Source organism: Leopardus geoffroyi, chromosome E2 (genome assembly GCF_018350155.1).
Source record: "Leopardus geoffroyi isolate Oge1 chromosome E2, O.geoffroyi_Oge1_pat1.0, whole genome shotgun sequence".
NCBI classification, from domain to species: domain Eukaryota; kingdom Metazoa; phylum Chordata; class Mammalia; order Carnivora; family Felidae; genus Leopardus; species Leopardus geoffroyi.
The window spans coordinates 22,932,693-23,074,549 of record NC_059335.1 but is presented as its reverse complement, the minus strand read 5'-3'; the positions used below and the strand labels follow the sequence as shown (position 1 = coordinate 23,074,549).

Sequence of the window (141,857 nt, the reverse complement as noted above, 5' to 3'; positions counted from 1 at the left end):
ACTCTGCCAAGGTGTCCAACAAAGAGCTCTGTCTTCAGGGGACTTGCAGATAACTAGGGTAGGAAAGATTCACATGCAAAGATGAGCCACACTCACATCTGAATTTTCCCAGGATCCATTAGAGTGGCAATGACTGTAGATGGTCTTAGGAAACCAAGGAAGGGCTCTTCACTCTGGAAGAGCATGCCACACCCTATACTCTTTGTCAAGGAATTAATGGTCTGGCATGCAAAGCTTGCCAGGGTGGGCCTTCTAACTGAGCCTAGGGACAGTGCATTCATTCCTTAAAGGACGAACAAGAAGCATCTGGGGAGGAAGAAAGCATTGCAAACAAGCATCGCATGAGGCAAGGAGATAAGCGGTTTGTCATGACTGGACATGCAGTGTGAGGCAGGGGTGAGGACAGACATGGGTCATGGAGATGTTGGGGGACAGTTCCTCATGGATGTCTCACATTTCTGCATACCTTGTGAAGAGAGGCACCAGTGGCCTTTGTTCTGAACTACTTTTCAAGGATGTTTATATAGTGAATAGCCTTGAAAGACAGAGATGGATTTGCTCTCCCTCTGTAGTGAAGGGCAGGAATGCTGACTTCCCAATACAAAAATTCAGAGACCCTAAATATTCCCCTCCTGTAACACAACCCACTGAGTTGAACCAGCACAGGAAAATGCTGATTATGGGCTACCATGACTGCTTGTGAGAATGGAGCCCTTGGCATCTGACCCAGCATCTATGACACTGGCAGGCCAACTTGTGAACTGACAAATGGGGTACAGCTCCTGACAGGAGGCCCTTGAATTCCAGGTTTTGTCCTGCTTGTTTTTGCACAGTAAAATTACGTATGTCTTTAGACATAGAAGAATGTTCCTGGGAGCATAGGAGGGTGTTTTGATAAAGGGTCATTTATTGGGTTGTTTTGTGGGGGTTTTTTTCAAGTTACACAGAAATCTCTTAAGGAAAAAGTTAAACTCCTCTGATCTTTTTTTTTTCTTAGCAGGAGTTAAGTAAGAGTCTACAGAGTAGAAGGGGGAAGAAACTGGGAGCATCCCACCAAAATTAGAGAAGAGCCTATGACTGCCAGTCCACTGAAGTCTTCAGGACCACTGCCCAGAGGGGGCAGACAAACTTCCCACCACCTGTAACAAAGAGCCTATTAATGCATATCATCAGGCCGCTCTGCAGACACAGCAGTCTGAACCTCCTTGGGCAGTGTTTTAGTCTGCTCTAGCTGCCATAATAAATTACCACAGACTTGGCAGCTTATACAAACAAAATTCATCTTCTCACAGTCTGGAGGCTGGAAGTCCAAGATCAGGGGGCCAGAATTGTGAGTTCTGTTGAGGACCTTCTTCCTGACTTGACCATGTCTGCCTTTTCACTGCGTCATCACATGGTGAAAAGAAAGGGAGCAAGCTCTCTTGTGTCTCTTCTTATAAGGTGCTAATCCCATCATGAGAGCCTCACACTTATGATCTCACCCAAACCTGATGACTATAGTGCCATTTTTATATATTATTACATTGAGGATTATAGCTTCAACATATGAATTGGGGCAGGGGGAGGGCACATAATTTAGCCCATAGCAGGATCTCTGGGGCCCTGCCCCCCCCCCAAAGCTCCCAAGACATACATGCACCTACTAATTTATCATACAACACTCATGGACTCTTCAAGTCCTCAAGCCAAGAGAAGCTTGGGCACCAACTAGTTCATCCTCTTGACACTGGGTGAGGAATAGCAACATTATCTAGATAGAGTAGGTGGCTGGTTATTCCATTTTTAAAATCTTAAGGAAGCAGATACCCTCCTTACTCCTCTCAACAACCCAATGTACTCTGATGGTCAAATCAGTCAAATCATCTGACAATATTCTCTTTGTATTTCATTAAAGATTTTTAAAAATATTTATTTATTTTTGACAGAGAGAGAAGGGGAGAGGGGCAGAGAGAGATTTGGAAGACAGATTCCAAAGCAGGCTCCAGGCTCTGAGCTGTGAGCACAGAGCCCAATGCAGGGCTTGAACTCACGAACCGTGAGATCATGACCTGAGCTGAACTTGGATGCTTAACTCACTGAGCCACCCAGGCATCTCTCCTTGTATTTCATTTAAACCTAATTTCTTGACCTTTTGGTCCCACTAAAAATGGCACTTGGTTATTTTAACAATAATTTGTGCTGAAAACCACCAGAATTGTTTTAAAGTCAAATGGGCAGTTGGAAAAAGGAAACGTTCAGGTGCCCCATGCCCAGGAGTCATAAGACACTCTGCCATTACAATTCAACATCAGGCAAGTGCCGTAAAGAAGCCACAGGTAAGGAGATGTTGTAGGTAAGGAACCTCTCCTGCTTAGTGCATAAGAATCCAGACTAGACTAGAGTCTGTGACTCAACTGGGCCTTCCTCTGTGGCAGCTCCTCCTCTGCATTGCCTCCTCCATCACAGGCCAATGCAGGCATCTGCAGCAGGGGCTCTGACACTCCAGATTCCCAGAACCCTGGAGCCAATGCTTCTCTGATCCACTTCCTGGCCAGCTGTCCAAAACCTCTGCACCTTCTCTCACACCATCCACATTTCCAATGAAGGTGACAATTAATCAGGCCCACCTTCAGAAGACCAAAACACACACAAAAAAACATGTCATTTTAAAAAGGCAATTTACAAAAAGGCAATATGTTATACTCTGACCCTAGAAGCCTTTGTTGGTAGATGATTTCTGGCTTTCTATACATTTGACACAATTGTTAATTGTCATCTCTCAAAAGAAAGTTTTCCCACAAGGGTGGCAAGATATGGGCTTGGGGGGTGGGATGTATGCTGGAGGGGAAGGAGGAAGAGGCTCAGATCTGCAGTACAAGGAACAGGGGCTGCTACCAGATCTGTCATTTTTCCTTCTCAGAAAGGATGCCCAGGGAACATCAAATAGTATTCATGTTATAAGATTGGAACAGCTTGAAACCTCCATCTGCCAGGTGCAATTTCCCCATTTTATTATAGGTTGGTAAAATCAAATTTCCTGGACCCCCTTTGAGGGTGTGGCTGTCCTGGGTCACACCCAGTGACACGTCACACAGCTTTATCCCTTCCAATTAGTGCCTGGTGTGGAAATTGATGTACTGAAAATTAACTTCATTGATCTTTATCTGAGAATATGGTCAACAAGGCATAATTTTTTTCTGATCGATGCTAGTGATCAATTACCTAATGAAAGAAAAATAAAGGAAGGTCCACCTTGGCATCCGAATGAATTTATATGCCTCCAATGCAGCACGCATATACCTCAGGACTGGTTCTCTGTTTGGGATTCTGCATTAATAACAGATAACCTTTCAAGCACAATGAGAAATTTGTGCTCTGTGCTTTCAAGGAAAGCATGTGTATGTAGCTCCAGGAGGGAGGGGCAATTGCCTGGTAAAGCAATCAGCCTCGGGACAAGCAGAATTTACTGCCTGCCATAGCTGGGTGAAGCAAAGTGGCCCACTTTACACAAGAGGCAGACACAGGAGTGCTCCCCACACCTGCCCCTCTAGTGGTCTTTGCATACAGTTTTATCAACATCCTCAGTGGAAGGAAGGCTAGAAAATAATAAAGAAGGAAAACATTTCACTTCTCCCCAGTTACACCCAACCAAGATAAGTCAAGCTCTCAGGACTCTGTCCCTGTCAAATGAAATTCTACATCCTGGTTTTCATTGCGGAGGCAAAAGGGTTAAATGAGCCAAGTCGCTTTTTATCTCCTCCCCTTGTCCCCATCCCCCCACCCCTGTCTTGACTCAGTTGTGGCTCAGCGGGCCAGGTGAGGGGCTCACTTTTCACATGGCAGAGTTTATTTATCACCCTCAATTAGTATTTGTATTTCAAAATAAAACTCCGGAGACAGCAACACTCCCCATGAAAGAATGATTCTCCATTGGAATTGCAAGCACCGTGGTTCCCTGAGCAGGAGCATGCCTGTTACTATACCTTTGGGGGTGGAGGACAGGGTTATTTTATGGTGCCCCTGGACTCGCACTGTTCAGGAAGCCACCTCTTCTGCTGCTGAGGCAGCCCCTCTCTGTGCTTTTCAGTCAATTGCAGACACTCAGTCACTCGGGGGTCCCTTCACAGATGCTCTCTACACAAGTGCCCCCCGCGCAGTGGGTGCAAGCGATTCCCACATGCAGCCTGTAATAAGGAGTAGTGCCTGGTTCCACTGCCCTCTCCGCCTCCCTCCTCTCTCCACAAGCACTTGCTGTCCCTTGATAAGGAGGAGGGAAAACTACCATCAAGAGCTTCCTCACCCAGATGTCACAAATAAATGTCACCAGAGAGAGTCCAATGTCAAAAAATAAATAAAGCTTAATTGGTAGCAATTTTGCTAAGTAGCCTCAGCTCCCTTTGTCTTGATTTCTACCTCCATAAACACAGAAAAGGACACTTGTTACATGAAATTCATGAGCTCATGTCTATCCATCACTGCCCAATGTTGTATTATTTACTCTGTGGCTATGAGTGTCTCTCTCCCTGGTAATAACAAAGTCACTGGACAGAAAATCATTTCATAGCAAAAGGGAAAAAGGGCACCTCCAAAAACAAACCCCACCGCAGTGGAAATTCCCTCACCTTCCTCCAAGCAGCCCCATCCGGAACCGGCTGCAATCTAGCCACGATCCAGCCGGCAGCTCTGCTCCTCGCCTCCTCTCCCTCCACCTCATTGATGCGCCATCAATTTCTGAATGTCAGCCACGATCACGCCTCCTTCCCCAGGGTCTCATCATTTCTCTCTCCTTTTAACCTCTATCTTGTTGAAACCACTTAACTCGGTAACCATCCGTTCTGGCAGGGAAAGTGTTGATCAAGTTACATTGTTTAGAGAGAAATAACCCCATCTCCTGGATGGTCATGGTTTTTAGTACCCAGGGCTGCAATTCTTTGAAGTAGATGGTAAACCAGGTTTTTGACAGGCTGCGAGGAAAAATAACTCCAAGACGTGGGAGGAGGCTGCCAGCCATGGATTCAATCCTTGTGTTAGGCTGCCATCTTGTGACACCCTGGGATATCCACCTGAGGGCCGAAGACAGCTTTTATGTCTAACATCCTAAAACCTTCCCCCCCCACACCTCCAATGTAAACCAATAAATAATAAATGTCAATATAACCTGACATAGTCCAAATGGCTGAATTAATATTAAAGCCAGTTCATCTTCAGGCATCAAGGAACCTCATTATATAGGAAAACAGATTTCACAGCTGACTCAACCTTTGTCAAAAATCTGAAGTATGCCCTGTCATTGGCCCGTCAGACCACCTCCGCCTCCTGTCTCCCACCGCCCAACTCTGTGGCAGATGGGCTCCTCCCTCCTCTTGGCCTCTGAGCCAGATGTGGGGGCTTCCCTCACAGCCATCAGTGCTCCAAAAGCAAAGACAGATAGGCCTCCAGGACTGTGTTAGAGATGGATCTGCCATTGATACCCTCATAGCTCCTGGGTGTCCCCGTCGATTCCAGAGATCCGTGACACATAAGGGCCCCTCCAAGCTCACAAAGAAGGCTACTGTCCCCACCCAGGCCAGCGCTGGGGATAAGATGGAGCCCGTTCTCCCTGTTTCTTCACTGACAAGCAGGAATGGAGCCTCATTACTGAGGTCTGACTTTGGCTTCCAGGAAGATGGACAATGACTCAGAGTCCGGCCTCGACCTGGAGCCATTCTCCAGCTGGCAAACTCCACGTCCTAGCTCTCCAGATGTCTGAGGCTCTGGGATGTGGCCCTCAGAGCCCAGAGTACACAGAGAACCCTTCCCTAGACCTGGCTCCTCTCCAGCAGGGCAGCAGGGGCTTTTGGGGAGGGGAGGGGCGGGTAAGAGTCCCCATGGTAACTTTCATTTAAAAAGCAAAATGCAGGGGCCCAGAGAGCCCTCAGGAGATAAATATTTGTTTATAGATGATTAAAAAGGAAGTGTGGTCTGGGGATATATTCTCGGTAGTTATGAAAAGGTTAAGTTTGCACAGGCAGGCCATGCCAAAACAAGGAAGCACTGAAAGCAGTTTCAGCTATAGCATTTCTCTGCTGAAATTCCTCCTCTTTTCACCCATTTTGGCCCTTTTCTCCTGTACGTTATTCGATGTATTTATAATAGTATTTTATTGAAGTATAGTTGACATACAATATGATATTAATTTTGGGTGTACAACATGATGATTCAGCAATTCTATATGTTACAAAATATTCACCATAAGTGCAGTCACTATCTGTAACCATACAAAGTTATTACATTATTAGCTGTATTTCCTACTCTCTACTTTCCATCCTCGTGATTTATTTTATAACTGGAAGTTTGTACCTTTTAATTCCTTCACTATTTTGCCCATCCTCCCAACCTACCCTCTCTGGCAACTATCAGTTTGTTCTCTGTATTAATGAGTTTGTTTCTGTTTTTTTTTTTTTCTTTGTTTTCTTTGCTTTTTAGATTCCACATATAAGTGAAATCATATGGTATTTGCCTTTTTCTGTTTGACTATTTCACTTACCCTAATAACCTCTAGGTCCATCCATGTTGTTGAGGATGATAAGATTTAATTATTAGCTGATTACTATTCCATTGTATACATAGTTAACCTTGAATAATAAGATTTGAGCTGTGTGGGTTCCTTTATACATGGATTTTTTTCAATAAATACAATAGAGTACTGTAAATGTATTTTCTATTCCTTACACTTTTAAATGACATTTTCTTTTCTCTAGCTTAATTAATGATAAGAATACAGTTACAAACTGAGGGTTGATGGGGGGTGAGAGGGAGGGGAGGGTGGGTGAGGGGTATTGAGGAGGGCACCTGTTGGGATGAGCACTGGGTGTTTTATGGAAACCAATTTAACAATAAATTTCATGTTTAAAAAAAAAAGGAAAAAAAAAAAAAGACTGATTGGTCATTCTGAATTCTAAGTAGCCAGAAAAGGAGGCAGATGGACGAAGTTCCAGAAGGTGAGAGATATGTGACTGCTTAGTCAGTTTTTGTCAATTGGTTGATAAGTGACCCTCAGGACTAGGAAGTGAGATCCAGTCTCAGAGTCAGTTGAGAGGCTTAGAAAAAGGACAGTCTCCTTGTGAGCTCTTCAGTTTCTAGACCAGTGTTTTTCATCCTCTGGATTAAGATGTATTAGTGGGTTATGAGATCAATTTAGTGGTCTGCAACCAGCATTTTTAAAAATTGGAATAAAACAGACAATAAAATTTAAAAAAAAAGAATACAGTATATAATGCATGTAACATAAAATATGTGTTAATTGACAGTTTGTGTTATCAGTAAGGCTTGAGTATTCAGGTTTTGGGGTTGGGAAGAGTCATGTACAGATTTTTTATTTATTTTTTTTTTTTTTACTGTGGAGAGGGTCAGCATCTCTAACCCCTGCATTGTTCAAAGGTCAACTTGAACATCTTTATCCATTCATCTACTGATGGATACTTAGGTTGCTTCCATATCTTAGCTATTGTAAATAATGCTGCAATAAGCAGAGGGATGTGTATATCTTTTTTGGAATTAGTGTTTTTATTTTCTTTAGGTAAACACTCAGAAGTAGAATTACTGTGTCATATAGTGTCTCTATGTTTAATTTTTTGAGGAAACCCCATAGTGGTTTTCCATAATGGGTGCAAAAATTTTCATTCCCACCAGCGATGCATGAAGGTTCTGTTTTTTCCACTTGTCATTTCTTGTCCTTTTGATTCTAGCCATTCTGACTAGTGTGAGGTGACATTGCATTGTGGTTTTGATTTGCATTTGTCTGATGATTAATGATGTTGAGAATCTTCTCATCTTTTTGCTACCTTATGTATTCTTTGGAAAAATGCCTAGTAAGGTCCTCTTCCCATTTTTAATTGGATTATTTGTTTTTTGGATGTTGAGTTGTATGAGTTCTTTATATATTTTGGGTATCAATCCCTTATCAGATACGTCATTTGCAAACATCTTCTCCCATTCAGTAAGTTGTCTTTCCATTTTGTTAATGGTTTCCTTTGCTATACAAAAGCTTTTTAGTCTGATGTAGTCCCAATAGTTTATTTTTGTTTTTGTTTCCCTTGCCTGAAAGAGATAGATCCAGAAAAATATTGCAATGGCTGATATCCAAAAGATTACAGCCTATGTTTTCTTTCAGGACCTTTAAGGTTTCAGGTCTTACATTTAGATCTTGAATCCATTTGGAGTTTATTTTTGTTTATGGTATAAGAAAATGGTCTGGTTTCATTCTTTTGCATGTAGCTATCCACTTTTTCCAGCACTGTTTATTGAAAAGAACTATCTTTCCTCCATTGTATATTCTTGTTTCCTTTGTTGTACATTAATTGACTATATAACTGTGGATTTATTTCTGGGCTCTCTATTCTGTTCCATTGATTTGTAGGTCTATTTTTGTACCAGTATCATATTGTTTCCATTACTGTAGATTTGTACTATAGGTTGAAATCTGGGATTGTGACATCTTCAGCTCTGTTCTTCTTTCTCAAGATTACAGTCTCAAGACTGTATTTACAGTCTTTTGTGGTTCCATACAAACTTTAAGATTATTTGTTTTGGTTCTGTGAAAAATATTACTGGTACTTTCATAAGTATCACATCGAATTTCTAGGTTGCTTTGGGTAGTATGGACATTTGAACAATAGTAATTCTTCCAATGCATGAGTGTGGTATATCTTTCCATTTGTTTGTGTCATCTTCAATTTCTTTTTTCAAAGTCTTATAGTTTTCAGAGCAAAGGCCTTTCACCTCCTTAAATTTATTCCTAGGTATATTTTATTCTTTTTTATACAATTATAAATAGGCTTTTTTAATTTTCTCTTTTTGCTGGTTTATTGGTGTATAGAAATGCCACGGATTTCTTATATTAATTTTATATCCTGCAACTTTACTGAAATCATTTATTATATCTAATAGTTTTTTGGTGGAGTCTTTAGAGTTTCCTATATATAGTATCATGTCATCTGCAAATAGTGATAATTTTATTTCTTCCTTATCAAATTGGATTCCTTTTCTTTTTGTTGTCTGATTGTTATGGCTAAGTCTTCCAGTACTATATTGGATAAAAGTGGCAAGACTGGACATTCTTGTCTTGTTCCTGATCTTAGATGAAGATCTTTCAGCTTTTCACCATTGAGTATGTTAGCTGTTACTTTGTCATATGTGGCCTTTATTATGTTGAGGTATGTTCCCCCTAAATTCACTTTGTTGAAAGTTTTTATCACTAATAAGTGTTGAATTTTGTCAAATGCTTTCTCTGCATCTATTGAGATGTTCATATGATTTTTATCCTTCATTTTGTTAATGTGGTGTATCACACACAGTGATTGAGTTGTGGATGTTGAACCATTTTTGCATCCCTGGAATAAATCCCACTTATTTGTGATGGATGATCTTCTTAATGTATTGTTGAATTCAGTTTGCTAATATTTTGTTGAGGATTTTTGCATCTATGTTCATCAGGGATATTGACTTATAGTGTGTGTGTGTGTGTGTGTGTGTGTGTGTGTGTGTGTGTGTGTGGTGTCTTTATCTGGGTTTGATATCAGGGTAATTCTGGCCTCCTAGAATCAATTTGGTAGTTTTATTTCCTCTTCTACTTTTTGGAATAGTTTGAGAAAAATAGCTATTAACTCTTTAAATATTTGGTAGAATTCACCTATGAAGTCATCTGGTCCTGGACTTTTGTTTGCTGGAAGATTTTTTTTATTATCAATTCAGTCTTGGTACTGGTGATGGATCTGTTCAGAATTTCTATTTCTTCTTGATTCAGTCTTGAAAGAGTGCATGTTTTTAGTTACCCATTACTTCTAGGTTGTCCAATTTGTTGACATATAATTTTTCAAAGCAGTGTCATAAGTCTTTGTATTTCTGTGGTGTCAATTGTAACTTTTCCTCTTTCATTTATGATTTTATTTATTTGAGTCCTCTCTCTTTTTTCTTTCTTGAGTCTGGCTAAAGGTTTATCAATTTTGTTTATTTAGAGAATTAGCTCTTAGTTTTATTGATCTTGTCAGTTATTTTTTCATTTATTTCCATTCTGATCTTTATTCTTGCCTTCCTTCTACTGACTTTTGCCTTTATTTGTTCTTCTTTTTCTAGTTCCTTTAGGTGTAAGGTTAGATTGTTTGAGATTTTTCTTGTTTCTTGAGGTAGGCCTATATTGCTATAAACTTCCCTCTTAGAATTGCTTTTGCTGTATACCAAAGATTTTTGAACTATTGTGTTTCCATTTTCATTTGTCTCAGGTATTTTTTTTTTTTTTTATTTTCTCTTTGATTTCTTCACTGACCCATTGGTTGCTTAGTAGCATGCTGTTGAGCCTCCCATGATTGTGTTCTTCCGGGGTTTTTTTTTTTCCCCCTTATAATAGATCTCTAGTTTTATGCCATTGTGGTCAGAAAATATAGTTAATATGATTTTAATCTACTTAAATTTATTGAGACTTATTTTGTGGGCTAACATGTGATCTATCCTACAGAACATTCCATGTGCACTTGAAAAGAATGTGTATGCTGCTGCTTTGGGATGAAATATTCTATATGTATCTGTTAAGTTCATCTGACCTAATGTGTTGTCCAAAGCCACTGTCTCCTTCCTTATTGATTTTCAGTCTGGATAATCTATCCATTGATGTAAGTGGGGTGGTGTTGAAGTCCTTTACTAGTATTGTATAAGTGTCAATTTTTCTCTTTATTTCTATTAATATTTGCTTTATGTACTTAGGTATTTCCCTGTTGGGTGCATAGATATTTACAATTGTTATATCCTCTTGTTAGATTGGACCCTTTATCATTATGTAATGCCCTTTTGTCTTTTGTTGCAATGTTTTTATTAAAGTCTATTTAGTCTGATATAAGTATTGCTACCCCCATCTTTTTTTCATTTCCATTTTCATGGAATGTATTTTTCCATCCCTTCACTTTCAATCTGTGTCTTTAGTTCTGAAGTGAGTCTCTTGTAGGCAGCACACAGATAGATCTTGGTTTTTTCTTTCTTTTCTTTCTTTCTTTCTTTCTTTCTTTCTTTCTTTCTTTCTTTCTTTCTTTCTTTTTTTCTTTCTTTCTCTCTCCATTCAATCACCCTATGTCTTTTGATTGGAGCATCTAGTCCATTTAATTATTGATTGGCATGTACTTATTACCATTTTGCTAATTGTTTTGTAGTTGTCTTTATAGTTCTTCTTAGTTCCTTTCTTTTCTTGCTCTTTTCTCTTGTGGTTTGATGACTTTAGTGCTATGTTTGGATTTGTTTCCTCTTCCTTTTTTGCATATCTATTATAGGTTTTTAGTTTGTGGTTACCATGGGTTCATATATAACATCATAAGTATATAGCAGCCTGTAATAAGCTGACACTCACTTAAGTTAAAATGTATTCTAAAAGCACTACAGTTTTACTCCCCCCTCCACTATTTAGGTTATGATATCATACTTTACATCATTTTATTTTGTGAATTTCTTAGTTAATTTTTTAATATATAATTGATTTTACTACCTTTGTCTTTTAACCTTCATACTAGCTTTATAAGTGATTGATCTACTACCTTTACTATGTGTTTGCTTTTACCAGTGAAGTTTTTTCTTTCATAATTTTCTTATTTCTACATATGATCTTTTCTTTTTTTTTTTAATTTTTTAATGTTTCTTTATTCTTGAGAAGGAGGCAGAGAGGGGCAGAGAGAGGGAGACACAGAATCCAAACCAGGCTCCAGGCTCTGAGATGTCAGCACAGAGCCCAACATGGGGCTCGAACTCATGAATCATGAGATCATGATCTGAGCTGAAGTCAGACACTTAACCGACTGAACCACCCAGGCACTCCCAGGGCCTTTTCTTTTTTGCATAAAGAAGTCTCTTTAACATTTCTGCAAGACTAGTTTAGTGGTGATAAACTCTTTTAACTTCTGTTTGGGAAACTCTGTATCTCGCCTTTAATTCCAAATGATAACTTTACTGGGTAGAATATTCTTGGTTGCAGGGTTTTTTCCTATCAGCGCTTTGAATATATCATGCCACTCCCTTCTGGCCTGCAAGTTTCTGCTGAAAAGTCAGCTGATAGCCTTATGGGGCTTCTCTTGTACATAACTGTTTGCTTTCCTCTTGCTGCTTTTAAGATCCTCTCTTTATTGTTCCTTCTTGCCATTTTAATTATTATGTGTCATGGTGAAACCCTCCTTAGGTTCATTCTGTTTGAAGCTATGATTCCTGGACCTAGATATCTGTTTCATTCCCCAGGTTAGAGAAGTTTTCAACTATTAAATCTTCAAATAAGTATTCTGTCCCTTTCTCTCTCTCTCTTTTCTCCTTCTGGTACCCTTGTAATGTGAATGTTAGGATGCTTGATGTTGTCCCAGAAGTCCCTTAACCTATCTTCATTTTTAAAATTCTTTTTTCTTTCTGCTGTTTGGGTACTCTATCCTGTCTTCCAGATCACTGATCCATTCTTTATATCCCTTAATTTACTATTGATTTCCTCTAGTGTGTTTTTCATTTCAATTATTGTATTCTTCAACTCTGATTCTTTTTGATATTGTCTATCTCTTCGTTGAAGTCCTCACTAAATTCATGCACTCTTCTCCAGTCTGGTAAGCATCATTATGACCATCACTTTAAACTCTTTATCAGGTATATTGCTTATCTCCATGCCATTTAGTTCTTTTTCTAAAGTTTTGTCTTTTTCTTTCATTTGGAGCATATTCCTCTGTCTTCTCATTTTGTTTGATTTTTTGTGTTTGCTTCTGTGAATTAAGAAAAACAACTACCTCTCCTAGTTTTGAAGGAGTAACCTTGAGCAGGAATGTCCCCCGTATAGGTTGCATGTGCCTGGCAACTTTGACTGGCTGGCTGGCTGGCTGGCTGGGGCTGGAGCAGGCAGAGGCTAGGAGGTCCCACAGCACTTTGTGCCAGGGTCATCCTGGTGAGATGGCTGGAGCTGTGGTGGGCATGGGCCTAAAGATCCCAGAGTGCTCTGAACCAGAGTCCCCCTGGCAGGACAGCTGGAGATGGGAGTGGACACAGGTCCGGTAGTCCTGTGATGCTGCATGGGGCCATCCTGGCAGAAAATCTGGAGCTAGTATGTGGGCTGGGGAGTTTCAAGGTGGTCCATACTGGGACTACCTTGGCAGAACAACTGAAACTGAAACAAGCATGGCCCAGGTGGTCCTGGGGTGCTCCAGGTTGGGACCACCCTGGTGGCATGGCTGGAGCTGAGGTGGGCACAGGCTGAGGCCCTCCATGCAGAGGGTGCCCTGATGGGACAGCTGCAGCTGAAGCAGGCGTGGGTCAGCAAGCCTCAGGGTGCTTCAGGCCAGAGCCAGCCTGGTGTGATAGCTAGAGCTGGGGAGAGCACAGACAGGAGGCCTTTTGGGTGGAATGGCTGCAGCTAGTGTGGACTAGGGGTCAGGGTTCACTGAGGTGGCAGGCCAGTCAGAATGCCTGGGCTCTGCTCCCATTCATGCTATCAAGATGGAGAGGAAACATAAACAATGGTGCTAGCCTGTGCCTCCAACCCCAGAGACAGTTCCATTAGTTCTCCCCACCATTGGTGGCCCCTCTAGTGTTAGTAAATGGGTTTCCTTACTTACAATCTAGTTGCCCTTTAACTTTTTTTTTTTTTTTTTTTTTTTTTTTTTTGCTATGCCCCAGATCAGGCAAATCTGCACATGGGTCCCTCCATGCTATCTCTCACTATCATAGTTCATAGCCTCAGGGGTGGGTTTCCCATCATTACTGTGTCTCCATTTGCTGTGTCATCCTTTGTTGTGCAGCAGCTGTTCAATCAGCCCTCAGTACTTCTTCAGGAAGAACTCTTCTCTGTGTAGGTACAGATACAGTGTGCCCATGGAAAAGGTGAGTTCAGGGTCGTCCTATGCTACCACCTCAGACTCTTCCTCCTATAATAGCATTTAAAGGTTTTAAAGTATTATAAAAGTATTTTAAAGAGTTGTCTTCCAATTCAAACATCTGGGTCATCTATGGCTCTGTTCTGGTGACTGTTCTCTTGATTACGGGTGACAGTTCCTACTTCTTTGCATGGCAGATATATTGCTTTCCAAATTTTAAGCTGTACATTGCATATTAAAGAACAGAGGAGACTGAAGAAAACTAAGAGGTGTTTCCATCTCTCTCTGACCTTTTCCTGTCAGGCAGCTGTGCTGAGGGCCTGACCTCTTCACTAAGTCAGATTTTTAAACAGTTTCAGGTCCCCCTCTGGCTTCAAATATTTTGAAAGGGGAAGTCTGTCCCCTAAATCCAGCAGGACTTTGGGATTGAAATACCACAAAAACCAGGTCTCTTTGCTTTCTAACCCTACCCCAATTCCAGTTTGAGGTGATTTTGCATCAGCTCCTTTCTCCCATCCTTTCCCTTATTTTATACCAGAATGGACTCATACACATGTAAACACATAGCTCTTAGGCCTGGAGCTGCTTCCCCAACACCGAGCACAGGTGAGAACACGGGAGGGGAAGCGTGGGCTGCATGCACACATGCTCCATGCAGCTTGCAGTGACTTCCCCGCAAATCTTTCAAATGCCTCAGGAATTGCCCCTTAAATACAGTGAAGGAGATCTCTTAGGACCTCCAAAGACCCTCCTCTTCACTCAGACACTCCATCATGAGAACCCAAACCAAGCTTTCCTCAGTCGTTCAGCTGAGAATGCAACTTCTTCAGGGAACTGGGAGAATCTATAATGTTACATTTCAGAGATCTAGGATCAAGGTAGCCTTGAAGAATAACTTTCGGATTTTGAAAAAGTTGAGAAACCTGGATCAGAAACTGTTATTTGGCCACACATACTAAGTGTCATAGTCCCTGCTGCTCAGATTTCTAAATGGTTGGCCTTAAATTGACTGGGAGCACAGTGCTATCTCTTGACCAGAGGGACTGATATATCATCCTGACCAGAGGGACTGATATATCATCCTCCTGTAAGCATTAGCTCTTTGATTCTTGTAGCCAGAGCACCCAATTGCCAGCAAAAAAAGGCTTGCCTAGCAGGAATGTCCAGTGTTAGCAGTGGAACCTTACTGCCTAGTCTCCTGCAGCACTATTAAGCCTGAGGAATGATTGCTGGTGCCACTGTGTCCAGGTCCCCCACCACCAACACTCCCAGCTCCCCTTATCAATCAATATGCCACGTTTGGGCTAGCATACAGATCAAAGGCAAAGCAGGGTCAGAGAAGTTCTTAATCTTGAGCTTCAGGGACTGTGCCTACAGCTGATGCAGGTTTATGAGAATGCAGATCATGACGGCTGTCATCTCAAACTGTGTGGTCTGTGCCAGGAGCTGCTTTAACAGGCATCACCTCACTCTATGCCTTATTGGTGTTTGTTTATAAGGCAGGTCCTAATTTTCATAGATATGCACTTATTTAATGGTAGTTGAGGCTTAATCTTTTGAGTTTAAATATGAAACTTTTCTTGAATGCTCAGCCTAACAGTTTGAATGTCTTAAAGCAGCAATCAAAAGAAACCTGCATAAATAGAGCAAAATACTAACTGTAGAACTTAAAAGCACACGGATGTTCATTGTAGACTTCTTTCCATTTTTCTGCATATTTGAAGTCTTTCACAAGTTGTTTGGGGGGGGGTGGGGCACGGAAGATCACTTGCAATGATGCTCTCATTGACTTCCTATGGAACCTTCACAAAGGTTCCACAGGTGTAGCCATGCTTGAGAGTTTATCATTTATAGCTATAAAAAGAAAAATTTAAGTCTTATTTTCTTTGAATAAAATTTAGAAAATAGACAAGAATCTCTCATAAGCTCACTTTCACTTATACAGCCATGAAAAACTTCCTGTATAGGGGCACCTGGGTGGCTCAGTCGGTTAAGCGTCTGACTCTTCATTTCAGCTCAGGTCATGATCTCACAGTTCTTGGGTGCAAGCCCCGTGTCAGGGTCTGCACTAAAAGCAGGGAGCCTGCTTGGGATTCATTCTCTCTCTCTCTCTCTCTCTCTCTCTCTCTCTCTCTCTCTCTCTCTCCCTCTCTCTCTCTTTCCCTGACTCTTCCCCTGCTCACGCTCTCTCCTCTAAATAAATGTTTAAAAACAAACAAAAACCTTCCTGTATAGCAGTATGTCTTTCCAATCCTTTTTGTGTACACATTTAGTTTTGTGTTAATATTTTGTAACCTTTTTAAAATTGGAATCTGTTTAATGGCTGTGTGGTATTCTAATTATTAAGTTCTATAAACGTACCATACTGTAGTTCCCAAACCTAATTACTCAACAAAATCACCTGGGAATCTTTTTTTAATACAGATTCTTGGGACCCATCCACTAAATAAGAATCTCTAGAGGTACTAAGGAATCTGAATTTTTGAAGCTTACCCTGTGATTATAAAGCATTTAATTAACCTACTTAGTTAGCACATGCTTCATTTATTTAATCCACTACTGTTGAATATTGAGTTGTTTCTGAGGTTTTGCTATTATAAACAACAATCATAATAATATAAATATCTGTACAGACAGGTGTCACTCTACATACATAAACAATTATTTCCTGAGGATAATAAAGTGGGTTTAAAAAAAAAATGTTAACGTTTATTTATTTTTGAGAGACAGAGCACAAGCAGGGGAGGGGCAGAGAGAGAGAGGGAGACACAGAATCTGAAGCAGGCTCCAGGCTCTGAGCTGTTAGCACAGAGCCCGAAGTGGGGCTTGAACCCACAAACCGTCAGATCATGACCTGAGCCAAAGTCAGACGCTTAGCCGACTGAGCCACCCAGGCAACCCTGTTTGTTTTTGTTTGTTTGTTTGTTTGTTTGTTTGTTTTAAAAAAGATTTAGTGATCAGGAAATTATGAAGTAACTGCAGTTCTGAGAGTGCTCATCCCAACACAAGCACAGAATTCCATGGAAGACTGGCAGTCATCCAAGGATGACTGGACTACTTGAGAATGGGTCAACTGGGAGCTAAATAATCCTAACACCCCTAAAAAGAAGCTCTCAAAGACAGAAGTCTGCCTTCTCCCTTATCTCCATAATCACAAAAGTCCTGCTCAAAAGGGCCCCCTTGAGTCTACAGCACAGAAATTGGCTCTTACTATCTTCGAGTGTCTCATGATACTATTTTAAAATTCACATTTAGTAGTTCATATGGTATGGATCCCCAAGAATAGTTTCTTAAAGTTAGTCCCATAAACTCCTAACTATTCTCAGGCATCTTCAAGTGCAATACGTTTAAATGCTGTGTTTCCATTTTGATGGTAATATACATATATAAGGTTCAGGCTCACCAGGTCAAGCCACTGAATTTCAGGGCCTGCAGTTTTAGGTTTAAGATCAAAATGGCACAAGGTAACCATCCAAAAACAAATCAATGTTTCTCAAACTAGGATCTGTGTACATAAATTCTCCGGGTTCCCTGAGAATTTCTTTTCCTTTAAAAGGACTTTATACCTCACCCGAAGTTGAAATTCACGGACTTAAAGTACAGGGACCATATTGCTCAGGCCCAGCACTCAGCAGAAATTCAGCCTGCACACCAGGTCACTTCTGAGAGGTCTGCATCAGGCCTTCCAAGCCACAATTCTTGGACCCTTCTCCAGAGCAGTAAGAATCCTTCCTTGCCTTTTAACTTCCTGACAGACACTAGCGTCTCAAGAAAACGTTCAGACTATCAAGCCCAGCCCACTCACAAGTGTTGGGGAAAAGGAAGCCTGGAAATGGGAAGTGACTTAAAGCGAGATCACACAGCAGGACAAAACTATAACCTAAGCCTTCTATCCCAACTTCAGCGCCTCGGTTAATCTGTAGAGAACGCTGATTAAAGACGCCAACGGACCTCATTCCCACCATTGCCGTCCTCCCCTGGTCCCCAACGTCCCTGGGGTCCTCTTCAAGTTGGCTCGCCTCGCTCTACTCCAGCTCTTCACAAGCAGTCCACAAGTCCTAACCGCAACCCCACGGCTTCTGACCTTCCTCCGTCTATAGGATACGCAAGCTGAAAAACCTCCATACAGGAGATACACCCTTAGGACCAGCAGCACCTCTCGCCGCAGGGGGCCCGCTTCCAGGCGCATGCGCTAGTTTAGGTCGACGCGCGTCCGTGACGTCACGGGCGGCGCCATCTGACAGCAGCCCTGCGCGCCTGCGATCCCAGCAGAGTTGGAGCGTGTCCGTCTGGAGATTTAGCGTGCCTTGCGAGCTTGGGCACAAGAAGTCTCTCCACCACAAACTTTGGCGAGAGAAGTTCTGATGGCCGAGGGCTGCTGAAGAAAGTGAAGAAGAGTGAGCGACGCCCGCAGGAAACGTCATCAGAGCGCACCGGAAGCGGCCCGAGGATGAAGAGTAAGCGGGGTGCAGGGCCTCGAAACTGGGGTGGGGTGGGATGTAAGTGGTCGGGGAGTTGGTGCTAGTGGGTGAACAGGGTCACTGCGAAGTCCAAACGGAACTGGTGTGGGAATTGTCCTGCCTTACATAAGTGAAACTGAGGCCCAGAGTCCCAGTTGGCCTGGCTCGGTGTCTGAGCCAGGTATTGATGTCAGAGCTGCCGGCAGGTCCCCCACAGGGGCCTGCTCAATGGTGTGTGGTGTTAAAGGAGGGCCCAAGACCTTACCGCCGACTGGGCCACCGCCTCTCTGTCCACTGCCTCCCACTTGGTGACGGTGGTTAAGGCCCTGATACTCTTTACGACCTGGTTTCCCCTTCTGTAAGGTACTGGTAGTGGTATCTGCCCAGCCTTCCTGATGTTCTGTGAACGACCCTTGTCAGGTGGAAAGCGTTGGGAGCATGCTGGGGAATGGTACCGCTAACCCAGGACTCGGGAGTTGAGCAAAGGATAGCGATGCCAAGGAGGGGAGCAAGCACCCAGGGGAGTGTAGACACCGTTAAAGCTGGTCTTTGGCTCAGTATTTTCATTTCGATCTGTGCCACTCCCTATCTCTGTTACCAAGTTACGTGTCTCAGCTTATATGAGCTGCAATTTTCTCATGTGCATAATAGGAATAATAACCACTTTAAAGGATTGTTGGGAAAATATGTGTAAGTTTTAACCAGGTACATGGCAAGTAATGAATGCTGGATAGTCGTTATGTATATTGCTTCAGAAAAGACGTTCATGTCTAAATAACTGTGACAGTTGAAGCAAAGTTCCTGGGGTGCTCTTTAGAAATAAGTTTTACTCCCATTCTTCCATCTGAGGGAGAGCCAGACTCTGAATATAATATAATATAATATAATATAATATAATATAATATAATATAATATAATAATATAATATATAACACATTGGTTTGCTTTTTCATATGTACTCAAGGAAGCATAAGAGACCTGGAGTGAGATTGATAGAGCATTGTGTAAACCATATTTTCTAGTCTTTTGACCCTTAAACCAGGCCTTTGTCTTATATTCCATTCACACCCGTACTCTGTCCCTACAGCCATCTTTTTATTCTTCAGGCAAATTAGGAAATGTGGAAGTTTTTAGAGGTCAAAACCACATTGATCAATATCTATTTTGAGCTTGAATAAAGACCTACTGTATTTTATCAGTTTAGGACACCATCTATTGTATGATACATCCCAATTTCATAGATGTTAAAATGTGAAAAATCTTTTTTTTAACATCTTACAGTCAACAAAGTGTAATATTTCCTACCATCTGCATCCTGGGACTCTCTAGTGCATAACTTTTTTTTTTAAGTTTATTTATTTATTTTGAGAGAGAGAGCAGGGGAGGAGCAGAGGGAGAGAGAGAGAGAATCCCAAGCAGGCTCTGCGCTGCCATTACAGAACCCAACGTGGGGCTCAAATTCAAGAACCATGAGGCCATGAGCTGAGCTGAAACCAAGACCAAGAGTCAGATGCTTAACCAGTGAGCCACACAGACACCCCTCTATCATATAACTTTTAAATAAGTTGCTTCATTAGACTTCTAGAGCAACTGTTCAAGCTCCTAGTGTGGTCTGCTGAACTGCAGTAGCATCTGAAACTTGTTACAAATGCAGAATCTGGGATTGGGGCCCAAGTGTCTACATTTTAATGAGATCCTTATGTAATCCTTACGTAAATTAACAGTTGAGAAGCACTGTTCTAAAGCACACCTTCGGAACTTCTCAGATGGGTGGTCGGGGGTGGGGGGGAATAAGAGGCATCCAAGAAAGCTTTGAAGCTGTGCTCTTTATAGCACCCAATCTTCTTCTATCTCTAAGTAAGCATAGTTATTTTCATAGTTAGAAAAGTCTTTGCTTTATAGCCATACCCAATAGGAATTATCATTTCTTATTTGTTTGTTTGCTTTAATCCCCCAGGTGTGATCTACCACGCCTTTTCTCAGAAAGAGGCAAAAGAGTTCGATGTTCAGGTACTGTGCATGGCAGGAAGTCTGGGAACAACAGAGGTGATGACAGAATGGCTCAGTACTCCAGTCTTGCTTTAGATGTCCTTTCCCACATCTTACTCCTCGTCTTTCTAGTAGATGTGTTAGGCTCAGCCAAGATCTGTTGTTCTGATGGCCTGTTTCCATATGCTGGCCTCTTCTTATCTTGTTCGGTAAACGAAGACTTCTTAATCTTGTGTCATCTTTCACTGTGCCGAGGTCACTGGACTATGCCCACCTGAAACTTGGCGAAGTGAGCACTATCATTTGACTTTGTCACTGTGCCCCCTTTACTCTTTATTTTTTTTTTTAACGTTTATTTATTTTTGAGGCAGAGAGAGACAGAGCACGAACGGGGGAGGGTCAGAGAGAGGGAGACACAGAATCCGAAACAGGCTCCAGGCTCTGAGCTGGGGCTCGAACCCACGGACCGTGAGATCATGACCTGAGCCGAAGACGGCCGCCCAACTGACTGAGCCACCCAGGCGCCCCGATGTGCCCCCTTTACTCTTGAAGAGGGCAGGCAAATCACGTTTCATAAGTGGAATATATGGATTATATTTGGATGCTGCACACATGCTTTGTCAGTTTGGCAGAAGCTCCACTGGTGACTCCTCTTGAGGGAGTTAACATGAAACCAAGATTTTAAAAGATTGATATCCCTTTATCTGGCTTCTCCGTGAAGAGGGACTACTTAGCTATTTAAAAGAAGCAAATAATTGTCCTCTCACAGTAATAATGATGATGATCATGAGTCTTTAGTTAGTATCTAAAGGTGCAAAGCTGAAGCCAACTGCCATTTTTACTGTGAGCTACCTTGAGGACGAGGTGAATCACATCTTCATGCCCCCTCTTGCCCCCTCTTCTCCTCCATAAGAGAGAGCTTATTATTGACACATGAGCTTCAGGGTGTTCGCAGCCCGGTTAGTGCAACAGGGTTCAGGAGATGGCCCAGCGAAGAGGCAGGGCCTCAGTAGACAGTGCTCGCTGGGGCTGTGGCAGACCTAGGACAGAGGCACCTGAATGAGGAGTAGATTGGTGGAGCTCCCAGCTTAAGAGGCAGAGGTGTTTGGAGTTCTTTCAAGAATTACGCGTAGTTATGACAGTTATTTTGCCCAGAGGTCCTAAGAGCCTCTGCTAAGTACAGTGAATTGATGTTCTGCTCTGTATGGGAGAAGTTGAGCACAGGAGGCTGAGATGCATTGGCTCTTCCTTTCCCCAAGTGGTGCAGGAGCAGACTTAGTGAGTAGCCATGACGTGTCCACGGGGCCAAACCCTAGGAAAGAGGATTGCATCGTGGGTACAGTGTCAAAATTCCTACCCCCCGAGGCATGGCCCACCCTGGAGCAGCAGGTGGTGCCAGCTTCCCAAGCGTCAGATCACTTCCTTTGAGGCCATAGCTTGGTTCTCTGAACTCGCCTTCCTCTGGTCATGACTGATTAAGTGTTGTCATACGTTTCCCAAGCTTTCCTCCCTGCCAAGGGTCAGAGAAGTCTTTTCTTCCACATATAAAGGGGTTTTGGTTTTTTTATCCTCAAAATAACCTCTAAGAAGTAGGGCAGGAAGTCGAATTTTGACGTGGCTGTTTTGTGTGGCAGTCACAAATTGGCATTTGAGTGTGATTTTCGCATCTGAACAGCTGTGGGAGCTAACATCCAGCACATGGCTCAGTGGGCAGATAGATGGGTCCGCGATGGCGTCCCGTCTGCGGTGGCAGGGCTGTGTAAGAGGGCGTGGGTTCCAGGGCTGTCCCAACCAGAGCAGTGGGCACCGTGCCACCTTGTCCCTGTGCAGCTTCCGGGAGCCCAGCAGGCCGAGGCCTTCGTGAGGGCCTTCCTGAAGCGCAGCTTGCCCCACATGAGCCAGCAAGCCCGCGAGGACCACCTGCAACGCAAGGCTGTCGTTCTGGAGTACTCTGCTCGCCGGAAGCGAAAAGAGAAGAAAAAAAAATCCAAAGGCCTCTCTGCCAGGCAGAGGAGGGAGCTGAGGCTCTTTGACATTAAGCCAGAGCAGCAGAGGTATGCCAAGTCTTTCCTGCCTTTCTACCTAGGGCAGCTTAATCTTCCCTGTCTCAGCTGGACTTGGGAAGCCCAGTGCCATTGGCAGCCCCTTTCCTTTTAAGCTGTAGGAGCTTCTCCCACTTCTGCCACAAGGGGGCAGCGTTCCTTTACCAATTCAGACCGTGTTTGGGCTTGGCTTTTAAAGTGAGACGCGGTGAGGCTCTTGCTGTTTTAGTGTTTGGCTTCTGTCCTAGCCTTAACTAATGAGACTCGTGCCATAAGTGAGTCTGTTACCCATGGCAACAGGCTGTTTGTCTTTCAGCTTTCCTAGAAAAAGAGGAACTGATATTTCTTAATATATACTCTTTATAGCTTTTAATAGTACTAGACAGAATCATCCACTGGGGTTTTATTGCCAAAGAATGTGCTGCCCACATGTTGTAGAAGTTTCTGAAAGGGACGCATCACTCCGTGGGAGGATGTGTTCCTCCCTCCAGCCGACACTGCATCTCTCCTTGGCCACGATTCTGCATATGTGCGTCTTAGGACTGGTTTTAGACTCTCACGCCAAGACCGGTAGCCAGATAGTCTCCCACATCCCACAGAACAAAGTCATTCACTTTGTCCGTGGCCCCTGTTGCAAAAAGAGCTGGCCTTTGGGTGGAGGAAGGGGCCGCTGCCTGCCCAGTTTTCCTCGCTGGCTTCTGCACCCATAGAGCCCACTTCAAGTGTGAGCCTGAGGTTCTCACTTTTCTAACCAATAGTGTCATGTAAACAGACTCCCCATGAGGTAACAGGACCAGTACTGATGACCCCAGAGGACAGCCTTTGGGGTCTTCTTACTGTTCCCTCCCTTTGGTCCCACCACCTGCTTTGTCACCTTCCAGACACCTGTTACCTTCCATGGGGGTGTACATGACAGCCAGCAACTCCTGTTTACTCCTGGCTTACCGGGTTCAGCTCTTGTAACAGAAGACCTCAAGTAGCAGTGGCTTAAGCAAGATCGAAGTTTGTTTCTCTCATGAAAAGAAGTCTGCGTGAGCACCACCCTGGGCTGGTGTGGCAGAAACCCAGGCAGTGCCTCCCCGGGTGCATCGTGGCTGCTCTGTCATCTGTGGATGTTGCCTCATGGTCTAAGGTGTCTGAGCCCCAGCTGTCAAGGCTGTATCTAGCCAGCAAGAAGGGTGGAGGGGCAAAGGAAGGCAACACCTTCTTCTCACTTAGCCTCAAGAGGGTTCTAGCAGTGAGGAAACTGAGGTTCAAAAGGTGAAAGTACTTGATTTTAGTCAGGTTATCTGCTATAGAACTAGGATCTGCACCCAGCCCCCAGTGACCCAGGTCAGGATCCTTGGCATCAGGCCATGCTCTGTGTTCTCTCGATGTTATATTGCCCAGCTCATGTCACCTAACTTTTTACTTCTTTCTGACTTTGGTTCCACAGTTACAATCTTTTTCTCCCTCTACATGAACTCTGGAAACAGTACATCCGGGACCTGTGCGGTGGTCTCAAGCCAGACACGTGAGTTGCATTTCTGAAGCCTTGCCCTTTGGGGAAAAACCCAAGTCTTATGATCACTATAAATGCAACCTTAGGAGCCAGTTGGCCACAGATGTTTGTAGACCTGTTTGATCCTTTCAGAACTCTTGATCATGGTGTATGTTAAGGGCTTCTGTTTACCTCCTAGGCAGCCACAGATGATTCAGGCCAAGCTGTTAAAGGCAGATCTTCATGGGGCTCTTGTTTCAGGTAACTTACCTAAGATCATATGGTCACCCGAATGCCCAAGGCATCACTCAGTGGCACCATAACTCTGTGCTACAGGGTTAGACACACTCCTTGCCATGTGGATATTTCCAGACCACCAACACTGAGAGTGGGAGACAACTAGCTACCTAAGCTAGTTATGGCCACTTTTTGGACACACTCTAAATGGTCTTTGTGTACCTTTCCACCCAAGGACCCCACCTACTATCCCAGAGGGCACAGCAGCTCCTGGCACTTGCCCACAGCCTTGAACAGAAAGTCCCTTTATCCACTTCCCCATGGTTTTAAATGTCAGCTATAGACGTACAGCTCCCAGGTTGTCCTCTCCAATGCAGACCTTCCCCTGAACATCTTTGTTCATCCTGCTGTCCTGTCCACTGGATGTAGCCACCCACATGTCCATGGGTGTCATAAGCTACACATATCCAAAACAGCTCCAGGCCTCTCCATAAATCAGCCCTTTCCCTGGGGTTCCCCATCTCTGTTCATGGTACCAGTGTTTACCCTGGCTGTTCAGGCCAAAAGCCTGCAAAAGATCACATTTCTTCTTTCTTAATCCCTCACCTCCATCCATCAGCATGTCCTAGTCCCCAAATCTAAGCCTCCACCATCTCCCCTGGATTCCTGTAGAAGCTGCTGACACACTTCTCCCCCAACCAGGCAGCCAGAGGGAAGGTTTTATACCAGAAATCAGACCATGTTTCTCTTCTACTTCCTTACTGTGGTCTGAAAGGCCCCTGTGACTTTATTGAACACCAGGTCTAACCACAGTGGCCTGATTTCTGCTTCTCCCACACCAAGCTTGGCCATGCCTCAGGGCCTTTGCATTTGTCCCTTCTTCCTGCCCAGAATTCTGTGTATTCACAGACTGACTGCTTCTCATTATTCAGGCCCGTACTCAGATGTCACTTCCCCCGAGGGTCTACCATCACTAAAACCCTCCTCCCCATTACCTTGTTCTTTTTTTGTTCATAGCAATTACCGCTGTCAAAACACAGTTTTGTGGTTTGGTACACATTCCCCTCCTACCATTGGAACATCAGCTCCCTGAGAACAGAACCTAGGACAGTCTTATTCACTGCTGTGCCTAGCATCTACTTCAAACAGTGCCAGGCACATAGCATGCGCTCAGTCCGCTGGCTACACTGGGGCATGGGTCAGGAGAGGTGAGGGGCTGGCTCCCTGTGGGGGCAGTTCACCCTACTCGTTGCTCGATGGCCGGTAGCAAGATTCCATTCTGGCCAGAGTTTGGGAGGTCGTGGGAAGACCATGATGGACAGGTGTCCCTTCAGATTCCATCAGTGACACTTGGCCCCTTCCCAGCAGCCTGTGGGTCTTGGTGGTGCCGGACATACACGTGACCTCTTGGCTCCAGAGTCCTTCCCATGACCCCCATGGCTGCAGGCCCTCCAAAGGACACCTTGGCAAAGCAACCCAGAGGCTACAAAGCCACAGGCAAGGGATTGGGACTTTGACTTCTCATCCAGCTTGGTCCCTGTCGAGCTGAGGAACTTCCCCCTGCCTAGCTGGTTGTGGCTCCCCCAGCACCACAGAGGCCAAGGCTTCAAATGCCCTTTTCTTTTGCAGTCACAAAATCCAAATGCCCCTCCTACGTGGGTGTTACAGGAATCCTTCTACAGGAAACAAAGCACGTTTTCAAAATTATCACCAAAGAAGACCGCCTAAAAGGTATGTAACTGTGTCTCAGGGCATTGTGGTTTGTGGCCTCCCCAGCTTCATCAGCCCTTTACTAGTGGCTTCAGTGGGTCAGTTTGGTCTCTCACGTCAGCACAGATTACAGATACCTGCTGAGCATGCAGTCCACACCTTCAGAGGGCATCCTTGCCCCCGTGGCTCTCCCTGAGGCATCCCTGCACCCAGTCAGCAGCCTCGGCCTGATACGATGGAAGGAAGGACTGTAGGGTCTGCCTCCAGACACCTGAGTCTACTTCTATGACGGAGACCCCCCCACCCTGCCCAAAGGCTGCTGCCTCTCAGAGGAAGGGGGCTAAGCAGACAATGGGGGGAGCTAAGGTGGTGCCTGTCCCTGGAGTGTTCCAAGATTTTCCCTTTCTGGTGACCCTTTGGGTCATCCACTTGATGTGCTAGAGCTCATGTTGTAGCAGAGATGGGTGTGCACCACTGGTCTGTCGAGATTTCCATACTCCTTGCCCGCAAATCTGAGATTTCAGAACCACAGTGGGAGGTTTTGGTTCCTTAAATTTTGGAGCTTGGTTTTTCTTGTTGCTGCTTTCCATTTCCTTGTATTCTCACTCTAAACCTCAGAAAATGGTGCACAGGTGTCCCCAGTGAGCACAGGCCATGAGTCCATCTTAAGGTGATGTGGGAAGACCTATTTGTAGCACTTTTTCTGGGAATTTGGCTTGAGCCTTTGACCCTGAAAATTGGGTGTTGAGTTATATCTACGGTCTGAGTAAACTGGCCACATGACCAAATAATGCCCTGTGATCCTGGTACTGCTAACCTTTGTGGGTTTCCCATTTCTTATTAGCTCACTTTTTTTTTTTTTTTTTTTTTAATGTTTATTCATTATTTTTGAGAGAGAGAGACAGATCGCGATCAGGGGAGGAGCAGAGAGAGAGGGAGACACAGAATCCGAAGCAGGCTCCAGGCTCCGAACTGTCAGCACAGAGCCCGATGCGGGGCTCGAACTCACAGACCGCGAGATCATGACCTGAGCTGAAGTCAGACCTCAACCGACTAAGCCACCCAGGCACCCCTTAGCTTACTTTCTAATACAGACATTTTAGGAATAGTTTCTGCATAAACGTGAACTTACTGTCAGGATTTTTTTTTTTCTCATCCTTTTTCCTCCTTTGTTTTCCAGTTATCCCCAAGCTAAACTGTGTGTTCACAGTGGAAATTGATGGCTTTATTTCCTACATTTATGGAAGCAAATTCCAGCTTCGGTCAAGTGAGCGATCTGCAAAGAAATTCAAAGCAAAGGGAACATTTGACCTGTGAGCTCTTTGCTATGGAGGCAATTGTTTGTGACCCCAAGGACTGGAAACACCTGAGTGCCCGCCTTTCGGTGAAAAGATGGCCAGGCCGGTTCTAGTTATAGACCACCTCTACCCCATTAACACTGGAGTTAAGAACAATTCATCATCCGGGAAAAAACACACCACAATGAACGAAGAAGTCAGGGAATGTAGGGATGTCCGTGTCTAGGTGATTTTGAACTTGTATTGCTCCCATGAGAGAAAAGACTGGCAGAAAACACCAGGATTACCACGGGTTGACTTAACTAGTGGCATTATTAGATTTTTATTTCTCCTTCATACTTTTCTGTGTTTCCTGAATGGTCTGCGATGAATCCGTTGTTTATGTAATAATAAAATATTAGTAGGCACTAATAGACTCTTGTTGGGAAGAAACAGTCCCTCCGATGCAGCTGGTTTGGAAGGGAAGTGAGCCGGAGGCTGTGCCTGGGTGGCGGCTTCACTTTCACCCCGTAGACAGCTGCCATCAGGCACCCGATTCCCAGGGTCAGTCGGTGTATCTGACATGTTGTTTTACATCACACCCACTGTCGAACTCCTTGACCTAACTGGAGTTCCCCTTGCTTTTCCAGGGAAGCAGAAGAGTGAGGGGTGACGTCACAGAGGGGCTTTGGACTCATTTCACTCTAGGGATTAGAACTGGGATGGGACACGGAGGCAGCATGCCGTGTCAGGGCGTGCTTTAATGGCTCTTCAGTACTGGGAGCTTGGACCTGTATACAGAACATTGTATTCCTGTGGCTCTTAGGCTCCAGGGAAGGTAGGCTGAGGGGAAATAAGACTGCAGCTCTGATCTACCAGGCAAGCCTGAGTCCCCAGCTGTGCCACCTCAGCTGAGCCCCTGGTTCCATTCTGCTACCTGAAGCCTTGGCTGTTCTGTCTGACCAGCCCTGTGTGGCGGTGTGCCTCTAGGCTGCTAGCTGACGTCCTTCTAGGCAGGCATGAGCAAGGACAGGGCGTGGACCAGCGTCCAGTGTTCGGTATTACGAACGTCACAGAGCTCAGAAGGACCCACGGCCCCTTTCCTTTTGAGAAGTGGGCTTTTGCTGACCAACCAGAAACATGCCTAGTGACAAACTGGCAGCAAATCCATGAGCTTTCTCTTCCTTTACTCCAGGAGAAGCAGCTTTGTCATATGTCCCACTTGGCCTCCACACTGGAGGAGAGACACCCCAGGGAGAGGTAAACACCGACTTTATGACAGGAGAGCAGGAAGACCTTGCTCGGTGCCACTACACGCCCCCCCCCCCCAAAGGCTCAGAGGGTGCCTGCTTCCGTCTGTGTGGTGTCCTTGCTCTTCAGGATGGTCCTGAGGTGGTGTGGATGCTCTCCCCTTGCGGCCATCGCTGCCTGTGGGGCAGGTTTCAGGCCCCAGCACCACTTCCGACGGGCGGCCTGGCCCGGCGACTGAGCCCTGTGCGCTAACAGCCTTGTTTTGCCACAAAAGACTCAGACTCCATGCTCGCCTGCCCAGGGCCTTACCACCTGAGAGAGCAGAGCTGGTGTGAACCCCGTGGTCTGGCTGCACAGCCATGCTTCTGACCACAGGGACGAAAAGACACTGCTCTGAGCGTGTACGTGATCCCTTTATTGCCCGGGCTCCCACTGAGGGAATGGCTGCTTCCCATATGAAGTGGCTCGTCCTTCTGACCATCTGAAAGTGCCACTCTGGTCACAGCATAGGTGCTATAACCCCCTAAAGCACATTGCTCTTGCCTTCCCCTCTGTAACGTAAAAGGCGGCCAACGTGTAAATACACAGTTGCTTTCCGGAAAAGTTGTTGGTGCCACTTGCCACATGAAATCTGTTTTTCATTTGGCGCAGACTCAAGTTCTCATGTGAGTGGCTGTGTAATTGGTAGACTTCTCTCCCCCTCTCCCCAAGGACGCTTGACAAGAACACTCACCTGCCATGAAGCCGCTGCTGTGCATGCCTGTTTCTAGGATGCCCTGTGGTCCCCACAGCCCACCTGGGGGCCATTGGGTCCTGTGCCCTAAGGCCCATTACATCCTCCTAGGCAGAGAAGGGCCCAGGCCCGGCAGGACACTGGCTCTAAGTGAGCATCCTGATGAGGCTGCACTAACTGCTCCCCAGAACAAGGCCTGAAGCCCAGGGAAGTGGACCAGGGCTGGCCATGCTCCCACAGCTGTGGCACAAGGTTTGTCATGGACGCCAGTGTGGTACTTTGTGGTCAGGCCTCCCATCTCCCCTGTGCAGGGAGCAGGATCCTGGTGAAGCTGAGGCCTTGAATGTCTAGGCCAGTGTGAGACACAGCTAAACCCGCCTCACGCATAAACCTTCATGTGCTGGAGAGACTTGTGCTTCCCTGGGTCTCAGGGGGCTGCAGGGCCAGGAGACATCAGCCCAGGGACCCACTATTCTCCAAAAAGTGAACAGACCCTAGGGCCCTTTACATTCCCCAGGGCCGACTCTGTGGAGGATGGGGCCATAGCACAGGCCTACAGAGGACAGGCCAAAGCCTCTCCAGGGGAAGAAAGGGACAAAACACCTGGAGGGGAAAGTGAGGGGTGGCCTGGGTCATGGCCACTGTGTTAGCTTGGGCCATCCTAACAAAATACTGCAGGTGGACAGTTTCAACAACAAAAAATTCTTTTCTCGGGGCTGAAAGTCCAAGATAAGTTGCTGTCCAAGTTGATGTCTGGTGATAGCTTTCTCCTTGGCCACCGTCTTGTGTCCTCACATGGCCTTCCTCTGTGCATACCTGCGGGAAAAGAAAGAGAGCAATCTGGTGTCTTCCTCTTCTTAGACACCAGTCCTATGGGTTAGGGCTCCACCTTTATGACGTCATTTCACCTTAGTTAAGGCTCTATTTCCAAGTACAGTCACATTGGGGGTTAGGGCTTTGACAGGAATTTGTGGGGATGTACTTCAGTACATAATAGCCACGGAGCTGTCCCAACCAGAACAGGAGGCCCCAGCTGGAGTCCCTCAGGCTCCAACCCCCACACTGGCCCGGCCTGCCACACCCCTGTTCAGGGTACTTGCACCACTGGCTCGTCCGGCCAGCCCATCACCACTGGGTCCCGTGACTGGCTCGTACAGGAACTTAGGTCCAGCTGCCTCTCCGTTGCCAGATTCCCTCACCCTGCCACCAGGGCCAGGCACAGTCTGGTGGGGGAGGACATATGTGCACAGGTGGCAGGGTGGACAGGGAGGACCCCTGGAGGGGGAGGCTTGATCCAGGCAGCTGTGGGATGTGGAGAGTGGGAACATAGGCCTGCAGAGAGTCATGGAGGACCGAGGAAATCACCTCCCCGCGAGGCTCCGGGCCAGCAGGAAGAAAGGGGGGAAGGGGTCGCGGGGCTATGGCTACCAGCCCCAAACCCTAGGAGGTGCCTCAGGTTCTGTCCAATTCAGTGGAGGAGAGAGATACTAGGGAAGTTCTAATCCACAGGGCAAGGTGTGGAATCCCACTGACCCATGCGCCCAGTCCAGAAGTCTCTGGGGGCCTCCCTGTCAGCCCCTGGCAAATGGGGCCATGAGACTGGACCAGCATTTCCTGAGGTGGGGTCCTAGAACTTCTGCATGAGGGTCAGCAGGACACATGTTAAAGCAGCCAGCCCCTGGGCTGCAGACTCCAGCTTCGTGTTTCCCCCACACCGCAGCCGGCTCCTCTAGTCATTGAAGTTTGAGGATCGTGGACTCCAGATGGTGTCTAAAGTCTCTTCCAGTTCTGGCGTCTGGACTGTGATTTAAGATTTGGGACTCTCAGGATGGTGTTTCCTGGATGCTGGAAAAGATTGTCAAATGACTGATCTCTCAGGTTCTGAAGAGTAAACATGAACATTCCCCAAAAAAGCCATAAATTATGGTAAAAAGCTTTCTTTCTGGACAATGGCTTTCGTTTTAATTTAGTTTGCATTTCTTAGCTATAATGCCTAATTAAGACATCTGTTAAATGCCTATAATATTAATTTAATAGGGGGGGTTCTAATAGAACTGTATTGGAATTGTCCATTTAATTAACCTCATGGGCCTTTAATGGATGTCTTAAATAGACATCATTAACAAGAGTGCTAGACAAATTAAAATTAGAGTCAATAACATTCTTGGTAATTTTTCCTGAGCTGTGAAGGACGAGCATTGCTAAGTAGACAGACACAGAGACGGGCGGCACAGAGGAGTGGCAAAGCTGGCGTCCCCAGCAGGGACCCAGAACCTGCAAGGCCCCAGGTGGGAATCAATCATTCTGTGTCCTGGCCTGCCCTTCCTGCACCTTCCACAGGCAAAGCTTGCTGGCCTGGTCCTTTAGAGTGAGTCCTGGGTGGGATTGGGGCGCGCGAGGCAGGGAGGAAGATGGACCTAAATGCCAGGTAACTGCATGGATCACATGAGAGGGGACAGACAGCCGAGGGCAGGGTACAACAGGCTGTGCTGGGTGGGTAGAGTGGGGTGAGACAGGATGAAACGGGGAGCGTGCCCATTGTGCCCCCACTTCTCCACTGAGCAGTCTCACTCAGGTGAACTACATTGTTCAGAGTGCGGTCCCCCTTTCCACATCTCACGTGGCCTCTCAGGGCACCTGACTGGGTTAACCAGTCCCTCCCTCCTGAAGCCCTTCTGTGTCCCCGCACTCCCTGGTCCCCTGCCTCCTGGCCACTCCCTCCTGCCCTTTCATGGATCCTCCTCCTCTTCCAAGCTTCTAAATGTTGGAACGCCCTGAACTCCATCCTTGGACTCCCTCCCACCTTTCCCCATAGCCGGTCTCACCCACATCTCCCAACACACTCGGCTTAGAAGATCCTATCAGCATCCTAGCTTCCCCCAACTCTCGACCGGAATCCAGAACTTTATTGTCTGCCTCCCCTAATTTGAGTGTGAGCTCCTTTGAACTCACAATGACTGCTTTGATGGCGGATGTATCCCCAGTGATCTAGGAGCACTCGCTGACCTGGAACGGGTACTCAGTGAACAGTTGTTGAGGGAACGGAAGCCACTGCTCATTGACCTGGATATGCAATGGCATCCTGACCTGACGTGGCTGCACAAGAATTATCGACTTTCTCCGAGTGCACTCCCCCTTCAGTCCCACCTTGGTGAATGGGCTCTGTCTCCAGTTAACCCAGGAGCTCTGCCAGAAACCCAGGAGCTCTCCTTGACCCCTCCCTTGTGTTCACACCTGCCCCCTCTCTGATCTGTCGTGATGTCCCGATGGCTCTCCCTCCACCTGCTCCTGCTCTCAGCCACCCACCCACCACTTCACAGCCACAGCCCCTCGCGGCCTCCCTGCCTCCACGTGTGGCCCCACCACAGTCCAGGCGCCCTTTGTGAAGTGGGGCCGCCTCTTCTGCTCGAAGCCCATAAGTGACTTCCCAGTACACTTAGCGTTAAAACCAGCTTCTGACCAGGGTCGTCGAGGGGCCCCCCAAGACCTAAGCCAGCCTGCCTCTCCCACCTCCACAGTGTCCCGCCCCTGTGCCTTTTCTACCTACCTCTGTCCCACTCAAAGCGTTGGTACCTCCTGCCTGGGACTCCTCCCCTGGGCCCGCAACCACAAGGCAGCTCCCTCCTCCACATTCAGCTCTCCACAACCGGTTGGCCTCCGTCTCAGAGGCCCCCACACCGGTCGCTTAGCAGTGTGACCTCATCTCCCACTGCATGCAGCACTTCCCAGTAACCTTTCCTGCTTGTTTATTGTCGTTTTCTTCCACTAGAATGTAAGCTCCATGAGCACTAGGACTTGGCCTGTCTTGTACACCATTATATCCATTGTAACCTGTGTGCAATCTAGAATGCTGCCTTCCTCGTAATTAGTGTTCAGTTAAATACTTGTCTGGCCAAACACACACAGTGAGCCAAGGGTGGAGCCCTAATGGTGGATAAGGGCTGGTCCACACAGCAGCCCTTCTGTGTCAGAAGGCCTCCCCACACCTCCATCTGGCCCAGACGGACGCCTCCTCCTCTGTGGCTTTCCACAGCAGAGCGGCATTGCGTCCTGAGACCCAGAGGCCACCCCACCAGTTTGTGCCAGCAGGCACCCAGACAGCGGCCGTGCCCAGGTGCCACGCAGCCCTGCCCTTCCCAGCTGCCCAGCCAGATGGGCTTTCGCTCCCTGAACAGCCATGACATGCGTTGTGTGGGGCAGGCACTTTCTCTGTCATTTCCAGCTGTGCCCATTGGACCTAAGGTGTAGGTAGAGGTAGGTGTGGCTGGTGCTGGGCAACCCGGCCTGGAGAGCCTGGCGTAACAGTCAGAAAACCCAAGTTCAAGACCCAACTTACTCTTGACCTTCATTTACAAACACAAATGATGTGAGTAAGGGAGTGTGGTGCTTATGGTAGATTCATTTAATCTATGTGAATTAAGCTGTACCCCCTGCCAGAAGCCGGGGGGAGGGGCGGGGATAGAGCTCCCAGTGCCCCGCCCCTCCGTTCGGTGGACATTTGCCTTGCAGTGGCTGAGGTGGAAAAGCGTCCTTAGTCGCTCTTCGTCTCCCCAAAACGTGTGTGACCGCGATGGTGTTCCTAGTAACACAGGACCTAAACCAGTGGTGTGCTGGAGGGGCTCAGGAGAGCCAGTGTGTGTATCTCTGCCTTCCTCTCCACTCATGCTGGCAGCTCGAAACAGGCCATTGTGGGAGTATTCACACCACGCTATGAATCAGGGCTCGTCCAACAGTTACTAGCACACCACCACCCTGAACTCAAACCAGCTCCCCCTGTTTAGGAGAGGCAATGAGCACCATCGAGCCCAGTGAGCGGGGCCTCCAGAGAGGGCAGGGTCTGTTACCATGGGAGACCAAACATGCCACCTGGGCCCAACGCCTTGGGTGCCCATGGGGTGAGGGCTGCCTCACAAGTGCAGGGGCGGGGGGGGGGGGTGGAGAGGGACACAGGGTCCATGCCAGGGACACCTGAGAGGTCTGGAGATGGAACAGACTTCTCTTGGGACCTGACCTTAAGGCAAGGCCAGAGAGATGAGCTGGCTTTACGCAGGAAGGGACCTCCTGCAGAGGAACTGGAGGTGGGAAGTAGGGCTGGGAGGGGAGAGTAGGGATGAGCAGCTAGCACCTGAGGCACTGGGCAGGGCAATGGGAAGCCAGCTCAGGGAGGGGCCAGAGTGAGGGCTGGAGACCAGCAAGGAGGCCGTGGCCCATGAGGAACATCTGTGGCCTGGACCAGGGTGTCGGCCTCAGGAATACACAGGAACAGGTTTGAGGGGTGCACACGCCACCCCATCAACAAGATCTTGGGTTCACAAGCTGACCCCCAGGTCTCCACCAGAGCTTACACTTACAGCCAAGTGGCCCATAAGGTTGAAGCCCAGCTGGATGAGCGGAGCTTGGCCCACCTCTTAAAGGGCGGGGCTGGGGGAAAGGCTGACAGGGCCAAGGTGGTGGGCGCAACAGCTGAGGTCTTCTCAGAGACAAGCAGAGGGGGCAGGTGGGCAAACAGGCAGGTGGGGGAGGAAGAAGAAAGCCTGGGGTGGTCAGAAATGAGGAGGAAGATGGCAAAGCTAGGCCAGGGATGGAGAGTGGTGTGGGCACATCTCCAATGTCCTTACCTGGCTTGGCTCTGTGACCTTAGGCAAGCCACCTCGCGGTGCCTCAGTGTCCTCATCTGTAAATAACTGTCCTGAACAAAGCACAATGGACAAGGTTTACTGTGTGCTATCACCAGAAAACTCAGAGTTCCAGTGGTGTATGGTCTCATCTTCCAAACACATGGGACCTGTCACTTGTCAAAGCTATCCCCTCCATGGCCACAGTCTTGGTAGAACCTTGGACTATCCCCAAGAAGTCAGCCCTAGTTTGCTGGCCGAGGACACTGAGATCAACTCACCCCGGGTCACACAGCTGGGGCTGGATCTTGTGGCTGGGCCCCTCTCCCCAAATCAGGATTGAGGGAGGCTCCTTTTCCCCCTGAATTTCAAGCCGCATTGTCTGCCAGGGTGAGGACAGGTCTCTCTTTTGCAAGGCAGGAACCCCTGCCAGCTCCTGGCTCCTAGCGGCGTTTGCTGCAGAATTTAAACACTGCAATAACTATTGAACACCCTATTATCTGGCTGCCTAATTAATGTAAATGATAGTTACCGTCCGCTCACCGAGGCTGATGCTTCTCGGAGGAGGCCCTGCCAGCCGCCCGGGCCCCATTCCAGGGGTGTTTATGGTGGCAGCCCCATTCTGGCTTGGTTGAGTAACAGGTAAGTCATGGCCCTAAATAATGAAGACAGAGTGCTAATGGGCCCCCAGAAGTCAGGCAGCTCAGACTCCAGTCCCCGAATCAGAGGCATTCTCTTGAAGCTTCTTTTCTCAGACCCAAAGGCTCAGCTGCTCCCTGAAACTCAAGTGGGTGACATATCCTAGGCCTTCCCTCAGGGAGACCAAGGAACGTTTCTCCCAGCCTCCTGCACATTATAAAATCCTATGAGGCCCGCAGAGCCCTCCCTCCAGCCCACCTCCAAGCTCCCTCCTGTCCTAGAGCTCCAGGTGGGGTTTCCCTGGGGCCGCCAGGTTTTAGCACAGTCCCAGGTAAACCAGGGCAGTCTTTCTTGTCTAATACCCAGCTCTTTTAGCTACTGCAGAGGTGAGGAGCAAACCAAACACCACCTTCTCAGAGAGGCCTTCCCAGACCACCCTATCTCAGTTGGTCCCCCTTCTTGCTGCTCAATCCTGGTTGCATAGTAGAACCACATAGTGCACTTTCCAAATAGTACCAAAGCCCAGACTTCACCTCCTAAAATTACACCAGAATCCCTGGGGATGGGACCCAGGTATCTGTATATGTTTAATCAGTGGTAGGAAAATCTGGGTTCAAATCCCAGCTCAGACACTTCCAAGCTGCATGGCCCTGGGCAAGTCGGTTGGCCTCTGGGAGTCTGAGCTTCCTTTCTGTAAAACAGGAATATCTATGCCATGTGGTAAGAAATGTAGAGGGCCAGGCACACAGTAAGTCTCATTTAAGATGTGCTCTGTCCTGACTGTTTCTGTTACTGAATGGATAGTTCATTAGCTCCAAACCAGTCTGAGAGCTTGGGCTTTGCCAACACAGTGCCCTGCCATCCCAAACATGTGGCCCCTGTCTCTAAGGCTGGGCCAGGTGCCCCTCAGACCAGAGCCCAGATACTGGGTGCCGAGGTTTGTCACACCCCTTCTATACTGTGTTATAAACACACACCTGTCCCCTTGACCATGAACTCAGAGAAATCCCCCTGAGTCCCAGGCTCAGCACAAAGGCCAGCTCAATGTAGGTGTCTAGAGAATGAGTAAGTGAATCAGTGAATATGTCCATGGCTGGTGTGGTCATTTCGGGGCCACCTCTGTGGACTGAGCTTCTAAGAGGTTTCTCTTGACATCCCTAACTGGTCACCCATCCGCAGCCTGGAGCATGTCTCAACGTGCCTTGCCAAAGGTGCATGGGACTATTTTCAAAAAGTCATTTGCAAACAACTTTAATGAGTCTTGCAGTCAATATAGCAGGTGGTGATCATCATTTTTTTTTTAAATGATGTCAAAAAAACAGTAAAATAAAATACCAAAGGAAATCACACATATGTCAGATCATTTTATTTCCTTGTGGGTTTTTTTTTTCAGCTATCTGTAAAAATGGGGCTGTGTAGATGCATGGAACATGAGATTGGGTCTATTCTAGGGAGCTCTGTATGAACACCTGACATAAGACATGATGACAAGGGCATAAGTAAGGAAATGATGCTCAGAGGAGTGAGGGGGCATGCCCCAGGTGCCACAGAGTGTCAGGCTTGGAGCTGGACTCCAGCCTAGTTTCTTGCTCCATTACCCTGCTTCATCCACCCCTCTGCAGAAGCCCATGATATTCTCTGGCTCAGGAGCACTGTGGTGGGTATTTCTTCTCCATTGTGGTCCCATGTAGACAAGGCTCTGAGCTGTCACTGCAAGAGACACTGAGTTTGCTTATGGCTATTAAGTATATCAGTTGAGACTATTTTTGTTATAAATAATAGAAAACCCAAAGCAAACTGGTTAAAGCAGGGGTGGATTTATTGGCCCTCACAATTGAAGAGTCAGAGTAGAACTGCCTTCAGGAATGGCTTGATCCAGAGGATGAAACAATGTCTTCAGGACCCCTTTTCTCTTGTTATATCTTTGCTCTGTGTTGCCTCCTTGCTCAGACAGGCTTCCCTGTTACAGCAAGAAGGTGGTTGCACAAGCCTCACACTCTCTCAGTATAGCTGAAGTCTATCTGGAAAGAAAGAAATGTTTCTTTCTGAACCTAGAATTCCTTCACCCTCAATTGTCCATTTGATCAGACTGTGGCTAAAGCATCCAAGGGGCTGATTGGCCAAGCCTGGGTCAAATCCTCCTGCCCTAGCAACACGTGGATGGACTGTGGGAAAGAGATTGTTCCTCCAAAGACACCAAGGTGTTACTTTTAAAAGGAGGATGGATGGGGGCGCCCGGGTGGCTTAGTCAGTTAAGCACCTGACTCTTGATTTCAGGTCATGTCATGATCTCTCGGTTTGTGAAATGTTGCCCAGCATGGAGCCTACTTGGGATTCTTTCTCTCTCTCCCTTTGTCTCTCTCTCTCTCTTTCTTTCCCTCTCTCCCTCCCTCAAAAATAAATAAAAAATAAAAATAAAAGAAGGGAGGATGAATGTTAGTGGCAATAATAATGATAATAATAATAATAATAAATGTCCACTTCATTGAGCTCTTGAAGGAGGGAAGAGTTGCAAGGTACCAAAGGGTTCTTAGGATGGATTGGTGTCATGGCAACTTGCTTGAGCTGGAACTACACTTCCCAGCATTCCCTTCCATGCACAGTTCCCAGTTAGCAAGGGTGGGCCCCACGGACACTGCCTGAGATTTGGGAGGTGGAAGTGCAGTGGCGGCTGGCTCCTTCTCAGGGCTCTGGAGGTCAGGCAGGGTTTAGGGTGTGGTTGCTACTCACATTGAGCAGAACTTCTGGCTCATCTGACTGGTGTGGGCAGCAGCCAAGCAGCCAGGCCCACAGCACCTCCAGCCCCTGCTGGGGCCTCCTTCAGCTTTTCTGGCTCTGGGCCATGACGAAGGGTGTCGGTCCCTCCTCATGGGTGAAATCAGAGGCTGGGAGACAGGGAGAGGCTCACACAGAGCCAGGTTGTCCTCGTGTCCTCCCCGTCACATCCATTCCCTTCCCAATCACCTGCCCCTCAGGCTGTGGGTCCCAGGACCAGACACAGAAGTAATAGCTTCATGTAGACTGTTTAACTGGCTCCCACGATGGGATAAGGTCAAATCCCTGTAACAAATCCTTTAGGACATATAATCTCCTAGTGGCTCTGCTCCCCCGATGGATCCCTGACAGAAGCGACCCCTGAGCTGCATGCTCTGGAACATCCTGGTGAGCTCAGGCATGACACTTAGGACCTGTGTCAGGAACAGCCTTGTACCCCCTGCCGGTGGGGACTCCCACAGTCACCCCAGGCACCATCAGCGGGAAACTGAAGCCAGGCACCCAAGTGCATTTTGGAAGTAGCTTTAGCCCTCATAGAAAGCCTGGACTAGACTCAGCCCCATCAGGACACAGATCATGTGGGCTACAGCCATCTTCCCTACAGCCCCTTCCCCCATCTTATGCCAATGAAAATATGCTCACAATGTGTATCTCACTAGTTACAGCTGCAGTCACAGGTTGTAGAGGCCTTTGTGTTGACTGGCCAGCATCCATGACCCACCTAAACAACTGGTTTAAGCCAACCATGGTCATCCTGCTCTGCTGGCCAGGCGTTGGTGTAGAAATGGGCATGTGGTCTCATCCTAGCCCATGAGAGCAGTTGTTGTGATTATTAGAGCTGTCTGCCCAGTATTTCCAGTTCTCCCCACTTTGGGCAGGGAAATATTTATTTCCTGGTCTCCTTGTGGTCAAGTGAGGCCATAAAACCAACCCTAGCCGATGAGTTATAAGCGGAAGTCATGTGTGTCACTTCTAAGCTAGAGTGTTTACCTGCGGGTATGAGACCCTCCAGTCCTCCTTCCCTTTGGCACAATCACCTACAACATCCAAGATGGCAGCTGACGCCTCAGCCTGGGTTCCCGAGTGAGTTTAGCAAGAGCCCCTTTACTGACCTGCTAAGGCATGTAGCATACATGAAAAATAAACTTCTGTCCTTTAAAGTCACTGAGATATAAAGGGGCGCCTGGGTGGCTCAGTCAGTTAAGCATCTGACTTTGGCTTAGGTCATGATCTCATGGTCTGTGGGTTCAAGCCCCACATCAGGCTCTGTGCTGACAGCCCAGAGCCTGAAGCCTGCTTTGGATTCTGTGTCTCCCTCTCTCTCTCTGTGCCCTCCCCTGCTCACACTCTGTCTCTCTCTAAAAAACAAATAAACATTAAAAAAAAAAAGTCACTGAGAGACATTGAGATCTTCTTCTTACAGTGGTGTGATCTAATTTATCTTGTTACACAATTTTACTGGTGGTAAGGGAGCAGTTTCTTTGTTTCTAGGCAAGGATAGAAAGACAGCCCATAAATCCCTTTTCTTTCTCTAGATGGTGCTATTTGGAGGTCGGAAGCCTGGAACTCAGCTGCCATCTTGACACCAGAAGCCAGTCTGAGGGAATGATCCCACCCTGAAGAACCCATGGCAGAGGAATGGAGATAACCAGGATTCTTGAGGGTATGGCCAAATTCTTGAGTGAAGAACCCTGCTAATTTTTTTACTTCTTGACTTCCTACTATATGAGATAAAATTCCTTCTTGGTAAGTCCATTTAGGTTTGAGTTTCTGCTACTTAGGGCTGAAAACATCTTAACTGATAAATGTTGTGGACACACTTCTTCCTCAGGCAACCCTTGGATGGTTTTAAACCAACTTTGCCCATGAAGAACCTACATCCCACAGATATAGATACACAGTCTCAATCAAGGTGTCACATTCTCTCCTCCCAATCAGAAAGTTAAGCAGGATTGAATTCTGTACGATTGACCCTTGACCAACATGGGTTTGACCGGTATGGATCCACTTACATTTGGATTTTTTTTTTTCCATAAATATGGCATTGTGCTATAAATGTATTTTCTCTTCCTCATGTTTTCTTAATAACGTGTACTTTTCCCTAGCTTACTTTATTGTCAGACTACAGTGTATCATACATATACCATGCAAAATAGGTGTCAACCAACTATGTTATCTATAAGACTTTCAGTCAACAGGCTATTGGTAGTTAAGTTTTGGAGAAATCAAAAGCTACATACAGATTTTCAACTGCATGTGGTCAGTGCCCCTAATTTCTGCATTGCTCAAGCATCAACTGTATTAATCAGTTGGAAGTACAGAAACCAAACTCAAAATTGGCCTAATAAAAAATGGTGTGTGGGGGTGGGGGCAGGTATTGGTTTGTACCCAATACCCTGGAATATGACTGGAAAGGATGGGGGCAATTGTAACTTCAGACATGGCTGGTTTCAAGGATCCAAAGGCCTTGTCAGAAATCTGACCTTTCTCCTCCTCAGTTATATTCTCTTCTGTGTCAGCCTTGCTGTCACTCAGCCTCCTGCCAACTGATGGTGGGAAGTATTTGGTTTCACGTGTGACCAGCCTGAACTTCCCAGTGCAAGGATATCTCTTTCCCATTAGCAAAGCAAAGGACATGAGTTGGGTTCTCATTGGCCTAGCCTGGATCGTGCGTACATCCCCAAACCACTATGACTAGAGAACGTTGTGCTCTGACCGGCCAGACTCACATCTCATGTCTATCTTGGGAGCCAAGACTGGGCTCAGTCCCCTCTGAATCAAAGGGATGGAGAGAGAGAAGGGTATAGTTCCCCAAGAAAACAGGTATTTCTGCCAGAAGGGAAAAAGGTTTCCAGGCAGGCAAAAATCATAGATAAAGCTGTGTAAACATAGGCAGTCTGGTGTACTTGGCTTCAGTGAGAAGGCTGGGCTTGGGGTGACGACATGACTGCTATGTCAAGTCTTTGCCAGTCCAGCAGCTAGGAGGAGAGGGGTAAGGCCAGGGGGAGGAACTGTCTGCATTTAGGTTCATCCAAGTAAAGGCCAGAAACAATGCAAGTAGTTTATTTGGGAGGTGAAGATAAACACTGGCAATGGGGCAGGATGGGGGGAGGGGGTGAAATGGGGTGAGACAAAAGGGATGGGAGCCAACAAAGGGTGTGCTGCCTGGCAAGCTGTATCTGCAGGGCACTGAGCTGGGTCTCTCACCAGAGGAAGAGAGGGGAGCCCATCTCGGAGTAGCCCACTGAAGGGAGAGGAAGTGGGGGCATTTATCCACCAAGGCCGGCTGGTGAGGGCCCATCCCAGCAGGTTGATTCTCTGGCATGGCTGGACTGCTCTGTTGGTGGACACAGGTGAGTTCTGGAGCTTTGGAGAAAGCCCCCAGGTAAACAGATGCAGAGGCTGGCTGTTGGGCTTTGACCTGCCCGATATGGGCAGCGTATCAATGGCGTCTGCTGCGGAACTCACATGATTAGGCCTCTACCACGCGCTCTACAAGTAACCTCGAATCCTAGCAAAACCCCCTTGAGGCAACGCTCAACCTCCAAATTCACCAAGGAGCCCTGAGAAGAGGCCTACAGCTGGCAAGATGAAAGGGCAGGGATTTGGACCCCAGAAGACTGGCTCTGGGGCCACTGCTTTCCCCACAAACCCCCACAAATCCATCAGGGTATTCTAGGCCACCGCCAAGCCCTGCAGCTTCTCAGAGAAGGAAAGCAAGAGGCCACTTTGGAGAGCCTCCAGTGGCCCGCCTTTGGTGATGGTCACTCTCTGGGACCCCCATTGTGGGCCCCTTGGGTGCCCACTGTGGTCAACAGGCACGCCTTCCCCTCTGAGGCGGCAGGTTCTTGCAGACTGTCTTCTCAGGAATGTTTTTCTGCAGATGCTAATGGATGACCCTTACATTTCCCAGGAAAGCCTCCCTCATTTGAAGTGGCTCAAGATCTCCACTCCTAATTGCAATCTTCCCAGAGCTCATTTTGGCCACTTGGCTCTTATTTCTGAGGTGTTGATGGATGTGGGAGGAGAGGAAAGTGAGAAGAAGCACATTTGAGGCTCAGCTCCCCTGTAGAAGCTGTGACTCCAGAGGCAGTGTTTAGGTGATCAGAATTGTAATAGGCAAAAGAACTCTGTTTTCTTTTCAGTTCTAAGCCCAATTTACCCCCGGTTTGTACCCTAATATAAGCCACACCCATTCCTGCAGAAATCATGACTTGTCATGTAAAGATCGGCCACTGTTTTTTGGTGATTTGGGTTTATCATAGGCACAAAATTATTTCTAGAAGGCTCACCCCTAATTTTTGAAGTTAAAGTCTATGGGAAAACGTGAACTGAGTTGAAGAAGTTTATATGTATGAAATTTTTAAGAAGTCACGTGCACGTGCTCACAGGTGTACGGATGGTTAGGAAGCCCTTGCCAGGCACTATTTTGAGCGCTTTGCACATATTAAGTAATTTCATCCTCACAACAACCTGATTAGATCAATGCTATCATTCCATGCTGCAGATAAGAAAATTGAGGCCAAGAGAGGTTAAGCCACTTGCCCGAGTGAGGCTGGGATTTGAACCGCAGCTTGGCCCCAGGGTATGTGACAAATACGCTGGCACAGGAGACCCTTGGGCCTCTGCAGACACACACTGACGCCGTCCCCCCGCCCCACACACACACACCTGCCAACTGCACTCTCTCACACACGAGCACACACATTCCTTTTTGCTGGCTCTCCCCGAGGCTCTGCCCCCGCTGTGAATCCTGATACAAAGGGGCAGAGGATGCCTCCCTTCTTGCAGCCTCTCCTGGGAAGCTGGGACTCTTGTCTCCTGGTCTGAAGCCGAAAGTGCACCAATACCACGTTCCCATCCCCTGCAAGCGAGAGGGAACTGTCAGCTTCTCTGATGCCACTATCTGCTCTGATCCCCTCATCACCTTGTGATGCAGGGGAGATCTGTCCCTCAAGTTCAGGTGAGGAAACCAAGACCACACTCCTCTTGGGAATAGTGGGAATCCTAGGGTGCAGATTGTACGTTTCTTCACAGGGTCCAAAGCAGGGGCCGGGTGGCACTACTTGGCCTCTCCAACAGCCCTAGACAGGTAGATTAAGGCCCCAATTAGGTGGTGGCCTTTTGGAGGGTCTGGCACAGCCCAGAGAAGCTGTACCAACACCCCAGGTTGGGGGTTGAGGGTTGACATCACTTAAAAACCCCAGGTGTCCTGCCCGTGGGCCTGTGTGCTGTACCCCCTCACTCTCTAAGAACCCGGCAGCGTTCAGCCACACAAGATGGTTTCTCACTTAATGTCAACCCCGAGCAAGTGGCAAGGTGGCCAGCACAGCAGCCAAGCCATAAATCTCAGCTTCCTCTCCCAACTCCTGGGCTTCTCCCTCACCCTTTGTGTGGCTGACGGTTTTATGGGAAGACAAAAAATAAAAAAATAATAAAAAACAAAAAAATAAATTACTCAGGAATTTGTTTTTAATTAAGCAATAAGGCTCGATGGGGCCTGGCTGCTGCCTCATAAAGCCGCTCCCGGGGTGTGGGGAGGCATTTGGTCCAGATGAGTGCCTCAAATCAGCCTGGAATGTGATTAGATGATTACTCCCCGGAGTTAATACAAGATGATCTTCCCCAGAGTTGTCTTATTGCCATTATAAAAAGTCTGCAGGCAGGAGGGGAGCTTTGCTGCTTGGAGAAGATGAAAACACCGATTCTAGCTGTCAGGGCAGCCATCGGGGCTGAGCGCCCGTCCCCCACACACACCTGCTCCAACGGTAGAGGCCCTGGCTGGCCCACCAGGCAGGGCAGACGCTAGCATCTTTCAAAATAAATGGGTCCCTGTGCACAGGGAAGAGAATGTTTCAATGGAGAAGCCAGGGGGCAAGATGCAAGGAAATGTGGCTTTGAGATACTTTCTCTTCTCCTGCCAGAAGCTACATGCCATCGTCCTCACCCCCAGGGCAGCTCAATGCATCTCACGCACGCTACAGAGACTAAACACATTTTCGGCCTCCTAAATCTCTCTCTCTTTCTCCCCTTTCTCTCTCTCTGTAACTTCCCAGGGGAAAGGATTCTCGCTTTCTGAGTCATACACTGACCTACGACTGGATGTGCTGGACCTGGACAATAGACAAAGGAAAACAGAAAACTAAAGACACCAGAGAAGTGAAGCTGGTCCACATAATAAAAAGCTGAGATGGGAAAAGATGAGGAAGAAAAGGAACAGACAGCTGCCTGGCTGCGTGTCAGGGAGAATTGGGAGGGCCGGGAGACCAGAGTGGGGAAGGAAAGGAATCTTGGAGAGGTGCCACTGTCTACTAGGAGGTGGAAATGAGCGGTGATGGAGAGGAGTTTTGAACATTTGCTGAACCGTAAGAATGTGTTTTCTCTTGCTACATGTCCTCAAGAGTCTGACCCTAGATTTAGAAGTTCCCTAAAGTACCTTGTGGATGTGGTTCCATCTTTCTTTGACTGCCACACACACACACACACACACACACACAGACTGAGCCACGTGGGACCCCAGTTACATCTGGGTTACACTAACAAAGGTTGAAGGCAAAATTGGAAGACCTAGGGATTAGAGAGTCAAACACAGGAATCCCTAGGACCAGCTTCTGTACAAATGCTAATATAGGACGCAGCCAGAAGGAAGCAGAGGCAGACCCAGGTAAGGCAAGGGCTCATTCGTACACATAAATAGCCAAGAGCAAGAGCTTTGGAGCCAGACAGCCCTGGATTAGAGTGTCAGTTCTGCCACTTTCCAGGAGGGTGGCTTGGGAAAGTCCTTTGAACTCTCTGAGCCTCACTTATCTCACGTGCAAAATGAGACTGAATATGAGGTTGATAGTGGAACTAACTTTCTTGGGATATTTCCAGGCTCGAGTGAACTATGGACAAGAGCGCTGAGCACACTGCTGAGCACATAGAAAATGCCCAGCAAGTGTTCAAAGGTATTACTATTGTTAACTGAAAGCTGCCCATGCCTTACGATGATCCCACTGAAATAGCATTTTTAAGGAGCCCCAAACTCAGACGTGCAAGTCAGAGGTCACTTATGTGACCTCTAAGGCCACAAGATCTGTTCAGGACTCCCCTGAAGATGGATGGATTTAGGAAGAGTCTTTTCTCCTTGATACTGTGCGCTGTGGTACCAGGGCAGAGACTGGGGACAAAGAAGGTGGATTTTAGATGAGAAATTCACTGTATCTTTTCATGCTAGGAAAAAAAAAATTAAATTAAAGCAATGGAAAAAGATTGTTTTGGCAATATTTGTGTGCCTAAAGATTGTGTAGCAAACACTAATGATATGAGGGGTGGATGTAACGATATTATCATTAAAAAACAGAATTCAAGGGGCACCTGAGTGGCTCAGTAGATTAAACATCTGAATCTTGATTTCAGTTCAGTCATGATCCCATGGTTTGTGAGTTTGAGCCCCGCATCAGGCTCTGCGCTGTCAGTACTGAGCCTCCTTGGGATTCTCTCTCTCCCTCTCTCTCTCTTCCCCTCACTGTTCTCTCTCTCTCTCTTTCTCAAAATAAATAAACTTAAAAAAATAAAATTCAAGGCAAAATTCTTTTTAAAAAAAATGTCTTGAGGCACCTGGTGGCTGAGTCGGTTAAGCACCTGACCTTTGATCTCAGCTCAGGTTATGATCTCACAGTTCATGAGTTAGAGCCTCACATCAGGCTCTGTGCTGACAGCTCAGAACCTGCTTGGGATTCTCTCTCCCTCTCTCTGCCCTCCAATGCTGGTGATCTCTCTTTCTCAAAATAAGTAAACAAGCATTTAAAAAATTTTTTTTAACTTCTCATTTTGATAAAATGAACAATTCGTCAAGAAAAAACATAATAGATAACATTTGGAGAACATCAGTTAGGCTAATGACAGGTGCTTCAAAAGAGAATGATTTGAATTTCGATGGGTTAAGAAAATTGATAAAATAATTAAATGTTTTCGCAGAACTGACTCTTATGGCCAAGAAGGAAGAGTCAAACATTAAGTGAAGGATATCTTACTGAGTGATCAGACATTGTGTCTGAAAGCATATGCTTCTCCAAACCAACATGATTCAAGTTTGTTCACTCTGAGAATGTTCAGGCAGTTGCAAGGGTATCCTATGTTTTGTTAAACGGAAGATAAACACTCTCACAACTTTATTTCATTTTTGAAGGTCAAGTCACTTTTTTTTTTCCTTTTTTATTTTCTGATCGTGAGTTGATTCGCTTTCAGGGATTTTTGAGAGTCGTTGTCCTCAGTTAACAAGGACCCCCTGCACGTGTAATGAATTGAGGTATGGATGTTAGGTTTCTTTCTCCATCAGAAAACCTAAAGGGAAACCGGTCCCATAAACAGCAGACACACACAAGCTCTTACAAATGCAACTGTGATGCCAGAGTCCAGAGAGACCCCTCTTACAGAGAACAGCCTCTGCATGTAGCATGTGTGGCTGAAACCGGAGGCAGTTGGCCTCAGAACCTAACTCTAGCTGCGCTTCTAAGGGGAAACTCAAATCAACAAAACAAGTATTGAGCAACCACTGTGCGTGTGCACATGGGCACTGAGCCCAAGGCCCTTGTCCTCAGGTCCTTAGTCTCTAGGGAGGCTGAGTCACAGAAGGACTCAGGATGCTGAGCGACAGAGCAGGAACAGGGCCCAGCAGGGGGCGCTGTGGGGTATAAAAGAAGAGTAGCCGTTCCTCCACCTCAATCTGGGGGCCAGGGGCGCCTTGCAGTTGGGGGGACACTCAGCCTGAGGCCTGAAGACTGGATTTCCCAGGTGAAAGTCACAGGGAAGAGTGTTCCAGGAAACAGCAAAAATGCAGACACGAAAGACAGACCACCTGTAGGCAGGAAGCCGGAAGCCTGCGCATTGAGAAAGAACGAATGCTGACGCTAATGGCAAAGAACCACTCCCCAATCCAGAATCCGACCTTTGGGCTTCAAAGCCTCTGAGGGCTCAGGGAGGAGCAGCTTGGGGGGCCACAAGTATGTGTAGAAACCTCAGCTTTCCCTGACTGCCCAAACCTGGGTACAGGGGGAGAAGCCCAGCAGGGCGGAGGCCCCTGAACCCTGCAGCCCCTGCCCCGGGGCTCCCCTTCCCTGGAGGGCCTCACTGACCCCTGCGGGGATGGAAGTAAGGAAGGGCCAGACTCATCCGCTGTACTCTAACCTGAGGAAGGACGCAGCCCAAGGTCCCGACAGTGAGGTGAGGCCTTCCCAAGAGCTGGGCAGGAACAAACAAGAAACATAGACGCAGTCATCATGATGGTTGCCAGGTTGCCATCGTGTCAATGGTAATGAGCCAGGCACTCGACAGAACTGCAACGGGACAATCTGCTTGAGTTGGTGGTTTTGCTATGTTCATTTCGGATAGAGTTTCTCAACAGTGGCACTGTTGACGTTCGGGCTGTAGGATTTTTTGTTATGGGGGCTGTCCTGTGCATTGTAGGCCATTTAGCAGCATCCCTGGTCACCACCCACTAGCAGCCAGGAGTACCCCAAGTTGTGGAACCAAAAATGTCTCCAGACATTGTGCAATCTCCCTGGGGAGCAAAATTGCCCACAATTGAGAACCATGGATTTTAAGCATGAATCTCATGGAGAACATCTCCCAGTTCTCCAAGAGACCCAGGAAACTGACCTTCCCACAGAAGCATCAAGGGTTGGTTTATGTGATGAGAGATCCTATAATAATTCAACGGGGGTTGTATTGTCGTTAGTGGATCGAAAAAGAATCTCCATCATCTCCAAGTTCCCTTTCTAGACTGACAACTTAAAGAAGGTGCCCCCTCTGGACTGGGCACAGCTTGGCAAGTGGAGTGAAGGTTAGATTTTGGCTGTCTTTCATCTCTGCTGAGCACTTTGTGCAGTGAACAACCTGCTCAACTGTATGCAATGACCTTGTAAGGAAAACTGCCTTCTGGGCTTAGAACTGGGAAATATTCCAAACCAAAGGCAAATAAATACATTCCGGGTTTTAGTTAGATGCAGTACTGCCCATTGGGAAAGTCTGCTCTATGCTTTACATGATGAATTCAGGAAAAAATGTAAATTGAGCAAGAAAGTTTAGACTCCAGACAAACACTCTGGCCAGGTGAAACCCTGTCCCTAATTGACACTGATGGTAGCCAGAGGCCCATGTGACCAGTGCTCCTTTCAGGGAGGGGTGGGGGAAGGGTACAGGGGGTTCAGGGCAGTCTTAATACCAGAGAATGAAAACCAGAAGGGACCCACTTTCTTAAACAGGAAATAGATACTCCAAAACCACTCCCTGGTCACAGCGCAGAGAGCTGCTATGTGCTTGCCTTGGAACGCCTCTGATGCACTAATCCACATGCTCTGAGCTGGCTGTTCTCTCCCACGGAGAAGCTGCAGATTCAGTCTTTGACCTCACACACACAGTGCCTGGGCTCAAGGTGCTGAGGAACCCCCAAGCCCCCAGCTGAGACTAACTATAACGCTTTGAAAAGCCTGCGTGGTGGAGACAAATCAGCCAAAAGAGATCAAAGTGGCTGGCTGGAGGAGGATAGGAGGAGGGAGGGATTCAAGGTAAGCCTTTGAGTGCTGTTTTGTTTGCTTTTTTAAACCTTGAGACTTAATTTGATGAAGCATTTGGGAGTTTTTGTTGCAATTTGGGGGGGGGGAGGAGCTGTTGTTTGTTTTACAGTAAGTATTTTAAAGTTTTGTTAACACACACGTACACTCACATATACTCTTTAAAGGGCCCTTACGTGCTGGCTGTTTCAAGTTCTCTGTACTTTCTTCTATTAATACCAGACTTCCAGGACAGCCCTGTGAGCTGACAGCCTGGCGAGAGGGGGCTTAGGGGAGGGGTCAGTAGACATTTGGTTGCCCCATAGTTCCTGCAGGCACCTGGCCATAGGCTCCAGACAAACCCCCTGGGTACCAAATAGACAATGCCTACTCTGGATCACAAAGCAGTTGGGATGATGAGATACCCCCCATCAATACACGGGCAGGAGAAGGGCACGTGCGTCCCAGGTACAGCTTAGTAGTGACTTTGATGGGAAATAGGAACGGTTTTTGCCTCTGGGGTCTAGAGTTGTTTTTTTCATCGCAATCAAAGGAATTCGAAGAACAGTTCGACTCTAGGTGAGAAGACATTCCTACATTTTGTCAAACCCAGAAGAAGCCATCCATTTCCTGAATCCCTTTGGAATTTGTGGTTCGACAAATTAGAGAAATGGTGACATGATTGTTCTGTCTCCTGTGTCTAGCTGTGCTCCCCAGCCAGCAAAAATCAAAACAAAGGCCAGGTGGTTTGACCTGCCTCCATAAGACCCTAGAGACCATGGGGACAGGGAAACCACTAAAAATTTCCACGTCTCTTCCCAAGGCCACTCCTGACCTCCGTCTATTTGTCTCTGATTGGAAGGTGTTACTGAGCTGTCCCCGTAGGATTCTGTCTTCTCCCCTTTCTGCCCCCTGCAGCGTCAGGGGTGGAGTTAGGGGTCAGGGCAACAGTAAGAACTAGGCTCATTTCAGAAATATTGTTTCTCTTAACTCCAGTTGCCCCTTTAGAAAGATTTTTGGCGTGATATTTTCCCCAGGGCCTTTGTAAGGCTGTTTTGATGCCTAGATTGGTTTTGTTTTGTTTGTTTCTTTCTAGCTGTATTTTATTTCATTTGGTGTGAGAGGTCTTGCGTTTTGTTGTTGTTATTGTTATTATGTCTTTGATTTTGCTGATTTATTTTATTTATTCAGAGCTCTGCTTATTAAGGTGTGGGTGAGGGAAACTGGGACTCTTGGGAAATTCCCTCTTGTTGGCTTTGGAAAGGGGAGGGGAAGTTCTGACCTTGGCCTCCCAGTCAGGAAATAGCTAAAGAATTCCTAGCAGAAACCAAGAAAGACCTTTACCTAATGCATTTAGGGAAAGAGTTCCTGACAATGGAAAATTGAGCGTGCTTATTTTTTTTTTTTTTTTTTTTACTGCTCTCTAACAATAGGTAACTTGCAAGTTTTCCAGCATGATTTTCTTCTTTTTTTTTTTTTTAGTTTAATTATTTTTTATTTTATTTTTTAAATCTACTTCCAAGTTAGTCAGCATACAGTGCAATAATGATTTCAGAATAGAAAGCAGTGATTCATCTCTACATATAACACCCAGGGCTCATCCGAACAAGTGTCTTCCTTAATGCGTCTTGCCCATTTAGCTCATCTGTCCACCCACAACCCCTCCAGCACCCCTCAGTTTGTTCTCTATATTTAAGAGCTTCTTCTGTTTTGTCCCCCTCCCTGTTTTTATATTATTTTTGCTTCCCTTCCCTTACGTTCATCTGTTTTGTATCTTAAATTCTACATATGAGTGAAGTCATATATTTGTCTTTCTCTCATTTCACTTAGCCTAATACTCTCTAGTTCCATCCACGTAGTTGCAAATGGCAAGATCTCATTCTTTTTTATTACTGAGTAATACCCCATTGTATATATATACGCCACATCTTCTTTATCCATTCATCCATCGGTGGACATTGGGGTTCTTTCCATACTTTGGTTAGTGTTGATAGTGCTGCTATAAACATTGGGGTGCATGGGCCCCTTTGAAACAGCATACCTGTATCCCTTGGATAAATACCTAGTAGTACAGTTGCTGGGTCATAGGGTAGTTGTATTTTTAATTTTTTGAGGAACCTCCGTACTGTTTTCCAGAGTGGCTGCACCAGTTTGCATTCCCACCAGCAGCGCAAAAGGGTTCCTCTTTCTCCACATCCTTACCAATAACTGTTGTTGCCTGAGTTGTTAATGTTAGCCATTCTGACAGGCGTGAGGTGGTATCTCATTGTGGTTTTGATATTTATGTCCCTGATGATGCATGATGTGGAGCATTTTTTCACGTGTCTGGTAGCCATCTGGATGTCTTCTTTGGACAAGTGTCTATTCCAGCATGATTTTCTTTCCTACCTAGATGGCCATCAAACCCCAACTCCCAGACTTTGCCATTTTTCTTAAATCTAATACATTAAGCTTTTGAAACACACACAAATTCCAGTGTAATTGGCAACCATGTGAAGAACAAATGTAGGAAATACTCTATGTGCTAGGAGATTCTAAATTACAGACTATGTAACTATGTATCTGTTTTCACTTGTAAAATCCACATTCTTTTAGTGTACAGTTCCACGTGTTTTGGCGAATGTGTGCTGTGGAACCATTAGCACGAGCAGAATGCACCAGCATTTCCATCACCCCCAAATTACCCTCATTTTGCTCCTGTGTAGTAACCCCACACTTGACCTGAAACGATGCTGGTATGTTTTCCATCTTACAGTTTCGCCTTCTCAGAAGGCCATTTAAGTTGGAACATGCAGTATGGAACTTCTGAGTCTGGGATTCTTCTAACGTAACGCATTTGAGGTCCATCCTTGTTACTGGGTCTGTAGTGGTTTGTTCCTTATTAGGACTGAGTTCCTTTTCATTTCGCTGTATGAATATACCGCACTTTGTTCATCCATTCAGCGCTGGAAGGACATTTGGACCGTTTCCAATTTTTGGTTTTTATGAATAAAGCTGTTATATGCATTTGTGAACAGGTTTGGTGTGAACAAAAGTCTTTATTTCCCCTGAGTAAGTACAAGTGAGGTTTCTGAGCCATATGGTGAGAGTATGTTCAGCTTCTTCAGACACTGTCCAACCATTTCTCAAATGGTTGTACCATTTTGCAGTGTGTGAGAGTCTCAGTTGATCTACATCCTCACCGGCACCTGGTATTATCACTTTTTGTTTTGGTTTGGTTTCTATAGCCATTCAAATAGGTGTGCAGTGGTATCTCATTATAATTTTAATTTGCATTTCCCTAATGTCTAATGATACTGATCGTTCCCTACATGCTTACTTGCCATCCATATATCTTCTTTGGTAAATCACCTACTGGAATATTTTGACCATTTTTAAATTGAACAGTTTATTTCCTTTTTGTTCAGTTTTGGGAATTCTTTACATATTCTGAATATATATCTGTTTGTCAGGTATGTGATTTGCAAATATATGCCCCTAGCCTGTGGCTTTTCTTTTTCTTTTAAAAGTGTATCTCAGGGGCGCCTGGGTGGCGCAGTCGGTTAAGCGTCCGACTTCAGCCAGGTCACGATCTCGCGGTCCGTGAGTTCGAGCCCCGCGTCGGGCTCTGGGCTTATGGCTCAGAGCCTGGAGCCTGTTTCCGATTCTGTGTCTCCCTCTCTCTCTGCCCCTCCCCCGTTCATGCTCTGTCTCTCTCTGTCCCAAAAATAAATAAACGTTGAAAAAAAAATAAAAAAAAAAAGTGTATCTCACAGAACAAAAGCTTAATTTTGATCAAGTCCAATTTTTCCTTTTTTTTCCTTTCTGGATCATGCTTTTGGTGTCTATCTAAGGACTCTTTGCTTGACCCAAGCCCAAAGGTTTTTCCCAATGTTTTCTTCTAAAACTATTATACTTGGACGTCTTACATTTAGGTCACCAATCCATTGTTAGTACATTTTTGTATAAAACATGAGATCTACCTGGAGGTTCATTTTTTTACATATGGACATCTACTTATTCCAGCACCATTTGTTAAAAACACTGTCCTTCCTCATCCTCTTTATGGAGTCTAAGCAGGGAGGTTTGATGAAGCATTTTTGAAGATGCTGCTGGAGTTTGTCTCAAGAAACAGGAGTAGAATGCATCATGGAAGAGATGATGAGTTTTCTGTTTCAAGAAAACTTCCATTGGCCAACGCAATCTCGAGAGAGAAGAACAAAGCCTGGGCATCACACTCCCGCATCTCAAACTATACAAAACTATAGTCATCAAAGGAGTATGGTATTGGCATAAAAACAGACACATAGGTAGGTGGAACAGAATCGAGAGTGCAGCAATAAACCCACACATATATGACCAATTAATTTACAACAAAGGAGCTGCGAACATGCAACGAGGAAAAGACAGTCTCTTTAATAAATGATGTAGGCAAACCAGACAGCCACATGCAAAAGAATGAAGCTGGACCACTACCTTACACTATGTATAAAAATTAACTCAAAATGCCTTAAGGACTTGAACATGAGACCTAAAACCACCAAAGTCCTAGAAGGACACAGGTGCTAAGTTCCTTGACATCGGTCTTACTGATGATTTTTTGTTTCTGACATGAAAAGCAAAGGCAACAAAAGCAAAAATAAACAAGCAGGACTTATTGTGGTGATCACAATATATACAAATATGGAATCACTCTATTGTATACCTGAAATTAAACTAATGTTCAATGTCAACAATATCTCAATTAAAAATAATATTAAAATTAAAAAGTAAATAAATAAAGAGGCACCTGGGTGGCTCAGTTGGTTGAGTGTCCAACTTCAGCTCAGGTCATGATCTCACGGCTCGTGGGCTCAAGCCCTGCATTGGGCTCTGGGCTGACAGCTCAGAGCCTGGAGCCTGATTCGGATTCTGTGTCTCCCTCTCTTTCTGCCTCTCTCTCTCTCTCTCTCTCTCAAAAATAAACATTAAGAAATAAATTAATTAAAAACTAAAAAACAATTTTTTTTCTTAGTTTTTAATTAAAACAAGAAATAGAAAACTTCCCTAAGATGTGAAGAGTGGATGAATCAAAGCTCTTCGGTCACCTCAGCAGGAAAGGAGGAGAGAGCTGAGGGTTTGGGAAACAGGGGGTAAAGGGAGGGCAGAGCAGAGGCAGGACCTCTGGAGGCTGGGGTCTCAGGTGCTGGGAGTACCACCCGTACATCCTTCCAGGAAGCAGACAGGGGGGCAAGAGCAGACATGCAAGCACATGAACTGGAGAGAAGACGGGTGAAGGATAAAGAAGTGGTTTCCAGAAAAGGTGGGGAGAGCCTGTGGGCTACTCTGCCCTGGGACACCTGGAAAGAGAGGGAGTGGGAAGAGCTGGGTAGAGAGTGTCAAACCGCAGAGCAGTTCCAGGAGAGCGTGGGCCAGGCCAGTGGGGAATCTCTGAGCCAAGGCCGCCTGTGGGGAACTGAGTGTGTCCCCTCTAAAATTCCTATGTGGCAACCTAATCCCAGTGGGATGGGATTTGGCCCTCCGGGAGGTACACAGGCCACAAGGGCAGGGCCCTCAGGAATGGGCTTCCGGCCCTTATGAGAAGAGGCCAGAAAGCGAGCGAGCTTTCTCTCTCTCTCGTGTGAGGACACAAGGAAAAGACAGTCTACAACTTAGAAGCCTCACCAGAGGCTAACTGTGCTGGTGCCCAATCTCAGACTTCCAGCCTCCAGGAGGGTCAGAAATCAATTTTTACTGTTTAAGCTCCCCTGTCTATAACCCGTTATGTCAGCCCCAACTAAGACATTGCCCAGGGTCCCACATCTCACAGGCACGGACCAGTACGAGCACCCTGCACACACAGACATTGGCTGGGAACAGCCCACAGGAAGTAGGGCCTTGGCATGGAAGGAGTGAATTGAGAAAAGCAGTCCACCATGACCCCTCAGCATCAGATCCCACAGTGTGAGAGCTCGGTCCCGCAAGACCACCCCTCCCACTGCAGACATCAGGCACAAGTACAGGCTGTCCCCTGTGCTCCTCCTGACTGATTGGTTAGAAATCAGAGGTTTCAATGAACCCCTCCTTGGCTTCGTTTAATTTGTTATTATAAATAACATTTTTTCTAACATTCTTACACATTTACTTTGGTGGACACATGCCCTCATTTCTCTTGGATATACACTTAGGAGCAGCATTTCTAGGCCATGGGACGGCCTATGTTGAGCTCAGTAGACTCTGCCAGATGGTTTTGCAAAGTGGTTATATCAATTTATACTCCCTCCAGAACACACTTGCTCTATATCTTTGCCGACACTTGACATTGTCACCGTCTATAATTTTAGCAATTTTGGTGGGTATCAAGTTCAGATTTTAACATTCAATGTGCTGACCAAACGGAAAGGGCCTGTGAACCTGCAGGCAGCTAGTATGAAACCTTTGCACCTAAGGGCTGTTTGTGCCCTGCACAGGTACCACCCTCCCCCCCCGCCCCCCACACACACATGGAAGTCAGGCTCCTTGTCTTCTTCTTTGACCACTCATGGGGAGCCCTACTTAGTCCAGGGATCATTGCCCTGCACTGCTTTCCACCGCTTCACCCCATATCCACCAGTGGTAATATTCCTGAATTATTGCACGCACAGTCCATGGTGTGTACTAGGTTATGATTATGATTATCATCATCAATCACCACTATTTGGATATGCACAAATGCAAAAGGTACAAAGTCTGGAAGAAATAAAAAGATGTATAAGTGATCTGTTGCTGCATAACAAATTATCTCAAAATTGGGTGGCTTGAAATAATAAACGTTTAGTATCCCATGTAGTTTCTGCGGGTCAGGAGTTGGGGAGGGGCTTCCCTGGATGGTTATGCCTCAAGGTCATTCAGAAGGTTGCAGTTAAAGTGTCATTCTAGGCTGCAGCCACCTCAGGGCTTCCCAGGGACTGGACAATCTCTCACGTGGCTGGCAAACTGGTGCTGGTGTTGGCAGGAGGGCCTCAGTCTCTCAAGGCACAGCTTCTCCACATGGCTGCCTGGCCATCCTCATGACTAGGGAGAGCGAGTGATCCAAGAGAGCAAGTCACACACTGTCATTTCCACAATATCTGCTGGTTACACAGGTGCATCTTTCCAATGTGGGAGGGAACCAAACGAGGGTATAAAATGTGAGTCCCCCTCCCATGGGTCCATGCCACCCATTTGCCCTTCCAGAGGCAACCACTCTGACCAGTTTCTCGTGAATTCTGCCAGCAATAATTTTCACACACACGCAGGAGGTCTCACACACACACACACACACACACACACACACACACACACACACACTTTTTTGCACCTTACTTTTTTTTTGCTCAACAGATCTTGGAAATTCTTCCACATCAGGACATACGGACCTGCCTTCTTCCCTTTGCCTGTGGTAAGCCCTGCCATTGTATGGATGTGCCATAATTTACTTAACTAGCCCCCTGTTGATGGATATTTGGGCCAGCCCATTATTTCCCCACCATAAGCAAAGCTGCTATGAATAAATATGAGCATATATCCTTCTGCAAACATACAATAATGTGTAAGAATAAATTTCTGGGAGTGGATCAGGTGGACAAAAGGATCTGTGCCTTTCTCAGTGTGATAGATGTCGCCACATTGCCCACCATGCAAGTTGAATATAACGATTTGCATTCCCGGCAGCAAAGCTATGGATTTCATGAAGCTTTAAAGGGGAATGGCCAAAAATGTGGGGCATCTCAGGCAGCTCAGCAAGTAATTCAAGTGCAATATCAGCCATCCCCATCCTTTGAAGCCTTTCCTGGCTGCCCCAGCCCCATTTCTCAGCTGGAAAGCCTCCCCTGGCCCTCCCCACACCACATGCTGGGCCTTTGTCTCTCTCTAGCTTGCAAGTTTCTTCCCTAAAATTCCCATTCTTGCCTTAAATGCAGCAGATGAAGAGTTCTTTGCCAGTCAGGCCCCAAAGGCTGACTTTTTGGTGCCAAAACTGTGCTCCAAGCTGTGTTATCCAACTACGACAGTTCTCACCTGCGATGACCTCTGTCCTCTGCACTGGGTGAACGGTTCTCGCTCCTCACGGATAGATGTTTTCACAGGTCTGCCCCCTGCTCAGCTCTGAGTCTCCCAAGGGCAAAGGCAGTGCTGTGTCCATCTCTGGCTCCACTGCTTGGCAGTGGCACAGTGTCCAATGACTGTTTGCTGAATGAATAAATGACCCAGAGGTAACTTTGTCAAACTAGTGCTGTCAGAGGCCTCTTGCTTTACCCTATTCTAGAAACTAGGTGTGTCTAGATCATTCTGAATGTTGTCTTTAGATGCAGCGTTTATTTTATCCACCTGAAGCATTTTTCAAGGGATTATGTTTCTCTTCTCATTTTTCTCGTTTTCGCCTTTGGCCTGGTCAGAGCCTCATGGGGACACGCAGGATGGGAAGGAGGCACAATAATGCCCGCAAACATAAGGACGTGCAGACTTGTCAAACCTGGGCAAACACACACACAGAAAGGGATAAATATTGACGCTGCAGAGGCAGGGGTGTGGGGGAGAGGAAGCCACCGCTCTTTTGTGGTTTCAAATCCAATACTTCAGCAATCCTAAATCCAGCAATCTGGAGAGATTTTCTTGTGAAATCAGTTTCCAAACCTCTCAAGATCACCTCCTTTAAAATCAATCTCCATAACCATTCAAATAGAAATCTTTCCCAAATGTCCCACATTTCCACGGCTTTGAGACTCTGCCTTGGGTGCATTATGTGTATTACTGATAAAGAAAGCAGCGTGTAGAATCATGGGAATCAAACCAATTTGAAGTCGAGTTCATGACCTGCCCATTGTAAGTAGGACAACCACTGTTTCCTTTTTCTTCTTGTTTTCTCAACTTTTGGTTTCGAATATTTTCTTTTTTTTTTTTTTTAATGTTTCTTTCTTTATTTTTGAGACAGGGGGAGAGCACAAGTTGGGAGGGGCAGAGATTGAGAGAGAGAGAGAGGGAGGGAGAGTGAGAGGAAGACACAGAACCCAAAGCAGGCTCCAGGTTCCCAGCTGTCAGCCCAGAGCCCGATGTGAGGCTCAAACCCATGAACTGTGAGATTATGACCTGAGCTGAACAGACTGAGCCACCCAGGTGCCCCACTGGTTTGAATATTTTCAAACCATAAGAAGAAAGGTATGATGAACATCTGTAAGTCAGGGGTCAGCAAACTCCAATCTGTGGCCTGTTTTTGCATGACCTGTGAGCTTTTATATTTTTAAGTAGCTAAAAAGAAAATCAAAAACAGAAGGGCACCTGCATGGCTCAGTAGCTTGAGCATCCACCTCAGCTCGGGTCATGATCTCCAGTTCTTGAGTTCGAGCCCCACATGGGCTCTCTACTCTAAGCACAGTGCCCGCTTCAGATCCTCTGTCTCCCTCTCTCTCTCTGCCCCTCTCCAGCTTGTGCTTGCTAGCACTCTCTCTCTCAAAAATAAACATTAAAAAAGTTTCTTTAGGGGCGCCTGGGTGGCTCAGTCGGTTGGGCATCCGACTTCAGCCAGGTCACAATCTCGCGGTCCGTGAGTTCGAGCCCCGCGTCGGGCTCTGGGCTGATGGCTCAGAGCCTGGAGCCTGTTTCCAATTCTGTGTCTCCCTCTCTCTCTGCCCCTCCCCCGTTCATGCTCTGTCTCTCTCTGTCCCAAAAATAAATAAACGTTGAAAAAAAAAATTAAAAAAAAAAGTTTTTTTAAAGAAAATCAAAAGGAGAATAATGTTTCATAACCTGATAGGACAGCAAACGTTAGGGTCCCTAGGTCAAGTTTGCCCACGGGCCTGAGCACCGTCCAGGGCTGCTCTCACTGTGCAACAGCAGAGCTGAACGGCAGCCAGGGATCCTGGCTCACAGAGACTAAAATATTTACTATTTGTACAGAAAAAGCCTACTGACCTCTGACTTAGAGTCCTCACCTGTTAATACTTAGCCCCATTTGCTTCCCTCTCTTGCTGCAACATTTCTGTTGGTCTTGATACTTTGCCCTAAATGCTTTGTGTCTGCCTCACTTTCTTAGGCTCAAAGTGGGGAATGACAGGTCCAGCCTAAGGACAGATAAGATAATATGAAGTATGAAGTATTTAGCACACAGTGCTTGGCACTTAGACAAACTTGAGAAGAAGATCCAAGATAAATGCCTGGTGTTTTCCACTGAGGTGATTGCCGGAACTGCTAACTTGAAAATCATAAGCCTTGGCAGTTTCCTGAAAGCTTGGTTCCTGAAGTCTGGAAGCCAGCTTTCCCTCAGAAAGGGCTTCTTACCCGAGGAGCAAAAAAAGCCTCAGGGAGACCTCATTTTTTCCACAGCTTGTGGCTTGGCTGAGTCAACTTCTGCCTTTCCCTGAGTCACGAGTTTTTCCTCGTATTTGGAGGAGCACAGCCCTCCACCCAGGTCCTCTCCACCCACAGCTGGTCCCAGTTGGGAAGGGGTGGACGACTAGCTGGTCAGAGTCTGTGCCGCCTCCAGGGGATTTCCCAGAGCTCCACCCAAATCCACACAATGTCAATGCTGGAAGGAAGGACAGACCAGGAGACTGAGGCCCCAGTGGGCCCTGGACCAGCACTGTGACAAGGCTAGCTGGGGTCTCCCAGCCGCAGGACCTACGGGGTGTGCCTCCTCCCTCTGGTTTTGTAGAACCAGGGAAAGGCGTCCCTTCCTGGACACGTGCTCCATGCCAGGCGCAGTGCTGGGTGCCAGGGCGCTGTCTCAAACCAGAAAGCCCTGCCTTCAAAGGCTATCCAGCTCCCTTCCCATGGCTACCTCACGCCAGGCAGGGCCTATCTTCCCCAAGAGGCCCCTCTTGCTAGGATGTGGGGGACCTGGTGCTGAAGCACCCATGGAACCTGGCCTTGAAGGTTCTGCTCGAAGTCCCCCTCCAGCACCACTACCCCCTGGCAACCAGCAGTGCATACATTTGGGATGGCATTTTCCAGTGTCTCAAAGTCCCAACCGACCTCTCTGGTTATAAGTCAGCCTCTGGTGGGTGGGCCTTGTCTCCTCCTCTGTACAGTATGGAGGCCTGGCTATACCACCAGGACTCATCAATTCAAGTGCTTATTCAACCGGAAGCACATAAATGGGTAAAGTAAGGCAAGAGGGGAACCACAGAGAGAGGTGGGGACTGTAGTGAATGGGGTCATGTGCGCAATCTAAAGGGGACAGTTCCACAGTGAGATGGGGGACCAGTGTTTTCAAATCCTCTGATTTAGAAGGTCAAAATCCTGATTTTTATATGAAATCTCTCAATATGAAATGTTGGCAATGCATTTTATAATGTTTAAGTACGTTTTTGAGGCCATAGCTTCTGTCAGATGCTCAGTAAACACTGTCCTTGCTGAGGAGGTAATAGCAGAGAAGGTGATAGAGGTGGGGATGTGGGCTCTCCAAGGCCACAATTGGTGGCCCCCTCACTTGCCTACCACCTCCACCCTCTTCTTTCTCCAGGCCTCTCCGTCCCTTCTCCTCCCCTGCCTCATCCCCTTCCTTTCTTAGTCCAAGTCCTGGCCTCACTCCTCTTGGGCTTGGAGAGGCACATTCTCACCTCACAGGCTCCGCCCACACCACCCAGGAGAGCAGGTCACCAGGTCACCACCACTCAGCTCCTGCCTCCAAGCTCCAGCCTCCAGGCAGAGATCCACTCTGGCTCCTGCTGCTGTCTCTTGCCTCGGTCCTGGCCCGCAGATCCTGCATGGGCCTGAGCCAGCTCCTCTCCCAAGTGCCCAGGGTCTGCCCTATTTGGCAAGACAAACTGCATCTGACCCACAGACATTTACTGTGTTTCTACTAAGTGCTGAATTCTGATCTCAGCCCTGGAGACAAAGGAATGAATGAGAGGAGTATAGTCCAGCCCATGAGGCTCAGCCTAGGTGAGGGAGACCAGCCATGAACACGTAAACAAGTGATCTAATAAGATGCCTTCGGGCTGGAGAAATACTTTACAAAGTAATAAAACTGGGTGAGGTAGTTGAGGGTGATGGAGTGGAGGCAGGAAGCTGCTCTGGGTGGCCAGGGAAGCCTCTGAGGACATGGCAGTTTGAGCTGAGACTTGAATGCCAAAAATGCAGCCATGGGAAGATCTGGAGGCAAGGGAAGCGCAAAGGCCCAGAAGTGGTCTAACAGCCTTGGAGGTGGGAACAGTCTTGGGGTTTTGAGGAACAGGAAGAAGCCAGTGTGAGATGGAAGTGCAGGGAGGGTACCAGAGGAAGTCTGAGACGGACCTCCTGGAGTGGTGAGGCTGGGAATTTCAGTCCAGGGTCCTAGAAGGCACGCGATGGCCTGGGTGGGGAGGTCCCTGCTGGAAATGTTGGAGCGGGTGGTGAGTACCTGGATCCCATTAAACTGGACTCAATCAATGTATGTTTGCAAGTTTCCACTATAAAAAAAAGTTTAAAATTTAAAGTAGATTAAATGCTGCTGATTTTTAATATTATGATTATTAATTTCCGGTGGCTGAGAGCAGATGACTGTGTCAGCTAGCAGCAGGGAAGCCAGCCAGAGGCAGCACACGGCACAATAATTCCACCGCCTCCCTTCCTCCTCCCACTGTTCGGGGGCCCGCAGCGAAGACGCGTCCACAGCGGGATGCGAGCAGCTAGGGTGCGGAGCTGCGGTGTTGCGTTCGGCAGGGGAAACTGGTGGCAGGCGACTGGGGGATTTAGACTGGAGAACCAGCCCTGAGAGATTCCGATAAATAATTTCATGCAGGTCCGGCCGATTCTAACTTGGGACACCCCGCCCGCGCACACTTCCTCAGCACTTGGGCTCTGAGCGTTGGGCGTCCAGGCTCCGCCCCCGCCCGCGCGCCCGGGCTCCGATTGGCGGAGCCGCGGTGGGGGGCGTGTCTGACTGGAGTGGGCCGGCCGTAGCGCAGGCCGCGGGAGGGGGCAGGAGCACCCAGACGCGAAGCGGAAAGCAGCGCCGGAGAGCGGGTTCGCAGACTGGCGCTGGGCAGGGTGCAGGCGCGCGGGGACCAGACGGAGGAGGTAAGTGCCCCCGGGCTGGCCGGGGCGCGCGGAGCAGGAGAGCAGTGTGCCCGCCGCCTCCAGTCTCCCCGGGCCGTCCTGTCCAGGTGGCTCCAGGGCTCTGGCCGGGCGGGAGCGCAGCCAGGGCCATCTCGGACTCTGACCCGAGTAGAGGCGCCCTGCTCGGAGGCGCGGAGAAGGGCGCTTACTGCTGGTTGGGGGTGCTGGACGCGGGGTGGAGGCTCCAGGGAGAGAGGGGTGAGCGCAGGTAAGAGAGCTGGGCAGTCAAAGCAAGATCCCCGGGAATGCACGACGGGCGACGGAGGCGCCCCCGGATCTGCCCCCTGGGCGACAGGGATCTCTGCACGCCAGTTTTCCCGTGATGGTTCTGAGAGACCTGGCCTGACGCCATCGTCGTGGTCTCACTCTTTGGTCCCGGTTTTCGGGGTCTGCACAAGTGGACCAAGACAACTGCCCCAGTGGACTGGGGAGGTGGGGTGGGGGCGGTGGCAGTGTTTTCCAAGTGGCCTAGGTCCTCTCTGGCCTCTCTCACTGAGGAACAATCTGAACCCCGAAGCGTTGGAATTTGTGACTTTTGGCAGGAGTTGTCAAAGGAAATGGCGGGGCTTAATCTCCCATTTCACAGAGGAAGTCACCGAGGCAGGCCCATAGAGATAGTCCCAACCTGGAATGAACTGGAATCTCTTTCCCTCTCTCTCTCCCCGAACACGGAAGAGTCAGGCAGGGGAGTGGTGTCATCAGCCCTCTTTGCAGGTGGGAAAATGAAGGTTCTAAAGGTTCCAAGGTTCAGAGTCACTCTGAAACTTTATCTCCACAGTCCAAGGAAAATATCATTTGCAATTTGAGCAAAGCTGTTATCTCACCCCAGAGGGTCAAAAGCCAGCAAGGAGGGGACGATCCTTGCTGGGGTCATTCTTGGCACACAGTTTCCACTTAGTACTGGGGTGTTCCTGGGCACATAATTTCCACTGGGGTCTGTGCTGGCCAAGAGATGACTCTAACTTCAGCCTGTGTCCCTGCACCCGTCAGCCCCAAGACAGGAGGTGAGGCAGTCCAGCTGAGCTTAAGGGACCTGCCTACACCACCCCAAGGGATCCCTGGGTTGGAGCTGGAGTGTACGCAGGAAATCAGGCATTTGGAGAGGAGCCCTGCGCTCTGGACTTCAGGATTTCTGGTTCTGTCTTCCGTCAACAACAACAGCCTTCCGCAGCTAATGGTTGTTTTTGGAGCTGAGCCGTTGGGCAGTAATTTTGATGATGGAGGTGATACTTTCCCCAGTGGGGCTTTTGTGAGGATTAAGTGAGATAATACTTATAATGTGCTTACTTTTGTACGTGGTGAGCTGTAAGCTCTTAGTTAATGGTGCCTCTGGTTTATTTTCCTTATTACTATTTTTTTCATGGAGAAGGGCCTCGGGGAAGCACGGGGCTGGACAAGGCTGAGGGGTGGCCCCCTCTGGAAGGAGAGGACATTTGGATCATGGCACTCTCCTCAGTGTACTTGGAGAAAAATTCAGACCCTGATTTTGGCCTCTCGACCTTCAGGACTGGCTTCTGCTGGTCCCTTTGACCTTACGTCTTACCTCTCTCTCCTTCCTCTACAGCCTCCATGGGTCAGATTCTTGAGCTATTCCCAAGGCCCAGAACATTCTTTCCTTAGCCTTTGCATGACTGACTCTTTCACAGTATTAAGGTTGGTGCCAGGTTACTTCCTCACCAGACCTTGCCTCACCCCCACCCCCACCCCTGCTGTGCCAGGCAGATCCTCTGTCTTTTTCTTCATGGCACTTAGCACTCACAGTCAGAAATTACCTGTTGATTTACTTACTAGTCTGGCTGCCCCACCAGGAAGTCTGTTACTGAAGGGCCTGTCCCTAGTTCCTTGCTGTAACCTGGTGCAAAACACAGTAGGACTGTGTCTGGCACATGGTCAGACTTACAGTAAATATTTGGAAGGTGAAATCAAGCAGGTGTGGAAGCCCAATGGGCCTGGTTGGGGCTGGCGGGAAGAGGGGCTGGTGATGAATCAGCCTGGCCCCAGTCAGAAGCCAAAGGATAGTCCAAGGGGCTAGTATCCTTATTCCCCCTCTCTGTGATCTTGGCCAGGTTCCTCCCTCTCTTATAAGCAGTGTCCCCAACTGTAACTCTAACAGAAGGGTGGAGCTAGTGTCCCTCCTAGGTCCTGTTTTCCAGGGTTCCCAGGGTGGGGCCCCAGACATCTCTCTCAAAACACAAAGGCTGTTTCTGAGAGGAAGAGAGGAGAGAGCAAGTTCCCTCAGGACACAGCCCCGTGTCAGGTGCATCCCTGGAGGAGTTGTATTATGCATTTGACAGTATGGTGTAGTATAGATCAGGGGTCTGCAAACTTTTTCTATAAAGGGCCAAATGTAAATATTTTAGGCTTTGCAACCAGCCTCTGTTGTCATGTTCCAATGACTTTTATTTAGAAAAGCTGGCAATGGGTCAGACTTGAGGTAGGTTTGACAGACACCTCGTCCGTCATGCACAGAACCCTGGCCATCCAGCAACACTTGGAGCATGGTTCCCCAGACCCCGGTGCTCACTGAGCTCCTTCAGCCCAGCTCAGGTGGTGGGATCACTTGTGTTCAAGAGGGCCAGCCCAGGAGCCTGGCACCCTCCCAAACCTTCCAAAAACAAACAAACAAATAAGCAAACAACAACAACAAAACCAGGTCTATTAATTTCTCTGCTGTCAGATACTGACCAACCCTCCAGGAATGTCCCCCCTCTGTCAGCACCCTGGGTGCCGGGTACCACAGCGGAGGCTGCACAGGCACTATCCCAGTGCCAGAGGCTGTCCGGAGGCAGGCTAGTCCCAAGAGGAATGGGGTCAGCTCTCCCCTCCCCTGTCCTAAAGGAGAGAGATTCACTTCTTTGGTGAGAACGGTAAAAAGAAGGATTCCCCATCTGCTTGGGTGAAGGGCTGCCATATTTACCAAGAAAAATGTCCAGGCCATGTCAAACCAGGGTGTGACATTACAGTTGTGGGAAGGGAGGGCAGATATGGAGAGAACCCCAGGAGAATGTTGTCTGCCCAGCCCCTCACCCAACCTGGGACCCACTATAGGCTCATGGAGGAGAAGGGCATGTGAGCCTTCTGGATGCTCCAGTCAGTGTGTGGGATCAGCTCAGGGCCCAAATCCCTTTCACAAACACCCCCACACTTCCTGGGCCACATTTTGCTGCCAGCAGCTGAACAGGGGCCACGAGGGCCTGGAGAGGGTCTATAGATCAACGGCTGGGGACGAGCAGTATGGGAGTCTTGCATGGGGCATCCTGGTGCCCCTACAAGGGACAAGGAGACAGAGTTGTAGGCCCTCCCCTGCCTGAACCTCTCCCCTCCCTGGGTGCTGCCCTTCACTTCCTCCATGCCTCCCACCTGGGTAGCTCCAGGTCAGAGTGGGGACCCGGGCAGGCTGGCCCCTTAGAGCTCACCAAACCCCACAGAGCCAGGTGGGGGCCATCTGCTGTCTTCTGTCCCGGCACAAAGTCTGTCTGCTTCAGCTGCCAAATGTGTTAAGCCTCAGTCTGTGGTGGTAAGATTGGGTTTTCATCCAGTTCTGCCAGGCAGCCTGACACACAGGTGTGCTTGGAGGAAACAGGTAGCACTCTTTGCTCAGGGCTCCTGGCATCTCCTGTGTCCCTGGACCCTGACGCTGTGTGGTCAGGGGAGGCCCCGCCTGGTGACCCACTGCATGCGCTGCAGGCCAGAGCTCCCAGCCAGTAAGCTCAGAGCTCCTGAAGCAGACACTGTCCTGACCTCTTTTCTTTTTGAGGACCTTACATTTAGAGAAAGAAAAAGAAGCTCATCTTCCCACTTCTCAGAACTGGCTGGTATTGTGATTTTATCACATTGCTGCTGCTTTTTCTAAATAAAAGAAAGAAAATATCATAGATAAAGGTGCAGCCCGACTTGATCCCCCCCATTCCTGGTCACATCCAGGTCACCCTTCCCCAGGCCACTTTCTGCTGACTTTGGTTTGGGTTTATCATTTTTTTTTTAAAGCCTCGACATTTTTAAGTGTACAGTTCAGTGGAATTAAGTGTATTTCCATTGTTGTGAAACATCTCCAGGATTCTTTTCATCTTGCAAAACAAACTCTACACCCATTAAATAACAACTCTGGGCAACCACTTTTCTACTTTCTGTCTCTATGAATTTTACTACTTGGAAGTGCCTCATGTAAGTGGAGCCATGCTGTATATTTGTGACTGGCTTATTTCACTGAGCATAAATGTCTCCAAGGTTCATCCATGTTATAGCAGGATTTCCTTCCTTTCTGTGGCAGAACAGTCTTCTGTTGCACATTTTGTCCACCCATCGATGGACATTTCTACCTCTTGACTATTGTGAATACCACTTGGAGACCCTGCTTTCAGTTGTTCTGCTATACACCCAGGAATGGGATTCCTGGATCATATGGTATTTCTATTTTTAATTTCTCGAAGAACCTCCATCCTCTTTTCCTTAGTGCTCCACCAACTTATATTTCCAGTAACAGTGTGCCAGGGTTTCAACTTCTCTGCATCCTTGCCAACACTTGTTATTGCCTGGGGTTTCAGGGCTTTTTTTTTTTTTTTTAAATAGAAGCCACCCTCATGAGTGTGAAGTTCCATCCTGTCCATCTTTATTCAGAGATCTAGATCTTGAACACTTTTGAAATGCTGTGTGATGTCTGCATATATAGTGTCACACACCAGTCAGCAGGTTGCTTTTTCCACTCACCGTTTGATGTTGACCCACATAGATTGGCTGAGTCATAGTTACAGCCAACAGTATTCCCTTGTACGAGCGGACCTGGCTATTGGACCCGTTCCCCTGCTGCTGTTCTCCTGCTGCTAGACATCTCTCTTGTCTCCACTGCAGGCACTACATTCACTGCATTTGGTGGTCTCTTTCTACTGAGCTCTGAGCTCTTCCGGTGCAGCCATCATCCAGCCCATCCCAGGGTCCCAGCATGCAGCCCAAGGGCTGGAGGGTGGCCTCTGGAATTTTGCCAGGCTATCCACAGCAGGGACCCAGTAATCAGTCCTGGCAGGAGAGCCCCAGGCTGTCACCAATAATCAGCTAGGTTTGCAACACACAGCCAAGATTAGCAACCTAAAAATAGTTGTTCTTTCGTAAGGTGGTGTGGGCAGTGCTTCTCAGGATGCCTTGTGGTCTGAAGGGGGCACGTGGTATGTGACTCAGGGGGCCGAGCACCCCTCTTGTGCAGTGTGTCCGACCCCCATACGGGGCCCTGCTCTAGCTTCCCACAAGCGGTCTGACATACAGAACTGCACTGTGGTGACCCAGAAATACCACACGTGTGATCAGCTTGGCCAGGGTCATGCTGTGTGTGCCTGTACACATGGTGCTGGCAGTGACATCAGCTGTTACCTGCTTCCTCTTCAGAAGTAAGAGCTAACTCATGCACGGTGGGTGTCTGGGAGCTTCGGAAAGGTCCCTTCGTTCACTAGTGACTTACAAAACACTTAGCACTGTTCCAAGCACTGGGGATACTGTAGCAAACAAGAAAAGGCTCCTACTCTCATGCAGCTTACAACTGAGTGAGGAAAATAGAAAACACATAAGCAAGTGATAGATAGACAAGAAAATATAAAGTCCTAATAAGTCCTGTAAAAAAAAAAAAACAAAACAGGGTAACATCTTCGAGAAAGCGTCAGCAAACTTTTTCTGTAAAGGGCCAGAGAGTAAATATTTTAGGCCTTACGGCCTATAGTCTCTGTCACCACTAGTCATCCCTGCCTTTGCAGCATGAAAGCAGCCACAGACAATTGTAAATGAATGAGAGTGACCATGTTCCAATAAAACTTTATGTACAAAAACAGGCCATGGGCCAGACTTGGCCCTCAGGCCATAGTTTGCCAACCTTGTCCTGGGTCTGGGGAGAAGCTACCTGAGCTGGGATTGTCAGAGACCCTTTCTGAAGGGAGATAAGAGCTGAGAGGTCTCAGGAGGGAGTCACAGGAGGGAGCCAGCATGGGAGAGCCTATCTCAGGCAGGCATGATAGCGCCTTGCTGCAGATTCAACGGGGTAGCTGTGTGGTGAGAAGCAGGCAGCCTCTGGCTCAGTGTGAGAGAGAAAAATGGCGGAGCTTACTTATGGGCTGAATGTTAGAGGTACAGGAAAGAGGAAATTCAAGGATGAGTCCTAGATTTGGGTGAATGGTTCTGTTTATGGAAAAGAAGAAAAGCTGGAGGAAAAAGCTGGGTTTGTGTTGGGCATGTTGAATTCGAGGACCGTTTCTTAGATGAGCGGCTGAGAAATCACGTGAGCAGGTGGACACCCACAGCTCAGAGAGAAACCAGGACTGGAGGCTTGACCTGGGGAGTCAGTAGTGTTTGGGTGGTCTTCAAAGCCATGAGTCTGGAGGATCAGGGGAATATGTGTGGACAGAGCACGGGGGGCCTGCATGAGACCTGGGCCACTGACATTTTGTGCTTGGCAGGGGAGGACAGAGTGGGCCTCACACTCCACGGAGGAAGGCACTGTCTCCCGGGGTACAAGCTCTGGGCCCCCTACTTACCCACAGAGCCTCACTTTCCCTCCTGTCAGTGCGGGATTCTACCTCCTAGGATTGGTGTGAGGATTAAATAAGATGTTCATGCTTGACGTGCAAAAAGCACTCAGCACATGGTACCTGTGATGATGGCAGTGGTGACCACTGAGCTCACAGGCTGTGTGAGTGGGTTGCAGGTCTGTGATGGTTTGGCTTGATGGATGGGGGAGTCAGTGGTGGGTTAGGTATGCAGACCCCCATGGCCTGGCACTTGGTGTCCTGGTACATGCACCTGTGCCCTTCCACCTGGGGCAGGCCCAACGTGCCAGGTCCTCGGTGCCCCTGGAAGCCCCTGATGGGAGTTGGGGCTCAACTGGGGTGGTCAGCGCTGAGACGCGTTCTAGCCTGTATCCCAAGGCTCCCCAGGGAATCGAGCCCCTACTGCCCACAGTGGTAGCCTGGCGCAGCCACACGTCCCATCCCCAGCCGACTTCCTCATGCCCCTCACGGGGGAATCCCCCTTCATCTCTCCATAGCTAAGAGTTGGCTTCTGGGACACCGAGTTTGGTTGGTTGGGCGGCTGTCTAGGCCCTCTGGGTCGCAGTAGGGTAATGAGTGGCTTGTCTGGCTGGGTGGGTTCAGTGAGTTGGCGGGGTGGGCAGTGTGGTCCCACCACCACTCCCCCCCCCCCCACCTCCCGCTCCCCGCTTACCCCCGGCTGTGCCGGGCAAACTGATGCCTCCCTCTCCTGCCGCTCCTCCCACAGCCAGGCTGCCAGAGAAGATGGTGGATTACCTGGCGAACACGGAGATCAACAGCCAGCGCATCGCCGCGGTCGAGAGCTGCTTCGGGGCATCCGGGCAGCCCCTGGCCCTGCCAGGCCGGGTGCTGCTGGGCGAGGGCGTGCTGACCAAGGAGTGCCGCAAGAAGGCCAAACCGCGCATCTTCTTCCTCTTCAATGACATCCTGGTGTACGGCAGCATCGTGCTCAATAAGCGCAAGTACCGCAGCCAGCATATCATTCCGCTGGAGGAGGTGACGCTGGAGCCGCTGCCCGAGACCCTGCAGGCCAAGAACCGCTGGATGATCAAGACGGCCAAGAAGTCCTTCGTGGTGTCGGCCGCCTCCACCACGGAGCGCCAGGAGTGGATCAGCCACATCGAGGAGTGCGTGCGGCGGCAGCTGCTGGCCACGGGCCGCCAGCCCAGCACGGAGCACGCGGCGCCCTGGATCCCCGACAAGGCCACGGACATCTGCATGCGCTGCACGCAGACGCGCTTCTCGGCCCTCACGCGGCGCCACCACTGCCGCAAGTGCGGCTTCGTGGTCTGTGCCGAGTGCTCCCGAGAGCGCTTCCTCCTGCCGCGCCTGTCGCCCAAGCCCCTGCGCGTCTGCAGCCTCTGCTACCGCGAGCTGGCCGCCGAGAAGCGGAAGGAGGAGGAGGAGGAGGAGGAGCAGAGCGTGGGGTCCCCCCGGCAGCCGGCCTACCTGGCCGGGGCCATCTGCGGAGCATCCAGCGGGGACGATGATGACTCTGACGAGGACAAGGAGGGCAGTGGGGACGGCGACTGGCCCAGCCACGTGGAGTTCTACGCCTCCGGCGTCTCCTGGTCATCCTTCCACAGCTGACCCGAATCTGCAGCTGTGCAGGAGGGCCTCCCGGGTCCCCTCTGCAGCCAGTCAGACTCCATTGCCCATGCTCCCGAGAGAACAGAGTTCCCGGACTGCCCAGCAGCCCCCAGGACCCTGCCCCGTGGGTGGCAGGCACAGTGGGAATGGCTCTTTCTCTCTCGGCCCCCAGTGCCTTTGGGCTGGACGTTGGCAGCCTTCTGCTCCACTTCAGGTAATTCTCTTTCCAGTTAGCAAACCCAAACACTTCGGCCTCTTGGGAACAAATTTATTTCTCAGCCCTATGAGCTGTAGCCCTAGATGACCCCTTGAACTAGACAACCCCGGGTACCTGTCAGGACCAGAGGGAAGGTAGGACTGGAGCGAGGTCCCCTGTTCTCTGAGGACGTGCACCACAGCACCTGGCCCTGGGACAAGCACACCCCCAGGGAAGACTGGGAGCCCTAGAAACCACGGTCTGCCCGTGCACCTTGCTGAGGCCCACCGGCCTGGGTGGCTGGGCCTTGTCAGGCCAGGCATGTGGGCTCACCTTGAGCCAGGCAAGAGAGCCACGCTGCGAGTACCCACCAGGCTTGGTGCAGCCTGACTCCTGGGGGTCCAGGGCAGTCTGCCCAGGCCTCTGGCCCCATCTCACCTCTGTCCAGCTGTCCAGGAGTCTGATGCCTCTCAGTCCAGCCCTCCTCTCTCCCTGTGGCTGGGGAAGGCAGCGTTTTCTGTTAGGACTCTTCACTGCAAGTGACAGAAACCCTACCCAGACTGATTTAATAATAAAAAGAACGTTTATGGACTTGCGTGGTCAAAAAGTTCAGGAGGATTTTGCTTCAGACATGGCTCGTGAGGGGCTGAAACCATGCTGGGTGGCAAATGTCAACAATTGTGTACCACGCTGGGTGTTCCTGGGAACACTGGCAGCATAGTGGGGTCAGATATTCACACCACGTGGATGTGTTCTTGGCTGGTTCCCAAGGAAACCTCGCCATCCATCTGGGTACTCTAACCATGGCCCAGCACCTGTAGCCCTGCTCACTTGGTGTGAGTCATCTAAGTGGATAGACAGCGAGTAAACACGGAGCCACTTGTCCAGCTCTGCCTGGGCCTTCCAGGCTCAAAGCTCTCCCATGCGGCCTCCTGCCTGGCCTGCTCCTGGGGGTCGCGTCACTGAGTGGGAGAGCCCCAAGTGCAGCGACTGGCCTTGCTCAGAGCAAGTGTGTTGGGACTGGAGCTTGAAGGCCAGCCTCCTGATACCTGGCCTGCAGCTGGCCATAGGGTCACGGGTCCTTTGATGGTCTCCTGCATTTGCTTCTGCCCTGTGGCAGAAGAGGGGAAGATCACTGTCAGCTAGAAGTAGTGACTCTGGGGGAAGGAAAGCATCTCCTAGCCCTCATGGCACAGTGGGTTCTGGCCAGGATCGGAGGTCTCAACCCCATTATCTGGGCTCCAGGCCCTAGGTGAAGAATTGCCCTCTGCCAGTTCTCAAATCCTCACGTGCAAATAGAATCCTGAGGGTCTGGTTAGAATGCCACCTCTGATTTGGCAGGTTCCTGGATCCCAGGGACGGCAAGCCTCCAGCCCAGTGAGGGAGGATAGAAGAGGTAAAGCTTGAGGCACCGGGGCCTGCCTATGGCCTTTCTGTGCAGGCAGAGGGAGCAGGTGGGAGAGGGTCAGAGGTACGTCCGAGAACGTGTTGGTTTTCAAGCCCTTGGTCTCCCTGAGCCACAGAAACTGGTCCAGGTTGGTTCTGCCTGGGCAGAGGGCTCAGGGCAGGACACATCACAGGATGAGAGACAACTTCCTGAAGACAGATCAGATACCCTCTCACAGCCAGGCCAGGCAGCCCCATCCCTTCACCCCAGAGCTGGTGCTGGGGCGGGGAGTGCCCAGCTCCAGCCACTGGCCTCTCGATTACAGCCGCACTCTCCTGGAGCCTCCCTTGCCTGGTAGAGGGGAGTAGAAGCAGCAGGGGCAGCATTCACTTGGACAGGAAGGATGCCTGCAATGGATCCTGGGCACTGCCAGCCTTCTCTACAGGTGCCTGACACGGGGGCACAGAGCACAAGACCCAGGCATGCAGGGCAGGTAACCAAGGTCCATGCCTTCCTCACCAGGGCTGGGCAAGTGGTGCCTTGTCCCTCAACCTGGGACCCTTAGACCTGCTCTCCTTGTACCTCCCCACACCCAGGACTGGGAGAGCATGGCTGCTTCCTTGAGCCCCAAGGTGTTAGGTACAGCCTGTAAGGACCCAAGGGCTCGAGTGGCCAGCAACCTTTGGAGGGCTTTCATTCATGCAGATTCATTGCTCTGTGCCATGCCAGGTGCTGAGGACACAGCTGTGAGTAACACAAGGTCCCTACTCTTAAGGTTTCTCCTCTGGCGGAGGAGACAGGCACAGAAGCTGGTGCTGTAGGTCCTAGTATGTGCTGTGATGGGACAGGGACTGAGGTATGACATAGTGGGCAGGTGGAAGGCAGCACGCCGCAGAGGCAAGCTCCCTGTGATTGGTGAGAGAGTCAGCAACGCCATCTGGGGAGATGGTGTTCCAGTCAGAGGGAATGACAAGTGCAAAGACCCTGAGGAGGAGAGGAGTCCATGTGTTCTGGATCAGCATGGCTGGATTGAGGCCAGAGAGGTGGCAGGACCAGCTCGGATGTGCCGAGAGCCACTGGAACCTTCAGCAGGGCAGCACGTCTGCTCTCGGCTTTCAAGAGCTTGCCCTGACAGCTGTGTGCAGATGGCTGAGGCAGAGAGAGGGGCTGTACAGCCCCCCAGACCCCTAGGATCCCTGAGACAAGGAACTAGGTTCCACTGAGGCCTCATCTGCCTGTGGTGGTGGGTGGCAGACAGCTGGCCTTGGCTGTCTCCATCTCTTCCTAAAGAGCCGGCCCCTCCCCTGTTCTACAGGATGTTCTGGATGACTGCAGATGGTGCATCAGGAAGCTAAATAAATGCCATGGGCTGAACTTTGCCCTGGGCCAGTGTGTGAGGTCGAGTGATGACCAGTGCCCCTGGCCACTAAAGCACAAAGGGGAATGTGTTGGGAGGAAGCAGGGCCTCTCAGAAAAGAAGATCTGGGCCCAAGAAGAGAAGGGGATGCCTCAAGAGACCCCATCTCTCATTCTTTTACGTCTGCTCCCCTCCAGAGACAACCTTGTCAGCCTGGCTTGGGTCAAGGGTCAGGCCAGGCCCTGCCTCCAGCCACCCCTGCCCCAGGCTGTTCTGAAAAGGGGCTCGCTGTCCACCAGGCTTCTGGGTTCTGCGTTCTCTCACCTGCCTCCCCAACAGGTGCGGTCCTGAAAAGCTCTGGAGTTGCCCCAAGCCAAGGCCACACAACTGACCCTCGCCCTTGGCTACCACTCCACCCCCACACATGCAGGAGGTCAGGAGTCCTCAGGCTGAATCGATGCCTCTGCTCTTCACAATGTTCCCTTTCCCCAGAATGAAGCTTGAGGTCTGGCTGCAGGACTGGGTGTGCTGGGCCTACATCCCAGCCTTCCTTCTCTCCTGGGGCTTCGCTTACAAGGCCTGGCAAGGGCACGGGAACCGGCTGTCCTGCCAGCCAAGTGCTCCCGTCTACCGCCTGGGAATCCTTCCTCCCAGCTGCGCGTGGACTTGGAGTGCCTGCCAGAGGCTGATCCTTCAGCCTGGGGAGGGGCCTCTCTTGCCCCTCCTCCTGGGAGATGGAGATGGGCCGGGGGAGGTTCTGAGGACCAGGCCCATGCCTATGAGGGGCACTGGAGCCCCCCACCACCTCAGCATTGCCTGAAGTGCCCTTGTGGCATCAGCCCTGACAGAAGTCGCTCCAGGTGGAAAGTGGAGTCTCAGCAGTGACCTCATGGCATTTGGGGACTGACTGACAGGCAGGCCCTTTAGAGTTTGACCTGCCCCTGGGCAGGGATGCGGCGCTCCCGAAGGACTCTGAGGATACTGAGGGAGGCCTCTGCGGGCAGTAAGCCAGTGACCCCTCCCTGGAAGTTTTGACTATTGGGATTTTTAGGTGCTGAGTCTTCTTAAATAGGGCCCACCTGCATGGGTGCTGGGCACAATTGCCAGAAGCAGGGAGTCAGGCAGGGGGTTGACAGGACTGGAGGAATCTTATCCCTCCTTGATGATGGTGGGGGCAGTGGTACTGGTGCTGGTGGTGACAGCACGTGTCACTTTCTGAGAGCCGTCTCTCAGTAAGCCATCTATCAGCATCAGTCTCAGGAAGGCAGAGCCAGGTTACATAAGGCCATCCTGAGTCTGAAGGGGATGTGGCCTGAGTCCTGAGAGAAGGATAGACAAAGCCAGGAGCCAGAGCTCCCAGAACAGCTGTGTGATCAGGGAGGGCTTCCTGGAGAAGGTGGTGTTTGGTTGAGCCTCAAGGAAGTCATGACTTTATCAGAAAGGATGGTAATCTCTATTAGGACTGGAACTCTGGGTCGTTTTATTAACTGCCCTCCTGTCCCTGGCACTTAACATTTGTTGGTTAAATAAGTGAATCAAGTAAGAAATGGGGTTGAAGGCGGGGCAGAAGGGATGATAATGAAATGCTCATTGAGCCTCACCTCTGGAGCCTCCAGTCAAGGTGCTGGATGAGAATTGTTGGCCCTGGCCTCTTTCTGGAGGGTTGGGGACCAGCACTTCCCCCCAAACACTGACCTCTGCCCTGTCAGCAGGGGCAGGAAGTTCCTTTCCACCCCCTTCCAGGCAGAGCTTTCTGCAGACGTGATGTTAAGACCAGTTTGCAGGGGGACATCATTCAGGCTGGCATCAGAGGATTTCAGCTGGCCGGGCCTCTCCCCTGCCTCAGCCTGTTCTTGAGGACTCAGCTAGAAAGAGGATGCAGGGGACATCAGGGCCACTGCTGGACTCAGCTACCGGGCAGACTAGGAGTGACTGCAAGGCTGACCCAGTTCTCAGCCAGGATCCTGGAGCTCGTAGGCCATTCTTGCAAACTGAGGCAGCCACTTCTGCTGGCCTGCCTCTGACCCGGCCTTGCAGGAAGTAACCCTCCTGAGGGCTGTGGGCAGGGGAGAGGCCACCTCTGAGTCGGGCTTTTCACACCTGGCACCAGCAGGCTCTGGGCTGTCTTCCTGCCTGTCTTTGCACCCAGGCTCCCATGTCTGAGGGGAGGGAGCCCACGAAGGGGCCCACCCCCTCGACACATATGCTCTGCCTTAGCCCTGAGCAGGTTCAGAGACCTGTGCCGGGATTTCAGATGTTGGGGCTGGGTCCACGAGCCACAGGAGGAATTCTGCGTCACCAAACCCAACAGAGCCAGACCCCAGGCTTCTCTTCTCTGACTTTGCCAACTCTGAACCCAGCATCTGCCTTTGTCCATGAATTTGGGCCTCCCTGTGGACCCCAGTGCTGCTGCCACCTCTGCTCTGCAGCCTTCCTGGTTGTCCCAGGGCAGCATTGACTGTCCCATCCACACTCCCAGAGCACCTGCAGCCTCTGCTGTGGCTCCCACCCTCCACCTGTCACGAGGTGTCTGAGTAGACCTGTGCCCACCAAAGCTGGCCTTGGAGTCCAGGCTGCTTGAGGGCAGGGGGACCACTCATTCACCATTCACCTACAGCCCTCACATTCTCAGCAGAGTTCTGCAGATGCCTTTCTTTGAAGGTGGCCTTGAGACTTCCCCTAGCTCATGGAGGATGATGGCAAGATGCTGGGGTCACTGGGGCCTCAGAGCCCCTGTGTCCGAAACTGACTCCACCGGCTTCCCCTAACCAGCTAATCCTGTCTCCACTGGTGCCCGCACCCAGGCCTTTGAGACAGACACTGGGGGGTCTCCTGACCCTTCCCTTTCCTGTCCCCCCACTCTTGTACCTTTCCAGGCAAGCCGGGCCCAAACTGAGGGAGCCTGTGGTGCACGGGGGGCACCGAAGGAGCTCCTTTAGGGCCCTGGGGGGAGTAGTTCAGGCAAGACCACAGAGGGGCATGGGCCAGACCCCACAAGATAGTCTTTATCCCAGCAGAGAGGGAGCCCTGTGCACACACGTGCACACACACACAACTTCCACCCCTCTCAGCCTCCCTCCTAGTTTCCCAGACTCCCCATGTCAAAGCCTCAGACTAGCTTTTGGAGCAGTGTGCAAGGGAGGAATAGGGAGTAAGGACGGTTGCGGGGAGGGTGTCACACAAGGAGAGTGAAAACCCAGGGAGGCTCTCAGGAGCAGCTCATGTTTCCTTCACTGTTTGGGCAGGGAATCTGAGGCCCCAGGGGCAGGTGCACCCCTGACATGAGTCAGAGTCAGTGCCAGATGAGAGGCTGTGGCCAAAGCATTGTCCCATGTCCCTCCCAGAGTCCTGTCTCCTGCCAGCTCCCTTCACCACCACAGAGCCCAGCTCTGACTGAAATGTTCCAATGCAGAAAACAGAAAGGCAGGCGGGCAGGCAGGGAGGGAGAGAAGAGGGGTGGGCGAAGACCAAGCCAGATATTTCTGGGCAAAAACAAGGGGAAATTTCAATCCCTGGAGTGTCACTTCAGGGGGTCTGGCCAAATGTTTTGACCCCAAAGAACAGACTTTCCGGAGAACGGTTTCTGCCCACTGTGGCTCCAAGTTGGGAGGGAGAGGAGTCGGGTGCCTGAAGCCAGTGCTGGTGCTGCCCATTCTTTCTCTGCACAGCTGGGTTTAACAGGACCCCTGGGTGCCCACAGCAACACCCAGGGCTGTAGAAACCCAGGGTTCCAGGATTCTGGAACCACACACACACACCCCCCACAAGTTTTCCTTTGTGTGTACAAAAGGAAACTTTATGCGGTTTGCAAATTGCCAACATTCTTAAAATGCCAAAATGCCTTCCTTTGTATTCCAACCAAGCCTCCTGGGGTCCCCACCCCCACCCAGGAAGTAGATGAACCCTCTCAGCCTTGGCCCAAGCCAACCACTTGCTAATCTCTTTCCCTAGGCTTGGGCTGGAGCTGGTCTAAAAGAGTGGAGTCAAGGCAAAGGAGCTCAGTGAGAGGGAGTCTGGGCGGGGGCTGGGATGCAGTCATCACCCCCAAGACAGGCCCAGGCTCCCCACATCTTCTGTTCTGCACTTGTGTCCTCACCTTGAAACACTGGCCTGCTCACAGCTCCTTGCCCCCTGCTGCTGCAGTGGGTTCATGGGGTGGTGGGCGCCCATGGCTCACCTGTGCACACGTTTCTCCTTCGGGTGCTCACACTCTGGTGTTTCCTGGAGTGAAGTGATACAATTGTATATATTGGTCTCTACTCCCAATTCCTGGCACAGAGCTCCTGAATACCTTGGAATTTCCCAGGTGACAGGAGTGCCTTATGTCCTAATGCAGTATTTAGTGGACAAGACCAAGCCATGATTAGAAGCTTGGAACTTTCAGTCCCACTCCTCATTCTCCAGGAAGGGGAGAAGGACCAGAAACTGAGTTAATGATCAGTCACGATGATGGTTCCATAAAACACCCGGAAGTATGGGTTCAGAGAGACTCTGGGCTGGTGAACGCGTAGTACTGCTGGAAGGGAGGTGCGCTGGGGAAGGGGGAAGGTCCACACCCCTTCCCACGTACTTGCCCTACACATCTCTTCACCTGGCTGGTCATCTGTGTCCTTTATCATATCCTTTATAGTAAACCAGTAAATGTTTTTCACCGAGTCCTGTGAGCTGTTTTGGCAAATTATCAAACCCAAGGAGGGGGGTCATGGGAACCCTGACCCAGGTGACACCCTGGGACTTGCAATCGGCGTCGGAAGTGGGGGCAGTCTTGTCCGTGGCATTTGCACTAACTCCAGGGGGACAAGGTCAGAACTGAATTGAATTGTAGGACACCCAGCTGGTTGTGGGGAATTGCTCGGTGTGGGGGAGAATCCCCACATGTGCTGTCAGAAGTGTTGTGAGTGTGATAGGGCCATGAGAATAAAGGCAGTCACAGGCGTGTTTCTCACACACCCCTGGGGAAGCCTTCTTCCTTACTTTTGGCCACGGGCTTTAGTACAGCTGAGCCATCCACATCCTGGCTCTAGGAGTGGGCACAGGACCCAGGTCTGGACAACCAGCACAATTGGGAAGCCTAAGGGCTGTGAGGGTCCATATCCACGTCTCCCACCTGCACAGAGAGGAGTGGCCCTGAGTCACATGGCAGGGAGTGGCACCCCGGCTCTCAGGAGGGCCCAGGGAAAGGGAATGGGGCCCATGTTCATCCCACGATGAGGCTGTGGCAAAGACAGTGTGCAGATTTCAATTCAATTAGGGAGAAACCCACCCAATGATGAACAGCTCCGAGATATGAAAACAGAGCATTCAAAAGCACAATGGACACAGTGATTGTTTCCTTTATTCAAGTCACAGACAAAGCGACATCTCACTCAGGCAGCCTCAATGTCTCACAAGCTGATTATCACATGAGTCAAAACTCTGAGGAACAAACATAATTCAGATGCAAACCTGATTTGGGGAAACAAAGCCCGTCCAGTCCCCATCAAGTTAGGACAACAATGACGCAGAGACACTGAGCTCAGCAAGGATGTACTTTCTGAGAGTACCATGTCCTCCACTGTTCGGTCCAGGGTATGTTGAACATCGATCTCCTCTCCAAAGGTCAAGGAGTAAGCAGTTAGGAAAATCGATATGTCTTCAGAGCAGTACAAGGAGGAAATTAGCATGGGGCGGGGCATGAAGTTCAAAAGTGGGGGCAGTTGGCCACGTGGGGTACCCGCTGGGACATTTGGGTTTTTTATCGAAGTCTAAGCTATATCCAGTAAAGTGCACAGATCTTAAGTGTTCAGCTCAGACTCCACACACACACACACACACATGGGTGGCCCACACGAGCAGCACCAAGGTCAAGATACAGAGCATCTCCAGCACCCAGAAGCCTCCCTCAGATTCTTCCAAGGGTCCCTGCCTCCGAGGGACTGGTGTTCACGTAAGTTTTCCCCTGTTTTTTTTTTTTAAACTTCATATAGATAGAATCATAGTCTAAGTTTTTGTTGTTGTTGTTCAGACTTCTTTGCTCAAATTCTGTCTGTAGGACTCTCCATGTTGTGGTAAGCATCTGTCTGTACTTGGTGTTTTGCATTGTGGTGGAATATTCTATCTGGTGGGCCCTCCACAACCGTATGTCCTCTCTACTGTGGATGGGCGTTTGGGTTGTTTACAGTTCCAGGTCGTCACGAAAAAAGGGGCCATGCCCATTCTGTAGACGTCTTTGGTGGACAAAGCTCTCATTTCTGTCAAGGGTATGATTGGGGTGGCAGTGCTGGGCCACTGGACATACGTACGTGCAGCTTTAGCACATGCTGCCCGGCTGTCCCCTGCAGTGGTTGAGCCAGTTTGCACCCCCCAGATGTGGGCTGCAGATGCTCCACACCTCACCAGCCTCACCAGCACTGCGTTCTGTAGGGCTCTCTCACTGCAGCGACTCTGAGGAGTCACCTGGAATGCAGCCTGACTCCGGAGCTCACCTCAGCGGGCTTGTGGGATGTGGCCTTTCCTTGTGCTCAAGAGAAGCCGGTGTGGGAGACTGAGGTGGTGCTGGTGTTGGGCCTGCACATGAGATGGAAAATGAAACCCCAAGGAAGCCCATCGGTGTTATTTTTATTCATTCATTCAACAAGAGCCCCTTGAGTACCTATAGCACTGGGGATACAGCTATGGAGCTGTATCCTTCCCCTCGCAGAGCTCACACTCGTGTAGAGAGACAGACCACAAGCACAACTGGAAAATATATTATACTCTTTCATACCTCTGGGGTCTTTTCCAGCACTAGGAATATTCCCAACCAAGAGGGGTGCACTATGGAGGCACTCAGCCTGCCCCTTGTTAGTTCAGCTCTGTTGATGAGCCTTTTTTCATTCGGTTTCTGAAGAGATAATCTCAACACCCTTCTCCTTGATGTAGATCCTGTAATAATGGAGTATCTGAGAAGGATTGAGTGTACAGATAACAACACAGAGAGGGGGACGGTGAGAGCTGGGTGGCTACAATTTCAGATCGAGTGGCCAGACAAGGCGTCACTGAAAAGGTGTACTTGGGTCAAGACCTGAAGGAAGTGAGGCAGATATTTGGGAGAAGAACATCCTGGGCAGAGGAAGCAACAAGTGCAAACGCCCTGGGGTGGAGATGTCCCCAGGCTGGTGGAGAAGCACGGAGGAGGCCGGGGTGGCTGGCAGAGGGAGAGAAGGGGAGAGCTGCTGGAGATGTCCAAGGCTGGGGAGACAGAGCAGGGCCCTGGAGGCATCGTAAGGACTTTGGCTTTGCGTGGAGCGAGATAACAGGAGTCATGGGAGGTGTTTCAGCAGAGAAGCACGCCTGACTCACCTTTTAGCAGGACCACTGGCTGCCATGGACTGGACTCACGGGGGCCGGGAGGGCAACCTGGGAGCCGCTAAGGAGGTGGGAGGTGATGATGGCTGGCACCAGGCTCCGTGCAGAGGTGCTAAGACATTAAATACCGATATATTTGCAGGTGGGACCAACAGAATCTGCCAGTGCATTGGATACAGGTTGTGAGAGAAAGAGGTCAGTGCAGCTGCAAGCGTGAAGCTCCTGCTTTCTGAGACAGAGAAGGCTGGCGGCCAGCCACCAACCAGTGGTGGTTGTCTGTCGTGGTTTCTGAGTGGAGAGTGTGGGTATCAGGAGCTCAGTTTCTGAGCGGAGAGTGTGGGTATCAGGAGCTCAGTTTCGGCTCAGTTGGAGACTGAATGCAAAGTTGTACGGGAAGGACTAGAGCGCAGGCGAGAGTCTGGGCTGACAAACGCTGTTGCACACGTGGACAACCCCACAGGACAGACCGGAGGCCAGAGCCGCGGAGGTGGAGGTGGAGATTGGGGAGCAGCCGGCCAGGCCGGAGGAGGGCCTGGAGAGCGCGGCAGCCAGCAGGGGGCCCAGCTGTGCCAGACGCTGCCCACGGGGGTCATCGGGTGGCATGAGGACCAAGAGCCAGCCTGTGTTCAGTAACGTGGATGTCACGTGAAGTGGTCGCCTACAATGTGGCTGCTGTGACAGGAGAACATTTAGTGGGGTGGTAGGAGCAGAGGCCCACTGGAAAGCTCCCGGAGAACAGAGCCAAACTGATGAAGTCATCTGAAGAATTCCATTGCAAAGGGGAAGAGAAACGCAGCAGTGGCTAGAGATGGAAGAGGTGCTTTATGTATGTATATATATATATATATATATATATGTTCATGTTTCTTCATTTTTGAGAGATAGAGCGCAAGTGGGGGAGGGGCAGAGAGAGAGAGAGGGGGAGACACAGAATCCGAAGCAGGCTCCAGGCTCCGAGCTATCGGCACAGGGCCTGACGCGGGGCTCGAACCCACAAACCGTGAGATCATGACCTGAGCCGAATTTGGTCGCTTAACTGACTGAGCCACCAAGCCGCTCCCAGAGGTGCTTTTTAAACAGCTTTATTGGGATATAATTCACATCCCATAAAATCTATCTGCCCTTTAAAGTTTGCCGTTCACTGATTGCTAGTATATTCACAAGATTGTGCACCCGTTCCCACTATCTAATTCCAGGAGATTTTCACCACGCCAGAGTGGAACCCCACACCCATGAGTGCTCACTGCCCGTTCTCCCCTCCCCCGGCCCCTAACAACCACCCATTTGCCTTCAGTCTCTATTCTGGACATTCCACATGAGTGGAATCGTACAATATGTGGTCTTTTGCAACTGGCTTCTCCCACTTAGCATCTTCCCACGTTCATCCCTGTTGTAGCATGTATCGGTATATGATTCCTTTTTATTGTTGAATAACATCCCATCGCATGTTTCAGACAATGTACATACCGCATTTTGTGTATCCATTCATCAGCTGACAGACACCTAGGTTGTTAACCCTTTTTGATTCTTATGAAAAATGCTGCTAATGGACATTCACATACAGGTTTTTGTGTGGACATGTTTTCAGTTCTCTGGGGTATATACCTAGGAGTAGAATTGCTGGGTCATATGGTAACTCTATGTTTAATATTTTGGGGAACTGCCAAACTGTTGTCCCACACCCATGAGATCATGATCTGAGCCAACATTGAGAATTGCACACTTAAGTGACTGAGCCACCCAGGTGCCCCTGGACAAGGCTGGTTGTTAGTGGCTGCAGCAAGCAGCCCTCTTGCTGAGGATGGTCAGGTTCATCCAGGGAGAAGGTCTTTAGCCACACACCAGACCTGCTTGTTATCCCAAGATACAGAGAGAAAATGCCCTTGCCCCTAAATCTAATTAGAGAGGGTGAGGAGGGAGTTACCAGCAAGTCCTCAACCTTCCAGTGCCCCATCTGTCTCAGTGGCCTTGGGCTGCCACAACAAAGTAGCAAAGACTGGGTACTCATCAACAATGGGCTTGTACTTAATGTAAACAATGGACATTTATTGCTCACTGTCCAGAAGCTGGAAGCCCAAGATGACAGTGCCAGTGTGGCTGCATTCTGGTGAGAACTCTTGGCTTGCAGACAGCTGTCTTTCCACTGTGTCTTCACAGAGAGATAGTGAGTGAGGTCTCTGATGTCTCTTCTCATAAGGGCACTAATCCCATCATGGGTGTCCCGGCCATGGTCTCATCTAACCCTGATTACCTCCCAAAGGCCCCACCTCTAAATGCTATCACATTGGGGGTTAGGGCTCCAGCCTATGAATTTGGGGAGCACACAATGCAGCCCACAACACCATCCAACCTGCTCTTGACCTCTAACAAGGACCTCAAACAAGCCCAGATCCTGAACTTCAGAACAGAGAAGGGACAGAAAGAGGTTCCCGGCCCTTTGCAGGGAGATGTCCATGTCACTGGCGACCCAAGTGGAAAAGAAAAATCTTTCGTCTTTACATTTTCTATTATGTATTTTAGAGAGTTGTGATGCCTGATACAGTAGCCACTGGCCACATGTGGCTTGACATGTGGCTAGTCAGAAAGGAAATGTGCTATAAGTATAAAAACTATACACTAGGTTTCAAAGACTTAATATTTTAAAGGAAGGAAAATATCTCAATAATCATTTATATCAATTACAAGTTGATAATATTTGGTCTATTTGGTTAAGTTACATTATTAAGTGAATTTCATCTGTTTCTTCTTGCTTTTTAGAAATGTGGCTCACATTTGTGGCTTGTGTTAGATTCTGTTGGCGAGACACTAGAGAGAAGACCCCACATCCAAAATGGTTCCCGGCATGGCTGACCTTCCTGCCAGAGTCCGTGGGTACAAGTCCCACATGCCTGGGGTGGAGCTCAAGGAGTTCATGTTACAGTGGGGCCATGCCTCTGAGGAGGTAGGGCCCCCGGAGCACGCTCGTGAAGACTCAGCCTCGAGTCCAGCCCAGGAGGCAGCCCCAGGGAGCTGGGGACCAGGCTGGTCCTTGTGTGGTTTAGGGACAGGTAAAGCACTCACACTTTGTAACACTAGAACGCCCGTGGGCACAAGATGCCCACAACGCAGGGCCTCTTGTCTGCTGCACACTGCTTCTTCTGAACCATGCCCTCACCGCTTTGGAAGCCTGGAGGGTCACCAGCACCCGTTAGAATTTGTCTTTTTCTTTATTCCCCCCAAGCATGGAAGGGTGAAACGGCTGTAAGGTAAACAATGTGTATGGAGAAGTTCTAGCGAATTTCATATACCCATCCCCATTTACTACTTATTAAAATTGGCTACTAGTATTCCATTATATTGCCCACATATGCAGTTTGACTATGTCCCTGTTGCTCAGCACTGGGGCTGGTTCCCTTTTCTCCTGCTGCCATAAACAGCAGTGCTATGAATATCTTTATCCTTTTTCCATTTGAATTATTTTATTGTAATGTTTTCCCTGAAGTGAAATTTGTTGGCTGGAAAGTGTATACAATTTTATGGTTCCTGTGACTTTTTTTCTTCAAATCACTCTCCCAAAAGACTGTATCACCAAGTATTTCCTCCAGCACTCTGTGTGTGTGTGTGTGTGTGTGTGTCTTCCTGCAGCCCTGCCAGTTCTGGGTTTGATCATTTGTATTTATTTTTACCAATTAATTGTTATGTAACAGAAGCTATTATCCTGGCATTTGCTTTGCAAATGAGAATGAGTGAAGTCCTTCCCTTAAAACTCATACAAATTAAGTAAGTAGCCATCACCTCTGTAGTTTAAAGAAACACTTTTCGGCTCCTTCTGTGTGCCAGCACTTGGGATACCCACAGCTGCCCTGAGGCTACAATCCAGCTGGCCGGCTCGAGCTTCACCTCTTGACCCACCGTTATCAAATAGTCCAAGAAGCCTCCTCCGGTTAATAAAGCCATTTACCTCCTCCCAACAAACTGAAAACGCATCAGTCAGCCCCCTTTCCCTGTGTGGTTTAGATGAATCCTGGCATTTCTTAATTGCCATATGTTGATTGTTCAGGATTGAGACACATTCTGGTTTCTATGCAAAAAGATTGCAGGAGACATGGCTGATGTTCTGTTCATGGCTTATTAAAACCTCAGGAAGACCCTAGCCGCCCTCCCAAGGGGAACTCAATAACAGGCATCCTGGTGGAGCCACGTCCTGGCCGGTCAGGTAACCCAAGAAGGCTGGGAGGGAAACTGACAGAGGATGTGCATACTTGACCACTAGATGGCACCTCTAAATAACTAATGGGGAGAGAATTGCTTCCTTCCAAACCTCCAGCCCCATTCCTGACAGCCTCCCCACCATGCATTGCAACACACCCCAGTCGTGTTTACTTCCAAGCCAGACATCTCAAAAAAAATAAATAAAATAAAAAAACAGAAAAATAAAAAAGTTCATTCTTGCTAAAAATACACCATCTGCCTGTGAAAAATCTTGCCCGGCGCTGTCATGTCAACACCCAAAGCAGGTTAATAACCGGCCCAGAACAGATGGTTTCTTTTTATAATTACTGGGTCCCCCCCACCACCAGCAAGGCTTCTTCCTCAGCTGCCTCCTTACCCTGCTGGCAGCCCCCTAGTGTTTCCTGGCCACCCCGCTGCCACCACCCAGCCAGCTACTGCCCTGCCAGCCACAGGGGGCCAGCCCATTGCCAGCCCTCTGCTCAGGCCGTAGGACCCGGGGGCTTTCAACACCACCTGGGAAGACGGCCATCAGGAGGTCACCCCAGCCTTGTCAACCCCACTATCAAAGAAAAACTAATCAAGCCAAGATGTCAGTAATCACTCAACAAATAAAGTTTAAGACACTTATTGTCCTATTTCTGGGTGAGGATACAGTGAGATGTGCACCCTCAAACCCTGTTGTGGGGAAAGCAGATTATTAACACTGACTATCTAGAAAGAATTTTGACAGAATATAACAGCTTTAAAAAATATTGCATACTGGGGTGCCTGGGTGGTTCAGTCTGTTGAGTGTCTGACTTTGGCTCAGGTCATGATATTACGGTCCATGAGTTCGAGCCCCGCGTCGGGCTGTGTGCTGACAGCTCAGGGCCTGGAGCCTGCTTTGGATTTTGTGTCTCCCTCTCTCTCTGCCCCTCCCCTGCTAGTACTCTGTCTCTGTCTCTCTGTCTCAAAAATAAATAAAATTTAAAACGTAAGAAAATATATTGCATACTTAAAATTGTTTTTTTGGACAGAGAGACAGAGAGAGTGTGGATGAACAAGCAGGGGAGGGGCAGAGAGAGAGAGAGAGAGAGAGAGAGAGAGAATCCCAAGCAGGCTCCACGCTCCACGCAGAGCCAGATGCAGAGCTCAGTCCCACAACCCTAGGATCACAACCTGAGCCAAAATCAAGAGTTGGACACTCAACTGCCAGAGCCACTTAGGCGCCCCTATTGCATACTTTTTAATACACTAATTTCACTTTGAGGAATATATCTGAAAGACTATCATAATGTAAAATATGAAACGAATGTTAACACAAAAATGTTCACTGCAGCAATGGAAACCATACCAGGGATATGGTTAAGTGTGATGGAATGTTATACAGCCATTACATATTTACAAGGAATTTTAAATTATATCACAAATGTTACTTAATGTTAATTGGTAAAAGTGTTCAAAGAGGCCTAAACAGTAAGAACGCAAATATGGTGGAAATATGCACAGATAGCATTAAGAGGTTTGCATGAAACACACCAAATTTGTTAAGGGTGATATTCTGAGGGGTGCCTGGGTGGCTCAGTCAGTTGTGTCTGAATTTTTTTTTAATGTTTATTTATTTTTGCAGGAGAGAGAGACAGAGCGTGAGCAGGGGAGGGTCAGAGAGAGAGGGAGACACAGAATCTGAAGCAGCTCCAGGCTCTGAGCCATCAGCACAGAGCCCAACACGAGGCTCAAACTCACAGGCTGTGAGATCATGACCTGAGCTGAAGTCGAACGCTTAACTAACTGGCCACCCAGGCGCCCCATGAGCATCTGACTCTTAATTTTAGCTCAGGTCATGATCTCATGGGTTCCTGCGATTGAGCCCCGTATCAGGCTCTGTGCTGACACCTCAGAGCCTGCTTGGGATTCTCTCTCTCTCTCTCTCTCTCTCTCTCTCTCTCTCTCTCTCTCTCTCTCAAAATAAACAAACATTAAAAAACAAAGAGTGATAATCTAGGCGGTAAAACATCATCCTTTTCTGGATTTTTCTAAGCTTTCATCAGCAAACACTAACAAATAAAAGGAAATGAATGGTTTTCAAAGACTGTTTAAAAACAGAGTTAAGGAATACTCTGGGGAGAGGACTGGAACAGGGGTCCCTGCAAGAGGAAGGCTTGCTTTTACATTTGTACTGTCTGACGTCTTCTAAGGTTTGTACCAGGTTGGTGTTACCTATTGAAAAATAAATAAATGAAGACTTTTTCATGGAAGACACAGAAATAAGAATACTAACACCATAGGAGCCGAAAGGAAATCCTGAAGGGAAAGTGCTTTTACTTCCTATGGAAGACAGGACTCAAGGTCTGGTCTGCCCTCTTGGGCCCAAAGTCCAGTATGGGTCACTCCAGCACCCGGCTAGTCAAGGGTGACTTCATTCAGCAAGGCCTGCTCCATCTGACCCATAATTGGTCACCCAACACTTGGGCCAGTGTTTTTCCAAGGAATCAAGGCAGGCAGGCCAGAGGGGCACTTCAGTGGACATCAGTATAGGGCTTCTTACCTAGGACCCCTGTGTCCCCTGGGCCTGGGAGAGTCAGGCCCACCCAAAACATAAGTAATGCATGGGTGAGGCTTCCCCCAACTTCCCAATCACCCTCTATGAGTTAGAAGAACCATCCAAATGGCCTCCTACCTGCACCCCATTAACTCAAACAGCACATCAATGACCAGTGGCTTAATCAGTTCCAGGGGTGTGGCCTGTGCCAGGGCACCTAACTTGTATTAGCTGAGGCCAGCTAAAGAGCACCTTTTCTGTGAGATACAGGCTCAATCCTTCCTTAATCAGCGTGGGTTCTAATTCACCCTGAAGTTTCCTTTACACCAATGGAAGAGCTGGAACACTGGTTCTCCTTAGCAGGAGGGCCTCCTCCGTACCCCCAGGGAGGCCCGTGCCGTTTCCCATCAGAGAGAGCCCCAAGTTGCTGTCCTGCCCAGGGCCTGGAGACCTAAGGGGCATTCTGCAGGTGCCAGGGGAGTAGGGGAGGCTCAGGGCAGGGTGCACACATGGCAGCACAGGGAGGCTGAAGCAGGAAACCTGGAAAACTGGGTCTCAGGCACTGGACTTGAGAGGCTTCTGTCATCCTTTAGAGCCACAAATCCAGCATTCCCTTGCACTCCAGGTGTACGACTCTGGGTGTTAGAAATGCTTTACACAAAATATGTGAGAAGAGGCCTGTTCAGAAAACATTTATTGCAATTTGATAACACCTAGTCAAGTTACGGTTCCGAAAACAAAGTGAATATAGTATTAAGGGAGAATTTAGGGTGGACGCATTTCCTAGATTCTATCAATTCAGAAAGAGCAACACTTTTTACTGAAAGTACTTAATTTGAAAAGCAAACCTCAAGAACTACCACGACTTTTCAGATGGGGAGAGTAAGCCCCTGGGACGGTGAGAGCCGAGGTATGCCACGTGGGAGAAGGGCTGGGGGCCTTGATGTTGTGGCTTCACTCAACATGCCGACCGCCCCTCCATGGAAGGGACACTTGGAAGTCACTGGCCAGGGAAGGGGCACATGAGGGAAATGTGATTCCCTCATGGGCCAGCTCCCAGGTCCTGAGACCCAGGGCCCCAGGGGAGAAACAGGTCCCGTAACAGGTACTTAGGACAGGCGTCCTCTAACAGGTGCTTAGGACAGGACTCCTTCACAGGTGGGGAGGTGGAACACAAGGGCCTTCCGCCACACTGCCTTGTGAATAACAGTGGACCCGGGAAGCTGTCACTGATGTCGCTCTTCACCAGCCTTCCAGCCACAGGGTGGTCAGTGCATATTAGTGCACACGACCCCAAAACACGACGTCTTCATAAATAATCTCCAGAGCATGATACCGCGCCGCAGTAACCTCTCCAGCAGCTTTCATTCCACGCAAGGTAACACACTGATGATGTGGGGCTTTCCCAAACCCCCTGTCCCCTTCTGTGGGTCTGAATCACGTACACGAGACCCCTGCGTCCCAGGAGGAACGACCTAGTCATCGTACTGAACTTCGGCCTGGAGCTCCTTGGTGACATAGTTCACCAGCATCGCCAGCAGTTGCTGCTGCAGGGCCTCACTGCCCATGACCAGCGTGGTCAGCTGCACGGCGTCCATCCACTCCAGGTGCCTGACGATGGCGGTGGCTTGATTAAAGAGCTTTTGCTGCTCAGCGGGTGGCAGCTCCATTAGGATCTGAGGAATTGGCTTAAACTGTCCGCTTGTCATCCATGCACCTAATAGACCCCCGACGGCCCCCCCTAGAAAACAAGGGAAGGCTTAATTAGTTGGGCCGTAATCGTAAATGACGGTCTCAGGTTCTTGCAGAGAGCACGTCCACCACCATGACGAGTAGACACATTCAGGGAGGGCCAGAACGGGCTCGGCTCTGTGCCCGCTCTACCCCACAGTGCGGGGGGCAGAGGTTTATGTGGTCTTTAGTCCATTTGGGTCCGTATAATTGACACCCAAGCATGCCCTTCCTTAAGCTCTGCACGAAGCGTCTCCCACCTCATAGCTGTGCTAACTACAATCTTTTCCAGGGGCCAAAGGCTCCCATGCTTCCCACAAAAATCTCTCTCATCTGAAAGGAGAGAGCTGGGATCAAGTGCATTTTCAAGGAGAATTATCTCAGTGGTGAGGCAGAGTTTTCTCCATTGAGTGTCTAATATGCTCTTTGCCCCTGAACTTTGGAAATTTCTAGTGAAATCATGTGCTTAAAGGACCCTGGGGACAGATAAGGAGACCTTTACTCTTGAAACAACTATTTTTAATGCAACCCCTCCAGAGTTGTAGGATGATAAATATCAGATTTAACTTACTCACCTATTTCTTTTTCAGCGGCCCCAAAAGGGCATAATCAGTGTTTTTAAATGTAAATTTATGATCAAATTTAAGGCGCACGATTTGGGGACTTGATGTCCTTATGTCAACGGAAAGTCCTGTCTAATCAAGAGGGATGCAGGTTTGTTACAGAAAGGCACCCTAGGGCAGAGGTCTCAAACCCTAGTGCCTTCAGGGGCCAGGCAGGGGGCTGAGAGGAATGAGGAAGGCTGGGTGAGCCTGTGGGTGACAGGGAGCTGTTTCCCTGTCTAAATGGGCCGTGGCTACCCCTTGCCAACCCATTGGTACTGCACAGAATGCTAGATTTGTATCTTCAAAAGGTCCCATGATTTTCAAATATCAATGATCAGGTATTCAAAATATGCAGCCCAGCTAGCTGGACATGACAACTCTCTTCCAACGAGTAGAGCAGAGCATGGAAATGGGAAACGGTAACTTCACAGTGGAGAAACCTGGCGAATACCACCTTAACCAGGTGAGCAAGGTGGGTGTCACCAGGGAGGTCCTGTGGGTGTCACGTGTCCCTGAAATGACACTATGAAATAGGCACACCACCTCCTTCCATGGTCCATGACCCCAGGCTAATCACGAGAAAGTCATCAGGCAGACCCAAACAGAGAGGCATTCTACAAATACCTGACCAATATTCCTCAAAGCTACCCAGGCTGTGAAAGACAAGCAAAGTCTGAGAAACTGTCACAGACCAGGGGAGACTAAGGAGACATGAGGATTAAATGCAGTGTGATATCTTGAGCTGGATTTGGGGACAGGAAAAGTTCATTAATGCAAAAACTGCCAAAATCCAAATAAAGTCTGGAGAATAGCTAATAGTCAGGTATCAGTGTTGGCTTCTTAGTTTTGACAAACGTATCATTGTAATACAAGACGTTAATGTTAGGGGAACAGAAACTGGGTGAGGGATATACAGGAATTCTCTGCGTGGTCCTGCCAACTTCTCTGTACATCTACTACTGCTCCCAAATAAGAGGTTTATCTGAAAGAATACAGCCCCGGGCCAAGGAGGACCCATATGTAGGCTGGACCCTACACACACGCCGTAAACCTGCACCCTCTCAAGAAGCACACCCTCCCCTGAGACAGAGACCAGGCCAACATCGAGTCCTGGAGCCTCAGCACTGCCCCTGGGCAGGCTCCCCTTCTGCTCCTAAGACAGGGAGGATTCTAGGGAGGGAAAATCAGTAATTTACAAGTTTTACTGAACTTTTCCCCATGACACCCGTGAAGTGCTTAGAGTCGACAAGAGTTGCACACATCTGCACTAAACCTTTATGAGAACATCAATATTTGATTTAGAGCAGCACTTAATGCAAAAAGTCGCCAGGAATATCGACCAGCAAATTACTAACTCTTTGGAGAAGAGAAAATTCCTTTGTTTTCTGGGTAAAATGATACTCCCGCCCACGAGCAGGGGCTGCAAGTAGCGAATCCCCCGGGTTCTCTTTGCAGACATCCTGTTCTCCACCAGCTTTTACATAATCTGAATAAAATATATGCTCCCACAATGGCATCTGAGAACAGCTATATGATAAACGATCCTATCAGGACCGCCCCTGAGTGCACTAGATGGGGTGGGACAAAGATACAGAATGTCGCTGAGGAAAGAGGCAATGGCCTGGTCTCTGCCCTCACTGGCTGCTTCTGGGATGGTGAGAAGCTGAAGTCAGGACTCACTAATTCACAGTTTGGAAAGGGAAATGTACATGTGGAAGGTCTGGGGCCACCCACGTGCTGATTTACTCCCCAGTGTGATCTCAGCTTCATGAAATGTCCTCGGATATGCCCATCCTGCTATAGAAAGGCAGAACAGAGCAGGAAGCCATGCTGGGGAGCTGGGAAACAGAAGCCAACCTGGCAGACACACAGTCACCTCTCCAGCCTATACTCGTGTACAGACAGGATTTCCACCAGACTCTGAGCTCTCCGATGTCCCCAGCACAGCCTCCCCAGCACAAGGCAGGCATTCAGTTGAGTATTCACTGAACCCAATGCAGCAGACCATGTCTTTAGCCAATGCCCCTATGTTTCAGGGTCCATCTGAGGCACCTCAAGGGAGGCATAATCCAGCCCCTCCTCAAGTCAGGCCCACACAGCAGCCAGCTCACTAATGCCACCCTAGCCCACGGTTCAGGCCACACAGGAATTCTTCCTTCCTATTCCTAAGCCAAAGGAAGCAACCTCATCCTATCTCCAAGGAATGATGGGAAAATCAGCCAAACCTCCATTCATTGCCAGAAACTGGCTTTCAAATAGAAGCAGGTGGCAAAAGAAAGGGGCAGGGATGGCCACTCTAGCATAGTTTATTGCTGTTTCTGCATTAGATTGTTTGCTTTCAGAATGGGGCAGTCTCTCTGAATGGGCTTATGTAAAATGGCCAGACAGCATGTGCTCCTAGCAGGTGCTCAGCAAATCCCAGCCTCCTCCCTGGTTCCCTTCTGCAGTGATATGCAATGGTGACGGGGTTAGGAGACTATCCAAGGGACCCAGGACACCCCGATATCTTCAGACTCTAGGACACACCCCTGCGGGGAGAGGCATCCCCCAGGTCTGCATGACACATGCCATTTCCAAGAACGCCCTGCACTTCTGAGACATTCACACTCAGAAGCTGTGTTTTCAATAGGATACATTATGTACACAGAGATCATTTCACAGAAGCAACTTGACTGAACATCTCACACGGGACAGAGACCTTTATGAGGTCTCTGTGGTCTCAAAGGCCTTTTTCACAACACCCACCAGGCTGGCTGCCCCTGCAAGGGATTCACGCTTACCAACAGCTAGTCCGGGTGGACCTCCAACCAGGCCTCCGACGAAGGCCACGGCCCCTGTGACCAGGGCGCCCCTCCCAGAGTGCTTGACGGCCGCCTTCATTTTCCTCTCCTCGGAAATGGAGCAGAGCAGCTTCATGATGTCTCCTACCACGACGGGCATCTCGGCAAGCCTCAAAGGAAGCATTTCAGAGGGAGACTTTCAATGGGTGTCAGTGTATTTCCACCCAAATGTTACTCTCCCTAGAGTTTTGAGGAAGAGTCCTCATTTTTCAGTAGAGAACAGTAGCTCCACCATACGCACGACCGACAGCACTCCGTCACGTGAAAAGTCGTCACAGACAAAGCAGGGTAGCATTGAGTTAACAAGCAAACAGAATCAGCAGAATGGGTGAAAGGTCTTCTTCTCTCTCTGCTTAACTTCTGACTTAGGACAGATTAAGGAGCAACCCCAACTGCAGGCTCTACCGGTTCACCACAAGTGAGGCAAGACTGACCTCTCTTGCATCAGTGACCGTCCTGCTGGCTCAGGCATCCCCAGTGTGCAAAGCCTGGCAGGGTGCAGAAAGTCCTGGCCTCGAGTCCTCTTTTGTGTGACAGTGCAACTGAGCTCATGCCAAGCCAGTAAAGGGGAAAGTGTTGGGCTGTGAGACCACACCGGCCTTGTGCCCGCACTTGCCCGCTGCATGACCCTGAGCAGACCGTCACATTCCTCACCTGTAATATGGAGACAAACCACCTACAAGCTGGATTCTTGAAAGGTAGAAGTAGAATGGATGCAAAGTGGCCAGTGTGAGTCTGGAATACTGCAGGCCCTCAGACATGATGGCTCTAAATGGACATTCTGGGGGCGCCTGGGTGGCTCAGTTGGTTAAGCGTCTGACTTGGGCTCAGGTCATGACCTCATGGTTTGTGAGTTCGAGCCCCGCATCGGGCTCTGTGCTGACAGCTCAGAGCCTGGAGCCTGCTTCCCATTCTGTGTCTCCCTCTCTCTCTGCCCCTCCCCCACTTGTGCTGTGCCCCTCTCTCTCTCTCTTAAAAATAAATAAAATGTAAAAAATAAATAAACAAATGGACATTCTGTTACTGACACACACCACTCCTAAACCCAATCCGGTTCTGCATGTGGGGTATCAAAGACAGAGACAGGATGACATGGTAATATGAAACAATCAGAGAATAAAATAAACCAAAGAATTCCAGGGGGTTGCATATGTTTGGACAGAGACAGATGGGCCTTTGGAACAATGACCTTAGAAAACTTCTCTGAGGTCAGGAAATTGTTTGCCATACTGGGGGAAACTGGCAGGCAGGCAGGGCAAGGGCAGGGTGGGCTCTGACCCAGGGTGGGCGTGAATGGAGAGCCACTACACTGATGGGCCACCTGCCTGGGCTGGGGGCTAAAATCAAAGCGGCCCGAGCTGGTGCTTCTCCTTCCCGCTTCAGCTGAACGCAAGACTCAGTGGGCACTTCCTTTCCATCACTCCCGTTTTCACTCAGAGCTGACACATTTGCTAAGGGAATGTTGCTAAAGGAACTTGCAAAGTTTGGGGCAGACCCTGTTGCTCAATATCTTTTGGTTACATCTTCTTTTTGACCCAAGGATAATCCAGAACCAGCCTCTAATGTAAAATTACCCTCCCAACCCTGGGAGAGCAATTTGAGCCCTTAGAACGAAGTCTGTGGGCCTGCTGGATCACCACAGTCAGGTTTCAGAACTTCTGTGCAGTCCCCAGAGAGGTAAGAAGTCTCCTGTGCTCTGGTCCCTGCAATATTCTTGAGATCAGTGATTCTCCTCAGTGCACAGGAACCACTGACGACCTTGCTAAGTACAGCCAGTAGGAGTGGGCTGAGATTGTGCATTTCGAACAAGCCTCCAGCTGGTCTTCTAACCCCACTTTGGACAGCAAGACCCTAAGAGAGCGTGACCCGGGACATCTGACATCTCTTACTTAGTCCTCAAGTTCAGAAACTGCAAACAAGCATCCCCCGAATGGGTCTGTTTGACCAAGTGGGGTATAGAGGCAATGAGGGGCAGGCCCTGAAGGGCCGCTCGAGGGACTGGAGGAGAAGTCAGGATGCCCGTTCCTGCTTTGGCTGCATGTGTCCTGGACCCATCAAGGCACCTCCCAGCTTCCAGGCACCTTTGCTCACTACTGGCAGCCTCTCACAGAGTACATGCTGCCTTCTCCTCCCTGGAAGGCAGCCCACTTGAGGGTCAAGACTTGTCCACTCACAAGTGTCACAAGAGTAAAATAGCATTACAAGAGCTAAGGGACTGCACACAGCAGAAGTCACTAAAACATGAGGAGATGGAGGGTGGGACTTGATTCACCCAGTAGCCATGGTCCTGTGAAGCTATGAAAACAAAATGAGTTTTATTTCAAATGCTCATTTATTTCAAATATTGATAACCAAAGGCATTTAATTTCATGGTCAAGCCTTTCAAAAAGCTAAAAACCCTCCTGTAGAACGTCTAATCATTGTATACTTTATATCTGGTTTATATCTAGCTTTTTATCAGTCAATTATGCTGGGGAAAGGGAGACAAAGCTCCCGTCCTAGGAAAGCCCCTCTGGAAGCTGCAGTGAGCTTCCCATTTCCGGGCACATGAAGACCCCAAGGGTGGTCTGCAAGGCTGGCCTCCTGGCCAGTGCACTCTGCCCAGACACCACTCCTAAAACAGGTTTTCTGCAGCATTATGATCTGCACTCTCGAAACCGTTTCTGCACAGCAAGAAAACGCATGTAAACGAGGCAGGAAACAGCCACATCATGCTCTATTGTCCATCAAAAAAACCCTAGCTTCCGACCTGCTCTGATTGACTTTATATAAACCCACAGGGGCTCATAAGGCATCATTGTGCAAGTGCTGTTCTCAACCTCCACTTTGCCCAGGCAGACCAGCACAAGGCACAGGCCCAGGGCTCTGCAGAACTGGAGGACCAGCAGGTGTCACGGTGTGTGGGAGGGCAGGGGAAGAAGTGGCCCAACTCTGGCTGGGCTCAATAGCTCTACACCACAGAAAGCAGTGGCACTGTGGCTGCCTCAATCCAAGAGAAAGCTGGCTTAATTTCCTTGCAGGAATCATTTTAGAAGCTAGAGCATCAATAGACTCTTGTGGAAGAAAGGTTTGTAACCCCATCTCCTGAGTCCTTGCTAAAAAGCTCAGCCTCCTGACTTCTCCAGGCTTGCCAGATTGAGGGAGGAAGCAGTCCTGCTCCTTCTCCCACTCCAAGCTTGCCTTTGTCTGTAAGCAACAGGGAAGCGAGGAAGGAGGGAGGAGGGAGGAGGGAGGAAGAGTACTCTGATGGGGACAGACCTCAGAGGGTGGGAATGGGGCCTCCCCTCCCATATCACACCTATTTCAGAATCAGATTTGTCCACAAAACAGGTTCTGGTCACAGAAAGCCCATCTGCCAGCCACAGGGAAGGCAAATGCCAACTTGCAGCCCTGGTTTTCTCCACGCACCAGGCTGGTCTGCTGATTACAGCAAGGTTCTGGGAAAGAGGGAGATGAGCCCATCCCTGAGACTGCAGCGCGGCTTTTTGAGACGGACCAGATTGTGAGACAGGAGAGAGAGGAGGGCTTCAGCGCTAACACAGACCTCCATGCACCCTGTTTAAAAAACAAAAAACAAAAAATTAGAAAAGCAAGCCCCTAAGGACTCAAACAGAGATCTTGCTCACCTGCAATCTTCAGTACTTTCTACTCGACTGTTGGAAGTCGTCAACTGCCACTGTATGCACTGGCTCCTGCAAACCTGGTCTTCCCACCTCTGTATGCCCTGGGGCCAGGGCTACTCCTGGATCCCACCAGCATTGTCAGATTAGCTCATAGACTTTTTTTTTTTTTAATTTTTTTTTTAACGTTTATTTATTTTTTTCAACGTTTATTTATTTTTGGGACAGAGACAGAGCATGAACGGGGGAGGGGCAGAGAGAGAGGGAGATACAGAATCGGAAACAGGCTCCAGGCTCTGAGCCATCAGCCCAGAGCCTGACGCGGGGCTCGAACTCCCGGACAGCGAGATCGTGACCTGGCTGAAGTCGGACGCTTAACCGACTGCGCCACCCAGGTGCCCCAACGTTTATTTATTTTTGAGACAGATAAAGACAGAGCATGAACGGGGGAGGGTCAGAGAGAGGGAGACACAGAATCCGAAACAGGCTCCAGGCTCTGAGCTGTCAGCACAGAGCCTGACGTGGGGCTTGAACCCACGAACCGAAAGATCATGACCTGAGCCGAAGTTGGCCGCTTAACCGACTGAGCCACCCAGGCACCCCGCCCATAGACTTTTTAAAAACTCAGCTGGTTGCCAGTATTAAGAGATCTGATTTCACATACATCTGATTTCAAATTTCTCATAAAAAATAGAAAGAGCAGGGCGCCTGGGTGGCTCCGTGGGCAAGCGTCCAGCTCTTGACTTCGGCTCGGGCCATGATCTGGCGGTTCCTGAGTTCCAGCCCCCAATGGGGCTTCACACTGTCAGTGCAGAGCCTGCTTGGGATTCTCTGACGCGCCCTTTCCCTCTTCCCCTCCACCGCTCATGCTCTTTCTCTCTCAAAATAAATAAATAAACTTAAAAAAAAAAAAAAAAGAAAAACAAACATCAAAAGAGCAAGCCGCCCTGGCCTATCTTCTTGTACCACGGAGGTCAGAGCAAAGCAGGTACTGCCTTCTCTCTGTCACAGGCCCGGGCAGAGTGACCTTACCTACCTACCTACCTACCTGGCCCATGAACAGGCTGCTGTGCAGCCTCTCAAAGTCTGTTTCCTTTTTTCAAGGCTAAAGAAGCCACCTGTCCTCACCAAACTAATTCGCCCCTCCTAAATCATTGACATCCATTCGGGTCATCTCTAAACGGTCCCCATAGGGCGAGTCCAGGCGTGCTGACTCACCCGGTATCCTAACTAGGACTCCGTCCTGACCACCCCCACCCCCCCCCCCGCCCCCGCACCTGGGACACTGAGGAGGGTGATACCCACCCACCGGGTTACTGAGGAGGACACATACACGTGGGTAACTGAGGAGGTCGCACACAAACCCGGGTCATTGCGTGGCGCACCGCTGCGTACGAGCCCCCCCCCACCCCCCCAGTCTGGCAGCCCGGGTTCTAAACCCAGCTCTGCTGCTACTGCTTACTTCTGATGTGACGTCAGCCTCTCCGTGCCTCAGTGTCTTCGTATGGAAAATGAATACCCTAGCAACGTGACAGGCTAGGCCCGGCAGCCCGCAGGCCTCCCGGCCCCACCTCCTGGGCGCCCGGCCTCACCCCGCGCGACGCCGGCGCACGGAGGCCCTTCCCCCCGCTGGGAGGCGGCCCGCCGCCCGCGTCGCCGCCGGGAGCCCCAGACCCGCGCGACCCGAGTCCCGCGCCGCCGAGCGTCCCCCGGCACCCGCGGCGGCCCCGGCTCCGCCCTCCCGCCTTCCGGCTCGCCCGCACGGGGGGCCTTCCGGCCGCCACTCACCCCGGCGCCGCGTAGCGCCGCGCTCCCGCAGCCGGCCGGGCCCAGGCTCGCCGCGGAGCCCGAGGGCGCAGGCGGCGCCCCTCCTCCTCCTCCGGGCCCAGGCCTCCGTCAGGCTGGGCCGTGCAGGCTGAAGTCACCGTGGTCCCCAAGCTGCGCTCCAGCGCGTCCATCCCCTGTCCTCTACCCCAGCCCGCACACGTTTTAGATGCGCTTGGCACCTTGCAACTCCCTCAAGCCCGGAAAGGCTTCCTGGGATCCTCTTTCCCTTTGACCTTTGATTCAGGATCTCTGACCCTCAGGCCTAGGGACTATCCTCCCTCCCCTCAGCGATCATGGGAACCACGGGAAGCCCAGCAACCACGGGAAGCCAAAGGTACTAAATTAATGTTCGGTGAATGTATGGGCCAAAGTCCAACATAAGCTGGAGGCCGGTGCTGGCACCAGACGCCTCTGGGTCTGGGGGGTTGAAAGGCTAAACGCTGGCTTTACTCCCAGGGTTCCAAGGGAAGGGGGACGTCCAGCTTCCAGGACAAAGCTGAGGTTGGGGAGACTGTTGGGAGGGGGCAGAGGTGGGGAGGGGGTGCAGGGATACTTCCGAGAGAGTATGGAGGAGATTCCCCCCACCCCCTCCCCCACCCCCGTCCTCCTACACACGCGCTCACAAGGGCTGGCCTTGAACCATTTCAAATCTGAAAAAGGCTCTGGTGGCTTTCCGTGGACTATACCACTTAATCCTTCCTGGCAGTAGTCCTGTCACCTAGGCATGGTTGCCACTGCCATATTACAGATAGGAGAAGCCAGGTATGGAGAGGTCTGTCTGCCCAAGGCCACCCAGGTAGGGTGTGTCAGGGTTCAGACTCTAACCTGGGTCCACCTGGCTCGAAGACCTTGCTGAACCCAGCACTTAGCCTGGCTTTCCAGGGTACTGTAGACACCCGGAGGATAGGCCTCTTTTACACCACCAGTCATCTTGTTTCCTTTTCTTCTTTTTCCTCTTTTGAGTGGGAAAGTACACACATATGTATATACCACATATATACACGCATATATACACATATAAATACCATGTATGTACACACACAGATATAAACACATATGCATATATATATATATATACCATATATTTAAACAGACATATATACTATAGTATATACATGCCCCAATAAGGTATTTTAAAAAAAAGGTATATATATTTGCTGACTTAAAAAAGCTGTACGTATTAAGGTATATAAGCCAATGAGTTGGGGGATAAGCATATACCTGTGAGACCATCATCACAATCTATACCATAAACATATCAATCACTTCAGAAGTTTTTTCCCACTCTCTTTATTATTACTATTATCATGTGTGTGTGTGTGTGAGAGAGAGAGAGAGAGAGAGAGAGTGTTGAGAACACTTAACGTAAGATTTACCCTCTTTAGTATACATTTAGTGTATGATACAATATTATCAGCTGTAGGCAGTATGCTGCATGGATTCCTAGCATGTATTTATCTTGCAGAATTGAAACTTTGTACTCTATAACTATCATCTATCATCATTTTTGTTACTTCCGTTTCCCTTCTGTCCTCCTGTGAGAAAGGGCCTTGAGCATTAACCAGGGTTCCCTGGCCACAGTGAAATAACCCCATCCATTTCTGAGTAGGAGCTTTTGTTGAGTTTGGGTGACATTCAACAATGAAAGTTAACTGAGGCTAAGAATAGCTCAATCATCTCCAGGCCCCGACCTGGGGGAGATTCTCTAGTTTCTCTGCAGGCAGCTCCCTCTGGTGGCTCATTAAAGAATTGGGCTACTGACTCCTTCCTCAGAGGTGGTAAGGGGAGTACTGGTAGGCAGGAAAGATGCTGGAAGGGAAAGAAGCTTCAAGGTCAGGACCCTCTTGAGAAGAGAAGGTGAACTGTAAGAAGTCCCGCAAACTTTGCACCTATCAGCAACCTGGCACCTTCATTCTGATATGAGTGGGTGCACACACAGAAGCCCATAAATGTAACAGATGATTCCACAGTCTCATAGTGTCATCTGGGCCTCCTGTAGAGTCGGTCCTGTGAAGGAGGTGCACAGCAGGGTCGCCATCATGGTGACTGTGCCCTGGCCCAGCATACAGATAGTGCTCTCATAATGCTTACAGTCCTAAGATCTGGCTGGGTGACCTTGGGAAAGTCATTCAACTTCTCTATGCCTCAGTTTCCTCATTTGGGAAATGACAACAATGATAGTCCCTGTCCCATAGGATACTACTGAAGAGTAAAGGAGGAAATGTATAGGGATCAAGATTATTCTCGTGAAAAACATTTCCAGAGTCCCAAATGTGAGCCTCATGTGCCCAGAGAGGCAGGAAATCTGATTCCACCCCATGCCTTTGCAATCCACCATTTTCCAGAAGGGTGCAAGAATCCCAAAGCATGCTGGTCTGCATTCATAAAGCCGGCTTCAGACTATGATCCACACATTCACCAAATGTTAACTTAGCATCTTTGGCTCCCCAAGGTTGCTGGGCTGTCTCCATGACCACTGAGGGGAGGGAGAAATGTCCCTAGGCCAGAGAGTCAGAGATCCTGAATCAGGGGCCAAAGGGAGACACGATCCCCAGGAGGACTCTCTGGGCTTGAGGAAGGTGCAAGGTGCAAGGTCCATCTAAAATGGGGTAGAGGGCAGGGGATGGATGTGAAGGAGTGCAGCCTGAGGGCCATGGGGCCCCCTGAAGTCAGCACCTTTCCCCCCACCCCAACTTTTCTAGAGTTCGAGTTAGCCAGCTCCTACCTTTTATGGCTTTTTTAGGATAAAAAAAAAACCCAGACCCAGAGCTGGACAATTCCATATACAGGTCACACACACATAAACCCCTGCAACCTCTTAATCAAAGCATATGAGTAAACTTGATGTCATTTTGAACACTAAAATCTTCCAGTGTTCTTTTTGTTTTTTATTCATTTTTAATTTTTATTTCTTATGTTTTTTAAGTGATCTCTACACCCAACATGGAGCTTGAACTCAACCCCGAGATCAAGAGTCACATGCTCCACCAACTGAGCCTTCTTTCTATTTTAGATTACCTCTAAGGAGGTGCCATAGTCTTGTGCTTAGGGATTCCCAGGGATCTTGATCCAGACTTGCAACCATAGAGCCAGGGTTTTGGGTCAGGAGGGATTCCAACCCCATATGGTGGGCCTAGGACACCCTTCCTTCCTTGGCCCTTGGGATGGAGGGGGTATCCCTTGCCCCCAGCCTTCTCCCTAAGATGCAAGCCATTCCTTTCATATGGGAAATACTCATCACACTGCTGTAGCAGGTAGGGCCCTATAACAAAGCACCACAAAGTGGGTGTCTTAAAACAGAAATTTATTGTCTCCGTTTCGGAGAGCAGTCCAACGTGTGGGCAGGTCCAAGCTCCCTCTGAAGTCTGTGGGGGACATCACTCCTGGCCTCTTCCCAGCTTCTGGTGTGGCTGTCCGCCCTCAGCATTCGTGGGTTTGCAGCTGTGCCCTGCATCTGTCATCACGTGGTATTCTCCCTGTGTGTCTGTGCCTGTGCCCCAACTTCCCTCTTCATATTGGATTAAAGGCCCACCCTAAAGATCTCATCTGAACTTGATGACATCTTCAAAGACTCTATTTTCAAATAAGGTCACATTTACAAGTTTTGGGGGTAGGACTACAAAGTCTTCGGGGTGACACAATTCAACGCAAAACACCAGGTATTCAACAAATGGCAGCCGTGATGATAAGCATCTGAGTACACACATGGTACATGCTGGCACAATGAAAGTAGGAGCCTCGGCCCATGCCTTGTATCACAGTTGTTGTGTGCAGAGGGACCATCAGGCTGCCTGTCTTTGGTCTTGGGGGAGCTTAATTCTGAAAGGACTGTTGTGGGCAAGGTGGTTTGGGGGCTGGTAACGGAGCTGGTCCACAGCTTCATCACTGTGCCTCTAAATAATTAATTCATCTTCTTCCTTGGTGTTTACATCCTTCAGATATCTGTAGATGGCTATCATGTCCCTTCAGTCATCACTCAGCACCTGTCTACTTATTTGCCATGGTGCTGAGTATGTGTTGTTGTTGTTGTTGTTGTTGTTGTTGTTGTTGTTATTTCCTCCCCACACACTCCCTTGGTCCCTCAGCCACCATCATGGTTCTGTGAATTTCCTCCAGTTTCCAGCCCTGCAAGTGCCAGGTTACGGGGAGGGAGCATCAGAAGTCAGTAGTCAGGTGACAAGGGATGGCTCACAGGCCCTCTGGCCTCCTACTCCTCTGTAATTTTTGTCAGTTTCCCCAAAGCCACATCAAATAAATAGGCAAGCTAAGGAAAAACAGCGTGCTTATGGTGCAAATGCAGTTTCCAGACAAATCCCCTGCCCCTGCTCCCATCCAGACAGTTCCCAGGTTCCTCAGGTACTAAATGAGAAGAATCCTTGCTCAACACCGAAGGGCTGCTGTGAGGACTTCAGGAGGAACAGAGCCAAGAGCCCCCGTGTCAACCACAAGGCTGGGAGAGCCGCAGTGCCAGCAATGCCTTCAAAAAATGATTGGATCTCTGCAGAATGTTCCAGGGGTCCGCTGCTCTAGAAGCTAGAAATTCTAAGTTAGAATTTACAAAATGAACTTGATAGAACTGAGATTCACCCTAAAATCTGTCTGTGGAAAGAATAGAGAGATGCCCTACTTCAAAATCTACCATCAGATTTTAGTTTTCCAAATAAAGTGTGGAACTCAGAGCCGGGTAGGCCCTTGGAGACGTTACAGATGGCCCTGAGGGGGCTTTGGAAGGTTATGCTGCTATAAAAGATTTGAAAGAAAAAAAAAAAAAAGGCCACGTTGCCTTCTATTTCAGATCTCACTGAAGAGTTCTCTGTACCTGGAAGACTTATTTTCAGTGTGAGAAGAGTGATTTTCAATGGTTCTGTTGAACATGCAATTCTCATGCAAGTATTTCTATAATTATCCTGTTTCAGTTATAATACAGTTTCCGGAACAATAGGACTTTTATTGTATTGCCATATCTGTTATAATAGATGTTTTATTACAGAAAATGATGGTAGAGTCACTATTATGAGTCTGAAGTTTTTATTTCAAATTGCTCATAGGATGGAAATTCTTTCTCCCAAGTAGTTTTTACTTTAATGCCGCTTTAGTTGTTTTTTGGGTTTTGTTTTAAACGTTGATGTGTTTGGGCTTTTGTTCCGTGGCAGAACGTGGATGGTTTGGAGGGTTTGGGGAGGTTGTTTTGCTGCAGTACAGACTGTGACTAAGTGACCCCTGGCGTTTGTGTGTCTGTTGTCAGTTTCTGGTGCACAGAGTTTCTTCAACATGTCAGATACATTGTCGTAACCACACATGCTTTAGTCTGCTCAGACTGCCGTAACAAGTCACCGAAGACTGGGGGACTTACACGACATGCCCCGCAGTTCTGGAGCCTGTGAGCCCAAGATCAGGGTGCTGGGAAGGCAGGTTTCATTCAGAGATCTTTTGGTTTGCAGGCCTTCCACCTTGGCGATGGCCTCTTCTTTGTGTCTGTGGCAGGGAGCGGGGATCCAAGTCTCTGGTGTCTCTTCTTATGAGAACACTAATCCTATCACATCAGGGCTCCACCCTTAAGACCTCACTGAACCTTAATTACCTCCTTATAGGCTCCTCCCCAAAGGCAGTCACACTGGGGTTTCAGGCTTCAACACGAATTGGGGGCGGGGGCGGGGGTAGGCACACCATTCAGTGCCTAGCACTGATTTTTTTTTTTATTACTGCTGAAGAAATACCTAGAGCCCTTGAATTAAATGAACCCAATAAACAATAGTTTGAGAAGGAGTAAATAATGTTAGAATACAATAGAGACCTTGAAGCTTCAAGCACAGTTCAGTTAAGTAATATCATATTTCGGATGGCAGCCCAGAGGGGAGAAGAGTGGAGGGGAGGGGGTGGCAGGACTTTTTCCTGGTTACTTCACTGGCCTCAGACCCCCAGCTGCTGGAGGCCAGGCCGGGATCTGGAAGCATGTTCATTGATTCCACCACAATGATCTTAGCTGCCAGGAAGTCACAGCCTCCAGGAAAAGGATGGTCCTCAAATCTTGGACATTAAATCTAACTTTAAGCCCAGTGGACCTCTCCACAATGAAGGGATTTAAGGACCATGAAAAGTTCCCAAATACCTACCCACAGCACTCCAGCCCTATGAGAACCAGTTCTGAGACTAGCCACCATTTCCACACGTCCCTGGTGAAACACACTCTCAGCTTAGAGTCCAGAACTACTGATGTGGGGGACATCTCCTGGGCCCTGGGAAAAGTGGAGACCCCCCAGTCACAGCCTTTAGAGAGAGTTCAAAGCTTCTAGGCACCCTGGTCTCCAGATGATTTCTTAGGCTCCCCAAGAAATAGAGAGGGGAAAGGACTCTCCATGGTTACACTGTTAGTCACAGAATCAGCACAAAACCCCAAACTTCCTGGCCTCTAGGCCTCTGTTCTCATGGCAGGGACAGGATGGAGGCTCCTGCTGTGGAAGGTGCTGAGTGCCTTGGAAGGCAGGGAGAGGCTGAGGGGGGTAAAACAGAGAAGTTATGAATATGGAGAAAGAGAGGAGAATGGCCCTGGAATTCTCCAACACGAAAATAATCCCATAGCTGGAGCTCCCAAAAGAGGGGTGCCTTGGAATTCACAGCAGCATTGGCACTACCTGGGGTCTCAGCTTCTCCCTATCCCCATTCCTAACCCACAGCTGGCCATCCACTGCAAAATTTCAGTTGCCCTGGGGGAGCATGTGCCTGACTTCAGGATGGAAACCAGTGGAAAAAGGGATCCCATTGGCATACATTCCTTTCCGCAAGCCGCTTCTCTGCTATGAAAGCAGATACCCTCTGATCCCATGGATGCTTATCCACTGGAAGGGGGTGAGGGAGGAGGAGCGCAGTTAATGATGTTCTGTTCACCTCAGTACTCAGGCCCTGATAACGGGGACTTCTGGGTGAAGGTCGGGGGAGATAAACCTGTATCATCTCTGGCAATTTCCGTGGGTCAGGAATTCAGTGATGCGGAGAGGACACCCACTACCCCCCCAATAGCCCTTTCTACCAGGGGCCCCCTCCTTCGGCCACCTCCCAGCTTCCAGCAGGTGTCCCGGCTTAAGTACTTGCTGCCCCTCCCTTGGTCGAAATCCTCACTGCAGGATTTTCTTTTTCAGTCGCCATCAGCTTTGCTAGCGGAGCCCCAGGCAGGAGCCAGCCCAGGTCGTGGGCAGCAGGGCCTGCGGCACACCAGGCCAGTCCTGGGGATCAGAGGCCCGCGCATGGTGGCCGCTCTGCCAGAGCCGGCAGCGTGGAGAGTGATCTGAGCGAGCCAAGGGATTGCTCTCAAGTAAGCTCCTCAAAATAACTCCAGGAACCTCAGAGATTACAGCGCCCACACAATGGGAGCAAAGAGGCTTCCAATAATGCGGCAGACAATCAGGGGAAGGCCACGGCGCAGGGAGCGCAGAGAGCGCAGAGACCTCAGCGGGGACCCCTGCTCGGCAGTCCCGGGGGCCAGGCTTGCGGGGACCCCTGCTCGGGCAGCCCCGGAGGCCAGGCTTGCGCGGCGGCCGCGTTGCTTCACCCAGAAAACAAAGGCCCTGGGCCCATCTGCTCCGGGCGGGGGAGGGAGTCCCAGTCGCTAGCACCGGCAGCAAAACGAGCGAGACAAAGGGCGCAGCCCCGCCGGTGTGCACGGGCAAGTAATTAAGGGCTAGTGGAACGTCGTGTGTGGATTTGCAACGAATGTGACCGGCCCCCGATGCCCCTTGTTTTCACCGGGCTGCTTTCTGCTAAGTTTAAGTAATTTGCATGCCATTTCAATAAAAATGAATAATGGCCGAATTTGGGGTTTATTTACATAGCATGAAGTCTTCCTTTCCTTTATTATTAAGATAATTCAGCCCCGAGCAGAACGCACAGTGTGCAAAGGAAAGGTCTCCTCCCAGCCAGATCCCAGCTTCACTTCCTCTGAGCCAGATAGCCAACTCTTGCTGTCCACCTTGGTTGTGGGAATAAACTAGATGGCCAAGGCTCTCACTTTGTTAGCCTGCTTTTCTTGCAGTGAAAGCTCCAGAATCTATGTAGGAGGGGCTCAGGGGTAGCAATGTCCTGGCAAGGAGCTGGAGGTTAAGGGGCATCTCTCAAGTTGCATTTGCAAAGTAAGCACACCCCTAAGGTTGCAACTTTTAACAATGTAACATTTTCTGAAGCTCCTTTTCTAAAATGTGTATCAGACCAAGGAAATGTCAGCAGTTGGATTAAGGAACAGCTCCAACTTCGCCTTGTCTGTGATTATTGCTGCATAACAGGTTACTTCAAAACTTAGTGGCCTCAGACAACAGTGAAGGTCTAATACATCTCACGGTTTCTGTGGGTCAAGAATTTGGACATGCTTTAGTCGGGCAGTTCTAGCCTGGGCTCTGTCCTGAGACTGCAGTCATTTGAAGGCTTGACTGGGGCTGGAGGATGGGCTTCCACCAGAACACACTTACATGGCTCTCGGCAAGGGGGCCTCAGTTCCTTGACACCTCGGCTGCTCCACAGGGCTGCCTGAGCATCCTCACCGCTAAGCAGTGGACTTCTTCCAGAGCAAATGATCCAAGACACGAAGCAGGAGCCACCTATCTTTATGATCTAGCTTTGGTCACTTCCTCAATTTCCTGTGCGTGGGTGCAGCCCAGCATTTGTCAGCACGGCAGGGAGCTCCACAAAGGTGTGACTACAATACATGAGGGTCATTGAGAACTGTCTTGGAGACCGGTTATCACAAATGGTTACCATTAATATTATTTGGCAGGGTTTTTTTTTAAGGTCCGGAGGAGAGTACCACATGGCTAAAGCCACCATTTCTTATGTTCTTTCTAGTCAATGCAAATTCAGTGGCCAGTTACTGTTAATGGTATCACATGTTGCAGCCAAACCAACCATCTGCCAACACGGACTCAGTGCTCTGTCGGCGCCAGCCCCCTTTCCAGATGGGGGAATAGAGCAGTAGTCAAGAGAGATGTGATTCTTCATCATGGGTCCCTGAGGTCCTGGAGAGGGAAGACACAAGGAGACAAATGGATGGCACTTAGTGTTGCGATGCTATAGAGGGGACTGTAGGTAGTGCTGCCAGTTAGGGGATCCAGGAAGGACACCAAGGCCTGAGCTAGGGGAGTCTGTCCACCTTGGTCGGGAATCAGAAATCTGCAATGACCCATGCTTTGGAATGAGGTGGCTGCAAGCCAAACCTTTCAGTAGAAAAACAGCCTGGATAAGATAGACTCTTGAGAGCATGGGGCACCCCTCATTTGCCCGACGCTCTCCCTCCTGGAATGTGAGATCCACAGGAGAGGAACTTACTATGCCTTATTTACCCCTGTTTCTTCGCCACCTAAAAGATGACTAGTATGTACTTGGCATTCACTAGTGATTATCACTAATAATTATTGTTTAGGGGCACCTGGGTGGCTCAGTCAGTTAAGCTCAAGTCATGGTCTCGCGGTCCGTGAGTTCAAGCCCCGCATCAGGCTCTGTGCTGACAGTTCAGAGCCTGGAGCCTGCTTTGGATTTTGTGTCTCTGCCCCTCCCTCACTCACACTCTGTCTCACTCTCTCAAAAATAAACATTAAAGACATTTTTTAAAATAATTATTATTTAATAGTTATCAGTCTTGTTGGTGTCTCCAAGTATTTCAGGTTTAATGGAAGTCATTATTCATGTTAATAAACAAAAGTTATTGAAGTTCTCAGTCCACTTACAGTGGAATGTCAACACAGAATCCTAAAGATTGCCAGAGAGGGGTGGGGAAAACAGAGGGGGAGCCCCAGGAGCCTGTGTCTTCCTGGTTCCTCTTTCAGCCCTCTGTCTCAGCTTCTGCTTCAGAAGACTCTCTCTACTCAGCCTGCCTGGCCTGAATGAACGGGAACTTCAGATCTTCCCAAGACCTTCTCAAAGCATCTCCAACACAAAATGTTGGTGTCCCAGACTTTAAGGTTTATAGTAACCAGAAAGGGATAGATGTGACAGCATCAGCCATCAAATAGCCTGAGAGAGAATACTGAGACACCCGGTTCTTGAAAGTTTCTGGGGCCCAGCCAGGCACTCCCCATCTTGCTGCCCTCTTCCCGATGGACCGGCCTCAGTGTGTTCCCACTCTCTTCCTGGACTACCCTGTCCATAGCCATGTAGATCCATGTCATGTATCAGCAGTTGGGGGTCTAAAGTTCCAAACTAACACCTTGCCTTTCACATGGTCACATTTTTAGTATTGCTGCCTACCTTTCTTCTAAGTGAAGGACAGCTGTTATACGTAACAGTTTATTGTATTCCCATAATGAAATATGCAACACCCCCTTCCTCTTACAAGTCACAAGTACCCTAGTCAATTTTTATGGGTTTTTAAATGGCAATTTTTTAATTCTAGCTATACATAAATATACATACATGCCCACAAGACCGCTGATCTGATTAAAACAAAGAAAATATCATCTTGAGAAAACTGACAAATCTTGAGTACTTTTTAAAAAGGTCTTTTGGTGTATTATATAAACACCATCACTTTGCAGAACAATTTGCTGTCCATGCAGTGATTTTAGGGTTTTTTTTTTAAGATTGTCTATTATCAAAAGACTGTTTATCAGAGAGGTAGCACAATTGAATGAATCCCAGCCATTTTGTGGACAGGTGGACTGAGCGAGAAGTTCAGAGGGCATTCTGGAATGATTTGCAACGTCTCAAACAGAAATATAACATCTTTCATCCTCTGCAGAGTCTGGAGCTAAATTCACACCTTTTTTTTTTTCTTCCCATCACTTAAAATCAAATTCTCGCCCTTAATACTTCCTTTCAGAACTGCACCAAAAATGATAATGTCTTCTCATGCATACGAATTACCCAAAGTGTATGAGAATCAGCCCCACTGGAGTGTGCTGAAGTCTTAACCCAACTAAATTTAAAGCTGCTAAGCCTCGATTAAGGCAAAGTTGTCTTTTTATTTTATAAGACATTTAGGACAGTTCACATCACCCTGCACTGATGCACTAAAATAGATTGTGGGCAAACTATAAAGAGAGCATATGCTCCCCATATCTGTTCTGGAGCCAGGTTGGATGATGAATTCTGATTTGGGATTGAAGCAAACAGTGGCATCTGTCTCCCCTGCACACACCTGTTTGGACACGGGTTTAACACCCTCCTTCACTGTTCATCTGTGGAAAGGTGGTACATTTTCAACGGATATCTCATGCTCTACAGACCACATGGACACACAATAGTTATTTGCTGGAGGAACAAACTCCTTGGAGAAACAGCAATAAAAGAAGTCTCTCCTGCAACAAATTTCCACTAATTATAGTTTTTGTGGAAGCCAAATTTTAGGCTTCACAGCTAAGCTCAGAACATGAATTGAAGATACCACGAGGGGGAGCTAGAGATCAGGAAATCCAGAAACCATTGGCGCTGCAGACCGCTCAAGAAGCTCCGGACTTTAATCCAACGGACGAAGCCTTTCACTTGTGGGAACTGTGACAGCAACAACGACTTATATCTTCACCATTTTGCTACGATGGAGTTATTCTCTATATGCCCATTTTGATAAATTTGCACACCCTGTGATTACATAGAATTTCCTGACTGGCTGCAGGCTACAGAACCCAGGTCTGTGTGATAAACAAGCATCTTAAGTACTTTGTGTTCATATCCTTTTTAGCCTGACACAGAAATTCCACTTGTCTACTTTAGTGCTTTTCTAGGGGAAGTTGGAATTAGGAGACACTGTCTTAACCTAGGTCCTTCCCTAAAAGCAGAGCCTGAGAAAAGTCCTGAAACAAGGATGGCTTCTTTGAGAAGCTATCCCAGGAATGGGGAGAAGGAAGGGGAGAAAGTGGCAAAAGGGGAGGAGAGAAAGTGGATGCAAGGATGCATTATCAAGGCTGGCGGGTCATTGCTGTAGGCAGCCAGGGCTCAGCCCTGTGCAGACTTCTGAGCAGGCCTCCCAGAATTCTCTGCCTCCCCCCACCTCCCAAACCCCACCCCCCGCCCAGGGTTCCCATGAATGTTAATCTCCTGCACTTCCAGGCTGCAGGTGTATCGTGTATGGTGCATGCTGAAAGGGTTCTTTCTGCCATCCCATGCCACGGCATTAGAGAAACCCTGGGGCCACAAGCAAAAAACGCACTTAAGGCAAGGTGCGATCAGGGCAAGGTAAGCTGAGGCTTGCGTGAAATCGTTCACCACAACCACAGCTGGCTGCAGAGTTGAGGCCAAGGGGATATGGGACAGGCAGTGCATAAGGCATGTCTGATGCAGTCCACCCTTGTCCCCCTCAGGTCCACTCACACCCGCATTAAATCCAATCTGTCGCCACATCCTCAAGGCAGAGACCAGCCGAAATCCTTCCTGTAGATGGCCCTGGAGCCACAGTTGATATTCATCACCTCGCATACTAATACCAACCATTCTAGATTTCCGCTCTCTTGGCCAGCACTTGAACTTGTCTAAATTATATGCCAGGCAAGGTGACCAGACCTCCACCCAGAGCATCCTAAGTCCTTAGTTGCTCTTTTTAGCCCATGGTTGCTACAATTGCCCATTTATCTTTACTGCGGGACACACATTCACCAAGAGGTGCCTATGTGAACCCCCTGAGATGAGACATACCTGGCCCTCCCTCACTGTGAAGCAACACCTCTGTCCTTCATAATAATCAGGACTTGACTTCCCATCCATCATAATCACTACCTTTTATTGTTGTGGTGGTAAATACAGCACAACATTTGCTTTTTTTGAGAGAGAGAGTGCACATGCACAGCAGGGACAGAAGGAGAAAGAGACTCTTAAGCAGGTTCCACTCCCAGCGAGAAGCCCTACACGGGGCTGGATCCCACGACCCTGGTATCGTGACCTGAGCCATAATCAAGAGTCAGATGCTGAACCAAGCCACCCATGTGCCCCCCAAACTTATTATTTTTTTTTTTTAAATTTTTTTTTTTCAACGTTTATTTATTTTTGGGACAGAGAGAGACAGAGCATGAACGGGGGAGGGGCAGAGAGAGAGGGAGACACAGAATCGGAAACAGGCTCCAGGCTCTGAGCCATCAGCCCAGAGCCCGATGCGGGGCTCGAACTCACGGACCGCGAGATCGTGACCTGGCTGAAGTCGGACACTTAACCGACTGCGCCACCCAGGCGCCCCCCCCCAAACTTATTTTTAAGTATACAATTCAGTGGTATTATGTTCACAATATTGTACAACCATCACTACTCTCTATTTCCAGACCTTTTTTTTTTTTTTTTTTTTTATCGCCCAAAAAAACCCTGTACCCATTAAGCAATAATTCCTTATTCCCCCTCTCCCAGCCCCTGGTAGCCTAATCTACTTCCTGGCTTACTTTACTCAGCATAGTGCTTTCAAGGTTCAGCTATGTGGTAGCATGTATTAAAATTTCATTCCCTTTTATGGTTGAATAATATCCCATTGTATGTCTGCCCTACATTTTGTTTATTCATGTATCTGTTGAGGGACCCTTCTGTTGTTCCCACCTTTTGGCTATTGTGAATTGTGCTGCAGAGAACATTGGCTTCCAAGTATTTGTTTGAGTCCCTGTTTTCAGTTCTTTTGGATATATACCTGGGAATGGAATCGCTGGTGACTCTAATTTTAATTTTTTGAGGAACCACCATACTGCTGTTTCCCACAGCCGCTGTGTCATTCTACATTCCCACCACAAGGGGTCTAAAGTCTCCACATCCTCACCAACACTTGTTCTTTTCTAGTAGCGTTTCCAATGGGTGTCAAGCAGTATCTCGTTATGGTTTGCATTTCTTTCATGACTGGTGGTGTTGGACAACTTTCGTGTGCTTTTTGGGCATTTGTAGGTCTCATTTAGAGACATATCTATTAGGTTCTTTGCCTGTTTTTCAACTGAGTTGTTTGTCTTTCTGTTGTTGAGTTGTAGGGGTTCTTTATATACAGTTGACCCTTGAGAACACAGTTTTGGGGCTTCCTGGGTAGCTCAGTCCATTAAGCGCCGGAGTCTTGGTTTTGGCTCAGGTCATGATCTCACTGTTTGTGAGGTCAAGCCCTGTGTTGGGCTCTGCACTGACAGTGCAGAGCCTGCTTGGGATCCTCACTCTCCCTCTCTCTGCCCCTCCCCCCACTCATGTATACACACTTTCCCTGAAAATAAATAAACTTGAAAAAAAAGCAAAGAAAACACACTTTTGAACTGTATGGGTCCACTTCCATGTGGATTTTTTTGTTTTTGATAAATACAGTACAGTACTATGAATGTAGTTTCTCTTCCTTATAACTTTCTTAATATTGTTTTCTTTTCTTTAGCCTACTTTATTGTAAGAACATAGTATATAATATATATAACATACAATTTATGTGTTAATTGACTGTATATGTCATTGGTAAGGCTTCCCATCAACAGTAGGCTACTAGTAGTTAAGTTCTGGGGGAGTCACAAATTATACATGGATTTTCCACTGTGTGGAGGTCAGCGCCCCAAGTCCTGCATTGTTCAAGAGTCAACTATATTCTGGATATTAAACTCTTATTAGATGTATGATTTGCAAATATCTTTTCCATTCCCTAGATTATTTTTTTCACTTTCTTGAGAATGTCCTTTGATGCACACGTTTTAAATTTTGATGAAGTCCGATTTATTTTTCCTTGTGCGGCTCATGGCTTTGGTGTCATAATCTAAGAACCCACTGCCATATCCAAGGTCATGAAGATTTACCCTTACGTTTTCTTTTGAGACGTTTATGGTTTTAGCTCTTACATGCAGGTCATTGATCAATTTTGAGTTGATTTTTATGAATGGTGTGAGGTAGAGGGTCCCTCTTCAGTTTTTTGCATGTGGAAATCTAGTTGTCTTAGCTTCTGCCTGCCCACCCCTTTTGTTTTTGCCTCTGGCCCACTTACATGAGAAACCCAGGGTGACCAGGTGGTAGTTATGCTTTAAATTCAGTGACATTTGCAATGTCCCCTAGTGGGAGAGACTGCCCTCCACTCCCTCTTCCCTCACCAAGAACCAAGACTGCTTATTTGCCAGAGCACAACCCAAGGTTGTGGAGACAAGAAGCACAGATTTCTCAAGTCAGTCACTGAGAGTGATGGTAAGAGAAGCCACTCTAACCCCCACCGCTTGGTTCCCGACTCATGGATTTCAGCTATTGGGAACATAGGACCAACATGGAGTTTAGCACATATGCTAAAGGATAGCACCCCACCTACACAGGGTGCTGTCCCAGGTTTTCCCCTTCACAGCCTTGCAATAGGCCATTCTGACTTTCTATTAGGCCAACTGTTTCTGGATGAATCTTTTGGTCATGAGTCCATTGTCTACTCCCTTTACTGTAAAACAGATCCCTAGGCTTGAGGCAATGTTTGAATCCCATGCCAATAAACCAGGCATCTGTAAGTCCTTGGATGGTTATGCTGGTGAAGGCATTATGGCAGGGAAGGAAATCCATATCTAGAATAAGTGTTGACTCTGGCAAGGACTAATCACTGTCTCCCCTAGGGCAGAAAGAATCTGACATAATTAACTTCTTACCAGTGTCCTGGTCTCCTTAACAAATCGTGTCATATTGAGCACCCAGTATTGGTTTATGTTGCTGACAGGTAAGAGTCAGCAGTGGCAGTAGCCAGATCACCCTTAATAAAAGGAAACACATGATGTTGGGCCCACATATAGCCTGATCTTTGCCACCATTGCCATGCCATTCATGAAATTATTTATTGTCCAAACAGTGGGTTGGCTGATAATGGATATCTACCTAGATGCTGAGTGCTTCCTCTGCACAAGATGCTCTCTGGGATGGGTGGAGCCTTAAAATAAGGCCAAAGATTGGCACACTGGTGCCCATTTCCATAGATTAGTATCACTGATTTTTCCTTTTGCCTCAAGCTCCAATATAGCCCAGCACAGTACTGTTACTGATCCTCTGTTCATTTCAATTTTTGGTATTTTGGGAGGCGCCTAGGTGGCTCAGTCAGTTAAGTGTCCCACTCTCAGTTTCAGCTCAGGTCATGATCTTATAGTCGTGAGATCGAGCCCCTCATTGGGCTCTGCCCTGGGTATGGATCTTGCTTAAGATTTTCTCTCTCATCCTCTCCCTCTGTTCCTCCTGTGCTCGCTCAAGCGTATGTGCTCTTTCTCTCCCTCTGTCTCCTCCCCCCCCCCAAAAAAAAAGGTTTTTGGTATTTTACTCATCATGGATTTTTTTACATTAATTTTGACCCTTTAAATATTATAGTTAACATTTTTCTTCACTATCAATACATTTTTCACACAAAGTGAGGGCTATCCTTGTCCCAGCCTGAGGGCAATAGTTTTTTACTTAACATCCACATGTTGAACCAGTCTGTCTGTAAGCCAGATCCAAGTTTTCTCCTCCTGAGTCAGGGGGACATAGGCACATATGTTCTTACTTTATTGTAAGAGCATAGTATATAATATATATAACATACAAATTATGTGTTAATCGACTATATATGTCATTCGTAAGGCTTCTTACCACCCCACCATAAGCCCAGAAGGTCATATCTTAGTCCTTTTGGGCTGCTATAACAGAACATAAGGAATCAGGTAGCTTATAAGCAATAAACATCTATTTCTCACAGTTCTGGAGTCTGGGAAGTCCAAGATCATGGCACCAGCAGGTTCGGTGTCCTGTGACCGTCTTCTTCTGGGTTGCAGAGTGCCAACTTCTCCCTGTGTCCTTATGTGGTAGAAAGGGCTAGGGAGCTCTCTGGGGTCTCTTTTATAAGAGGACTAGTCCCACTCATGAGGGCTGTATCCTCATGGCCTCCCAAAGTCCCCATTACCACGTTTAGTGTTAGGAATTCAATGTATGAACTTGGGGGGAACACAAGCATTCAGACCATAACTGGCTCTAAGTGTGAGCTAAAGGAGAAGTGTCATTGCATCAGAGACAGATGATCTAAGGGTCTAAGCCACCTGTTCACATAATTTACATGTTTCTATTGGACTTCCTTGAGTGGACCTGATCCTGAATACACAATTTTCATTGCATAATGGATCACTATTGTGCCCTTCCAATCAATGACTTGTTGAGTCTGACAATGCCCAACTCATCATTATGGTTAGTCCAACAGCACAGTCACTGCTCTCTGATTAGTAGGCACTAAGTCTCTACCAGACCCAGTTGCACAACAGGAGCTGGTTCTTAAAGTATGAGTAGTTCTCTGCAGCAGAAGGAATGGTCTTACTCCAGAATGCTGAAGGTCTACACTGTGACTCTCCCACTGGGGCTTGCCAGAGACTCAACATGGAACCGTTCTCCATCATAGAGGATACTGAGTCTATCACCATTCGTTCCTCCAGTCATACAACCTGAGCAGAAGAGCAGATTGCTGTAGAGCCCTCTCTTGCTCTGGACTCCCTCAAAACTGGTAGTCTTCCAAGTCATCTGAGTAATGAATCTGGAGAAATATTACCAAGTGTGCTGTTCCTAGAGTCCCAGGGGTAAACCAAGTACTGTGCTTCTTTCTTAGTAGGAGATGATACAACAATCCTGCCATGTCCCAGGCCAGTGAGACCTCTAAAAACCTCATCAACATGGCATCCCCTGAATATTTCTAGGGTTCCCTTTCTACCCTTGGCATGCAAGTGTTTTCTTACTAGGACATCCAATGCTTGCCACTTGCTGTTTACCAGGTCCATTTGGCCTAATGTTATAACGGAGCACCATTGTACTTTTCAGACTGTATTGTGACAGAGGGTACTGAGGTGCTATCTTATTCATGACATTTAGATTCTTAGTTTAATAAAGTCATTTTTAAGCATCTATGTAGGATTTCTTTCTGGTTTCCAGCCCCTGCATAGTCCCTGGCACATGGTAAGGGGTCAGTAAATGTTGGTTGGTTTGTTGGTTGGATGGGAGAATACACGAATGGATTTCCATCTCCTTGGAACTTCTCCCAAGACATCAGCCAAGTTGCCTGTCTGAAGTAGGTTCTCACAGGGTCAAAAGAGCAACTTATGGTGAAATTTGAACAATATCTGTAGATTAGACAACACTATTATATCAGTGGTTATTTCCTGATTTTAATCATTGAACTGTGGTTATATAAAACAATGTTTTTGTTTTTAGAAAATATACACAGAAATACTTAAGAAAAAAAGGGAAGTGCATCTGCAACTTATTCCCAAGTGTTTCAGGAAAGAAATTATACATCTATATTTCTACCTGTCAATTAAGAAAATGATAAGACAAAGTATAGTAACATGAAACATTTGGAGAATCTGAGGGATAGATATACAGGAATCTTCTTTCTATTTCTGCAACTTTTATGTAAGTTTGAGATCATCTCAAAATAAAAGTTAGAAATAAATACATTAATAATTATAATTACCAATCTTATCAGTCATGAATTATCAGTTTCATTAAAATCAAAAACTAAAACAAACAATACATTCGACTCCTTAGGACATCTTTGTGCTCTTAGAACAAAAAGCCCCAAACAGAATCCACTTAAAATGGGTACAAATATGATTTGGTTATTGTCTACAAAATTGAACCTATCAACTATTGACAAGAAGTTTGTTTTCAATATTTTACTGAACTAAATTCTAGGTTATTATGACTGCTATGCTCTAAATCTTAGGACAAAGGATGGATCGACTGTTTTTTTATTTATAGCTTTTATATTTTACTTTATTTATTTCATAACATTTCATTTATAACTTTTATATTATTTATGACTGTCTTATGTTTAGGGGGAGAGTGGTTTTCTGCCAAAAGTACATGACATGCTCTGGCATCCTTTACTTACAACTTCCACAGGGTGATCACAAAAATATCATTCTTCTAAAACCATGTGAGGCTCCAAGTATTTGATATTCGAATCATCCTCCTTTGAACTCCTATCACGTCAACATTTTTGTCGATTTTCTTTCTTTTGATCCTTATCTGATCTAACTTGGCCAGAGGCGCAGGGCTTTCCACATGATCCCAGAAACTCTCCAACACTATTTTCATCAATTTCATGAAATCCTTGGTCTCTGTCAGGATTTTCAACCCCACTTCATAGACGATTTGCATCCCATCTCCGTTTTATTGATGGAAGTTTAAAACATGCTAGAGTCAGACCAAGATGCTGCCACGCTGGGCAGGGAGAAATTCTGGTGTCGGCAAGAAAACGAAGTTTGAGTGATTTGTGTGTACGTGGACTCCGAGGGTTTCTGCTTCCCTTGCACTGTGTCACTGTGGCTACGGGGTTAAGGAGGCCCCTGCACGCTCTCCGAGCTGCCTGAGCCACGGGGTTGTGGAGCAGCAGAGACTTTTCTTCTGGAATTTCTAGGAAGCTTGCCATTCACCAGGTTTCCTAGTTCTATGCAATCAGGGACCCTGTGAGGTCTGCTGGAGGAGAGAGAGAGGGAGAGAGAGACATTTGTGAAAGACCAGCAGCTTCTCTGATTAAATGGTTCTAACCATGTACTCAAAATCCTCCTACCTGGTTCCTGGTAGTTCCTCAATCCTTAACAGTCAAAACAATGCATGTTAAGGAGCACCTGGGTGTCTCAGTTGGTTAAGCGTCCTACTCTTGATCTCGGCTCCGGTTATGATCTCACAGGTCATGAGTTTGAGCCCCACGTGATTCTGCTTGTGATTCTCTCTCTCCCTCTCTCTTTCTCTCTCTCTCTGCCCCTCCCCCACTCATTTTCTCTCTCCCTCTCTCTTCTCTCTCTCTCTCAAGCAATTAAACATTTAAAAAACATGAGTGTTAAGTGAAGGTTGGGGTCTTTCAAAAAGTGATTTTTAAAAGGGAGGTAAAGGAGGGATTACTACATGGAGCACAGGGGATTTTGAGGACAGTAGACATGCCTTGTGTGACACCATAATAATAGAGGCAGGTCCTTATACACTTGTCAGAACCTATTGAGTGTGCAGCACCCAGAGTGAGCCAGAAACTATGATGATGTGTCAGTGCAGGTTCATTACTAGTATCAAATGCACCACTCTGGTGGGGGGTGTTGATAAGGAGGGAGGCTGTGCAAGTGTTGGGATGGGGGGATGGGGGTGGGGTAAATGGGAAACCTCTGCACCTTCATTCACTTTTGTTGTAAACCTAAAACTGCTCTAAACACATAAGTCTCAGGGCGCCTGGGTGGCTCAGTCGGTTGAGCGTCTGACTCTTGATCTCGGCTCAGGTCATGATCTACTGCTTGTGAGTTTGAGCCCCGTGTCTGGCTCTGTGCTGACAGCATGGAGCCTGCTTGGGATTCTCTCTCTTCCCCTCTCTCTGCCCCTCCCTTGTTTGTGTGTGCCTGCACATGTGCACTCTCTCTGTCTCAAAATAAGTAAACTTAAAAAAAATAAGTCTTAAGAAAATGGAATATTTCTTTTTAAGCTGAATCAGTACTTGAAATTGGAGACAGTAATCATGGCCACCATTTCCTGTGATTTTGCCAGCTCTGGGCTGTGAGCTTTATGTCTATGGGCACTTCTCTGTGGCACTGCATTTCACTGATGGAAGAAGTAAAATGACTGCATTTTACCAAGTACGGCCTTCAGCCACTTGATGCTGAACTTCCCTTTCCCACCTGCTGGGGGTTCTTTATAGGGGATAGTATGTTGGCATTACCTTGGCCCATTGTAGGGGGACCTACAGACCCCCTCTGAGGGGCAATCCAGGGTCCCTTCAGCCCCACCAATGGCTGCCTTCTTATCTACACCTCCATCCCAGGCCCCCTGCCCCTCCCCATCCTCCGTGTTCCTTTTCCTGGAGCCTAGCCACCTGCTGAGGTCGTCACTCTGAGAGGACTGCGGGGAACTGAGGTAGTCACAGGCCCCCATCCTTCTTCCCACACCCACTCCATGGCAGTCCCAGCCAGCTTCTGTGCTCAGGACACTCTGGTGTCCTCCACCTTTTGACCCAAGATTGCACCCATGGCTGTGTCCTCTTGGCTCCTCCCCGGCTGGCTTCATCTGCTGCGCCTGTAGGTTCTGAGCTCAGCGCACCTAGGTGGGATTGGGGTGCTTGCCCCTCCTCCTGCAGGCACCCCAGTCATTCCATGTGACTAACCCCCTCATACTCAGCACCCCACACGTGAGCCCAGGGTTTATTTGCACAGGGTTAAGTTCCCCTTGGGTAGCAAGAAAATAACCATCTCACAAACCAGGATCCTCTCCTCTGTGTGGCCAGTATCCTTTCTTCTGGACACAGACTTGCCTGAGAAGCCAGACCTTCGTCCTTGCTTTTCGAGCAAGGAGACTTCCAGGTAACAGGACGTTTAACTGCTTCTGATGCACATCCGTGGGCATCACTGATACTGGAAATAGTCCTGGGCATGAGAGCTAAGGCGACTGCAGACTTTACAGAGCCACATGGGCTCTGGGGCTGCCCTCCTCTGTGCCCCACGGCTGGCCATGCCCCTCCCAACTGGCCTCCCCTTTCATTTTTATGCTGTGCTGCCAAACAGGTGGCTGAAAAGTCCTTTCACCCAGAGCCCTGTGGTTCCTGTTCCACTGTGCACCTGTTACAGAACACCCTCAAGGGCGGGCTTACTTAGCTAGTTTGTAAGATCTGGGGGGTCGCTCTTTGGGAGTCCTTGAGCATGGACAGGAAGTCTCCTCTGGCAGCCACCCCTCACTTTTTGTCAGAGGTGAAAATGAAGCTGAGATGGGGAGACGACTTCCCACAGTCACACAGCTAGCTGCTGCACTGAGTCATTAACTAGGCCAGTTTTACCCCCACCTGCCTGGTTTTCCCCACCCGTTCCCTCCCGACAGGTGCCTGCCTGCAACGCAGGCAATTCCCTCCAGGTCTAGACTTCAAGGTGTCCCGCCAGAGGGGCTGCTCTGCTGCTCGGCCCTGCCTCTCAGAGCCTCACTGGGGACTTGGGTGTATTGAGACAAAGCCCAGCCCTCTCATTAGACCATCTTTCCTAGTATATACTTTCATTTAAGGGCAAAGAAGGTCTCCTTTCATTATTTTGCTTTAAGTAACCAAGATCGACTTTAGACTACAAGGATTTGCCAGCGGAATACCCTTTGATCACATACCACCACTCAGTTGCGTCCGATGAATTACCCCAAACCCCACCATTGTTCTAGTCCTTCACTGAGACCAAGTAACCCCCACAGTCCCAGTTAAAGACAAGAGTGACCTGGTGGGGTAGCCCAGTCACCCACTCGCTCCTAACAGCCCATTAGCCCAGAGTGTTTATTTATTTGATTAGGTGCCTGTGTCATATGGTCCTAAAGGAAGTGGACACAGGAGAGAGCTTTCGATGGTGGGGAAAGAGGTAGGGGAAGTGCCCAGAAGAAGTAGAAGCTGGCTGGGGAGGCAGGGCAGTAAGCCTGCAGAGGCCATGTGTGAGTAATGGGGTCAAGGGCTGGCTGTCATGGCTTGGGAGTTAGGGACTGGGGAACAAGGGAGGGCAGGAAAAATCAGGGCCCCAACATTCATGTTTTCAGCATTTTGTTACCGCAGCTGCATGACTATGGCAAGTCCCTTAAACACTCCGTGCCTCCACGTCCTGAGGGTAAAGGGGAGACGGGAGCAGCTGGGGTGGGGCAGGGGGCAGGCTGGGCCTGCAGGGCCTTCTGGGCCCACTAGGTCATAGGGCTTTGTTCTAGATGCTACAGCAGGCCACTAGGCGGGTTGTGGGGGCAGGTTGGGGCCTGCAAGAAAGCTGATCAGATTGACTTTGAAACAGGGCCCCATGTGAGGAGCAGGGACTGGGGGAGTAAAGGAGGCTGGGGGGAGGTGTCAGGACCTGAATGATTGTCTGTACCTCCTCTCACCCCAATTCATATGTTGAAGCCCTAATGCCCAATGTGATGGTATTAGGAGGTGGGGCCCTTGGGAGGTGATTGGGATTCGATGAGGTCACAAGGTTGGGCCCCTCATGATGGGATTAGTGCCCTTATCAGAAGAGACGCCACTGTGCTGGCCCTCCCTCTGCCTCCCTCTGCCGTCTGAGGACAGGGAGAAGGCAGAGTGTGAACCAGGAAGAGAGCGCTCACCAGAACCCGACCATGCTAGCACCCTCGTCTGCAGCTTCCAGCCTCCAGAACTGTGAGAAAATACATGCCTGTTGCTTAAGCCGGCCACTCTGTGGTCTGTTTGTATGGCAGCCTGAGCTAAGACAGGAAGCTAACTGGGGTTCCAACCCCATGAACGATGGAGCAGAGTGACAGCCAGGTGGGGAGGGGGGCAGACAGGGTATGGGGCACATGCTGTACCGATGGACCCACTTGATGACAGTTTGCATGCGGGGACAGAAGAGAAGGGGCATCAGGAATGTCTCCCAGATCTCAGCTGGAGCCCTAGGGAAGACAGAGTCTGCTCTGGGCTGGGGTCCATGGAGGGTAGCAGGTGGGGGTGGCCTTCTGTTGTGGAGGCTCCCGCCCTGGAGCATGCCCCACATCGGAGGTCTGGTCAGGGAGAGGCCCAAGAGGTGGAAGGCAGCGGGACGGTGGGGAGCTGCGCAGAGGCACCCCCAGAAGAGAGCAGCAGTGGATTACTGTGGTAAGGCCTTGCCTTCACGGGCTCTTAGTTCAATACGTTTACCCCAACTGTCTCCCCACAACCTATGTTGCCGCGCAAGCACACTCCGCCCTGGCTGTCCTCCTCTGTGGGGAGAGTCCTGCGGTTGCAAGCCATCCCCCATCCCCCCGACTCTGCAGATTCATGCTGTGTCCATCCTTCGTGGCCAGCCTCAGCGTCCCCGCTTCTTTCCCCCGAACTCGCTCAGCCCTTCTGTTCCCCGCTTTTGTGTGACCCAAGAGCCGTGTGTGCTCTGTCTACTTCCACAACAATGGAGATGAGCTTCTCATGAGCAGGGGTCACCCTTTCTTCTCTTCTGAATCCTGGCAAACACGTGAGGAGGGCTTTTGGTGACACACAGACGCATGCCATCGGTATAGTTAAACACAAGATCTGTAGGTTGGGTTACGTAACCCGAAGCATCTTCTGAGAGTTAGAACAGGCCAGCTGTGGAATGCATTCTGCCTTTGAAGGTATGAATGGCCCTTCCCGAGAGGTGTCCAAGAGCACACACAGACGCCGTCTGGAGGAGGAAGAGGGTGAGGAGATTCCTGCTACGGGGGTGGGGAGGTCAGACTGCACAGCCCCTAAGGACAGCGCCTGCTCTGGGGGCCTCCCAGCCTGAGACCAGGGCAAGAAGAATGATCACGGAAAGCTGAAGGATTCACTGTCATAATTCCAGAGTTTGGCACTTAGCTTAATCTGAAAATATTTGCCAACCTATTATGAATAACGATATTTGCGGCTTAAAATGCTTACCCTCCACAGCTTCGGAGTGTGAAGATGAGGCCTACCCTGACAAAGATGTACTCACTGCTTTCAGAGCAAATTGACACAGGGAGCTTACAAACCTAATTGTTGGCATCTCTGTCACATTTGCCTCCCCCGGGGCCACTTTGATAACCCGGCTGACAAATGCAGTGGGGTGCAGCACGGGAAGGCTCCCGGACCAGAGGGCTCAGTGGGCCCCAACTCCTCCTCACACCGGCCCACACACACCCTTCTGTTGTCATGGGGTCCCTGGACCCTCTTTCCTTGGCTGCCCACATGGTTGTCATGGACATCGTTACTGCCATGCACACAGTGTGGCGAGGCCCCGAAGGTATGTGATCAAGGCCATAGGCCAAAGTGGGTGACCGAGGCCACCAGAATTCTCGGGCACTGAATGACTCCACATGTCTGCGGAGGAGGGGCTCCTCTTCCCTGAGGAATGGCCAAAGACCACCCGAGCTCTGTGTCCACGGGTAAAGATGTCTGCACAGAACACAGGCTGCGGGGAGGCACGTGTCCGTCAGCGTGGAAGGAAATTCCCGTCCAGGATAATCAAAAAGCCAGCCCATGGCGGAAGCTTGTTGCAGGGCCAGCCCGATCCAGGGCCTCGCTTCTGCCCTGAAGCTGTTCTCGTGGTGCCTCAGCTGCAGCTCAAATCATGGGGTCCTCCCCTCTCGTGGATGGGACCCCTGCCCCCTCCAAGCCTCCGCTGTGGCTGGGGGTGGGCTGCACACAAGAGGCAGGGGCTGAGAGTGGAGAAAGATGGAAAGGAAAACTGGGGTGCTCGAACGAGCCGTGCCGGGCAGGGAACACGCTCCCTTAGGGGAAGGGATAGAGAAGAAAGACGAGCAGCGGCTGGCCAGGAAAGCAGGGGCTGGCAGCCACCGCCAAGACTCAGAGCAGGAGAGAGATCTGCACAGCTCTGGCCTGGCCTCTGAGACCCAGAAAACTGGAGAATGAAGCCAAGCACAATGAAAACACTAAGTTTTAAAACTCACGCTCCAGCCAACACTTATACCTCAGTGAACTAGATCAGCATCTGCAGGGGTGAGGACAAGATATGGGCGGTCAGCTGCATAACTGTCCAGGGTCCTGCGGCCAGGAGCCCCAGCTCCCTGTCTCAGCCATGTGCTCGGCAAGGCCGATGTCTGCAGCAAGTCTTTCCTTCATTCTCGTTCTGCAGACACCTACCAGGGCTCCTGCTGTGGGCGTCGGGCCCTGTTCTCACCATTGATCTGAGCAGTAGACACAGAGAGAGGTCACTGCTGTCACAGAGCCCACGTTCTCATTGACAGAGGTGGATGACAAAGAGGACAATTCAGATAACAACACAGGCACAAGAAAAATAAAGCAAGGTGAGAGGTTGGAAAGCAGGGCACTTTGGAGCAGGCGGTCCAAGACCTCCCTGAAGAGGTGACATCTGTGACAAGGAGACATGCAAGGACTGGGGAAGAGGGCTGGGCAGAGGGAACAGCCAGAGCAAAGGCACAGAGCATGGAGGAGCTTCTGGGGCATTCTGGGGCGGCCTGGGACCTCCGCTGGGTCTCTCTTGCAGGGCTCTCTGGTCCTCTGCTGATCCCCTGATGAGGGCTCCTGGAGCAGACAGGGCGCCCAGACCTGTCACCCGTGGGGAACCAGAGGCAGAAGCTGGGCAGGGCGCCTCTGAGACTGTCCAAAGAGCAAATACCACTCATTTTCAACATTGTTGCTCATACAAGAAAGTAGATAATTTAAAGCAAACAAACAATAAACCACTGCAGAGTCATCCAGTTGGTAGTTTGTTACTTCTTACCCAGAACATCCCCTTTAAATCCTCAGCAGGACAGGGCAGGACCCTGGGAATCTCGTTAAGTCTCTGACTTTAGGAAAGAATCTGACCATCCCAGGCTTGCCGGCAGGCTTGAAAGCAGTTTCTGGTCAGGCCCTGGGAAGGAACGGGGACCCTAACAGTGTCTCCCTTTTTATTACTGGTAATTGTAACCCATCTGGTGTTTTGATGCACACATTTACGGAACGTAACTCCCTCAGCAGCAGTGCACACCCAGGGCCCAAACTGCATGGACGAGGGTACCACGTCTCCTCCGGGGCCACCTGGAAGCAACATGGAGCCTGGCCTCACCAGCACTGGCTGTGGTCCCCGGGGCGAGGCTGGACGGCTGGGCCGAGGCCGCTCTGCAGGAGGACACACATAGCTCTCAGCATGTCCCTTTTTGCACATCTGTGGGGCAGGGATGACCCTCGGCACCCGGCGCCCTGCCCGCCTCACTGGGTCTGCCTGTCACAAAAACACCTACCATGTGCCCGGCCCCAAGATCACAGAGAAAAGTTTGGATGAATGTTGCCAAGAAGTGTTCTGGCCTCCCCAGCACTTAACAGAGGCCGGCTTGTGTCACAGACGTTCCCACCTTGCCACCGTCGGGCTGGTTCGTCTACCCCAGACATGGAGCCCACTTTGGGGGCAGGAGCGAAGCATGGTTTGAAAAAGGTGTTGCCAAAGCCAGCACAGGGCCCATCATGTGCTTACATATTGATTTCTCGTATAAAGGATTGTCAGTGTTACCAAATAAAAAGCTGTGAGGACCAGGCCAGCTTGCTTTGCCCAGCGTCTGGCACCGTGCTGTGTTCCTAGGAGGTTCCAGAAGAAATGGAGGCTCTGATATGCCTCCCAGTTCTGCATGAACAGATGGGCTGACTCAATATGTGGGCCCAGCAAATGGGTTACCTCTGATCATCAGCCTCAGGGCCTCTGCTGGGCAGGACCTCAGGACCGCAGATTCTTTTCGGATTCCAAAGATTCTCTGAGACTCGCCCCTCTTCCCTATCCAGAAAGGCTCATTCCTGATGGCCCAGCCTTGTCCGCTCCCTCCCAGGCAAGCTCTAGACCACGGTCACTCATGCAGCTCTCAGCCCCGTCCCCCACGAACCAGGCTCTCGGTTCCTAGAAGGTCACCGTTCTCTGGTCTTCCGTCCAGGCTCACTGGCCCTTGAGCAAGGACGCAGAAAGAGCAGGTGTTAGAGGACAGCATGCCTAGGGCCCGTGAGCCCCTGCAGCCACCTGCAGGCAAGGTTGGGCAGCCTGGCTAGGGGGCAGGAAGCTGGCTGTCCTCATCCCTGCCGGGCCGGAGAGGTCCTGCAGTACACATCGTAGTCAGGGGGCCCTCAGATTTTTGTTCCATACTTTTACATTTTGATTATTTCATATACGGCCTTCTGATGGACTCATTTATTGGGAAGCTAAAGATACTCTTAAATGCCTAAAAATAAACCTGATCTGCTAAAAATTCAGCTTTTCTCTCCCTCGCCTCCACCAGCTGGGCCTGTCTGCTTTCACTCCAACACCATCAGGAGCTACAAACAAGATTTACAAAAGCGAGCAAGTTTACACGGGCCTGATTAGCAGATTCTCTTTTCTCTTCAATTTGCCAAAACATTTTGGGGATGTTATTATTGAGACACTTCTCTTTTCTCTCTCTCTCTCTCTGTTTTTCTCTCTCCTCTTCTTTTCTTCCTTCCTTTTTTTTTTTTTTTTTTTAATCATCTCAGGTTTTATGACTTGTGCTCCTTTATTTTAGCATTTAGGAAAACTTTTGTCCGAAAACAGCCTTCCGAAATTCTCTCCCAGTGGTCCGCAGCATCTCCTTCTTCAATTACTTTAAGAGACTCTCCTGATTTCTATGAACACCATGTGGGTTGCCTGAGGGCCAGTTAAGAATAACCCTCCTAAACCAATAAATTACACTCACCCTCATTTCCAGGGGAGCCCTTTTCCATAAATATCTGCCATGGAAATAAATCAGATACATTAATAAGAACTCCCTCCTCCCCCCAAACCAAACAGTGAACAGTAATGGTTATCAGACCAGTTAAAAGAATAAACCCATTAAATAAATAAATTTGCTCTACACCAATTTATGTCACTAGTGTACTTACGGGGAAACCTTTTAAAGAGTAGATTTACAGTGCACACACACAGATCTCCACTGGGTATGTGTAATCACGCATAAGAAAGGCATTACTTTTAAAGTGGATGAATGGGCGATACTTTTTTGATTTACTGTTAGAAACAGAAAAATGGTAATGGCATGAAATAAGCGTTTGCAAACCCATTTCGGAAGACAGGAAATGCTTGATTTACCTAGGGCACCCATCATGTTCTGTATTTCAGATCGAAGTAGATAAATGGCAAGGCAAATGGATATTTGGGGGGAAATCTATAGCCTTTCTGTCAACTCTGCAAGTTAAATGTTTGGAATAAAAACGCAGAGAGTGTCTATGTGTGAGGAAGAACTCATGATTTATCAGCAATCTGGCAAATGAGAGTGGGCAGTGCTTACCTGGGAAGGTGAGGCTTTCACAGAAATGGGCAGGGCCAGGCTCTTTCGACGGCTTCCGCTGGGCTCCTTATCTATGAAACCTGGTGTCCAAGTAGCCCTGCCCTCTCCCCAGGCCACCCAAACGCTGCCCCTAACACCGTTCTTGTTTTGATCTCTTTCTTGCACTTAAAAACCCTGCTGCCCTCCCAGAGATGGATGCCCTTATAGGGCACTTTATACGAGGCTGAGAATTGTTTTCACGCAGGCCACGTGGAGCGGTGGGCCTTGGTGTCATTCGCTAATCGATACCATGTACAAGTCTTTATTGAATGCCAACTGTGTACATTCACCTGTGTCAGTTGCTGCTTACAGATGCCTGTAAGATTTCTGCATTTCATACAACGCAGTATTTCCCAAGGCAGAAATCAATATCTAGAAATTGGCCACAATGTCAGGAGCCATGTCTACACTCAAACAGAAGATTGAAGTTAGCAGCCGAACCCCGTTTTCCTAAACAGCAGCCCTCCCTCTCTGAATTACCCGAGTCACTTCGGGAACGATTTCCTCTGTTTTCTCCCTTTGCACACAGCCACAGAGGAAGATACCAGGCTGGACGGGACTGTGGCCCACGTTTCAGTCCCAGCTCTGCTAGTCGCTAGCTGGCCACTTAGTCTCTCTGAGCCTCAGTTTCTGCATCTCCAAAATGAGTATAACCACCCCGTAGCCAGCAACAGTTCAATGTGGGGCAGGCAGAAAATAGTGACAATTACTGTCGTGTTGGTTTTCACCATCAGGGACACGCTGACCAGGTGACGGGCTGTGTGCCAGCTCTGTCCTAGGTGCTCAGAGGGCCAAGAGATTTCCAGCCCAGGCTCTGCCTCGGAGGAGACTGTGTTTGTTCTTGTGTACAAGAAAGAAGAAATCGCTGGGTGGCGTCATTATTGCTACAGCAGATCAGAGAGGAGGGTGTGGGTTGAATCCCACCTGTAAATACAGTCAGGATAGGTGGGGAGAGGGGGGCATTCCAGGCACTGGGCACAGCCTAGGCAAAGGCCTGGAGGGGCACTGTCCATGGAGGCAACATCTGAGAGACCGAAAGAGTGTCTCTAGAGGTAAAACACGTGGGGGAATGAAAGGCAGTCACAGTCAGAACACTAGGACCTTCCGGGCTGCTTCTCAAAAGGTGCTCCTATAACTGTTCGCATGGGCTCATTCTCAGCCACAATCAGAAGACTGGCTCCTTCCAGCCGATTCCAGTCCCCCTCAGGCAGTCAGACCCAGCTGGCCTCTCACTGTGGCTCTCCCGGCCCCAGGGACCACTCCATGCAAAGGTCTGCCCTGACCAGGCCATAGCTTGCCCTATTTCTGCCTGCGTGACTCAGCCAACAGGCAAGCCCCCCCCCCCCCCCCCCCATTACACAGGGTCCTCAGCCCTGGCTGGGACGTCCTGCTCTCTCGTGCCCAGATTGGAGGGCATGCTGAGAGCCATGCAGGAATTCAGGGGCTGGCAGATTTACACAGTCAGATGTGCTAATATCTTTTGACCAGCTTAGGAATAAATATGGCCCAACAAAGCGTCATTTTTATGGGTATTTACAACCAAGACACTTTGTAAACCTAAGAACCAATATTTCCCAGAGGAAATCTGGCTCTCGATTCTTGATAAATTATTGGGAATTTAAACCAGCACTAGTTCAGAGGTTTCTCTATATCATGGTTCCGGAGGTGTGGCCCGCGGCAGACGTCGGCAGACGTAGACTGTCTGGGGCTGAGTCACAGGCAGCCTGGAGGCACTGAAATGATCATACCAGCAGCAGTAATCACACCCATTTATGCAGCAATTACTATGCCCTGGCACTCTTCCAGACCCTTCCCAAGTATTAACTCATGAAATTACCACAACAACCTTATGGCAGACACACTGCCGTCATCCCCATTTCGCAGGTGGGGAAACTGAGGCAGAAGATTGCAGTAAAACTCAGGAAGGGCATCTGGAAGGTAGAAGGGAATCCAACTCCAGTACATGGGTGGGATTGCTTTCTGTTACAAGTTAGAAAGCCCAAGTGAAACTGACATTAAAACAATAAAAGAAACATATTAGCTCCTGTTAATAAAAAGCGCAGGGGGAAGTACAGCTTCAGGCAGGCCTGGGGCAAGAGCTCCACCCTGTCACCATGTTTCCCACATGTCCTGGCTTTCTTCTGTTTGCCTGGCCATCCTCACACCCACTATCGTAGCTGTCCTGCTGCAGGGACCCGACGTTAAAATCCCCTCCCATTCAAAAGGATCAGGAACGGAAGGCAGGGACCTCATGGACCCTGGGGCTGCTGCACCTCACAGGAGCTGAAGGACCCAGCGTGGAGCCACTATCCCAGAAGGCCTGCCCTCCTCCCAGCAGCTCGGTCCCCTCCAGCATGGGCACAGGGCCTGGGGGCTGTGGCCTCTGCAGGTCTGGCCGTTTCCCCAGTTTGGGACTATCCGTCTGCCTCTCGTTCCCCTCCTGGGCTTCTGGGGGTGGGTGAGACCACAAGACCCTCGGCAGCCAGTGTGTGTTGAGCAAAGAGATGGTTACCAGATTTCTTTCTCCCACCCTCAAACATGCTGGAATCACAGTGCATCTTAGGATCAACGTGCACCTGGTTTTCTTTCTTTTATTCTCTCAAATCTGGTATCGGCAATGGTCTGTTTTACAACTGATGACACAATGTGTCACTTAAGCCCAGCTGCCACAGAGAGTAGGGGAGTAGGTGCAAGCAGAACAGCCAGAAAGCAAGAGCAGTGGGAAGGCGCCACCACCAAGACCCAGCTCTGCCTGCGGGAGGCTCGGTGGGTTTCGGGGGGACACTGCCAGGCTCCACTCTGCCCCCACGCATCACACCCTGGTCGTGAGGCCCAGACAGCAGGGCTGGGGGGCGAGCTTTGGGCTGCCTGGTCCCTCAAGCCCAGGTGCTTGCCTCCAGGAACACAGCCAGGGCAGTCGTCCCTGCCCACCCTCCTGCTTGTGCAGAACAGGCACTTCCACCACCTTCCATGTTGTTCTAGGGAACAACAATCCAAAACAAACATGCAGACTCGGCAAACATACTTTTTTGACAGCTTGAACACTAAAAAAAAAAAAAAAAAAAAAAATTAAAAAGCCAACAAATGTTGCATCAAAGCAGAGCCCTCCTTCCACAGTGCTCAGTGTGGGGACTCCCTCGGTCACTGGTGGGGACTGTGGGGGCCTTTGTCCTGGGGATCCGATACCCGGCCCTCACTCGCCCCAGGTGGACCTGGGGCTGTGGTCCTGACAGGGGGTCCTGGCTCACAGGGGTCCTGGAAGCAGGGCATCCTGGGCTGGCAGGCAGAGGAGGAGACAGTCAGGGGAGAAGACAATGCCCAGCAGAAGCCCGAGTCCGGGTGCCCAGTGCTGGACTGAACAGCAGAAAGGGCGGGGCTGGCAGTGAGCAGTGCCTGTCAGGGGCCCAGGACAGATCCTGATGGGACAGAGAAGGCAGCTTCACAGACACAGAGGCTGACTGGGAGTGGGGAAGAGGATGGTGGAGTCAAGGACGCTGCCTGGTGCTCTGGGGACAGAAACACGAGCACTGCAGATTCACTAGGAGAGGACCCAGTCCCTCCAACTGACAAGGACACGTTGAGGGAGCAGCTGCATGGGGTAACATGGCTGAGAGCGGGCTGAGGTTGTACAAGAACACTAACTGCACAGGTTGGGCATTCCTGGTGGCAGGGACCACCCTCTCTGGACAAGTCCATACCCTGGACCAGCTTAGGGAGTGCTATGGGCTGAGTTGCACCCCCTCCAAAATTCATGTGCTGGAGTCCTAGCCCCCAGGACCTCAGAACGTGACTGTATTGGGGGATAGAGTCTTGTAAGAGCTAATTACATGTAAATGGGGTCATTGCGGGGCCAGAATGCAGTATGACCAGCATCCTTACGAGAAGAGATCAGGACACAGGCACAGACAAGGGGATGACTGTATGAAGACACCAGTCATCTCCACGCCAAGGAGAGAGACCTTAGTAGAAACCAAGGCTGCCAACACCCAGTCTTGGACTTTTCTCCTGCCGAAGTGTGAGCAAATAAATTTCTGTTGTGTAAGTCACCCAGCCTGTGGCACTTCATCATGTCAGCCCTAGAAAATGAATTCAGAGAGACTCATATCACCAAGGAGGCCTGGAGGGATGCAGTCCCTCCCCACCCACTTCCCTTCTCTTGCCCACCCCTCCCCCCAGTCCCTGGCAGCAAGGCCGGAGTGCCCCCTATGAGGGGCCCCAGGCTGTTTCAGCTAACAGCGAAGAAGCTTCTCATATCTGACTTAACTCTGCTCCCCTCTGGGCAGTGGACAGGGTGGGCTTCTAGCTTCCTCAGTCCTTGTCCCTGAAGTCATTTAAACACTATCAGAACCTTGATACCTTCTGTGCATCCTTCCATAGACAGGGCCAGGACTTCAGCTGTGCTTTGGGGAACCAGCAGGAAGAAAGCTTTCGTCTCCCTTGTCTCAGACACCGTGCTTCTGTTCATGCAATCAAATTGAGCACTAGCTCTCTTGTCAGTTCTTGTTCTGTAGACCCACATTGGCTGCCTGTGACTGAAAACCCAGCACTCAGTTTTACACATAACTCCTTATTGAGCAAGTTCCCCCTCTGCATCATACACTGGATGGGGCCCAGATGTTGGGCTTTACATCTGTCCTTTTTATGCCTGTTCATGGGATCTTACATTCAAGAGTGAACACAGCTGTAAGCTCCAGCATAGGGTGACGGGTACTAGGAGGCCCTGAGCTCATGTCTCTGACAACGTGGTTGGCATCTGCCGCCTCAGCAAGGGTCTCTTGTTCAACCCCAGCAACCCCCATGTGGGGCCAGCCCCCTGATGTGTCCTCACCACTGGGCTCTCTCCTCGTGAGCTTATCTGCTCTGTGAAGCTGGACTTGCTCCTGTTACGTCAAAAATTATTTGGCCCCCCTGAGGTCTAGTTTGGAGAATAAAGGTAGGATAATGCTGCATTCATTTGCTTTATTTACCGGTTTTCAAAATAACAATTTAGTTAGCCTGCATCCTGCAGAGGCATGGGTGAGGATATAATTCATTGTGAACGTATCATGAAAAGTAGAACAGTTCTTTGAGTGAAAGGGCAACAGGCATAAACTAGGATACTCAAGGCAAACCTAATGCACACTCGTCCTCTCCAAAGGGGACCTGTGAGGTTTCCTTTTGTTTTAAGTGTCATTATAAAGTCACAGATTTAAGCATTGTTCATTCATTTCTATCCACTGCAGCCATCATTCCTGATACACAAATTGTGCTATCTTTGGCCAGTAGGAAGGCAACGCTTCTAAGTTCCCATCTTTCCTTTCTTTAAAAAATGTTTATTTATTTATTGGGGGTGGGGGAGAGGCAGAGAGAGAGAGAGAGAGAGAGAGAGAGAGAGAGAATCCCAAGCAGTGCAGAGCCTGATGTGGGGCTCAGTCCCACAATGCTGAGATCATGACCTGAGCCAAAATCAAGAGTTGAATGCTTAACTGATTGAGCCACCCAGGTGCCCCTAAACTCCCACCCTTCCTTAAGACACCAGTGACATCCTAGGCCTGATGTGCTATTTTTTCTAAGTACATAATGTAAGGCGCTTGGAACTATTCAAATAAGCATCATTCACCCATGCACTGCCAAGACTTATTCTGGGCACCTGGAATGGCCACACAACACCCTGGCTGCACACTGAAGGAATCAGGGCCTTCAGAGAGGACAAGGAGCCTACTCGAGGGGTCACCTAGGGGCCACAGAGCCCCAAAGACTACAGGCAGTCAGGGAGGAGAGAGCCACTTATCCTCCAGGATCAGGGCTGGCTGCTGGGGGCTGGGGGAAAGGGGAAGGGTTTCGGCTTTATTTTGAAGGCATGTTGAACCAGTCAGAGCTGGGCACGAGAGAACCAGCTGCCTCCGTGGGCCCCATGTCACTGGGGGTGTGCAAGCAGATGGCACTGCCCTTAGACAGCCTACATCTGGCCAGTCCCTCCACACCAGGTGAGAATTCCACCTGGCCAAGGGAATGCACCCACACCAAGACTGGGCCCCCTTCCTGACCACACTCTGGGTGCCTAGCAACCAGGAATGCCCTGCCCAAACAGCCCTAGGCCTATTTCTGGGGCCTGAGCAGAACACAGGACTGTGTACCTCTAGGCCAGTAGTTCTTAAGGGGATGCTGGGAGTGACTTTGTTCCCTGGGGGACATTTAGCAATGTCTAGAGACATTTTGGTCTTCACAACTGGAGGAGGGGTGCTCCTGGCATCTGGTGGGTAAAGGCTGAGGGTGTAGGCTGTTAACATTGTGCAATGCACGGGGTGGCCCCACAACAGAGAATTATTGGGCGCAAAGTGTCGATAGTGTCCAGGTTGAGAAGGTCTGCCCTAGGCCCCCGGGGGACGGCTGAGGGGCAGTGTTTGTGGGAAAGAGTGTCAGCACTGGGACAGTGCGGGCTGCGGTGTCCCTGTGCATAGTGGGACAAGCACAACACAGAGCACAGGGTAGGAAGAGGAGGAGTGTGGGTGGGAGGTAGGGCCAGAGTGGGTCCCCCAGCTGCCATGATCCAGCACAGAGCTCCAAAGAGTATGAGATTTCAGCAATGGAACCTGGTTTTCCAGGTCTTTATGATGGTATATTCTAAGCTTGGTCTAAACCAAACACTTAGGCACATGGTATGTAACCTCTGCTTGCTCTCTTGCTCCTGGTCAGGCCCAGGAAGTATTTGTTCACAGACTCCTTTTGGTCAGGGACCTGGGGACAAGTGAGGTGTGGACTGCATGGGGGTCCCAGGGATCCTGTGTGCAGGGGCTCAGTTGGCGTGACTCTTGAGAGCCATTGCTCATTCAGCAAGCACTTATTCAACCCCAGCTGTGTGCAGGAAACCTGCTGGGTGCAGGGGATGATTATAGTCTAGGACAAGAGGCCAGTGTTCATAAAAAACCACTGATGATGTTCATCATGGGGTATGTGAAGGAGACAGTGGGGCACTTGGAGAGCCCAGGCTCTAGGGCAACTGCACGGTGGGCTTCCAGGCTCCTCCTGCTGAGTCCTTACCTCCTATGACCCTCTTGTGTCCATAGCTGGAGTGTCTCCTTTTCAAACCATCCTTGGGCACTGCCAGGACCACTCTAGGGAGAAGTGTTCAGTGGAATCTGAGTCCAGACACATGAAGCAGTAATCTCTGGGATCACCAGTGTGCCCATTAAAGAGATAAAGAAACCAAGTCTCCAGCTTGTACAAGGCCATGCACAGAGGGAGTGGCAAGGGCCTGGCTTAGCCAGATTAGCCAGTTTCCATAGCATTCTTGCTGCCTGTCTTGGGGCCGCCTGCCAGAAATCTTCCCACCCGGGCTGCCCCTGGGGGTTGGGTGGAGAGAGCTTTCACAAATACCAGTGTTCTTGAATCTTTGAGGGCTGATCCTGACTCTGTTTCACTAGACTAAAGAGCAACCATTAGTGTTCCCCCCTGTCCTAGCCTGGCCTGTGCGATGAGCCACCACTGTCCCTATAATGGATGGCCTTAACCCACAGAGATGAGCTTGTCAAGGGCCTTACTCCTCAGTGGCATCCCCAGGGTGACGATGAGTAAGGGGGTGTCCCCCACCTTGCCACCCCACCTTCCTCTCCCAACTGGAAGGCACTTCTTTGCCATTGCAAGCCCCGGATCCCAGTTTTCCTGGACCCTTCTGCCCCAGGGTAAAGTCAGCTGAATTACTACCACTGATCATGGGAAGGTGCCAGGCCCAGAGGCTCCTATGGAGGGCACCTATCGGGAGATGGCTCAGGAGTGTCCTTATTCTGGGGAGTCAGCCCAAAGCATCTGTAAGAAGAAAACAAGTGGGACTGGACCCCAGGCCTCCGGACAGCCTCCACCTACACGCACACACACAAGCGCGCGCGCACACACACACACACACACACACACACACACACACACACACACTGGCCTGATGGGAGCTGTCAGTTCTGTTTATCAGGCTTTCTGCCATTACACCTATTACATGTTAGATCTCCCTGACCAGTTCCCCACCTTGTGTCCCTTGTTGCAAAAGTTAAAATTAAGCCCCACTTCAACCCATGAAGACCCACAGAACCTCTGCTCTGTCCTTAAGGCCAGGCTGGGAATTAAGGAAGAAATAAGAGTTGCACCCTTCTGCCCCTGGGATAAGAATGTGAACTGGGTGTGAAGCCCAGGGAAGAGGGGGTCTGGTTGGCCAGGAGCGAGAGGTAGGAGGGAGCAGCTAACCTTTGCTGCAAGAGTCAGAGACTGACTCTGGACCCCTCTGCCTGGACTCAAACCTCACTTCTCAGCTGTGTGGCCCTGGGCAAGTCACTTAACCTGTCTATGCCTCAATTTCCCCTTGTATAAAATGAGGGCAATTGGAGTGCCTCTCACGGGTATCCCGTAGGACATCATAGGGGAGTGCTGAGCACGGATGTCAAGACCGCAAGAAACTTTAGTTGTCATTATACTTGGGTGGTATATCATTATACCACCCCAAACTGGGTTCAACATGCCTTCAAAACTTGAGCCTTAACAAAAGGGAACTGGAATCTGCCAGCCAGAAGGAAGGATGCACAGCCTATATAAGGGGCACGGAGGTGGGCTGAATATCTCTGCACAAAGGGGCAAGGGCATTCAAGCTGGAGATGGGGGCTGTGTTCTGAACCCTGGGCTCCCTCAGGCAGAGGGCACCAAAGAAGGCAGGAGGGGCTGCCCCGCACCCCCACCCCAGCACTGGTTCTAAACAGGCTGCTGCTCCTCCTGCTTCTTCTTTTCTTCCTATTTCTTTTTCTTCTCCTTCCTTTTTAAAAAGAAAACTCATCTTGCTATAGCATGCGGCAGCCAGTAAAAACACGTTAATCTTTAACGTGTTAGCGAAACAGCCTCCAATTTGGATACTGGCTCTTCCTCCATCTGTGGCAGTTTGCACAGATTTTTTTTTTAGAGTGGCAGAATGCCTCATCTATGCGCCAGCCGGCTGCAGGCTCCCTCCGCTGTGACAGAGCCTCCCCCCTGGAAGGTGAGGACACCCAGTCCAGCCCAGCCCCAGCCCCAGCCCCATCCACCGCCTCTGCGGCGATAGAATCTGGCAGAGGGCTCAGCCCCCACCCAGCTTTGCACAAGTGGACCCCAGAGTTGTCGACTTGGCAGACCGCAAAAGCTACTCCCCCAAACCAACTAGAAAACTCATGATTTTGCCAAGGAAAGCTATTGGAGAGGGGAAAAAAAACAACAACAACAACCCAAAAGCTGTCATCCAAAATCTTCTTCAATTCACCTAAGAAAGGACATTTTGACATGAGGAAGGGAAAGAGGACAGAATTAAAGAATAAAAAGTTCTTCAAACTGAGCACATCCAGCTTTATGAAGACTCCCTCCCCGCACCCCCCGCACCCCCAACCTTTGGTGTTTTTATTTGTCTCATTTGGAGTTAAAAATAACCCTGGAGAATCTGCCTAGGGGCGTTTGTGAGCTCAGCACCATAGGAGGGCCCAGCTGGACGCTGAACCTGCATAGCCGTGGGCTTGCCTGCCCCCAGCCCGCTGCCCCTCCAACACAACCACAGCCGAAAATGTAGTCCTCGGGAAGCATACGCTGTTCCAGCGCTTGTCAAATGGCAAAGAATCAAGGACGGAATAAATAGCAATATTTTATAAGTTTTAAAATGCTATTTTAACACAAATACCAGAGCAACTATAGCATAAATCAACAGAGACACCCAAAAGTTATGTTTGTACAAGAAATGTAATAAGCTGGTATGAGAAACAGTGTCAACTGGTACAGATGGCAGAAAAAGCCAATATTCAAATGTATGCTGTTTTACTAACACATTAAAGATCAACATTTTGCTACCTGCTGCTCATGATAGCGGGATTAAAAAAAACACACAACACACACATATACTCATGCGTGATATTCTAACCCAGAGAACGAGAGATGCTTCAAGAAATTGTCAAGCACTTTCTATACTTCATCTGGTGGTTTTAAAGCTTCCGTGGTTCAGAGAAAAATTTACATCTGAAAATGCAGCTTTTCGCCTCGCTGCCTGATGTTTGGGAAAATTAGCCAAGGAGGATGAGAAAAGATCAGCGCTGTGGCCCTCAGAGGTCTGGATTAGCAACAGGAGCCTCGGGAACAGAATTACCCTATAGTTAATGGTGCCTCCCTCCCTGTGCACAGCGCTGGTTGTTTCTCAAGGTGCTTTCTCAGGCCCGGTTTCACCAGGCGCCCCCAAGGAGTCCTATGAGGTAATCGGGGTGGGGAGCATTAGCTCCACATGGCAGATGAGAGAACTGAGGTTCAGATACGGTGACCAGACCGCCAAGATCAAAATGCCTCCAGGAAATGGATCAGGGTTGCAGACGGAGCCCATAATCCAGCAAGGAAGTTCTAAGGAATTCTCAACTGCCTTGTGATGTTTGCTCTTAAACCCACCAGCTCAGGAAGCAAGCAGCCAGAGTTCAAATTCCAGCTCCACCCAATCTGACCTTGGACAGGTGACCTCACCTCTAAGCATTCACTGCTTAGTCTCAGAGGAGAATAAGAACTTCCCACAGGAGTTGAGGTCTAACTGAGATGAGAAAGTTCTCAACGTGGCACAGTGTGGGGTGAGCCCGCCCGGAGCGAGTGGGCAAGGACTGCCGTGTAATGGTCCATCTAGAACAGAAAGGGCAAACTGGCCATGGAGACAGAGCTGGTCCACGATCGTTTATCTGGTGTTTTAAAAAAGTTTTGAGGCCATGTATAAAAACCAGAGTTTTCACTTAAAGATCCAGAGTGTTTGTTGTCTTGATAATCGCATTCAGAAACTCTGGCAACCCGAAGCCAGATTCCAACCTGGAAACAGGCAGTTGAAGCTTCAAGGGAGGTGAAGGCAGACAGGGCAGGGGCTTCCGCCTGCCTCCCCAGGGGTGGCCGGCCTGGGGTGAGGGAAATGGGGGTAAGGACTAGGCCTGCAGCTTCTCTGTGCTCTCGGCCTCATTCTGCTCTGCTTCAGGCACACAGCAAGGCCAGATGGCCACTGTAGTGGGGTGACTGGTGGGTCCCCAGAAACCTAGGCCATGTCCTGGAAGCTGTAAATGGGACGTTGTTTGTTAAAAGGGTCTTGGCAGATATGTTAAGGCTCTCCAGATGAGCTCACCCTGGGTTACCCTGACAGGCCTTAAATCAATGATAAGTGTGCTTACAAGACAAGAGGGAAGACATGGATGGAGACAGACCAGACACGGAGACTAGAGTTATGCGGCCACCAGCTGGGAGCCACCAGGACCTGGACAAGGCACAGAAGGAGCACAGGCCTGCTGACACCTTGCTTTTGGACTTCTGGTCTCCAGAACTGAGAGAGAATACATTTCTGTTATCTTCAGCCACTTTGTTAGGGCAGCCTCAGGAAACTCGGATGGGCATGGCCAGCAGCCCAGATGCTAGATTCATGCTCCTCTGGTTCTGTGAGGGCCTGATCCCCTTGGCTCAGACTCTTCAGGGGCTCCCGGGGCCAGGTCCACAGGACCCTGGCTCTGGCCGCAAGTGGTCACCCTGCTCAGCTGGTCACAGGCTCCACCACCCACCAGCCCTGGCCCTCTGCTCCCTCTGCCTGGACACTCTCTCCTCGCCACCCTTGCTGCCTCTGGGCAGCAGGCCCTGACCTTGAGCCTGGCCTCTATGCCCACCTCCTATTGGACAGGAGCTGCTTCTATGTCCCTGACACTGTGGCCCCAGAACCCAGCAGAGAGCCTGACATACGTGAGGGGCTTAACTAGTGCTGAGTACACAGACAAATGTGCAAATACCGGTGAATGGAAAGGAGGGTGGAGTAAGGGGACACCATGTTCACCCCCGAAATTGACAAGAAGGTAAAAGTATGGTAACACCAAGTGTTGGCGAGGGTGGTGGGAAATACCCTCATATATCAAGGGTGGCAGTAGAAGTTGGGGCCTCTCTGATGCACTCTGTGGTGTATGTAAACATGGTAAACAAACACGCTCTACGATACAGCAGTCGCATTCTTCCGATCTACTCTGGAGAAATCTTAGAGAATAAAGAATGACACACACATTACGGGACTGTATTTTGGTTTGGGTTTTGTCTTAACAAAACCACCCCACAAAGTATTATTACCAACCAGCTGGGCAGTGTTTCTGTGATACTGTGATTTATAATAAGACATATATATTCTGTCTCTGTCTGGGTTTTCCACACAGAGCTCCCAAAACCCTCGGAATTTCCTAAGTGGTATGAGCTTTAAAGGTGTCTTTTGTTGTGTTAATCGGGTGACCTTGGGAAAGCCCCTTGGTGACCTCTAGAATGGGAGCCAGTTACCAAGGGAACCAATCTTGCATTTTGAGGGTGGCAACTTTCAGCACCCCCACCGGCCCGAACCTCCAGGGAGGGGAGAGAGGCTGGAGGTTGAATCAGTCCCAATGGCCAGTGACTTAATAGGTCAGAGCAATGTAATGAAGCCTCCATAAGAACCCAAAGAAGGGGGTGAGGAGAGCCCCTGGAGATTTGGGGGGTGTGGCACACGGGGAGAGACTTGAGAACTCTGAGCCCCTTCCCTGTACCTCTTCCTGTGTGTCTCTTCCATCTGGCTGTTCCTGAATTCTATCCTGTTACAATAAATCAGTGATCTAGTACATAAAATGCTTCTCCAAGTTCTGTGAACCACTCGAGCAAACTGATCAAAGCCAAGGAGGAGGTTGTGGGAACCTCCAATGTGTAGCCAGTGGGTCAGAAGCACAGGAGACAACTGGGCTTGTGATCGGTGTCTGAAGTGGGGGGACAGGGGCCAGCTTTGTAGGACTGAGCCCGTGATCTGTGACATCTGATACTGGCATCCCAGGAGGTACTGTGAGAACTGAGTTGAATGGCAGGGCTCCCGGCCGGTGCTGGAACATGGCTTGCTGGTTGAGGCAGGGCCTCCCAGACACATGCTGGGAATTGGATGCAGAACTGGTGAGGTTCAGAGCGGGAAGTGATATCCACCCCACCCTGACACGTAGCAATGTCTGGAGTATTTTGGGTTGTCACGACCAGCAGGAGGTGGGACTGGCACCCAGCAGGCGGAGGCCAGCTACGAGGCTAAACATCTGACAAAGCTCAGGACAGTTCCCATAACACAGAATCATCCAGCCCCAAATGTGAGCAGTGCCAATGTTGAAAAACCCTGCTCTAAAAGACACAGGTTAAACTGATCACAGAGGTAGCCTCTTTGGAGTTTGGTGCTAGTCAAAAAGAACTTTAACCCTATGGGTTTAAAACTTATGGGTTCTTCACTGTATTTCCTAGGGTACACTTGTATACTATTGCATAAATGAAAGCACAGGGAGAGAAAGAGGGAGGGAGGGTCAGAGTGGACCACAGTGGACCTGGGCCTGGCCTGGCCTTCCATGTGTCCAGGTCAGCAGAGGAACGGGAGGGGCGGGAGGAGTGCCAGAAGCTCACTGGATCACAGCTGCTCTCACACTCCAGTCCAAAGGGCCTTGGTGTGGGGTAGGCAGCAGGCACCAGAGGCCCCCTCCCCTGCAGTGACGTGCCCAGGAAATGCCATGACTGCCACGCCAGCAACACATTAGGGTTTCAATTACCCAGAATGAATGTGATTTTTAGCAACTTTGCTAAGTGTTTTTAAAAACAGCCTCATTCACCAAAACACCATTACCAGCTAATTTGTTACAGCTTCTAAACCAACTTCATAAAAGCACCGTCAGTGCATGGCTACAAAGCGCCCCCATCCTCATGGGCCTCTGAAGAATTCTCCTGACAACTGGCGGGGAAGGGGTGACGCTTGTGGTGCCATTTGAAGACCACAGAGCATAGACGTGGCTTTCTCTTCGGATTCCAGCAGGCACCTGGGCTGAGGAGGGCCCAGGATGTTTTCCTATTGTTTAAGCACCCCCTTGATGCCTGAATGTGGCTTCCTCATAACAAATGAAAACACTGCAGTAAGACTATGATCCCTTTGACCCCATTGCACCCAGGACCTCTCCACTGTTTCCCAGTTTGGGGAGTCACGACTAGACTTTTATCCTATATGTGTTCACATAGATATATGCATACATACATACATATGTACATACATAGATATAGATGATTGACCAATAGATACAGGTAGATACATAGGTAGATAGATACGAATGATGCTATACATATAGGTAGATATAGATGACAGAGACACAGGTAGAGAGACAGGGAGAGAGAGAGAGAGAGATGGAAGAGAGAGAGAGATTTTTCTGGGGCTTTTTCCCTATAAATGGCACATACTGTTCCTCAACTTGCCTTTTTCCCCTGCAACAGGTGCCTTGGAGGTCTTCCTGTTGCTGCTGTCCTGAGGCTGGGGGCTGAAATCAGCCTTGCTCTCTGGCCAGATGTGGCTCTGTCAGCCCAGAGGCAGGGGCACCTCTTTGTAATTCACCTGCTCAGAGGAGGCTCCTTTCTGGGGTCCACACAGGCACCATAGGGGCTGGCCAGCACGTTAGTGCTGCCCGGTACCCAACAATAAGTTGGAGGGGGGGGTGTGTGGTCCCACTTTGAGTAGCTGACCATTTAGGGTATTTCCAATGGTTTGTCATAAATGATTCCACCATGAACAAACTCGTTCTTGCCTCCTTGGACACATGTGCCTCTGGGAAGACAGTCTTTGAGCTTGCCAGAGCAGCCGCAAATGGAAGCTTTTTTGAGCCTCCCCTACCCTATGAGGAAGGTAGCCTGGGGACTGTAACTCCTGGATGATGAAGGAAGTCCTCGAGCCCAGAGGAGCAGAGACTTTCCTGAAGTCGCCTGGTGAGATAGAAGTAGCACTGGACCAAGCCCCAGGCACAAAATTTGGCTGCCTCCTCTGCCCTAGGAAAGCAACCAGGGCCAGAGCACTACTTCTGAGCAACAGCTCCTACTATCCACCACAGGCCCAAGCCTGGGGCCCCTGCACGAGTCTGCCATGGCTGCTATCTCAACATAGCTGACCTCCCTACTGCCCGGGACCAACCCCCTCCTTCTCTCCTCCCCTCTCTCTCTCTTTCCATCTGTTCATCCATCCCCATCTATCCATTCAACCATGCATCTATCCATTCATCCATCCATCCCTATCCAACCATCTGTCCCTTTCCATCCCTCCATCCATCACCAATCCATCAATCTACTATACATCATTCACTGAATACATAATTACTGAGTACTTGCAAGGTACAGGACACTATTCTAGGCACTGGGGACAGAGCAGTGAAACAAATAGTCCAAGACCCCTGAATTCACTGAGCTGATATTCCAGGGGCAGGAAGGTCACAACAAACAAGATACATTTGCAGAGCAGTATGTCCTATGCAGATAACACAAGTGATATAACAGGGAAGAGAGGGAGACCAGGGAAGGATGGTCTGGGGAGTGATGCCTCCACAATGTGGAGAAGGGACCAGTCATGTGACAGTCTGGAGGAAGGGTGACCTGGCAAGTGCAAGATCTGAGGCTGGGATGTGCTCTGCACAGGCTGGTAAAGGCACAAAAGCTCGGCGGCTGAGGTGTGGTGAGGGAGAGGACACAGCCCAGGGCCCACTGTGCTCAGTGGCAGCCACACCCGGAGCCACGCTGGGATGACAACAACATCAAGCATTGCCTCTTCAGGGCCCTCCTGCCGCCTCTGGGGTGCTGAATCCACTGGGCCTGCTCCACCCCCAGCCCCAAGTGGTGCAGCAGACGGGGGAGTGTGATGTGTCCCAGTCCCGGGGTGACCCTATGGGGCCCAGGAAGGGCAGGCTCATCCCACCTCCACCAGCCCTCTCTCCCATCCACCAGGCTATTGCTCTGAAAATACAACAGGGTATCTGCGGTCAGGGCCCCAAAGTGACCCCTGTCCTCACCTTCACACGGCCACTGCTGGTGAACTGGGTGGCTGGTGGGAGAGTCAGGTGACACGTTCAGTCCCAGCTGTCACCAAGCCCCAGTGTGCTCTCC

General features: G+C 49.1%; 3 protein-coding genes and 1 long non-coding RNA gene across 14 annotated transcripts; 3 read left to right on the top strand and 1 right to left on the bottom strand.

Moving 5' to 3' along the window:
* Window positions 1–18,042: 18,042 nt before the first annotated feature.
* On the top strand, window positions 18,043–27,459 carry POP4 (POP4 homolog, ribonuclease P/MRP subunit). 2 transcript variants are annotated; one of them, XM_045442616.1, is made up of 7 exons: window positions 18,043–18,289; window positions 20,250–20,302; window positions 22,112–22,335; window positions 23,759–23,836; window positions 24,003–24,064; window positions 25,670–25,771; window positions 26,931–27,459. In XM_045442616.1, exons 1-7 carry the CDS (start codon window positions 18,283–18,285, stop codon window positions 27,065–27,067), a joined length of 663 nt encoding a protein of 220 aa, XP_045298572.1. In that variant the 5' UTR covers window positions 18,043–18,282; the 3' UTR covers window positions 27,068–27,459. The 2 variants fall into 2 exon arrangements, with proteins under 2 accessions (XP_045298572.1, XP_045298573.1); XM_045442617.1 differs by lacking the exon at window positions 20,250–20,302 and having other exon boundaries at window positions 18,092–18,289.
* Window positions 27,460–48,362: 20,903 nt separating this feature from the next.
* PLEKHF1 (pleckstrin homology and FYVE domain containing 1) lies at window positions 48,363–84,810 on the top strand. 4 transcript variants are annotated; one of them, XM_045442615.1, is made up of 3 exons: window positions 61,411–61,544; window positions 68,835–69,911; window positions 82,721–84,810. In XM_045442615.1, the coding sequence occupies exon 2, from the start codon at window positions 68,852–68,854 to the stop codon at window positions 69,695–69,697; it is 846 nt and encodes a 281-aa protein (XP_045298571.1). In that variant the 5' UTR covers window positions 61,411–61,544; window positions 68,835–68,851; the 3' UTR covers window positions 69,698–69,911; window positions 82,721–84,810. The 4 variants fall into 4 exon arrangements, with proteins under 4 accessions (XP_045298569.1, XP_045298568.1, XP_045298570.1 ...); XM_045442613.1 differs by lacking the exons at window positions 61,411–61,544; window positions 82,721–84,810 and adding an exon at window positions 48,363–48,587 and having other exon boundaries at window positions 68,835–70,484; XM_045442612.1 differs by lacking the exons at window positions 61,411–61,544; window positions 82,721–84,810 and adding an exon at window positions 60,620–60,877 and having other exon boundaries at window positions 68,835–70,484.
* A 2,562-nt stretch (window positions 84,811–87,372) lies between these two features.
* On the bottom strand, window positions 87,373–97,597 carry CE2H19orf12 (chromosome E2 C19orf12 homolog). 7 transcript variants are annotated; one of them, XM_045442608.1, is made up of 4 exons: window positions 97,281–97,390; window positions 95,171–95,427; window positions 91,813–91,982; window positions 87,373–88,437 (listed from the first exon to the last, which is right to left on the bottom strand). In XM_045442608.1, the coding sequence occupies exons 3-4, from the start codon at window positions 91,970–91,972 to the stop codon at window positions 88,172–88,174; spliced, it is 426 nt and encodes a 141-aa protein (XP_045298564.1). In that variant the 5' UTR covers window positions 91,973–91,982; window positions 95,171–95,427; window positions 97,281–97,390; the 3' UTR covers window positions 87,373–88,171. The 7 variants fall into 7 exon arrangements, with proteins under 7 accessions (XP_045298564.1, XP_045298567.1, XP_045298562.1 ...); XM_045442611.1 differs by having other exon boundaries at window positions 95,417–95,427; window positions 97,281–97,377; XM_045442606.1 differs by lacking the exon at window positions 97,281–97,390 and adding an exon at window positions 96,955–97,229.
* LOC123579079 lies at window positions 97,540–105,140 on the top strand. Its single transcript, XR_006702614.1, has 2 exons — window positions 97,540–97,653; window positions 104,456–105,140. It is a non-coding gene; the product is annotated as an uncharacterized LOC123579079 (long non-coding RNA).
* Window positions 105,141–141,857: the final 36,717 nt, after the last annotated feature.

Excerpts from the sequence above, each read along its gene's own strand:
- CE2H19orf12 (XM_045442604.1), bottom strand. The coding sequence starts at position 97,450 with ATGGACGCGCTGGAGCGCAGCTTGGGGACCACGGTGACTTCAGCCTGC. Across the intron at positions 91,983-97,280 it reads CGGCGCTACGCGGCGCCGGG|GCTTGCCGAGATGCCCGTCG; the intron begins GTGAGTGGCGGC and ends GCTTCCTTTGAG. Across the intron at positions 88,438-91,812 it reads TCCACCCGGACTAGCTGTTG|GGGGGGCCGTCGGGGGTCTA; the intron begins GTAAGCGTGAAT and ends CTTGTTTTCTAG.
- PLEKHF1 (XM_045442615.1), top strand. The coding sequence starts at position 68,852 with ATGGTGGATTACCTGGCGAACACGGAGATCAACAGCCAGCGCATCGCC.
- POP4 (XM_045442616.1), top strand. Across the intron at positions 20,303-22,111 it reads CAAAAGAGTTCGATGTTCAG|CTTCCGGGAGCCCAGCAGGC; the intron begins GTACTGTGCATG and ends GTCCCTGTGCAG. Across the intron at positions 22,336-23,758 it reads ATTAAGCCAGAGCAGCAGAG|TTACAATCTTTTTCTCCCTC; the intron begins GTATGCCAAGTC and ends TTGGTTCCACAG.